Raw genomic sequence first — 144,179 nt, 5'->3', positions numbered from 1 at the left:
ATCACATTCCATTTCATATCACCTAATTCCTCGAACAGTACTGCCAAACTAGCCTCACAAGCCACGGTTCTAGCGTTAAACATTGCCAGGGTCAGTATCCAATGGCGGCCTGTCCGGATCGATTGGTTCATATCACCTTTTAGTGTCTTGCAGGTCTCACATCCTACGGCGTCAGTGTCTTCGCAGCCGCTGGTGACAGAGCCAGGGCGTCCTAGATTATTTACAGGAGGATGTGGCCAATTGCTACACCAGTGTGGCCAAATCCTGTTCTGGTGAAGGATCATGTTTCCTGAAGTGTTACCAAGACAGGTAGCACCCCAATCTCTTTATTGAATCCCATCAAAAATGTTGCTTTTCCGCGAGGGTAATTGCGCGCCCCGCGATTCCAACACGGTTCTCTTCTAAGCGAGTCATATGTTTTTCCTCTATCCTCCTGACACCCGGAATGCATTGGGTGCACAGATTTTTCTTTAACTTTCAGAATAAGTCAGTATGGTTATGAAGGTGAAAAGTGTTAAACGTTTTTTGAATAGCCCTGATAGTATCGGCTCAGTGCGATGTCCAATATATTGGACACTGGGATTCTACCCGTTCTTTTTTCACCAAACGCGTATGTATTTACATGCCGCAAATAATGCTCTCAAACCCGTGTGCAATTTTTTTTATTAACTTCTAAGGTAAAATGGTGAAAAAGAACGTAAAAGCGAGCCTTCGTCTGCTCAAAAAAAAAAAAAAAAAAACCTTCGCTTGCTTCTTCACTTTCTGTGGGCAATTTCAAAACATCTTCTGTCCTTTGTAATGCAGAAGAAGAGCGGGCATTTGGTGCAAAAGAACATTGTTTTATATTACAAAATTATAAAATTTTGAAATTTATAATTTACGATGCTATAATTTATAAATTTTAATTTTTAATTAAAATTATAAATTATAAAATTATAAACTTGCGTCAGCTGTCTCATCAGACATGCGAGGCCGGTCTGCTACACAACAAATAGAGGCGATTTTGTCCGCAAGCCGCTAAATAGCAACAATATTCGTCTGCTATTCATAACAAGGCCGTGGCAAAAGCGCGGTCAAAATGACCGGGTTGAGTCCCAGCGTCCAACACAGTGGACACGCGAAATCAAAGGACGCATGAATAAAAGTAAGCGCTTGAACAGTTTAAATTTCTTATTCTGCACATTCGTTGTTGTATTACCTTTAATATAAAATCAAAGATATGCTTTGAAAGCAGGTAGAAATACGAGAAAAAGGACTTACTTCGCCGACAGGTGCCATCAAACGCCGCGCCGCTGATTGTCGCCCTTTTGAAAAGTTTTGGCGGGAATTTGAACAATTCGTTTTCATCTATGTTGCATAGATGGCGCTAGCAGGTGTCCAATATACTGGACTGCAGGGTTTTATGAGGATGAATGCCTTGGCATAGGAGTACTGTCTGATTACTTAATGTCCAATATATTGGACAAATCCCCATAGCCGGATCTCAGGAGGCTATACCACCGCTGTGAGAGCATTCAGTTACGAACGCGTCCGCCGGCAGCTTGCTTCGGTGCAGGCGAAATGGTGAGGAGCCTGTATGCTTTGCGATAGTGCACGTTTTAAGCACCCGAGGATTTCGAAATCATTCCTTAGTAGACAGAATGCACTTTCACGCCCTGCGCGTGTGAGGCCGGTAGAAGCTTTCCTGCTCCAATCGGCAGCTTTCTGCGGTGGAGCAGACATACGAGTGACATACTATACATTTATTCCTCACCCCACTAGCGGGCATCTTCTGGGATACCGCTACCCACCTCCTCCCTGTAGCAAGTTCAGCAGCAGAACACCTATGGAACGGCGCAGCTGATTGTCATGGTTACAGAGCATGCGCAGTGGTGGCCTTTGCCACTTACGGCAACCTTGCCTTTATATGGCGCAGTGAAGCTTTCGCTTCATAAAGTGTTCCAGTTCTTGGGCCTCCATGCATAACAGGCGTTTATGGTAAGAGTCACGCACCATTATTCAGAGAGGACTATCACACGACGTTTACGGCAGCCGAAGAGATTGTGAGCACCCTTACTTTCGCATGCTTCCTCCTCTCATTTACCTACCGGCGAAGCACCACAGAGCAGTTGCCGCTCGCTCGGTACTTTTTAAGAGGGGCCGCATCATCATGATTCAATGGTAGAACCTTGAGTCAGTCGTAAAGCAAAGTAGCAATAATTTTGTAAAAAATATCATACTGTAATGAGTGAACATGAAAGAATAATATTCATAGTGATGAATCGGAGCTGTAATCTGCAGAGTTTGAAAAATTCAAGCCTAGTCCTGAGTCACAGTAATAGTCACGAATCACTCAATGCTGTCGCAAACGATTCAAATATTTATTAGTTCTGTTTTTCGACAGCCGCCGGCATACAGCCTTATCACTCTGAATATGGCACGCGTTTCAATTCTGTGTTTTATTTATCAATTTCTTTGTCGCGCAGATGGGCTGAGGTGGGTATCGAAGATTCTGCCCACTCGTGCATAATTCTGCAATTTTCTAGGCTGTTCTAGTCACCGGTTTCGGCTTTACCTAGGTGCCTCCTCGCCGCCTATAAATTGAGCGCTTTTCGGTGTGACGGAGTTAGGGGTTCCACGACCTCTGAGCACGATTATTGCTATCACTGACGCAGCGTTGTTCAGTTCTTTTGCGGGCTCAAGAAAGCCCAAGAAAAAGCTGTTTCCTGTGGACATCGTCTCGTCATGTGTTGCCGATGGCCTTGTTACGAGTATGTGACATCTGGTGGAAGTGCTCCTCTTCGTGTCCCAGTTTACCCCTTCGAGCCAAGACCACATCCCAGTTCCTGCCAACCTGCGGGATCAGCATACACGCCACCGAACTAGCCGCCAACTTCAAGGGTTCCAACCCGAACACAGTCTTATGCTTCGACCTCGCAAGGCGTCAGCTTTGGCTAGGGCCCAGTCAACAGCACCTGTTGTCTTCATTCAGGCCCAGGAACCCCCATGTTCCAATGAATATCCACTGAAAATGCGGAACACTGGATGGACCGTTTCGACCACCTGGTAGAATTCAAGGGCTAGAACGACGGTGCGAAGCTCAAGAAAGTCCACTTTTCTCTGCAAGGACCTGGTTGAGATTGGTTAGAAAATCACGAGACTTCCGCCCCACCGATTCTATCATAACAACGGATATCGAGGTGAACCTGTTGATACGTGGTGTGAAAGATCAGTTTTTTGCAGTTCTTCCTTAGCGGTAGCGGCGAGGGCTTGAAAGGTCACGTCGGGGAGCAAGGCGACGTAATGCATCAGCGTATTTGATGTCTGTTGCTTTTTGCAATTTAGCTGTCTGAGCCGTTGCATGAGGAACGCTCAATGCTTGCTGGGCGTTCAGATCCCGCTTTGCGTCGCCGGGAAGAACCAATTTGCAAGTCAGATCTCCTAGCCCGCGCATGAGTAACTTAAATGTGCAACCTTTGGAGGTGAGGTTGCTTCACAGTGAAAACACGAAGATCCTCCGCCGTCGACCACAAGTGACAACCAGGCAGTCATTAAATCGCCGCTCCACACGACAATGTCGGTGAGAATACGACCTGCCTCCAAGTGGACGCCACCGCCCAGTGAAGTCACAACGGTGTGCCCCAGTCACGACCCCAGCCAACGACGAAGGCGAGATCGAACGCCGAAGCCAACATTCAATACGAAGACACGAACAAGTGATCTCGAAATTACTGTCGGCGATACACGGGCACCACCATATTAACACCGGAGCCGACTATTCTGTCATCACTGGAGCTTCCGCCGCCCAGCTCAAGAGAATGACGACCACTTGTGATGGCCCGCTAACTGGTACGGCGGGTGGTAACGTTATGACGCCATTGGGGCGATGCACCGCAATGGTTAGAGTAAATGCACGTACTTACACTACCAGCTTCGCCGTCCTACAGCTAATGCTCGCGCGATGTTATGTTGGGTAAGGATTTTATTAATGAACTTTAGCGATCATGGACGTTTGCTCAAAACTCATCATGTCCCGATCAAGTGTCAGCGTCGCTGTAGTAGAAAACGAGTCGAAATCGCTAACGGGTCGTGGAATGAAACACCCAGTTGTTACTGGACAGAGGACGACATTGTGAGAGGAATCTCCCATTTCCGGAATAGAGAAGCTCAAGTGCTGGTAAACAACTTCTGCGAAGAATACTGGCATTTCAATTAGGAACAGCGGTCGCCTTTCTCGACGAATCATCAGATATCAGCGATGTCTTTGCCCTCCCTGACGAGCACGCGAATGCCCAAACCGACTGAGGTCATCATCCCAGGTTCCATATTAATCCAGCACTACCCCGAAGTAGGAACGACCAGATACGAGCCATTTTTCAAAATTGTAGAGAATGCTTTTCTTCAACGTCGAAAGTGCGGCAGACTCCTTTGGCCAAGCACAACCTCATCACGAATGAACACGCCAGACCTCTTCACAAAGCTCTACTACGCATTCTCGCAAGAACGCCAGGCCATCTGTAATCAAGTAGAAGAAATGCATCGGGACGACGCTATCCAGCAATCTAGGAGCTCCAGGCCGGACCAGTCGTTTTGGTACAGAAAGACGGAACGTTTGGCTTCTGCTTCCATTACCGGCGCTTGAATAGCATAATGAAAAAAGGCGTCTACCCACTAGCCCCCATTGACGACACACTGCACCGGTTATGCAACGCTAAATACTTCACATCTATGGACCTGAAGAGCGGCTGTTGGGAAAGTTAGGTCGAAAAAAGTGATCACGAAGACCACATTCATCACACCATTTCAATTCAAGGTGATGCCATACGGCCTCTGCTCCGCACCAGCGACGTTTCTGCGGGTAATGGACACTGTGCTTGTGGACTTGAAGCGCGACATTTATCTGGTATACTTGAATGATGTCGTTCTCTTCTACTCAAACTTTGAAGACTACCTTAAAAGGCTTCGGACAGCGCTGGAAGCAATCGAGACATCAGGGTTGACGTTGAAACTAGAGAAATGCCACTTCGTCTACGAGCAACTACGTTTCTTAGGTCACATTGCTAGCAAGAAATGCATTCGCCCTGACCCAGAGAAAACAGCTGCGATCGCACAGCTTCCACAGCCAGCCGACAAGGTAGCTGTGCGCAAATTGTTTGGGCTGTGAGTTTACTATCGGCGATTTTTCAGGCTTTTTTCGCACATTGCCTGAACCGTTGACACAGCTTACAAAGGCGGACGTACCTTTTAAAATGGGAAGGAGTGCAATATTATGCTTACGTGGATCTTAAGCACTTCTTACATTCCCTCCTGTACTCGGGCTCTTCGACAAACATGCGGAGACAGAAATTCAGTTTGACGCAAGCAGCTTTGGCCTACACGCCGGGATTCTTCACAAACTTGATGGACATGTAAAAGGTATCACGCACGCTAGGCGTTCCCTCTCGAAAGCTGAAGCCAGCAATTGGATGGCCGCAAAACAAGCCATGCCATCATTTGGGCCGCTTTAAAAAATTTGCACCTAATCGTGCAGAGGGCGTATCAGTGTTGTGAGCGACCATTATGCTCTGTGCTGGCCCGCCGACTTAAAAGATCCCTCCAGCCGCTTTACGCGATGGAGCTTGTGTCTTGAAGGATTCGACATCACAGTCGTCTACAAGTCTGGCTGCAAGCATTCCGATGCAGACTGGTTGTCATGAGCTCCCTTTGACGCGACGACAAAGACAATTTCTTTGGACGGGTAATTGCCAGCAATATTTCACATCTGCGCCCGGACCCTGAGTGCAAGCCTTAGCTGATTACCTCGAATTACCTCGAAGCAAAGCTCGCTTCTTCTGCTGTGTTCAGGCGTCAGTTATAGTCATTCGTATTAAACAATGACGTCGTCGTGAGGAGCAACTTCGCAGCCAACAGAATCGCGCAGCTCCTTGTGCTCAAAAACGTCTGACAGGAGATTATGCAGGTGCTTCACGATGCGATGATAGCCGGGCATCTTGGGTTTTCACGCACGTTGCAAAGGATACAATAGAGATATTACTGGTTACGCTTACCTGCGACATTTGCTCATTATGCGAAAACGTGCCGTGAATGTCGACGATGCAAGACGCCCCAATCAGACAAGCTGCCTTACTGAATCCAATAGCGGCCCCGGTAAGGCGTTACAACTAATTGAGATAACCTCCTTATCCCATTCCCAAGTTCACCAGCGGGAAACAAATGGATCGTCGTGGCAACCGATTACATGACCCATTACGCTGAAGCAAAAGCCTTGCCAATGGTACCGCAGTGGAAGGTGCTAATTTTTTCGTCGAGCGAATTCGCCTGCGACAAGGCGCTTCTGAAGTGCTGATAACGGACAGAGGAACTGCATTTACGGTGGAGCTCATGCAGGCAGTCTTGAACTACAGCCATACGAGCCAGCTGAGAACAATTGCTTACCAACCCCAGACCATTGGACCTATGGAGCGCCTCAACAAAAACATGACAGGCTACATCGCAATGTGCGTCGACGGCGAACACAACACCTTAGACGCAATCCTGCCATACATCATCTTTGCGTATAACACGGCCGTCCAGGGGAAAACCACAGCGACCCCGCTCAAGCTTGTGTACGGCAAGGAGCCCACGACCAAGCTCGACGCAATGCTGCCGAAGGTAACCGACGAGGAGAACATGGACGTCACCGCCTAACTTCACCGGGGAAAGGAAGCCCGACGGCTTGCTCGGTTCCGCATAAAAGACCGGGAATACACTGACGCCCGAAGATGTAAGTTGCGGCGAAGAGACGAGTTGTGACGCCAATACACCCCCGCGGACTGAGTGTAAGGATCTTGCGGCGGTACTTCGGGAGATACAGCATCCTTCAACGCTTCGGACAGCTCCACTGCGAGGTCATCCCCGACGGCCCGACCACATGCCAAAGGAGCAGGGCACCCCCAGAATTCGTCCGTGTTGTGCCCCTATAACATTAATACGCGCTAAAGTTATTTTAGAATTGCAGACGCTAAAAGGAGGAAATGCGCCCATTTTTGAGGGCAGTATGCTCGATTTAGACTACGCGATTGAAATTGCAACAGCGGAGCGCCATGAAGCTGATCGGAAGATCGCTAGGGCACATGGTGGATGTGGGCCGGGGGCGCGGAAGTTTCAAGAATAGAGCCAGTAGTTACACCACCGGAGCCGAAAAACAATTGCTTATTAAGGCGGTCAATTAAGGATAAAGAAAACGAGTAGCCCAGCTCTGGTGTAACGAGCGTTATCGAGACAATCGATTTTAAATTGTCTAATGGCAAACTAGACAACTGTCAGTTACTGACATGCTCTTTGAATGAGGATATGGCGGCTTCTCCATCGCCAAGCGAGCAAACGGAAAGCGGCCAGGTATCGGCAAGAAGCGAACCAGGTTACCATGAAAGAGATTTTACGAGGTCTCAAAATTAGCCTCAGGCGATCTCCGCGAAGGAACGGTTCGCACAGCTTGAAACTGTAGAGGACGATGAATGTTATGTGGTCGGATTAGCGGCCGGCAGAAATTCATTGTGGTCGCAAGAATGCACTCCGGCTGACGTTTTTGTGGTATTTACTGCCGTCCACAGCCTGAGGATGGAGACCGGCCAGCGGGGCAAGATTCAGACAGGGCTAGGCAGGTTTGAAATGCACTCGACTCAACTCGTATCGCGTTGCCTGAGAACACGGAGGAGCCGCTGAACAAATTTGAGTTAAGTGACAGCAAAGCAGTTCCTCCACTTGGAGTTTTAGGTGCTGCCACGGAGCCGAAAAATGCCTGTCAAGCAGGACGCGGCATTCGGAATGTTAGGGGCGAAGGGAATGGGGCGAAAGGCGCCCTTCGAGGTAAAGTGCAAGGAGACTAATGTGTAGCTCAAATATTGCAAGCAATCCTGAGGTACCGTGCTATCCACTGCTCATCACCACGGGTCAAGCGGCGCACGGGGTTCGTTAGCCCACGGGCAAAGCGCAAGTCGCAATGTCGCGGAACAAAATGCACAGCGATGCCCTCGAGAGCATCACAGGTTGAGTGTTTATGCCCAAGTCAAAGACAGGAGGTCTTCGATCCCGGAGGAGACCAGCGGGTGAGTTTCCTCTCTGTTGCTACTGCGGTCCAAGGCAATCGCACCCCGGCTCGAGCGCACATAGCGGCAAGGGCTCCGACCGGGGAGACTCAGGTTGGCGTCCACGGACGAAACACTGGCGCTAATGAGTGCTGAAGCCTTGCAAGTGTGCGTGTAGGTGTGGCTGTTTGCGAGGATAAAAAGAGTGTGCGCGAGCTTGAGAACTGATGCCGGCGCATGAACATGAACTTTGTGTGAGGCGCAAATTCTGCACGCAATCTTTGTGTTTGTGTGATGTGACCACTCTTAAGTTTTGCTTTCTGTACTGCTTTTTATGCTGGCGCGCATGATGTTATTTTGTTGTTGTTGGTTGATGTTGTGCCCCCGCAGCATTTGAGTATTGTTTGTCTGTATATGGTGTTGAGGGTGTTGTGGTCGCATTTGGGCTCTTGTGTATACCCCTGAAGGGGAGCTGGACTTCATCGGTCCCTTGATTAAACTAATTCTAAACGGCGCCATTGGGCCCCATGTAGAATCTTAGAAGGGGCGTGCTAGAGACCGACGGGCACAACAGATTAGCGCGGGAAGTCGGGGAAAGTTTGTGGCTATTAGCCCAGCTCCTCTTTGTAGGAAAAAAGTGACTCTAGGAGGTTTGCTTTTCCTTTTTTTTTCCATGAAAGATAGGGTTAGTTCTCTTAAATTAGAAGGGGGAGCTGGACGTCGGAACCAACCAATCAGGTTGATGTTTGTGGTGATTGGACGTTGTGCAAATTAGGGCTGGACCTGAGGGGGTAAAACCAATCTCAAGGGCCCAGTCCGGCGTTCTGGGCTAGGTTTAGATGGTCTGCATCGTCGGCTATGCCTAGGTGGGAATATTTCCCAGTTTTCGAGTTCCACCTTGCATCTCTGTTGTAAATGCTGTAAATAATGTGTACATACATGTTCTGTTATTATTCCCGTGAACTCCTCTTTTACAAGTCTTTGTTCATACCGTCTCTGACGGGGCGCCTCTAACACAAGAAACCTCTGCTTCAACATGTATACCGTCTCTGACGGCTCCCCCTGGTGCCAAGGAACATCAACTCCATCAGTATTTGCCAACAGTCGCGGGGTAAATTAAGCGACGAAAATAACCCCGCTCCTTGCAAACAGTCTAGCCACTCGTCTATTCGTGGTAGTACATAAACATCCTTGCGGGGTGTCTTATTCAGACGCCGGTAGTACACCCAGAAGGGGATCGTGTCATCTTTTTTCTCGCCAAGACAACGGGGGAGGCCCAAGGGCTTTGAGATGGTTAATGAGGCCCCGTTGAAGCGTATCGGCGACATTGTCACGGATTACGCGGCACTCAGTGGGCGACACGCGTATGGTCGCTGCCGGAAGGGACGCGTGCGTATCATTGTCAATTTCGTGAGAGACAGTCAAGGTGTGGCCAAAAGAAAGCAGGGACACGTCAAAGGGTGCACTGAAGCGCTAAAGGCGAGCAACTATTTGATCCCGTTGAGCTGACGAAAGGTCGGTAGCGATGGTTTGATGAAGGGCGTCGAAAGGAGGCTTACCACTCGTAGCCGCACAAGACATCAGTGCAGAGACGTAAGGAAAAACGCTAGGTTCAGAGAAGAGGTAAGTGTGATCAAGGTCCAGCTCCTCAACGTAGGCGAGGCACTCGCCACGAAGAGCAAACGTCGGGCAGGAAAAGAGGTTGGAGGCGAAGCCACCAACCTTTTTCTGGTCGCACAGCCGCCATCAGGAATCGTTACAACAGCAAAAGGAAGAAGGAGGTGTTTATGTAGGGGCGGAGGTCAGCCTGGGTGCAAAGATGACGGGGCTAGGGAGGCCAGAGGATGAAACAAGGGGAACGAGAACCAAAGGGAGGAATGTTGATGTCTTCAGCTACAAGGCGTTTAGCAGGGCGCACAGGCTGGTCGCACAGGGAAACATTACAAAACATATTGTTACGGGCGAAGAAGAAAATGTGGACAATGGCGTGGGCAGGCGCGCTCGCGCTAGGTCCGCCACCATTCATTCAAAGTCATATACCATCGCCATCGGTCATGTTCTGTCTCCTTTCATCATCGGCTTGCCGCCCCGTAACAATATATTACCCATCCTGCAAGGTTCCTACCGGTAGACTGCTGCAGAGATCTTCCTTGATGGAGATAAGACACACGATAAATGCGCGTGGAGAGCCTTGCAAAGAATATATTTCTTTTAATTTTCTCTTTTTCTGCAGATTCCATATCTATTTCAAGGACGACATCGACATCACTGAAATATAGGTGTTCATCATCAGCTGGATTCCCATAGCAATTGACCGTAGGAGAAACTGAAGGAGACACCATGTTGACTTTTCTCAGACGTCCTCTGCAACTGCCCACCATTTAACCCCTTGACCGGCTCTTGGACGATGCCGGCGCCACCTTTGGAAAACTCCACATTCAACAGCGACCTAAGTACAGCTGCTGCTTTCTTTATATATCCACTGGGCCTTCCATTGAGCATGGCACCGGTCACAACTTCGGCAAACAATCTTACTTCAACCTCTGGGTCATATGCGCGTCATTCCATTAGTAAATAAAAAAAGTCGAATTCACGATACATATTTCTGGTTTGGCTTGAGTGCATTTTCCGATGAGTTGCATTAACAGCTCTAAGCATGCCCAGTCGAAAAAACTACAGTACTGTGTCAAAAATACGACAAAATATCCTGTAGTTTTGTTGTAACCATCAAATTTTTTTGTAGTTCTGTAGTTTTTCTGTAGTATATTTCTGTTGTCTGTAGTTCTGTAGCACTTTCCTGTTGTAACTACCACATTTCTGATGTTACTACAGAATGTTCTGTTGTGACAACAGGTTTCCCGTCAAAAACCGCACAGAAATTCTGTCGTAACATCAGAAACTTTTCTGTAGTTTTTTTCGACTGGGCATGTGAATGACTCAAAGCAACGGATTGGCAAGAAAACATGAAACCAATATATAAATTCCAAATATTATACATGCCAGTAAGTATGCTTGGTTCAGAAATATTGCGGTACCAATGCATTTCAGAGCCTTTCAAAACCTTTCAAAATCAGTGAAGAACACCCGATGACAAATATTACGACACGCGACAGATAAGGTTGGGTTGCCAATATAGAGCAGAAAGTCAATAGGAATATAATTATCCGTTCGAAACTGGAAAACCATCATCTTATCTTTGCCGGCTTTTTCAATGGATAAATATAGGTCCTACATCTGTTTTTAGCCCGGCTATATATTGGCTCGGGAATCATCTTGCTGCTTACAGAAACTCGGTCTGATTTCTCAAGGACGTACAGGTGCGGACATAAGTAAACGGAGCACGCTTTTCCTTTCACATTGACAACACGTTTTCTGCCCTGGAGATAGGAAACTGATATTTGTCCATGCGAACGGGCAACGACATCTACTACCATTTTGCGCACACCACGACTAACAGTTTAAATTATGGAGCGCGTGAAACATTTTACGAGAAAATAGCGTGCGCCATTTTCTTTTGTCAGCACCGGTACACATCTCCGAGGCCGAGCGGCATAGGGTAGAACGAACCAAGGAACATTTGAAACAACACTACTAAGGCATTTTTTGAAGTTTCCAGGAGGGACCACGCTGATTGAGAACCAACTTCAATTTCAACCCGGCAGGCAATAAATGTAAAACTATTTGCTACCGTGCATGGTAAGGCAGGCGATTAAACCGGAAGTAAACTACTTGTTCCGATTATTCATTACTGAGCCATCGGGGTCACACAAGCCGTAATGGACGCATTTGCTACGCACTGAGTTTAGGCAACTGACAAATTCAACGCAGACGACCCGGACTCATACACCAATGTGGAAACACTTATCGCCTCTGCAGGTCACCAGAAAAAAAAAAAAATTAAAGGTATGTTTATCGAAGAGGTACTGGTAGGTACCGCTATCTTCAGACTAACCGGCGATGCTGACACGAGCACTTTCAATGCATCTATACGCTTTTCATGATTAAGAAAGCGCCAGCTTATTTATGAGGTTGATCCGGATCATCTTGGCAAGAGTTCTCGACGTCGCGTACTACTTTTTCGGCGTTGTGATTGCACTTGCGCCAGGGTGATAGCTTTGCCAAGCATTGTACAAGGTTTTTGCCCGAAATAAAGATTCAGTTGTCACTGTCATACCAACTTAAATGCGTGATCGGAACGAAAGATGTCGTATTCCTGAGGCGCCAAATTTATCCATGATTAATGTCTCCCCTAACCTCAACCCTACAGAAGAGCTTCCTGTCCGACAAGAAAGAGGCAGGCCAGATTCTTCTTGGACTGACAAGTTGGTACTGTTAGTTTGTTTAGGACTCTGCTACACTGTCCTGCCTTTCCCATTTAGCCCAAAGACGCAAACCTCAGACGAGAGCTGGGGCTCCGAGCGGGAACGTGGTTTCAGGAAGTTGCGACAAAATCTAGCTGAGGCGCTGATCTAGTTTGAGGGGGATATTTTTTTTTGCATGCGGATATTATAGATAGATGTAATTATTGAAAGGAAATGCAGAGAGGTTGGCCGGAATGATTAAAATCTGGTCTCCATTTCTGCAATGGTGAAGAGGAAGGGGAGAAGAAAAAGGATTATGATGGGTGTCGAGGTGTCTTCTAATGAACTGAATGAAGGGTGCTACGGCAGCCTACTGGGCCCATCCAGACACCCGACACATTCGTCTAAGAAGGCTCCATCGAACATTGTTATTATTACGGGGTAGTTCAGCTGGAGGTTGCGGAGAGCGGACACGGAAAACAAGGCTTTCAAGAAACAGGCGTTTTTTTGCAGGCACCAGCCGACACTGCTCTAACATCGTCTTCTCCCAAAGTCACGAGATTTTTCTTCTACCTTCCTTATGCGCATATCAGTAGATGCATCGCTTAATGTAACAATATTTTATATACCGCGTGAAATTCCGCTCCGTCATGCATTCTTGCTGTATAAAATGCGTGTAAACGTGGCTTTCAAGCGCAGGTACTCGCATTTAATTGGACAACTGGACTGCCCGGAATGCTCAACTTGTGGTATCCCCGAGACTGTGGACCATATATTATTGGTGTGCCCAGTGTATGCGTGTGAAAGAAATGTGCTGGCCACTTCCTTGAAGCGCTTGGAAGAGAGACTTCGGCGGGAGTAACTAGTGCAGGGTGCTTGGCTTTCTTCTTCAAACTCACCACAAGCCTTCATAATTGGTAACAGAAATAACATCCCCAAAAGTCGCGTTCTCCGCTGGAGTGTTTAAATGCATGGGTTTATCTTACATGCCGAGTAAATTAAAGGCAGCGAGAACGTGGGTGCCGATGACGCGAGCCAGCAGGAATATTATGCTTCATCTACTTTGTTTTCCATGTGGTAGGAGATTTGATATGGGCATTCGGTGTCGGTTTTATGTGCAATTGAGCGGATGTGCATGGAAATAAATAGGCAAGCTATCTCAATGTGGCGTGTTCCACTCCGCAGTGTGCTGGCTGCGCTGCGAATTGACCGCGGAAATTTATTTTTATATTAGTTTTTGTAAGCTAGAGAATAAAGGTCTCTGAACAGCGGAATATTATGCGAAGACCCCTCGCAAGCGAGTTCCCCGATCACAGAAATAGCTGGAAAGATGAGCTGGAAATTATAACTAATTTTTCACCGCTAATTTTGAGATGTTACTTTCTGCAATTCTTTGTCAAGGAATAATAACTACAGTTTACTAGAGAAAAGTTCATATTGTGAACCAGTGGGGTCCTGCTGCATTATAACTAGAACTCGCGATATTCGAGAATAAATTGCATATAGCCATACATCATGCTTGTCAACATAGGTGGCGCAGCGATTGGCAGCGACAGGGGTGTAGGCATAAACTCAGCGAACACTGCGCCAAGCGACTATGCCTACGAATCCAACTCGCGCCTGCGGATATTTCGAAGTGTGCGCGTTTTGTGTTTGAAAATCATGCTTGGAGAGTAGTAATTCTATTTTTCACCTTATTCCCTGTATGCAATTTCCACGCGGAGTGCTGTATCAACTTTATTCTCCGTTGAAACAACAGCGCAGCGGCGGTGGACGACTGTCTGAATAAAAAAAATAATAACAAGAAGGCGGAAGTTAGAAGAAATAACACTCAAATAACACTCATTTACACTATTCAATTTCTTGGTCTATGCTAGCGCAAGCAATATGAAAGACGCCCTCATGGTCGATTGGAAGCCGCTTTTCCATATGACGGACCTTTTGATAACGTGTCTGCTTCTCCAAGCGTGTTTATTGTAGAGGATGTAGAATATTGCCGGCAGCTTAAGATATGCAGATTTTGCGTATAATAATATTTCTACATTTAATTAGTTTTATACATTCGCCTTGTGCAATGCCAGCCTGTTTTTTTCTTCAGGATGAAAGAGACGTTTGCGTCACTAGTCAGGGCCCTTTACAAGCAGCATACATGGCGGTACATAATAATACTCTCATTTTGTTCTCTTGGCTTTATAGGACAGATGCATGATCACATATGGAAATATTTTCCACGAGCTTGCTGCGAACATTATGCTAACTCTGCTGAGCGATTTCAACATGCACTGAATTTTTTTCCTCAAATAAGCGTCGTTCCATCCTTTTTATTTTGCCTCCCTCTTAGTCGATTTCCCGTTGTTTAAATTCTATACTTATCATACTTGTCCTGCTTGATCAGCGTATGAAATACGTGGATTTTTGTGTGTTCATCAGTATCTGAACGAGTTTTTAAAATACAATTCATATCTGGGAAATAACGCTGCGTGACTGTCGAGATCCTCGCGAGATTTATTCGAGGTGTAGGACCGATGATGGGTCAAAGTGAAAATAGAGAAGCGTGCTACCTTGCTTGGCCGGTGCGACCGCTAAAAATAACTGCCAACAGTTTTTCTTTGTCTCTACGAACAGATGCTGAGGTCACATGCAGGTCAATGGGAGTTGATAACGATGCTTTCCTGCCTTTCACGAAATGTCGTGTTGAAAGTGACGTTTACAACTACGTACACGGGCTGCAAGCGCTTGTTCTTGCGCTATTCGTCGCGCGGTCGAACAGCAAGCACGAGAGTTAAGAGCCGCAAACGAGCCAATCAAGTTTCAATGTAGAACTGCAGCGCACGTTAGCCGAGAACGCGACCCGTCGACGAAGCCATAGTGTCTACTTGTCGCACGCCACACCGCTGCCCTTGGCTTTCACCTTTATACCTCCGAAAGAAACTTCTTAAAACAGGTGCCACAGCTTGCCGGAATATCGATAATTGTGCGCAAAAAGACAGCAAGCGCCGCATATTCAATGCAGAAGGCCCGGGCTTTTACCTACACCACGAAAGTCATTGCTGTCGCCAGTGCTGTCTCATATAACCTCTAATATCACAGGCTGCATGCTTATTAAGGTTTTTGTAAATTGTAAAGTTACAGCTCAGCTACTTTGGTCATCTGATGAAAAGAGAGGAGTCGCTGGAGAAAGATTTTATGTTGGGAAAGGTTGAGGGCGGCCGGAGAAGGGGAGATGGCATCCTCGAGGCGCTGCAGAGGAAGTTATATGATGTTAGGAAGATAGTGAGAGACCGGAAAGCATGGCGTGACAATGTCTATAGTTTCACAAAGAGTCGGACACGACTGAATGACTGAACTGAACTGAACTTATTACTAGAAGCAACAACAGAGAATACGAGTGAAAACTGTTAAAAGCAACCTTGAATAAGCAACTTTACGAAATCAAGCATCACCTTGGCAAAAAAAAAAAACCATCAGCTTTCGTCAATATCATGCGGATTATTACTAAGGGTTGGCAGTTTTTCTAGAAACCATGAAGTCCCGATAAAAGTAAGCCGAATTCATTGTTTCCCTTTCGGTTTCAACCGCGGAATCTCAGTATTCTTGGCATTAAAACCTATCTAGCAGCTGACCTGTGCAGAATTCGGCCCCTTGTGAGTAGTAGCATACTATTCGTCAATGAAAGCAGCAAATTCCTTTCGATATTCTTTCACTTCCGCACTCGTAATTGCGAATGCTTTTTTCTACACTCAGCTATAAGAAAGGCGTAAACGTGTAGTAGAAGGCGATAAGGAGCTTTGACGCTGTTTCCATGTCGTCAGTAAATATTTTTGGACATTTTTCATGTATGCCGGCATGCCCAGTTTTGTTGTCTGTTTGGGCTGAAAGCAGAGAAGATGGGATTCATTACCTTGTAGGAGGAATGTGATGACCGAAGCAGGTTTTGCGGTCGAAGCGAAGGAAATAGCAATAATAAAATCAGGTTCGTTGTATTCTTTCTTCTTGACTTCAGCACCCCTTCAAGGTGCTCGTTGATATGGCAGGTGACGTGTAGTTCACAAATGGAGTGACGAAGGAGAGCGAATTTGAAGCAACACGACAAAACTTAACGTTACATAGCAATATAAACACGTTTTACAGAACGTTATTTACAACAGAGAGAGGGCCCACAACGCTCGACCACAGAGCGCTAGGCACACATCCGCGAGCATCCGCGCTAAATGAGACATTAAACAGTTGTAGTTTCACATACATGAAAAGTTCACGTATGCGAACGTGAGAAGTCTACGTAGCCGACGCGCGTTTTTATTGAAACCCTTATAGTTACACGTTCGCAACGCGCGCCGTACGTCTTTCCTAGCGCCATCAATTTACAAATACAGACACTGTTGCAGCCAGTCTGATACAAAAGGAGTCAAAAGCAAGCCATTGGCTCAGCCTCAGTATAGCCATTATATTACAAGATGAGTCCAGGCCAAACCCCGCCGGGATGGCGCAGTGGTTACGGCGCTCGACTACTGTTCCCAAGGGCGCAGGATTGAATCCCGGCCTCGGCGGCCGCTTTTCGGTGGAGGCGAAAAACAATGCGCCCATGTGCTTTGCGATGTCAGTGCACGTTAAAGAATCCCAGGCGGTCGAAATTTCCAGAGTCCTCCACTACGGCGTTTCCCATAGCCTGAGTTGCTTCGGGACGTTAAACCCCACACACGAATGATGAGTCCGAGCCAAGCCATTCTCGCGAGACCATTCCTATGGCAACGCAAAACTCTACTTCGTCAAGCTTAACAGCTGCAAAATCGCCCTTCTATCTGGAAACCAAAAGTTGTTATCGCTTGAACCTTTATTTGAGGGTTAGAGAGGAAACTTTAAGGCGAATACAAAAGTTTAGAACACGATATCGCGTTGAGGGATAGCGAAGAAACTGTTATCACGGTGAAGCGGGCGCTCTGAGCGCCGCCATGTTGTCACCGCTAAAAGTACGTCAACAACCCGAGTACCTCAACGTGAAAATCTGGATCACACGTACCTCCGTGAAACTCACGCGGATCCTTCACGTTCTGCGCGTGCGCACAGGTTACACGTAGGCGCTTCACGTACGGGAAGCTTCCACGTACGTGAAACTAAAACTATCTATTAGCTCACAGCTCTGGTTCACAAACTTAGGGCCTGCCCACTAGTGCTGCCGTATCATCGCCGAGAACAGGTGATAGCCGATTGGAGCGCTTTCAAATAACCACGAGAGAAGATTCAAGAAAGGGGAAGGAGTGCAAAGAGCACGTACACCAAAACTCACGAAAGCTGCGCTCTTTTATTTTAATTTGTTCTAACAACCAGTTCGCCCACAGTTGTTTCGATCCATAGCCTTTACGGCAGTGATGGTTCCAAATACAAAACACGCACAATGTTACTTGCAAACTGAAGGCTGAACAGCGAACTTATGGGGGTATGTTCGGTTGCAACACAACGAAGTCAGTTGTAAAAAAAAAAACTTGTAAATTAACACACACAAACAACTTCATTCCTACATTTCCGTGGACATAACGTAGGCACGGGGTTGCTGCCCCCTCCAAGGACGGGAAGTTTAGTTCGCGGCAATCCCATAGGTAAACCGAAACGCCGCTGCAGTTGACAAGGCAGGAGAGCGGCTTCTTCGGTACCGGAGCGAAGACAGTAGCTCCACGCGTCGGCGTCGGCGAACGCTCGTGGCGCCACTTGGTTATGGTGGCTGGAAGGGGGAATTGGCGGATTCGCCGGCGTATCCGCCGAGAAAGCGCGCTCCTCTGGTTCATGCGCTGCCGCGAAAGGCCGCGGTGACGCTGCGGTCAGCTTGGCGATGCAGTCACGCAATCGCGCGCATGTGCAGGTTCGCGCGCGGTGTATGGACGGTGCGGCAGCGTTCCTGTTTGTTCGCGGCTGCCAGCGTGATCTCTCGTTTATGGCCAGATGTGTTGCGCTGCTGACATGTTAATGTGAGGGCCTAACTTCGCCGAACAGATGAACTCCAGCGCAAAAAAAAAAATCAGTATGTCCCTCCCAAGCAAAATTATCAAATTGTATGTTCTTACCAGGCAGCACTTCTATGTTAAGGTATAGAACTGCAAGCGCAACGCTAAGCAGGGATTAAAGAAAGTGCTGAAACTTAGGAGGGTGGTCTAAGTTGCATATTTATCCAAGGTCGAATGTAATATTTTTTTTTATTTAGCGGGAAGTGATATCCTTGCCTCCCCATTTCTTAGTGCCAAGCGATGGATGCAGTGTTGGCAATCAACGTTTAATGTTGTTTTTTTCCTTTCTAATTTCACAGAAGCATGTGTAAATGTATCTGTTATTTTGAATTACCCTGAATGTTATGATGTGCAGTACATTGCTATTACTACGATGTGCAATAAATTTTTGCTATGCTTTGTTTTGCTTGTTTGGATCCCCAATCACATTTTTTAGGAGTAATGCTGATGCTTCGTATTCTTGAAACTGGAGGAGGTGGAAAACATCGACCAAAGAACAGCCAACCTTTTTTCTTTCATTTATTACCCCTTTTAATTTTCTTCTTACATATTATTTTATGCCCTGGGGCAAACAACGTTGTGAAAAAAAAAAATGCGACCGCACGGAGCCGAAACATCCTTCCATCCTCATTCTCTTGAAAGAGTGCGTTGTTGGGCGAGTCGGTCAGACATATCTGGATGGAAGGACGGATGGATGGAATATAGGAGCGTCCCCTTTGAAACGGGGTGGTAGCAGTAGCTATCATGCTCATTTTTCTCCATATATCTTAATTATTGATTTAGAATGGTTAACTAAACCATCATTCTGTTTATTAAATTTTTGTTCCTACAATACTAACATTATGTCACTTCTCTGCTTTTAAACCACTAATCTTCCAGTCGTTTTTTGCTAGTTTCCACCGCCGGTTTATTCACCCGGCCACTGATATATCTTCAAGGTATACTGCGCGCACACGAAACAAGGAGGATAAAGGTACACAACAAGCGCAGGTGTTGCGCTTGTTGTGTACCTTTATCCTCCTTGTTTCGTCCTTGTTTTGCGTGTGCGCAGTATACCTTGAAGACTCGTTCTCTTGGTCTGTCTTCTACTTTCGACATGCACTATCTCGATCCGACGGGACTCATTCAAGACCGTTCAATTCCTGGATCTGAAAGGATAGATACGCCCGTATTCTACGCACCAGAAGTATTGGAGTACCAACCGATCGATCTTAATTGTTTTGTTTGTTGGGTTTCATGTGCCAAAATTACTCGATCGGGCTATGAGAGACACCGTAGTGGAGGACTCTGAAATTTCGACCACCTGGAGCTAACTTTAACTTGTACTAACATCGCACAGCACACGAGCGCCTTGCTTTTCGCCTCCAGTGAAAAGCGGTCGCCGCGGCCGGGATGCGATCCCTCATCCTTGGGCACAACAGTTGAACGCCCTAACGATTGCACCACCACGGCTTAAAATTGAATTCTGTCAGCCGTAATCAGGTTTGACTAGAGTTTAACGAGCTAAATCATTACCTGCAACAACATCACTGACGCGTTGCACGCACGGCGGGCATACGTATGTTCAGGTACCGTGGCTGAAGGCGAGCGGCGAGTACCATGCATCGCACTAGGGCCAGCAGCGCCACCTACACCCGGCTTGAAATGGAGGAGCGGCTTCCGTCCGCCGTTGGCGTCACCTCCCCCTTCTAGCCAACATAACTTGGTCATCTAAGAAAGGCTTATATATATGGGTGTGTTCAGATACGAACGGCAATAGAGGTCCCATGACCATTTTTTGTTTGCAAAGAGATTTCTATACTAGATGGGCAAATATCTCGAAACAATGGAATCAACTTTATTTTTTTTAATATGGCGCAGTTTTCTCGGAAAAAAATCGTATACCACTAGACGTGGAAAACGCTGTTTTCGCCATTTCAAAGGGTTGCAAGCATGGAGACCTGCTGCTTCCGCACTAAGATCTTCTCGTCTATTACTTTTACTCATTACATCTATGCAACCTATAATTTTACAAAAAAAAAATTTACAAACCTGTTTTGGTGTTTCAGTTGATTTATTAAAAAGTCCTAAACATTGCCTCAGGACAAACGTGGTGCAAAAAAATTCATTTTCAACCTTACATACCGGCATCACGACAAGTTGTTTGCACCAAAACATTTTTGTTTTATCATTCGGGTTACGTTCTTAATTTCAAGTAACGTTTAGAGCTCTAGATTGTTAGGTGCGTGGCAACCATACCAATCCCTCTCATACCTTATGCGGACATTACAAATTATTTATGCCTCTGCAGGAGGGCACTCCCGAGACCCGCCCAAGGCCTCGATATATCTGAGGATTGCAACCTTAGACGGCTCCAAACCGGGTCGTTTTGCTAACTCCCGCCATACTAAAGCACGGGGTACGACAGTCACGGGTAGGTGAATATTCTGCGGCCACTATGCTGACCTATACCAAATGGTGTGAGCCTGCAAGCAAAACACAAAAATAAGAGTTATAAAACAGCCAACTAGCGAAGCCGGGAGGCGGCCGTGTCCAGCTCGGACCTGTCGGCCCAGCGTGCTCTGGTCCAGAGAACTCGGGAAGCGGCGGCGGCCAATGGCGTCCCGGAATAGGGCCTGCCAATTAGCTGCACAACCATACGCACCTCCCTTCGCAAATCATTTCATTATACATAAGTGTTTCCTCCTCTTCCTGCCCACAAGGCATCAAAATTGCATGAAATTTGAAAACAACATAAAAGGAGCATTTTTGATTCCAGTTCAAAAAAAAAAACATGTTCGTTTTTTATCAAAATCCCTCTGAAGACTCCTCAGTGCCTAATAAATATTAAGGACTGAAAAAAAAAAGTTCCATTATTCTCTTTACCCGTATAAAATTAAAAATTAAACCGAGCGCTTGTTGTGAAAATTGTCAGTATTCAGCCCAACATTCTAGCAATTCACAATAACATATTGCCACTAAAACGTGTTTTGAATATTATCCTTGCCCTTTTCTGTATTTCAGGAAAAAAAAAATAATCTCTCCAACTGTCCGATCTCTCTGAATATTATGTAAAAAAAAAATGGGCAACTTTGATTCGAATATATAAATCTACCCCGACTTCGATATTTATCAAAATCAACTAAACACAATCCTAAGTACTTTATATATATAATTTACTAAAAGTATCGCTTTACGTTAATTAAAATATCACAGTATATATAAAACTTAACGCATTTTCATTTTATGGAAGTGATTAAGTCTTGCGCTTTAGAAGTGGGTATCGAACTTTGGACTTACTTTTTGCAGAATTGTGTTACGTTTCATCTTATGCAGTATCCAAATAAATATCAATGCTTATAAGTCCTTTATCTACTTGTTGACAGGGTTGATGATAGCTTAAAATGGAAAAATTGTAGAGTCTTTTAGATGTCTCTTTGGAGGAGAATGACGAATGCCTGCCCTTCCACTCTTTATCATTTGCCTTTTATCGGCGCTCGCTGCAGTGCTACATATAATTATAATTGGTGTGCAGGAAAGGAAAGGCGCAGTATCTGTCATACTTTCTCCGACAGGTGTGCGTTTTGGCGGTAGACCATCGCTCCTGTCGCATGGCGTTCCTTGGCGCGAGTTCAAGTGTGGGATTGCAGATGACAGCAACGCTAGACAAGATAATACTTCTGGTTTGTCGCTTCTAATTAGGCGGCTGGTGACGTCATTTATCAGACTACCTATCAGGTGCGCCGCTCGTGCGGGCAGCTTTTGTTGACAACTGTATGAGCCATTAAAGGATTTCGCCTTAATAGGTTTCCTATTTCTGTCAATTTATGGAAGAACGACCGTGACAGTTTGAACTTTTCCACATCCTGTATATATATTTTAATTGAGAGGTGCAATTGCGCATTCAATGGTTATCAAACAAATTAGCAATTTCCTAATTTTGAAGACCAGTTTTCGAGAGTTCACAAAACTACAATCATAAGCAAAGCGCTTTACAGCGTCATAGTTTGGATGGAATTTTATATTTCTTTATGGGAGCAGCATGAATGAGCTTAGATTACGAGTATTCCTGTCGAGCTCATTGAAAACGCGAGGCGACAAGGAGCAAATCCGTGCTCCACCTAACCTGCAAAGCGTGACCTACGAATAGTGGGTTCGCTCCGTGCTGGCTCGCCTTCTTTTTTTTCTGGTATAAATAGCTCTGTCGACAGGAATACACATCAGCTCGACCCATTCGTGCTACTGTAAATTTAGTAAAAAATGTAGTGTTATTTTTTGTTATATCTGAGAAATGAAAAGCTCGCCGCAGTTTATTACTGCGTCAACAATTACCAATTAGGTACAGCAAATGAAATACATGATCTGTAGAAACGTTTACAGTGCTGTGCTGCTCACGCGGCAAAAGCGCGCTCAAGCATCGTCTCATCGCAGCACTGCCTCCACATTCCGCGCAAGCCGCACCTTCCGCAAGCTGTCCGAGGATCCCCTGCGCTAGCGTCAACAAAGCGTGCTCAAACTTCTTCTCTTAAGTAATACGCCCAGGGATAACCTTATTGAGTCGCCGACCCGTACCAAGATGTTTCTAGGAGTGGCAACTGCGATACACGAAAGTTTCTCTTCACAACGCGCGGCAGTCGCCTGTGCGTCGCGACTCATCCGATCTTGCATACATTAGTTGCTCTGTTTGGGCGGCATACGTAATAAAATAATATCCTTATTTCATTGGGTAACGACGTAATTTACAGTGCCATGTTCTATGAGTAGCAAGTTTACTGCAGCGCTGCTCCACCCTCGAGCGTCGTCTGCTGTTGCCCCGATGAGAAATAAAATAGGCCTAGCGACGACCAGAGAGTGCGCTTGGCCAGAGCACCCATCCGCCGCGCTCTCTGCCACACAATTGCGATAAGCTTGCTTATCTGGCGCTGCAGGCATAGAGAAAGGATTGTTAAGAGCGGACACTTCCATAGGGCCCGGAGGCCTAATTGACTGTAGCGCACCATGCGGCTGATGCTTGACGCACATCCGCTTTCGCTAAAGGCGCGCCGTTTGAATGCTATCAAGCGCTTGCCCTACTGCCGCGCCCTCTGGGCGCATTATTTCTATTCTGTGAGGTGTGGTATTATTTTTATATTTATTTTCAGCAATGAAATATAAAATTAGGTCCGAATTACTGCTCATTGGCCATCAACGCAGCTGCGTCAAAGCCTTTGCCAAACAGCAGTATTGCAGGAAAGATGCCAGGAGGTATGTGAAATGAACATTTATTTTGCTTCATACAATAACAAAACAGATACATTTCTGTCGCAGTTTGGTGCACGAAAGCAACCAGGAAGAGAGACAGCACGTAGGATACATCAGCCCACGTGTAAATTATAAAAAAGCAAAACGAAATTGCACAAGGCAAGAAACAATACATAGGTATAGACAAATGTAGCACTGCATGCAGATATACAAAGTATGGAAAATGATACACAAGAAAATAGACATACACTATGCTCAAAATACATTCGCGGCTCCCTCACAATACCCTGTACTTTATTTTAAACACAGATTTCAAACAAATGTACTTCAAGTAGTCTTGGGTATTAGGCCATAGACACATTGCTTTCAGCTTAAATGCGCACCCTTCCCCATACAATCATGCGGTTTTCCATAACGACCTTGGCAGCAAAATTCCAGTAGATGATCACGTCTTTCATCCTCAGGATTACCTTTTGCAGAAAGATTGAAGGGTTACTAATCACAAATATTCTGTAAGCCCGAAATAAGCTGGAAAACACTGACTCATGATACAAAGTGCCTTGTATTCATTTTACAATGACAATGTAACTAGAACTCGTTAAATTCATAGCCAGAATATTCAACAGTGTCAATATAAGAATGCTTCCTCTATTTTGCGCGTCTTTATAACCTGGGTCTCTTTGGGACGTTAAATAGAAACCAATCAAGCTTAGCTTGCAATGTCGACAGATGGTCAATTTGTTGGAATGTGAAAATATGTACTGATAATAATATTTCAAGAAAATGTTGGTGGATTTTTGTTTCATGCCTATTAACACATCTTTTATGTTAACAATTATATCGTTGTAGAAATACCTGATGTGCATAATAAATCATGTGACATAGCAAGCCGCAAGTGAAAGTTCAAACATATCGACTCGTGGAATGCGGGATATTGGTCCGGACCTCTCGCACGTATGCTTCAATCGTCTCACCAGGGCACACAGCATAAACTGCCGAATCCTGGCATCAGCTGGAAAATTTACAGTAGAAATATATGTCATCGTGATACACCATTTACTGACACTGCATAAACAGATTAAAGGCGAGAAATCTGTAAAGGAATAAAGTTACGAATATTGGTCATTGATTTATCGAACCTCGCGTGCATACCCATGTAAAATACACAAATCAAGCTACACTGCGAAAATTCCTATCACTAATTTCCAAGCATTGCTTCATTTCGCGATGTGAGTCTTTGGTTTTAAAAGCTGCATTGACAGCAGACTACGCGCTTTATTCCATAAAAAATATTTGATACCTGGCGGCAACAACACAGGGAATACCACAGTGCGCGTTAGTTGCATTGAAAATTTGTGCGCGGGTGCAGTGCATGTTTTCAGAAACAGAGAGGAAGGAATTATCGGCGCTCCACTAGTTTAGTAGGACGCTGTTTTGAAGCACCTCGGCGTTTCCTTTTCTATTGGCTTTTTTTAAGCACATTCCCAGCGGGTTTTTCGGTGCAGATGACGATCCTCGACACACAAGTTTCTGGTTCGCCATATTTTGTGCGGTACCTTTTTTTTGTCTACCGTCTTAACAATAACGGTATCGTGTGTAGTACACACAACGCGAAAACGCTCGTCTTTAACACAATAGCCCACATTCGATGCTCAGATTTCACCCAGCCAACACATCACCTAAAAGAGATTGCGCACTGGTGAAGGCCATAAAAAACACCTCAACACGTAAAACTCCACGAGAAACCACGCAAAAGTAACCACTAGGCCAACCAAGCAAAGAACGTCAGGCATGGGTTCGCTCTTATCTAACTACGCAGTAACCGCCAAACCCTTGTTGCGCCATTGCCGAGCACATATAGGCCTCCTCTTCCCAACCGTGCCAGCCCGAGTACTCAGCTAAACCTGCTTGAAATGCAGAGTTTACAAACAGAAAAAAAAAATCTCGCCTTGCCTTTGCTGGAAGCTGCCGGGGGGTCACGAACTGGCCGACCCACGACGCGCGCACTGGCGCCTGTTCACGAGCTGCGCAATTCAAGAAACCGGCCGGCGCGGTCAGCATAAACTGCTCGAAATGCAACGTTTTAAACCAAAATCACGTTCCTCACGTTGCAGTCCCGACAAACTGCAGTAGTTCCGCTTCGAAGGCCAAGGAAGCCGCAGTCAGATCTCGGGAACACGCAGCCCACGTTACACTTCCGCGCTTCCGCAGTCTGCTTCGGTCTGCGCCGGCAGCACCGAGGTATATGTATATGTACTATGGTCATAGAGAAAGAGATTGGTAAAGAGCGGTCACTCGGCGAAAACTGGCCCCAGGAAATGACGCGCGACTTTTTGCGCTGCCGCCGATTGATGGACGGACGCGCACGCGACGGCACTCGCTGCAGCGGTAGCCCGCCGGAGCAGACGACAAAAAGCTGTCGAAGGGAGCGAGTTGTTTTCTGCTCGTGCCTCGCCGCGCCTGTGCGGCACAGACGGCATATTTTATCTCTCATGGGCTGCTACGCGGAACGACAGCGGTTTGGAACGACGTCAAGGTGAGCAACGTTTTTTGCTGAATTACGCAGCATTTGAAACAGTTTCCATGACCACGCAGGCCGGTGCCAATTAAGTTTCGCAGCTCGTGAACAAGCGCGCCGGCTGTTCAGACATACAGAAGTTCAGGCGCAGTTGGTGACGCTCCGGCAGATTCCAACCGCGGCGAGGATTAATATGTTGTGTTCTGCGAAACTGAGCTGCATTTCGAACAGTATAAATTAGCACGCTAGATAAAGCGGCATGTGAAGGCACCATGGCACGTCGTTGCGCCAACATGGCGTAGCCGGTCGGTGCGGCCAGGCCTGACGCGGTTTGCGAACGACTAGTTTTCCTAAGTGTCGCGTTTAACAGGGCGACGGTAAGGTGGGAAATGTTGCATTCTTGACTTTCTTGTGAAGCTGTGCAGAATTTCAAGCAGTTTAGCTCAGTACGGCGGCGACTGCGCTTCACAAAGTCGTGCGTGAAGGGCAAGCTAACAGGCATGACAAGGTGTGCTGGCCGCCGCGGTGACGTGACATGGTGTGAGGCGGTTTTGCGAATTGCTAGTTTTGCGTGGTGTCGCGCGTTTAAAAGGGCAACCGCAAGGTGAGAAATGTTTCATTCTTGTCAAACTGCGAGGCATTTCAGGCAGTTTAGCTCAGCACGGCGGTCTGCGCTTCACAAAGACGCGTATGAAGGGCGAGCCAACATGGTGTGCTCGCCGGCCGCGGTTTTGCGGACGGCTAGTTTTGCGTGGTGTCGCGTTTGCATTTAACTGGACAACGTTAAATTGAGTTGTTTTATTATGCTGCAAGCTTTATTGCCTCAGCTGTTAAGTGCTTCTGAGGAATATTGTTAGTTTAGTGGCTGTTATTTCACTCACTGTAGAAATGCATTTTCAGATAGGTTCAGTTAGCCTGCATTTACTGACCTCTACGTTGCAGGAGTAGCTTTTGTATCAATTTTACGAATGACAGCTTTTCTGTTCTGGACCATAACTGCTGCTCATAAACTCTTCAGTACGCACCCACATGCAGTTGTGTGCGCGGTGCAGTGGCCTTACATTTCATTGCAACCTTCTGCATCATGTTCATTCCTTTTCCAACAGCACTGCATGGACCCACGGACTGCAGCCGAAGCACGGCAGATATGCGACGAGTGAACGGTGTGGCCTTCCCCCAAGCGTCAGTACTTCTCTCTTCCCTGAACAATACAAGTTACCCTTACTAAGGTAGCCGCTACTGGGACTGTGTAGTTAATGTATAATGCTTGTTTTGCTACATATCATTTGCCATAATTCGGAAATCAACGTTATGCTATTTTTTCTCAGTTTCTCGCCTTGTGTATTTTTATTTCTCTGTACTGTGCACATCGTGTAATGTGTGCCAAGTTTGTCAATGCATGCGTCTACATCTGTTGCATCTGTTTTATATACAGCAAAATAAACGTTCATTTCACACAGCACTTGGCGTCTTTTCTGCAATAGTGTTTTGCAAAGGCTGTGGCGCAGCTGCGTTGATGGCCAGTGTAGAGAACTGGGAATCTATTTTTCATGTTGTTATGCATACTGAAAATAAATAGAAACACTAGCAGACCATGTAAAACCAAAATAATGCGCCGAAAGGGCAGGGAAGGGCGCGGCGCATGCTAGCATTCAAATCGCGCGCCTTACAGCAAGGCCGGAAGTAGTTGCCGCCGGCCGCTTGGTGCACTACAGTCAAATGGGCCGCTGGGCCCAATGGGAGTGTCCGCTCTTTACCAATCTCTTTCTCTATGCTATGGTAGTGAAGGCTCCATAGAAGCCCATACGTAGAAAACATGGCGGCTCATGGGCTCCAGCGACCAATGAAAATTGGGGGGCCATGATGTCAAATTACGTCACGCATACGTTCAATTTGGCGGGAATTATAAAGATTTAACAACGAAAAGCCGCGTTGCATTGACGAGCCTGCATCTTTTGAAGGTTGTTGCCTTTCAGCGCGCGCCCACCTTTGCCATCTAAAAGAACTCGAGTTTCTGTTGTTTACGCCCTTTTTTATAAGCAGTTGCTCCAGCACAATCAAAGTGGTTGGCAAAGGTAGAGACATTGAAAGGCAGCAGTATTTCCAAATAGAGACCACCCATGCAAATTCATAATACAAATACTGCTGCAAGTCATGCAAGTACTTTGGCCATTTACTTTGTCCCTCAGCACAGTAAGGTGCGGTCCAAAACACTGGTGCAACGGGGCAGTCGTGCCCAGTTCGCAACAGAGTGTACCAAGTGAACAATTATGGTTTTCTTATCCATGGTTTATTGCATCAACCAATAAAATACAGCAACAAATCACAACAATAAAAATGCATGTCGCAGACAGCACTAACAGTAGCGCTGTGTAAGTGGGCTAATCATCTCAATGATCGAGGCATGGAAAAGGTTTGAAGTGCCACAGAACGAAACATGCATGCACAGAAAACAAAGCTATGACAGCTGCAGTTGAAATAAAAATGCCATGAATTAGTAGGTGCATCAAAACATACCTGGAGCTTAGTGCATTGGATCACTCTTCACATTTAAATCCTTCGGCAGAAAGTATACAGCAGTATTCAAGGCAGTTTCAAGGTTGCACCAGTCCAGGCAGCTTTAGCATCAACAAACGTGCTTAACACAGGAGCATTAGAGCATACTTTGAGTTTGTGTGCAACCTCCAGATCTGCTCACCGGTGAAAGTCAGCCGGGAAGCAGTAAGACAGCGACAGTTGAGTCCACGATGTCGCAACGTGCCACAGAGCATCACTCCCTCTCTTTGTGCGGGCTCATTTTGCGATAAAACGCTAAGCGCAATACAATGCTGCAAAAACACTTCGAACTGCCCGCACCACGAAGGGGACGAAAGCAAAGAAACACTGCTGCAGGGGATAAAAAATCTCACCAAACGGCGACAGAGCAGCGACCAGCATGAACGTCGAAATCTTCGCAAAAGGGACATTTTAAGACTCGCGAACTAAATTACGCTTTCCAGGGCGCACCAAGGCCCGCACCATAGCAGACCAGTAGCAGACAGCGATAAGAAACCGTTTCGTGCTTCGCCAGCTTCGTTATCTTCGCTGCCTTGGTTACCTCTGGCAGCGCCTCCTGACCGATGCAACATCAAGGGGGTGGGGTGATAAGAGTGTTGCAAGATTTAAAAAAAAAAATAAGAATGTATTTATAAAATACCTTACCTCATTCACAAGCGAAGTTATCAAAATGCTCATTTTTTTGTTGATTGATACTTTTTAATTTGTAAGTGGATTAAGTGGAGAAATATGGGAGAGGCCTTCGCCCTGCAGTGGGTGTAATCAGGCTGATGATGATGATGATGATGAATTTGTAGTAGTATAATTTCTTAATCTGAGTGGTCGGCCCCCCGACCTGTGGCTATGCTGCGGTACCGCTGAACCGCTTTTGGGCCCAGCCTTCGCCACCATTCTACTTCCGCCATGCTCGCTGCAGCGGTGGCCCGCCGGAGCAGACGACAGTGTTGTCGAAGGGAGCGAGCGGTTGTCTGCTCGTGGCTCGCCGCGCCTGTGCGGCACAGACTGCATATTTTTTATCTCTCGTGGACTGCTTCGCAGAACGACTGCGGCTTGGAACGACGTCAAGGTGAGCAAGGTTTTTTGCCGAACTACGCTGCATTTGAAGCAGTTTACCATGAGCACGCCGGCCGGTGCCAATTAAGTTTCGCAGCTCGTGAACAGGAGCGCTGGCTGTTCAGGCGCAATTCGTGACGCTCAGGCAGTTTCGAACCGCAACAAGGTTTAATATGTTGTGTTCCTGCGAAACAGCTGCATTTCGAACAGTTTATCTCAGCACCCTGGACAAAGGCATGTGAAGGCACCAATGCACGCCGTTGCGTCAACATGGCGTATTAGCCGGCCTGTGCGGACAGGTCTAACGCGGTTTGCCGAACGGCTAGTTTTCCTATGTGTTGCGTTTAACAAGGTAGCGGTGAGAAATGTTGCATTCTTGACTTTCTTGTCAAACTGCGCAGTAATTCAGGCAGTTTAGCACAGCATGGCGGCGACTGCGCTTCACAAAGTCGCGCGTTAAGGGCAAGCTAACGGGTATGACAAGGCGTGCTGGCCGCGGTGACGTGACATGGCGTGAGGCGGTTTTGCGAACGGCTGGTTTCGCGTTTAACAGGGCAACCGCAAGGTGAGAAATGTTTCATTCTTGTCAAATTGCGAGGCATTTCGGGGAGTTTAGCTCAGCACGGCGGTCTGCGCTTCACCAAGTCGCGTATGAAGGGCAAGCCAACATGGCGTGCTCGCCGGCCGCGCTGAGGCCAGGCCGCGGTTTTGCGAACGGCTAGTTTTGCGTGATGTCGCGTTGCATTTAACGGGACAATGTTAAAGTGAGAAATGTTTCTTTATGCTGCAAGCTTCATTGCTTCAGTTTTTCAGTGCTTTTGAGGAATATTGTTAGTTTAGTGGCTGTTATTTCACTTACTGTAGAAATGCATTTTAATATAGTTTCGGTTAGCCTGCATTTTCTACGTTGCAAGAGCAGCCTTTGTATCAATTGTACGAATGACAGCTTTCCTGTTCCGGACCATATATGCTGTTCATCAACTTTCAGTATGCACCCACATGCACAGATGTGTGTGTGTGTGCGCGGTGCAGTGGCCTTATATTTCATTGCAACCTTCTGCATCATGTTCATTCATTTTCCAACTGCACTGCATGGACCCACGGACTGTAGCCGAAGCACGGCAGATGCGACGAGTTAACGAAGTGGCCTTCTCCCCAAGCGTCGGTACTCCTCTCTGCCCTGAACAATGCACGTTACCCTTGCTAAGGTAGCCGCGACTGGCACTGTGTAGTTTATGTATGTTTGTTTTGTTACATATTATTTGCCATAATTCGGAAATCAACGTTACGCTTCTTTTTGTCTACCTAGGTGCTGTTTCTCGCCTTGTGTATTTTTATTTTCTGTACTGTGCACATCGCCTAATATGTGCCAAGTTTTGTCAATGCATCCGTCTAGATCTGTTGCATCTCTTGTGTGTTTTATATAAAGCAAAATAAATGTTCATTTCACACAGCACTTGGCGTCTTTTCTGCAATACTGTTTTGCAACGGCTGTGGCGCAGCTGCGTTGATGGCCAATTTAGAGAACGGGGAATCTATTTTTCATGTTGTTATGCATACTGAAAATAAATAGAAGCACTAGCAGACCATGTAAAACCAATATAATGCGCCAAAAGGGTAGGGAAGGGCGCAGCGCAAGCTAGCATTCAAATCGCGCGCCTTTCAGCAAGACCGGAAGTAGTTGCCGCCGGCCGCTTGGTGCACAACAGTCAAATGGGCCACTGGGCCCTATGGGAGTGTCCGCTCTTTACAATCTCTTTCTATATGCGCGCGGCGCGACAAATGCTGGTGACGCCATCCATTTCGTCGTGCGTGAAGCTGTTACTAGCGTTATCAGTCATGCGTCATTTCCTGGGGCCAGATTTCGCCGAGTGTCCGCTCTTTACACAATCCCTTTCTCTATGCTGCAGGTGCTGCGAACTTGTCGGATTTCATGATGCGGCTTAAGCCAGACCATTGTCAGCGTTGCCTTGAAGTTTGCCCCGCACAAACTAAGCTGAAAAAGACGGGACGGGCAGTTACAGTACGCGTGCGTTTCTCGTTGTGTCGTCGGGCGATACTGAAATATTGTGTAAATAAGCTGAGGACTAGGATTGGATCCCATGCAACGATTATTGCAGTTGTTGCTAGTGAAACGTGATTCACTGTGCCAAGGGCAGTTTTTACAGCGGCGTGCGTTTGTCGTTGTGTCGTCGGGAGATACTGAAAGATTGAGTAAATAAGCTGAGGACTAGGATTGCATCCCATGCAACGATTATTACATTTGTTGCTAGTGAAACGTGATTCACAGTGCCAAGGGCAGTTTTTAAAGCGGCCCAGCTTGTGCGCTTTTCGCTTTCGGAGCCAATTTCCCACTCGCGCAAAGGTCCTGACTTCGCTTTTGATGTTGACGTACTCGAGATCTCCTTCGTAGAGCCGCTTTTTGCAACAGCTAGTTGCCCGAACGGGTATTGTAAGTGTCCAAAGTGTTTTATATTGTTTGAATAAAAAAGAACATTTTAAATCGAGCTATCAAGTCACCTGAAGCAACGCACACGCAGCAACACCGTCGGCCAGGCATACCGAGACTGATGTCATGATGGGCACGGCCAATCACGGACAACCGCGGCGTTTGCTAGGAGGGCGGAGCCGCTGGTGCTCGTTTTCTTGTAAACACTGCCGTTTGCGTTCATTTCTGACATTTTTAAGTATGATAGTCTTATTCAGCGGACAAAAACTTTACAATGCTGCACAAAACGTTTTTTTTTTGCGAAAAACGTTTCAGCTTATCTTTAACTTGGCCCTGGCTTGCCACACGTCGTTCATATTTTCTCAGCACTCTACAGCCTTGTTTTTTAAAAGCGGAGTGGTGCAATTAAATGAAAGTAATTTTGAAAAGAACTAGTTGATTTTGGTGAGAAATGTCTTCCAAACAGTAACCTATTATATTAAAATTGACCGAAAAATAAGTTATACAAACGTAATTTCTCTACTATAGTTCAATTGCTGCCATGAAAGTTCATGAACTACAGTGGCATTGTCGTTACGATGCTTAGCTGTAGGTCTGAAGGTGCAGTGGTGTAGTTGAAGGATATCCTCAGGCTGGTTATGTGGGCAGAAAATAAATACACATTAAAGGAGGAGGCCTACTCCCTCCATGTATGGAGATAAGCGGTCCTCGAACATCATCTCCATAAGTATGCCCACACACGAGGTCAGTGGTATGGGCGAAGGATGTCCGTGACCATTGGTTTGCCTGGTTTCGGTGTTAACGTGGCCAAAGATGTATTCTAGCCTGAAGAAAGGGGACGCACTTCTGACCTGGTTGATGTAGTCCATTAGGTGTAGGTAGGCTGAGTTATAAAGATTCTCCAACAGATAATTATTATTCAGCAATCCCAGCCGTGAGCCATAAACCCTGCGCATTTTTTCCAGTGCAGCCTTAGTCTTACACAGCGCAATAGGGGCGTTTATATTCTCACTGGGCTTAACTAAACGCTCATATCTGGGCCCGACCATGTCCTCTATGCGTGCAGAGGCACCTGTCACTCAGCGTACCCACTAGCTGTGTCATCGCAAGGCTCACTGGAGCTGTCTTTGAGTCCCCCCCCCCCCCCCCCGCGTTTGAGACGGGTCAATGAGACATCGAAAAAACGCCAACTCCTGTCCGAGCTCATCTGATAGGCTACTAAATTGCAAGCTCTATCCAATTAGAATCAGCGAGCTGGATAGCGTATGCTCCAGCCAGCTTTGTTAACTTTACGGTACGCTCCCTATTTTTCCAATTGGTCCGGTTGCTTTCACCGATGGCTGAGGTTTCGACATCCTTCCACAAGTACAAGACATCATTTCCACTGGGGCAATGAGCTCAGTAAGTAGTTTGCAGTATTGTGATACGTCGGCACTTTATAGTGTAGAGTTTTTTCCCCCCACATAGACGCGGGTTAACAGTATGTGTAATTTCAGGCGTTCGGAAAATATGCCAATGTGGGCGCTTGGTTTGACCCACTTCTTGCGTGCTGTCCTCGCCGGAAGCTTGATTCTAAATAGGCAGTGGTCGCTTCTGAGGGAGTCGAGAATATTCTCCATAATGCGTCCTTAACATGTTTCACAAAATAAATGTTAGGGCACGTGTCATGGGTCCCTTAGTTGGCCACACGTGGGACAAACTGGATCTGTAAGCAACGTGATGTGCAGAGTGGAGATGTGCTCCGCCAGCTTGCACCCCCATTCCCAGCAATCACCAAGAGTTCAGTTGCGAACATATTTACGGCAATGAAGATCTTTTAGCCTAGCAGTCACAGCTGGCGCATCCTGGGGCAGCAGTGAGGTGCCTGCCTTCAGAGATGAGGCAGCGTGCATTCTATTCATGTTCTGAAGAGCCCTCTGGAAAGGTAGTCATTTGACAGCCGCACTGCTCGCAGCGCCCTGGCTGCGGCAGCAGGTTAATTTCGGCTCGATGGCCCACCGTGCCACAGCCATGACAGGCGATAAGTCTTTTTCTACAGCCTGTGCGCAAATACTTGGTCACTGTAGAGAATTTGGCGCGGCACGTTCTTCCCATTCAAGGTGATGACTGCGACGTAGGGACCGCGCTCTGCTTTTTAACGGAAAGGGTGTCTCCGAGGGGCTACCTCAATGTTTCTGGCCGATTTTTTCCGGGGGTCAACTTGAATGACCCCTTGCAGATGTCACCCGACGCCTTGAGGTGGCCCCGAGAGGTCATCTGCTAGCCTCCCACCACCAACATCACTTCCCCGGCAAGTTGCGGGTGGCTTCCTCTGAATTGAGTGCACACACCAGCATATGTTTCCCACATGGGCCATATTAGAAACTCCACCTCCCCGCATTCAAGAATGGCGCTGAGCATACCAACACCAGCTTGTCCTGGAGTGAAGGAGGTCTTCAATTCTAGGGTCCAGCGTGGCTTCAGGGCCACCGTGAGTGCGTGATTCCCTCGATAGAAAAAGTGACCGCTGTTCCCTCCCAGCCGACACGTCTGCTGTGGGCGCCACTGGGGTTTGTGAACCCCGCGCTTCAAGCTAACGCCACTAGCTAACCTCTGCGTACCGTCCGTGAGGTTGATAGCCGCCTTTTGCTTTGGGGCAGTGTCGTTGACTTTGGGAGCCTTCGCATTCTTTTTGCGTAGGCATATTCAGACAGTGAGTTCGAAATATATGTCTCCTTCAATGTGCAGAAAATCCTCAGTTTGCACTGCGTCCATGTGTACGACTTCTATAGAGGCCGGGTATAAGCGGATGATCGTATTTTACAGCCATGTAGGGGATTCCCGGCGGAGGCCATGGGGAGCCTCGCCGCCTGGGCTGAGCGCCGCAGCGGCAGAGAAAATGTCAAGTGCTCTGAAGGCCATTAATAATAGTCCTATCTTGGCGAAGGATGTGTCCACTTGCGCAGGCGAGCATATGGAAATGATGACAGTAATTGTTTAGGCCTCCAAGGTGGTCGACCGTACTTGCTGACAAGCATTTACGGCGCCGATGCGAGACACGTTTCCTACCGGCACGCAAATAGCAGCCCTCCTCTTTTGTCTGGAAAGGAGGCCACCGTAGATAAACAAAGTAATCCGCACGAAAATTACCGGATAATCAAGCGCTGAAAGAAGGGTGCTGACGAGGCGAGAATCGAATGATTGTAGCGACGGGAGTAAAAGCAACGAGAGGAAAAATATGTAGGGATTATGCAGAGAATTTTTCGCGCTGGTTTTGTTCTCTCAAAAGCGTAAATTCTCTGACGCTAATTGGGGTTCTTAAGAGGTTCGCGGTATTCAAAGACATTCAGGGAGCTGAAAGATTGGACTTAAGTATTAAGCAAAAGTCTCTTTCATGGCAATACATCTGTACCGAAGTGGAGTTAGTGGCCTCCGTTCATCCTACTTTCAAGTCCACAGGGATGCTTTTAAATGAGTCATTTATAGTAGTACTTTGATCATATTTTTTCAAACTAAAATCCCGCACGCGAAATTCTGATTTATCCAATGGTAGGTTCTTGTAACCTCTGCTTATTCCTCATCGGTTGCTTGTTAGTGAGTTATACGGTGATTTCTGCGCAGAACTGTCTCTGAACACAAAATAAAAGGTAACACAAGCCACGGAAGGTGGCGAATCCTTACATTGAAGTTGAAAGTATATTTTCGAATATAAAACAAGGTACAAGAATATACAGCGAGAGGTCCCACGGTACAAAACCGCAGGCGGGACCTCCCATGGTAATAGATTTCAATAGTCAACATAAAGAATGATAATATTGTGCGAAAATTTATGAAGCAACACTGAAAATAAATAACGAAATACATAGTAAAGAGTGCAATGCCGACAGATTTAGATACAAAAATAGAGTACAGAAAAAAGTACAAAAACACGAATTCCCCGACACAAAAGATAAAGAAATCGCAAATTACGAAGAAAATTTTTAATTTTAAGTATAACAAAGAAAGTTTATTAGTTTGCCTAATGTCGAAATTCACAGAATTCCAAATTGGTATGACGGAAATTGAAGGCCTTGTTTGCCGTAGTTAGTACTGACCTTAGGTAGTAGAAAATTATTACGTAGAGCGAACCTTGTAACGCTGTTGTCTTTGATCATACCGGGCGGAAAAATGCTAAGTGGGAGCTGATGGTGAAGAATCTTAAATAATAGAATACCGATATTATAAAGATAAAGAGATATTGAATGTAATATTAATGCGTGAGGGTTGTCCCGTCCAAATATTGTATGTCGCCTCCCGAACGTTTTTACCCTTTTTTGATGCTATCCAAAATTCACTACGCAACTCAAAGGAGAACACATTCCCAAATTTATGTTAGTAGTTTTTTTAATTGCTTTATATAGTACATGAGACAACGGGAGGCAATTCCACACTATTTATTCTAACCGATGTTTTAGTTTTGAAATATGTAGTCCTGAACTCTAGGTCAGAAGCTTTTTTTTAAACTTTACTTACAGATACTGCGATGCAGTACAGATCAAGAGCTATATTTGCATACACTGGTTACAAAGGTTTTCTGAAGCAGGATGAAAGGCACCTCCAATAAACATAATAACAGAACGTTTTATGGGTGCGCCAAAAAAAGCAGTAAGAGCACTAATAAAGCCTTCCATTTTTGTCGAATCTTCACCAAAGAAGCAGAAGAGTGATGGTGGGCTTTATTTTTGCGATTGTTTTAACATCCTTTTTGATATTGCTTTTTCTCAATAGTTTAGGTAGTGCTGCTTAGAAGAGAAATGGAGAAATTAAAATTTAGATGGTTCACGGAATTGCTTCGGTAGTTTTCCTCAGGCCAGGGCTCTAATGGTTTAGGGAGGAGCTTTCACTGCTAAGAGAGACTGGTGTGGGAAAGCTCAGTTTCCCACTCCGCATGGCCGAGTGCGAGTGCGAGAGTTTTATGTCTCTCGCACTCTATGGAATTTCATATCATGGGAATAATGTCAGAAATTTCTCCGCATGCGGGACACTACCGTTGTCAAAACGGAATCATGCTTGCTGCACTGCATTCAGGTCCCGAAAATATGCAACCATTCTCTTCTTCTTCGAACGCACAATACTAAACCTGTATTGTCGCAAAAGAACTGAAATAATGCCGACGGACAGGACAGAAACTTGTACTTTTTATTTGAACTATACATAGCTTTCCCTGCATTTATTCTCTAATTTCTCCTAAATTGGCGGCTTGGTGATCCTCACTAAAAAGCTGCAATATTAGAGGAGCAAAGAAGACAAAGTCACTGTGATCTTGCTCAGAAGCTGTGGCAAAGCTCGTTTGTTTCGTTCGCGGATACCGACTTCAGAAGCAGCATGGACGACTTCCGCCGTAACGTGGACGACAACCCGCAGTTCAAGAGGTTCCTGGTGGAGCTCTTCACCTTCCGTGGATACTCCTCCAAGACGTGGTGGTTGACCATGGCGGTGGGCGTCACCGTCGGTATTATCGCTGCGACGGTCGTGTTGAAGGTGTATCAATCGAGCACCCCTGGCCCTTTTCCGAAATAACCGCGCTTAGCATCAGGGTTCAGCCACGTGAATGTGATCGGGTGAACTGAGTGCCGTGCTCTGCTTGTGTTACCCTCCTCGGATTTTGTATGTCAAGGCTGTTTCAAAAAGATGTGTGTGTCTACCCAGTTAACTGTGCGAAAAGGTGGTGTTAGGTGGGGACAACATAAATGCAGTGACACTGTGTATTTTGCGCTCACTTGCGCGAGAAGAGGCACTTTGATTTTCAGCAGATTTTCCTAAAGAAAGAATTAGTGCTGCAGTTATTCAGTATCTCAGAAGCGAAACAACGTATTCCACGCTAGCCAATCCTGGCTGATATCACGCAGAAAAATGAAGTCTGTTGGAATGGTGCACCGAACTTGGACTGAGGACAGTGCCATTTTTTGTGCGGCAATGTGCAGTTTGAAAGTCTTCCTGTGAAATCTGTGACGCAACCAACCTATATGGCGCTGGGAATGACAACAAGTTCTGATTCGCACGCGACTTTGAAAACATAAATCAAACTTGAACTTTCCTTTATCGATATGTTTTAAGATAAACTCTACTGAAAAAAATGAAAAATAAAGGGCTCAATGCCTCTTTCACCTTGTCCTCGTATTTCCAACAAGCGCCCAGAGAATGAGAGATGCGATGACCATAGTCTATTGTGTTTCAACTAGTTGATTCTCTGCCAAAGGCGATTAAGGGAGATGAAAAAACTTTGTGCATATGCTGGCAATTATTTAGCTCATACTGAGCCAGACGAAACGGTGATGGAGAAGACAGGGAACAAAGCCATGGCTCCGAAGTGCTTGTCATAGCATATGAGTTAAAATGGTTACGTGAAGAAGCGGACAAGTAGCCGTAGTTAACCATGACCTCAGTCTGTGATCGGATAATTGGTTCCTAAATGACAGCTGTACTGGCATACTGCTCCAAACAATTTACCGCAGCATTAGCTCAGGTAAGCCCTGCTTAGGAGGAGAAATATTCGTTATGCTTGGTTATTCTGTATTCCTAAACCAGTTTAGATTCATAGACCTGAACCTAGTTTAGCGAGTCATTGCATGATTAAGCATCGTCAGACAAAAGTTTCCTTAATTTAACTCCTTCATAGCTGTAAGCGATATTCGAATAAACGCCGCTGAAGCATTGATTCCAGCACGAGACTCTTCCATGGCTGTCTGCGAACCTCAAGGACCCACATACTTGTCTTGACGAAACGAAGGTGTCGAAGGCGTTTCGAACGGGCAGATCCAATGTAGCCAGTCAAATGGGCAGCGGTGTCGCAGATATCGAGATTAGGTCGTGGACTTGAAGGCTGTGTGGCATCAGGTAAGGCAATTTTGTGTATGTGTGGAGAAATGTACCGGTACGAATTAAGTTTGCCAGTTGTATGGAGAACAAGCATCAGCAGCATGTGTGTGAAGTAGTAGAAAAAGCGACCAGCAGCAGCAGTCGAAGAAGGCAGTGCTGCAGGCTCCGCGCCCCGGACGTGCTAAGCCGGATCATTGCGTCGCTCCTGAGGATACATTTCCGGCATCAAGGACATTGGCTCCGAAAATACATCCTCCATTTCATACATAGTTGTCAAGGCAGACGAAGGCATGGAAGCAGTCCGCTGAAAAAAAGAAAAAAAAGGCAAATTTGTCTCCGCTTTGCGTTGTGGCTCATTGGTAGGAAGGGTGGATCATTTTGCTTGTTTTATGAGGGGCGAAGGTTCGACCCTAACCGTAAGTATTTTCTTTATTTTTTTTTTTATTTGTGCCCCCCTCGTCCGGTTTGCAGAAGACATAATGCAGGGGTCACTAGGTGCAAAATAGGAATGGGAAACTATATTTAAATGCCGATTTCCAATCCAACTGAAAATAATAGTTGGAAAAACAACGCTATTTACTATTTTCCGAAATGAAAATGAACCGCAGTTAGTTGACAACGGACGTGATTAGAGTTGCTGTTTTCCGGCATTAAGGAACTTTTTTTCGCTCTACTCAGAATGAATTATAGTGCGATGAGAGGTTCTAGTTAGGCGTCGATTATTCGGGCCACTCTTGTCTGGAAGCTCCGATTGACTGGTGATGTGTTTGGTTTAATGGGCCACGGAACGCAACACGTCGTGCAGTATATCCGATTGTCTGGTGATTGTCTCCGATTGTCTGGTGATGTGTTTGGTTTAATGGGCCACGGAACGCAACACGTCGTGCAGTATATTAGTGCATTTGCTGCTGTAGTTGATGTTTCGTGAGAATACGATGATAAGCTGCCGTAGATCATGGAGAGCGCGACGAAGAGGTTGATGAACCTCGCCGCCCTTTTGCTGCGAAAACCTCGAACTGGAGGAACCGGAAAGAACTATAAAACTAAGTCTCTCTTATTTAACAAAAATAAAAAAGCAATCTATTTTCAAAATATAACTTTTATCATGCTGTTAGAATATCGAAGGAAATTGAATTTGTATTTCAAGTGATTACTATTTTCATTTTCGAACCATTACATTACGATGTGGATGAGGAGCGCGAACAGGTACCACAGCCTTGGCTTCGTTAACTGCTTTGTAGGAAACGGAGTATACTAAAGATGTTCTGTTTAAAATAAAATACATTCACCTTTGGTGAGAAGCATGGAAGATGAAGGTCTCGCGACAGAAACCATATAGTTGCGACCACAAGTGATGCGACTTACGGTAGTTTCACATGTTGTCTGTGCGCAGTATATTTATTTATTTATTTACCCTCAGGGCCCGGGGGCATTACAGAGGCATTACATGACATATGACGGGCGATGCGTGAAACATTGTCATAATAAACAGCAAGGTTGCTGCTTATTTTGTTTATAGCTCGGTCGTCACGTGAATCAAGAATAGGGGATGGTGTTAGGAATAGGGATGCACAGAGTGAAGGTAAAGAAAGCTCGAAGATGTAGGGAATCCCATAAATTGTGAGCTAGTTGCATTATCATGTTTAACATGAAACCGCTCGTCTTGATATTATCTTTGGGACGAATAATTCAATGGTACTCTTTAGGCAACAGGAAAATCGGCATGGTGATAATAGGAATAGAAAAATTTGACATTTGACTCTTGTGACTAGGGTCGAGAATGCCATCCCAACAAACGAGCAAGCTGCTGTTCCAGTGCGTTTCGCGTATACTGACCGTTGGGGCACTGATGACGTGCGTCACACTTTCATACCTGACTGTGAGAATAATCCGGAACAAGGTACGCACCTATAGGCTGCAAAGCATTGTTAAGAAAAAAAAAAAAGGTGCGACGAAAGCAATATTCCTGACTCGGAAGCAAATTATTCTTTGCAATCATTTTGGTTTTTATTCCACCCTGTTTCATTTTTCCTGTCACCCATTTCCTTGCTTCCCCTACCACTTCCTTTCTATCCCTTTATTTCTACCAACCCCAGTTCAGGCGCTCCAGATATACATAACATACCGCGGCCGGAAATAATCCTTTCCTTCTCGTTTTAATATTTGTTTATTAAAGCATCACCTACATGACTAAGAAAAAACTGGAAAATTCAATAAACTCGAGCGATACCTGCACCGAAAATATACATTATGCATTGCAGGTGTCACTTCGCTAAGTTACAGTTCAGTGACCACGTCAATGTTTTCCGTGGTGTTCAGCACTGTAAAAAAAGGATATGCATGCGTAGCCAGCCTTGACACAGTGGCGCCAACTGATTTGTTACCCTGCCCATCAATGGAGTGGTTTTGGCTGCTGCTTCTAGACGCGGAAGAGTATTTTTGTTTATCCAGATGATGAATATCAGAATACTTTACCCAGTGTGGCCACAGAAAAAATAATTTACAACAATTTCTTCACGCTCATCGTGAAGCAGTCCTTACTATGTCGATAATGTACTCCGCACATTAGTTCTCGATGTTATGCCCCTTGAAGTTAAAGTTCTAGATTTTAGGACGTACCAAGTCTCCCACTCCTTTTGGATGAGTGCAACAATTTCATGTCTCTCTATATGCACTATGGAATTTCATATCATGAGAGTCATGTCAAATTTCTCCGCATGGGGGACCCTACCGTTGAGAAAACAGAATCGTGTTTGCTGCAGCGCAAACAGGTCCTAAATGTCTGCAACAATTCTCTTCTTCTTCGAACGCACAATACTAAACCTGTATTTTCGCAAAAGAACTGAAATAATGCCGACGGACAGGACAGAAACTTGTACTTTTTTTTTTAACTATACCTAGCTTTCCCTGCATTTATTCTCTAATTTCTCCTAAATTTGGCGTCTTGGTGATCATCACTAAAAAGCTGCAATGTTACAGGAGCAAAGAAGATGAAGTCACTGTGATCAAACCAAAAACCGTGGCAAACATCTTCAGTTTCGTGTGCGCATACCAACTTCAGAAGCAGCATGGACGACTTTCGCCGTAACGTGGACGACAACCCGCAGTTCAAGAGGTTCCTGGTGGAGCTCTTCACCTTCCGTGGATACTCTTTCAAGACGTGGTGGTTGACCATGGCGGTGGGCGTCACCGTCGGTATTATCGCTGCGACAGTCTTGTTGAAGGTGTAATAATCAAGCAACCCTGGCCCCTTTCCGAAATAATCGTGCTTAGCATCATGGTTTAGCCACGTGAACGTGATCGGGTGAACTGAGTGCCGTTCTCGGCTTGTGTTGCCCGCTTGGTTTTGATAGGTCGAGGTTGCTTCAAAAGGATGTGTGTGTCTGCCCAGTTAACTGTGAGAGAGGGTGGTGTTAGGCGGCGACCACTGAATTGCAGTTACTCTGCGTATGTTGCACTGACTTTCGCGAGAAGCGGCACTTTGATTTTCAGATTTCCCTAATGAAAGAATGAGTGCTGCAGCTATACAGTATCTGAGAAGCGAAACAACTTACTGCACGCTAAAAAATACTGGCGGATATCACGCAGAAAAATGAAGTTGTCTGCTGGAATGGTGCTCCGAACTTCGACGGAGGACAGAGTCATATTTGGGCTGCAATGTGCAGTTTGAAAGGATTCCTGTGAAATCTGGGATGTGACAAACCTATGTGCGGCTGTGAATGACAAGAACTTCTGATTCGCATGAGACTTTGAATACATAAATCAAACCTTACATTTTTGTGACCAATATGTTTTAATATAAACACGACTGAAAAAAAAAAGAAAAAAAAAGTGCTCTATTTCTCTCACTTTTTCCTCGTATTGCGAAGAAGCGCCCTGAGAGTCATTGATGCGATGACCAAAGTCTGTTGTGTTTAATATCGCTGATGCTCAACGATTGCGAAAAGCGATTGAGAGAGGAAAAAAGGTTTGTGGATGTACTGGCAATTATTTAGCTCATACTGAGCCAGACTTAACGGGGAAGGCGAAGACAGGGATCAAAACCACGGATCCGAAATGCGTGCCATAGCATATGGGTTAAAATGCTTACGTGAAGAAGCGGACAGGTAGGCGCAGTGGATCGTGACCTCAGTCTGTGATCGGATAATTGGTTCCTAAATGACAGCTGTACTAGTATACCGCTACAAAAACTTTACTGTGGCATTACCTCAGCTAAGCCCTGCTACGAAGGCGGAATATTCGTTATGCTTGGTTATTCTGTATTTCTAAACCCGGTTAGATTCATAGACCTGAACCTAGTTTAGCGAGCGATTGCATGTTTAGGCATGGTCAGACAGAAGTTCCCTTGATTTAACTCCTTCATAGCTGTCAGCGATATTCGAATAAACGTAGCTGAAGCAGTGAATCTAGCACGGGACTCTTCCATTGCTGTCTTCGAACCTCACGGGCCCCGAAGAGTGGTATAGACGAAATGAAGGTGTCGAAGCCATTTTGAATGTGGAGATCCAACGTGGCGAGCCAAACGGGCAGCGGTGCCGGTAGATATAGAGGATCGCTTATTGACTGGAATGCTGTGTGGCATTCTGTAAGGCATTGTTGTGTATTTGTGGAGAAACGTATCAGTACGAGTTAAGTTTGCCAGGTGTGCGAAGAGGCAACAGCAGCATGTGTGCGAAGTAGTAGAAGACAGTGCTACCGGATCCCTGTTCCGCACGTTCGAAGAAGCGCGGAGCCTGGTCCTTGCTTCGCACCAGAGGATAAATTTTGGGCTCCAATGACATTGGCTCTGAGAGGCTATTCTCCGTTTCATACATAGTTGCCAACGCAGACAAAGGTATGGAAGCAGTCCGCTCAAAAAAAAAAAAAACGAAATTTATTACTCCGCCTTGCATCGTGGCTCAATGGTATGAAGGGTGGATCATGTTGCTTGTTTTATGAAGGCCGGAGGTTCCACCCTAAGCGTATTGACTTTATTTTTTTTTAGTTTGTACCCCCCTCCTCCATGTTATAGAAGAATAAGGTAAGAGTCACTAGGTGCAAAATAAACATGGGAAACTATAACTGCCGGCTTTCAATCAAACTGAAAGGACTAATTCTGAAAACATAACGCTGTGTATTTCTTCCGAAGTGAATACGCAGCGTAGTAAATTGGCAACGGACGTGATGAGAGTTGCTGTTTTGTGCGCGCTGCACAGAATGAATTGTATTGGACGATGGGTTCAAATTGGGCGTCGATTATTCGAGCCACCCTCGTCTGGAAGCTCTGATTGTCTGGTGATGTGTTTTGTTTAATGGGGCATGGAACGCAACAAGTCTTGCAATATAATACTGCATTTGCTGCTCTAGTCGATATTTCGTAAGAATACGATGAATAGCTGCCTTAGTTCGTGAAGAGGGCGACGAAGAGACGACAACACATGTCCCCACTTCAGTTAGTATATGGTTCATTTATTCTCCAAACTTCAGTAAGCCCGATCCCAATCCATTTCATATCACCTAATTCCTCGAACAGTACTGCCGAACTAGCCTCACAAGCCACCGTTCTAGCGTTAAACATTGCCAGGGTCAGTTTCCAATGGCGGCCTGTGCGGATCTATTGATTCGTATCACCTTTTAGTGTCTTGCAGGTCTCACATCCTACGGCGTCAGTGTCTTCGCAGCCTCTGGTGATTTAGAGCCAGGACTTACAGATGATTTACAGATCGCCTTGTCACCAGTGTGCGACATCTGGTGAAGTGCCGCTCCTCGTGTCCCAGTTTACCCCCCCCCCCCTTCAAGCCAAGACCATATCCCTATTCCTGCTACCCTGCGGGATCAGCATACACGCCACCGAACTAGCTGCCAACTTCAAGGGTTCCAACCCGAACACGGTCTTATGCTTCGACCTCGCAAGGCGTCAGCTTTGGCAAGGGCCCAGTCAACAGCACCGGTTGTCTTCGTTAAGCCCCAAGAAGCCCCATATTCCAAGGAATATCCACTGAAAATGCGGAACACTGGATGGACCTTTTCGACCACCTGGTAGAATTCAATGGCAGGAACGACGGTGTGAAACTCAGGAAAGTCCACTTTTCTCTGCAAGGACCTGGTTGAGATTGGTTAGAAAATCACGAGACTTCCGCCGCACCGATTCTATCATAACAACGGATATCGAGGTGAACCTGTTGATACGCGGTGTGAAAGAACAGTTTTTTGCAGTTCTTCCCTAGCGGTAGCGGCGAGGGCTTGAAAGGTCACGTCGGGGAGCAGGACGACGTAATGCATCAGCGTATTTGATGTCTGTTGCTTCTTGCAATTTAGCTGTCGGAGCCGTTGCATGAGGAACGTTCAGATCCCGCTTTGCGTCGCCGGGAAGAACCAAAGTGCAAAGCAGGTCTCTTAGCCCGCGCAGGGGTAACTTAAATGTGCAACCTTTGGAGGTGAGGTTTCTTCACAGTGAAAGCACGAAGATCCTCCGCCGTCGACCACAAGTGACAACCATGCAGTCAATTAATCGCCGCTCCACACGACAATGTCGGTGAGAATACGACCTGCCTCCAAGTGGACGCCACCGCCCAGTGAAGTCACAACGGTGTGCCCCAGTCACGACCCCAGCCAACGACGAAGCCGAGATCGAACACCGAAGCCAACATTCAATACGAAGACACGAACAAGTGACCTCGAAATTACTGTCGACGATGCACGGTCACCACCATATTAACACCGGAGCCGACTATTCTGTCATCACTGGAGCTTTCGCCGCCCAGCTCAAGAGAATGACGACCTCTTGCGATGGCCCGCTAACTGGTACGGCGGGTGGTAACGTTATGACGCCGTTGGGGCGATGCACCGCAATGATTAGAGTAAATGCACGTACTTACACTACCAGCCTCGCCGTCTTACCGCAATGCTCGCGCGATGTTATCTTGGGTAAGGATTTTATTAATGAACATCAGGCGATCATGGACGCTTGCTCAAAACTCATCATGTTCTCGACGGGCAAAGTCATAACTGCTACGAGAACTTCGATGCAGCACCTAGCTCTCTAGTCGTCGACAAAGAATTGAACGTACAGCCCCGATCAAGTGTCAGCGTCGGTGTAGTAGAAAACGAGTCGAAATCTCTAACGGGTCGTCGAAGGAAACACCCAGTTGTTACTGGACAGTGGACGACATTGTAAGAGGCATCTCCCATTTCCGGAATAGAGAAGCTCAAGTGCTGGTAAACAAAAGCGAAGAATACTGGCATTTCAATAAGGAACAGCGGTTGCCTTCCTCGACGAATCATCAGACATCAGCGATGTCTTTGCCCTCCCTGATGAGCCCGCGAATGCCCAAACCGACCGAGGTCATCATCCCAGGTTCTATATTATTCCAGCACTACCCCGAAGTAGGAAAGACCAGATACGAGCCATTCTTCAAAATTCTAGCGAATGCTTTTCGTCAACTTCGAAAGTGCGGCAGACTCCTTTGGCCAAGCACAACCTCATCACGAATAAACACGCCAGACCTCTTCACAAAGCTCTACTACGTATTCTCGCGAGAACGCCAGGCCATCTGTAATCAAGTAGAAGAAATGCATCGGGACGACGCTATCCAGCAATCTAGGAGCTCCAGGCCGGACCAGTCGTTTTGGTACAGAAAGACGGAACATTTGGCTTCTGCTTCCATTACCGGCGCTTGAATAGCATAACGAAAAAAGGCGTCTACCCACTAGCCCCCCATTGACGACACACTGTACCTGTTATGCAACGCTAAATACTTCCCATCTATGGACCTGAAGAGCGGCTTTTGGCAAAGTTATTTCGAAGAAAGTGATCACGAAGACCACATTCATCACACCGGGCGGCTTATTTCAGTTCAAGGTGATGCCATTCGGCCTCTGCTCCGCACCAGCGACGTTTCTGCGGGTAATGGACACTGTGCTTGTGGACTTGAAGCGGCACATTTATCTGGTATACTTGAATGATGTCGTTCTCTTCTACTCAAGCTTTGAAGACTACCTGAAAATGCTTCGGACAGCGCTCGAAGCAATCGAGACGGCAGGGTTGACGTTGAAACTAGAGAAATGCCACTTCGTCTACGAGCAACTACGTTTCTTAGGTCACATTGCAGGCAAGGAATGCATTCGCCCTGACCCAGAGAAAACAGCTGCGATCGCGCAGCTTCCACAGGCACCCGACAAGGTAGCTGTGCGCAAATTCTTTGGGCTGTGCGTTTACTATCGGCGATTTGTCAGGCTTTTTTCGCACATCGCCTGAACAGTTGACGCAGCTTACAAAGGCTGATGGTACCTTTTTAAATGGGAAGGAGTGCAATATTATGCTTTCGTGGATCTTAAGCGCTTCTTACATTCCCTCCTGTACTCGGGCACATCGACAAAAATGCGGAGACAGAAATTCAATTCGACGCAAGCAGCTTTGGCCTACACGCCGGTATTCTTCACAAACTTGATGGACGTGTAAAAGGTATCACGCAGGCTAGGCATTCCCTCTCGAAAGCTGAAGCCAGCAATTGGATGGCCGCAAAAGAAGCTATGCCATCATTTGGGCCGCTTTAATATTTTGCGCCTAATCGTGCAGAGGGTCAATCAGTGTTGTGAGCGACCATCATGCTCTGTGCTGGCTCGCCGACTTAAAAGATCCCTCCAGCCGCCTTACGCGATGGATCTTGCGTCTTGAAGGATTCGACATCACAGTCGTCTACAAGTCTGGCTGCAAGCATTCCGATGCAGACTGGTTGTCATGAGCTCACGTTGACGCGACGACAAAGACACTTTCTTTGGACGTGTAATTGCCAGCAATATTGCACATCTGCGTCCTGACCCTAAGTTGAAAGCCTTAGCTGATTACCTCGAAGCAAAGCTGCCGTCTTGTGCTGTGTTCAGGCGTCAGTTATGGTCATTCGTATTAAACAATGACGTCGTCGTGAGGGGCAACTTCGCAGCCAACAGAATCGCGCAGCTCCTTGTGCTCAAAAACGTCTGACAGGAGATTATGCAGGTGCTTCACGATGAGATGATAGCCGGGCATATTGAGTTTTCACGCACGTTGCAAAGGATACAAGAAAAATATTACTGGTTACGCTTACCTGCGACATTTGCTCATTATTTGAAAACGTGCCGCGAATGTCAATGATGCAAGACGCCCCAATCAGACAAGCCTACTTACTGAATCCAATAGCGGCCCCGTTAAGCCCTTACAACTAATTGGGATAACCTCCTTATCCCCTTCCCAAGTTCATCAGCGGGGAACAAATGGATCGTCGTGGCAACCGATTACATGGCCCATTACGCTGAAGCAAAAGCCTTGCCAACGGTACCGCAGTGGAAGGTGCTAATTTTTTCGTCGAGCGAATTCGCCTGCGACAAGGCGCTTCTGAAGTGCTGATAACGGACAGAGGAACTGCATCTACGGTGGAGCTCATGCAGGCAGTCTTGAACTACAGCCATACGAGTCAGCTGACAACAATTGCTTACCAACCCCAGACCATCGGACCTATGGAGCGCCTCAACAAAAACATGACAGGCTACATCGCAATGTGCGTCGACGGCGAACACAAGACCTGGGACGCAATCCTGCCATACATCATCTTTGCGTATAACACGGCCGTCCAGGGGAAAACCACAGCGACCCCGCTCAAGCTTGTGTACGGCAAGGAGCCCACGACCAAGCTCGACGCAATGCTGCCGAAGGTAACCGACGAGGAGAACATGGACGTCACCGCCTAACTTCACCGGGGAAAGGAAGCCCGACGGCTTGCTTGGTTCCGCATAAAAGACCGGGAATACACTGACGCCCGACTATGTAAGTTGCGGCGAAGAGACGGGTTGTGACGCCGATACACCGCCGCGGACTGAGTGTAAGGATCCTGCGGCGGTACTTCGGGAGATACAGCATCCTTCGACGCTTCGGACAGCTCCGCTGCGAGGTCATCCCCGACGGCCCGACCACATGCCAAAGGAGCAGGGCACCCCCAGAAGTCGTCGGTGTTGCGCCCCTATAACATTAATACGCGCGCAAGAGTTATTTTATTATCTAGTGTTTTCTTTACCTTGCTTTGTTTATTTCGTAAACATTGGACCGATGCCTTTTTAAGGGGGGAGTAATGTCTCAACCAGCGGAAAGACGCAGACAAAGAGAGAAGCACACAACGAATCCCTTCCACACAACACAATGCTTCCCAATATGTAACAACTGGCACAGCTCTCCACTCTAAAAATGTCTCAAACCGTTCATATGTTTATTTCTTATCTTTTTCACCCGCCGGCGGCATGCGGCCTTATTACTTTCATTCCGGCACGCGTATCAATTCTGTGTCCTTTGTTTGAGCATGTTAGGTTTAGTTGTATATGGTACAGGTGGGATAAGGCTTCCTTATTCGGCCGGTAATTTCTCCAACATAGCGTCACTTATTAGTTAAGAAAATCATAATATCCGTGAAATCTGCCACACTATGCGCACAGGCACTCATAATAGTACATATTCTGTGCTTGCCGACAGCGAGAAAGAACGAACAACTTCTGGAGTTGTTTAATCATGCTCGCTATCGGCAGACGTAGCTTTTTTGAGGTTCTGTGTCCCATAAGATGAACCGAGATGTGTCTCAAAAATTTCGGACACTCGGGCCTGTTTCTGCAATGTTCTAGTTTGTACATGTCGCCATTTGCGTGTTTATATAGGCGTTTTTTCGCCGCCTGTAAATTCATAAACGCAACGTTTGTCAGTTGGACCGAGTTAGCAGATTGAAGACCGCCGAGCACGATTGTTGCTATCCCCGTCGCCTAGTTCAGTTCTTTTGCGGGTACAACCCTTAGCAAAAAGTAATACGTTTGAAATATATGGCAGGATATTTATATTGTATTTTAAACGTATTTTGTATTTCTGAATGTACTTAAAATATGTCGAAAATAGATTCACCAAATTTCTTGCTCAGTATTCAAAATGTATCTTTAAAATTTGTCAAAAATACGTCACCTTAGAATACGCTTCGAGTAAGTTTTAAAGATGTTAAAGAATATACGTTTAATTTCAGCGTGTTGAAAATGCATTAAAAGTCTACTTTGTAAATATGAAATTAATTCATTGAAAGTATATTCAACTGTAGCAAATGGACAGTACTCGAAAATACATTTGCAGCACACTTGAAGTTGCTATAGGAAATGAATTAAAAATTTACTTTCACAAGTATGAAAATAATATGCCAAAAGTATACTTCAATTTTAATAAAAGGACAATCCTCGGAACATTTGCAGCACATTTGAAGCTCCCATTGGAATGAACTAATAATGTACTTTAGTAAATATGAAATTATTTCATCCAAAATGTTCAATTCTAAAAAATGGCTAGTCTTCAAAACATATTTGCAACCCACTTCAAGTTGGCATAGAACCAAATGGTGCTTGAAATGTTTCGGGCAAGTGAAGACACTTTCTTTTCTATCCTTTTGTTTGTTACAACAGCAGTGGGCAACTGAACCACCACACCATGTTAAGGCTCTATTCAGACTGCTAATTAATTGAATAAAATACAATGTGCATATCGAGAATTTAGGCCAAAGCACCATGACCTACTTTTCCAAACCCTGTTATCTACAACATATTCGAACATTTTTTTCCTTTTTCAGTTCTTAAACTGCAACCCCTGGTAGCAACAGCTAGGCCCTTTGATTTGGACAGCAATTGTCAAGCTGTGTATACTATACTACATATATATCACAATACCAATTCACTTGCGTCGTGCTTTATTTACATGTTAGGGACTAGTATACCAAAAGCCTAATATAAAACTGATGCCAGAGCAATTAATACTTCTTACTAGAACAATTTTGCTATACCTTCAAATAATTTTTTTTCTTTTATAAGACCTGCCATGGCTGACTAACTTCGTGTAGATTACTGCCATCAAGCAACCGAAGCAAGCTCAGGTTTTGATGTCCCTTAGCCACAAGTGCACGTCTTGCTTCTTTGTAGTAAACAGTCCAAACTTTTGTTAGTAGTCTTATTCTGTAAATCTATCTTAACTTCAACCAATAATGGTCCTGAGATGCGAAGGTCAATGAGCCAAACTAACACCAAAGAACACAGGGCTCGCTAGCACTTTTAAACACATAAAGCAGTGTCTAAAATACTGTGCAGAACCGTAAAGCATCGTTTAATTCTATCCAGTAAAGAAAAAGGGTCCAAGGAAGTGTAAAATATTTATTACATATTTTCAAATTACAGACAATGGCAATGCAATCATATCAAGAATATTGGACACAAAACAGTACAAAGATATGAAAGCACTTAATTACACAAAATAATATCCGCTCCAATTGACAGAAAGATTGTGGCTGCCAAACTATTCGGCTTTCATTATAGCAAATCTTCCAAGAGAATGCATCATAGGGAGCTGTAAACAAGTATAGTTGCTTAAAAGTGAAATTATTCCGCATGAACACTGTATAAAGTGCAGAGAGTTTGGTAACCAACAAAAAGCACAGTGAAGAAGTGTCATCTATGTTTAACACATTTTAAGACCACATTGTTACAAGACGCTTCTGTAGATGGCACCAGCAACTCGGCGACACACCCTCCATTGTCAGAACAGCATGCTAGCCGCAACTGAGCCTCTGAAAAATGCGCAGAGCGCACGGGCCCGACGGCCGCCCTCTTCCTCACCCTCATATAAACAATGAGCAGACGACTCGAATTCCGCGGTGGCCCCTCTTGAGTGCTACGAAGCAGACCCATCCATGTATTCCAAGTAATCAGACTTATGTAGCCCAGACTAATAAATGTTCAATAATCTCCATGTAAAAGAAGTCCTCAGATAAGTAATCCTAGGTTAGACAGGCATGGAACACACATCATTTTGGTGAACAGAAACGAAACAAGCAGAAACAATCTGCAAATCAAAACATAGCACATCGCAACACTGCAGGTCTCTAAAATGAAATCTAATGCCATCATGTAAGTGAATACAAGGAGAGCTCGAATTCATTTTCTGTGGGTGCTTGCCATTCCTTCAGTGAAAATCTTACAAGTGCCACACATAGTAAACAAGTCTATTTGCTTAAAAGTGAAGTTCTTTAACACACAGATTATACAAAGTTCTGGACAGTTTGATGAATAACGAATAACACCAACAGTCAATAAGCAGCAACCATGACCCACACATTTTCAAGACCATGCCATTTTATGTACAAAAAGAAAGTACAAATAATTCAAGTGAAATAGAGCGCAACTGTTGTGTACAAAGTGCTGTGCTCATCCGTTCTGTTGTGAATGGAGCAGTGCGCGCTAATGAACAGGCCCACACCCCTCTTTGCGCTTCGCCGGGAGGAGTCGCCGCCTGCCTGCTGCGCTCAGCGGGACGCCCCCCACGACGGGCTCCCTCACTCTCCTCTAGTTCTGGGAAACAAGCCCCATCCCCATCTCCGGCCTCCATTCTTCGCCCGGCAGTTCGGCCTACGCCTCGGCCGACGCTGGTCGCACCCTCTTATCTAGTGAATAAACGAAGTTAACAGTTTAACAGTAGCGCGTACGTCTTTTCTACATCGACGACGCGCAAACAGCACAGTGGCGACGAGGAAGTGGATTTGACCCACGCTACACAACGCTATTGATAAGCTATGGCTACGCGAGGATTAATACCAGAATTCAACGGCTCATCTTGGTCATCGTGAGTTGGACGCCTCCAGTTCTACTTCGAGGCTAACATCACAGACCCAGCCTTGAAGAGGGCCAACCTGCCAACGCTGTGCGGGGAGCAGACTTACGACACTGTCTGCGCCCTTATTCAGCTAAGCACACCAGCGGAAGTGCCTTACGGAGACATTGTTGCAGCACTTCAAAAGCACTACGACCCGAGGCCATCTGAAGTTTACAGCCGAGCCCGCTTCCAGCGACGAGATCAGCTGGAAGGCGAAACTGTGAGCGCCTACGTAGCAGCGCTCAAGAAGCTTGCAGCTGACTGCAATTTTGGGACGCTGACCACAGCCAGGACAGCTACCGGGCAGCATGAAAACACAGCATCTGCTAACACCACCATGCTTCCATTGGACGTCCTGTTACGTGACAGATTTGTGTGCGAACTGAGTGACGAGTCACTACAGCAGTGCCTGTTCGCTGAGAGGGACCTCACGTTTAACAAAGCTTACGACATCGCCGTGCGAGCGGAGAGCGCCGGTCACCAGCAGAGAGATGTGCAAGAACACCGAGCCGGTACATCAAAAAAAGAACCAGGTACGCAGACCTTCTGTTGTTGCAAAATCGGTCAAAAATGTACAACGCTGCTGGCGGTGTGACGGCAAACACAACGCCCAGGGACGCCGATTCCAGTCAGCCACATGTTTTTTGCCACAAGCAAGGGCATATTGAGAAAGCATGCATTACGAAGCGGAAGCTTGCCAAGATAGAGTCGCCGTCTCAGCCTAACCACAGCGTAGACGCATCAGAGAATAGGCCGCCATCTGATGCCCACGGAGCAGCATCATCAGTGTTGTACGACCTGAACACTGTGAATCTCGGCACGCGTCCGAAGATTTTTACCGAAGTTACAGTACACCACAAACTGATTAAGTTCGAGGTGGACTCAGGCGCAGCCTGTACCCTGATCAGTGAGGCCACATTCCAAACTTCGTGGCCATCAGACGCACCACCCTTGCAACAAGACGACACGAACCTGCGAACGTGGTCAGGACAAAACTTGCCACTATTGGGCTCTGCCAACGTGCGGGTTTGTTACAACGGCCAGACCCATACGCTACCTCTCCTTGTTGTGAAAGACTCAGGATCAAGCCTTCTAGGAAGAAACTGGTTTTCTCCATTAGGGGTCACGATATGCGGCATACACCAAACGCCGAGCCACAACGTCATTGAGCAATTGCAGGAGAAATACGAAAGAGTATTCTCTGAAGAGATTCCAGGAAATGAATGGCCACTAGTCACACTGGAGTTGTTAAGCGGCGCGCAACCAAAGTTTTTGAAGGCCAGGCCGGTACCCTTTGCTCTCAGAGCTTCCATTGAAAGGGAGTTGGACAAACTGGAGCAGCAAGGTGTCATCGAGCCGACACAACATTCGCAATAGGCCACACCACTGGTTGTAGTCTGCAAGAACGGAACCATACGCCTCTGCGGACACTACCGGAGCACCGTAAATCTTGCGACCAAAGCGTCGTCTTACCCTCTGCCGACACCTGGAGAAGTGTTCAGCGTACTACGCGGCGCAAGAGTCTTCAGCACTCTAGATCTCACCCAGGCCTATCAACAACTGAAGGTGAGCGAACCGACGTCAGAATTACTGACAATCAACACACTGAAAGGCCTGTACAAGGTCCAAGAGATTGCCCTTTGGCGTAGCTGCAGCCCCGGCCATATTTCAGAAGTTCATGGAGACAGTACTTCAGGGAATCCCAGGAGTTTTTGTCTACCTAGACGATGTCATAATCAATGGCGCTTCCACGGAAGAGCATGCAGCGCGCCTAGAGCACGTTCTTGAAAGGCTAGCGAACGCAAATTTGCGTTTAAGCAAAGAAAAATGCTGTTTTGCGGTGTCAGAGGTGCAATTTCTGGGACACCGAATTGATGCAGAAGGCATCCACCCGACCGAAGACAAAGTGCGAGCGATCACCGAAGCACGGGCACCAACAAACAAGCAGGAACTACAGGTGTTTCTCAGACTCTTAACATTCTACGACCGTTTCTTAGAACAAAGAGCTACTGTGGCCAACGACTTATACCAGCTGCTCCGGAAAGATGTGAAATGACATGGTCGCCACGCAATCAGCAAGCATTCGACGCCCTGAAACACCTGCTTCGAAGGTGTACAGTCCTCAGCCACTACGACGAAAGGAAGCCACTGCTTTTGTCTTGCGACGCATCTCCGTACGGAGTCGGCGCTGTTCTTTCGCCGACTTATGACCAAGGAAGGGAGGCCCCGATTGCCTTCGCCTCACGTACGTTGTCACAAGCGGAGCGCAACTACGCGCAACTGGATAAAGAGGGGCTAGCCATCGCCAACGCGGCGACACATTTTCACCAGTACATTGCCGACCGAAAGGTGATATTTATAACGGATCACCGACCGCTACTGGGCATTCTGGGGCCACAAAAGCCCATGCCACCGACATTGACTCCGCGAATGACACGTTGGTGCATCAAGCTCTCAGCGTACGACTACGATCTGGTCTACCGCAATGGGACTAAACATCAGAATGCCGACGCGCTAAGCCGCCTGCCACCGAACGAAACAGTTGACGAACCGCCTCCGCCCGGAGACGTTCTTATGTTCGAAGCACTTCCAGAACCTCCGCTTACAGCAGGCACAGTTGCAGCATCTACGCAGAAGTGCGCAACTCTTCGCCAAGTTTACACAGCTGTTCAACAAGGCAACGTGCACAAACTCAAAGTGGACAACTTCGACGCTTACCGCAGGCGAGCTACAGAGTTGAGCACCCACCGCGACTGCATCCTATCAGGATCCAGAGTTGTGATTCCGAGAGAGCTACGCGCACAAGCTATCTCTCTCATCCACGCCGGACACAGGGGCATCGTTTCCATGAAAGCGTGTGCCAGAAGCTATATGTGGTGGCCTAACATTGACCACGACATTGCAACAACAGTCCGAAACTGCAAGCCTTGCTAAAGCAGCCGGAGCAATCCGCCGAAAGCTCCTCTCCCAGAATGAGAAAAGCCACACACACCTTGGCACACCCTGCACATTGATTTTGCAGGCCCAATTGAAGGCTGCACTTTCCTTGTGATTGTAGATGCTTACACCAAATGGCTTGAAATAAGGGAAATGCGACAGACGACTTCGGCAGCAGTCATTGACAACCTCCGATCACTGTTCGCAACATTCGGAATTCCCCGCAAGGTACTGTCGGACAACGGAACACCGTTTGTATCTGCAGAGATTCTCAAGTTTTATCGCGACAACGGGATCTCATCAGTCACATTGGCCCCCTACTACCCAGCGACAAACGGACAAGTCGAGCGCTACGTGGCCGAGCTAAAACGTGCCCTTGAAAGAGACCAGACAGGGTCGCTGCAGCGCTGCCTTGCACGTTTTCTTTTCAAGCAACACACAACATTACAAAACACGACAGGCCAGACCCCAGCGAAAATGATGTTCGAGCGTGAAATGCGGACGCAACTCACAGCTATTCTCCCCGAGCCAGAAAACAGAGACGACCCGGGAAGAAAAACAGATTCCGTGCTGCGGGACACTTGTTGAGGGGCAGCACGTCCTCGCCCGCCAGTTTCTCACAAAACCACGCTGGGAGGAAGCTACTGTTATGAGACGCATAGGCCTGCGCTCTTGGCTCGTCAGCATACATGAAACAGTGGCATGCCGACACCTCAATCAGCTGCGTGGATTTACGACGCCTTCCGAGAGCGGTCCGGCAGCAGCGAGGACATCTGAACCATCCTCCCACATAGCCTGGCATCTCTCCACAGAAGAAAAGACTGCACCCAGGGCAGACCTACAAAGCACAGCGGGCAACATCCAGCCTACAAGTGGTCCTTCCCTGTGCGCACGGAGCCAGCGTGTCTCCACGCGTCCTCGCCGACCCCCTGCACGCTATCAGGCAACTTTTTAAGGCGGAAGGAAGTGTTGTGTACGAAGTGCTGTGCTCATCCGTTATGTTGTGAATGGAGCAGTGCGTGCTAATGAACAGGCCCGCACCCCTCTTGGTGCTTCGCCGGGAGGACTCGCCGCCTGCCTGCGCTCAGCGGGATGCCCCCCATGGCGGGCTCCCTCACTCTCCTCTAGTTCTGGGAAACAAGCCCCATCCCCATCTCCGACATCCGTTCCCTCCGTTCTTCGCCCGGCAGTTCGGCCTACGCCTCGGCCTACGCCTCGGCCGACGCTGGTCGCACCCTCTTACCTAGTGAATAAACGAAGTTAACAGTGTAACAGTAGCGCGTACGTCTTTTCTACATCGACAACGAGCAAACACGACAGCAACATAACACTGCGAGCCTTTATAAACAAGTCTAATGCCATCATGTACAGGAATACGAGAGGAGCTCGATTTGGTTCCCCATGCCCCTTGTAAAAAATACGTACTGGATTTGACAGTTTTTCCTTCCTTGGGATGCCTTCTGTGTTGAGCGTTGCATAGCTAGTCTGTGGAAAGCCACATTTAGGACAGTTAATTAAAATACAAAGAAATATACATTGCCAAAACAAAATGACAAGCTGCTGCAGTGGCTCAGTGGTTATGGCGCTCGGACTCGGACCTGAAAGACTCAGGTTTGATCCCAGCTGCAACTGCCGCGTTTAAATGGAGGGCAAATGTTAAAGCTCCATGCACTGCGAGATGTCAAGGCACGTTAAAGAACCCCAAGTGATTGGTCGGGCTGGAAACTACAGAAAACTAGCCTGCGTTAAGATGACGGCTGGTGTTACCATTAAAGGAGGGATGGGGGACAAACCAGTTCAGTTCAGTCGTTCAGTCGTGTCAGACTCTTCGTCACCCTATGGACCATGTCACGCCACGCTTTCCGGTCTCTCATTATCTTCCTAACATCACAAACTTCATCTGCAGCGCCTCGAGGATGCCATCTAACCAACGCGTTCGCTGCCTACCCCTTCTCCGGCGGCCCTCAACCTTTCCCAACATCAAATCTTTCTCCAACGACTCCTCTCTTTTCATCAGATGACCAAAGTAGCTGAGCTTTAACTTTAGAATTTGACCCTCCAATGAGCAGTCGGGGTTTGCTATAGTACATGAACACATGCTGGTACAGATGGTACATCAGATGACTAAAGTAGCTGAGCTTTAACTTTAGAATTTGACCCTCCAATGAGCAGTCGGGGTTTATTGCTATAGTACATGAACACATGCTGGTACAGTATCCATCTATGTACTGTGCTCTGTCAGTGCGCACTTAAGAGCCCCAGGTATTTGTAATTCCGCTAAGGCCTCACAGCCCGAGTGGCTTTGGAACATTAAACCCATCAAACCAAGCGATACCCAAAGTGCTAAAATTCAGCAGTAGCGATTTGAACCAAAGGTCTCAGTGTCGTAGCTTGGAGCAATAGCTTTGGCTCTGTTTTCTAGCTGTAATGGGCACTGTAGTGGCTTAGTAATTATGGTGCTTGGCTGCCAATCCGATGTAACTCAGCAGCAAGCCACTCTCACTACACAGAGGGAATGCAGCCCGTGCCAGCCAGGCAGTGTGGTCTCTTGTAAAACCAAGCATAACAGTGCTATTGCTCATGAGACTAGGTTCGATAGGTGAACTACAATTTTTTACTTCAGTCTCGTTCAACTTGGTTGGGAAGGGGCACAAAGAGAAAACTTCTAGAGTTGCACTCCAAGGCCACACACTTTCTCACAAGAGCATGAGGACTGCACACTAAAATGGCACCTGCTCGCGTTCCTTCTCTGAGTGCTGAGAAGGAAATTCCCAGCTGGTTGTCCCTAAAAGGAGCGCTTCGCACCAGCTCCAGCTTTTCTAGCAGCACCAAATACTGGGGCAGCAGGTGCGAAGGATTCCCTTCAAACACAGCAAGTGCTTGTATAACGCCCAAGGAACCATCCTGTAACTGTGCAACACAGTTCACTCTCTTGGGCATCTTATACTCTTCAGAATGCCAGAGAATTCCGTTGAGCTGAAATCTGTGGTAATAAGTGACTTTTGGAGGCAGATATCCTAAGTGATTTTCCAGAGCTACCTCTAGCCTGATGTTACCACCTGAGCCACTCTGTCGCTGATAAACAACTACCCCCCCCCCCCCCCCCCCAGGGAGTGCCACTCCAGTCCTGCCCATGGTCTGCCGGCCAACCATCCTTTCAAAAAATGTCTTTGCTTCAGACACTACGATTCTGTCTGCCCACAAAGCAAGGTGTTGCCACCAAATAAAAGCATGAGTTATCTGCTCGGCAACACACTGGGTCCCAGAAAAGTAGTTTAAAAGAATGGCATTCCGTCCTTCAAAGGGAAAGCAGGACGTTGCCCAAAGAGGACCCCAAGCTTCCACAGAATCTGTCAAATGTAGCAGCTGGTGAACATTGTATGACATGTTTTCCTTGCCGTACAAAGTTCCCATTTGCAGCACAAACTTTTCGAGCATAACCCTTGCTTCACGTAGGTCTTGCTCGGTGATCTGAGCTTTAAGCAGCAAATACATGCTGTAAGAGAGAAGCAAAAAATGTTTAAAAAATTGACGGGGCAGAACTGGTTTCAGGACAGTGTACCCATAAAAAAGCAAAAGAGCCCGTAACTCTGAAGCCTTCCAATAGGCACGGTCCTCAAACCGCCTGGGGGTGCGGGTTATCTCTGTTGGAGGTGTTATTGCCAACAACAGGCTATTTAACTGTGATACTTTGGTTCCGATGTACCAAGGGCAGTCATGGTATTCACTCTCTAGCCAGAGTTTAAGCAGCTGTCGCATGACGCCAAGACATGCGCAGTGCTGATAATCTGGGATGAAACCATCCACTACATCAAATCGAGGAAGGGTCATGGCAAGGCAAGGCCCTTTAACTCCATTAACAGGCTCTGAAGGAGTGCCCTTCTTGGCCTCTTCAAGATGGTCCACAGCAGTCCTGCGCTTCGGAGCGGGATCCATATATTCATAAGAGGAACCCCCGCGATGGTAACACCAGCCACACCCATAAAAACCATTAAACTGTTTGCAGTTGCGCACTGCTGACCGAGCAACAGCATCCACTGAACATGAAGCTGCAAAAACCCTGACTCTAACTCGTTCCCCATTTTTTACGAAAGAAAACCCCGTTGCAAGCTTCTGTAGCTCCTTTGTAAAGGGTGTAAGGAGGGTGGTCATGTTTGGTTTGGTAAAACCAAACCAAAGCCTGCCCTTTGGTTTGGTAAAACCAAACCAAAGGGCAGGCATAAGCATGTTTTGCTTGCGTACTTTGGGGTCCAGTTGCAGTATTTGGCACTGAACAGGCCAGATGTCAAATGCTGATTTTTCAAAAACTCTAATTCCATCTGTATTCCATAGAAGTGAAATATCATTGCTTGAAAAATCAGCAGACAGCCTGGCATTATCAATGCCATCCCCTACATCTCTGATCATGCCGTCTCTTTCAACTTGAGGTACCCACTTCAAATTCTGCTGTGCAAGGACCGTTTCAATTTGCTCTTTCAAAGGCATCACAAGAAAGAAAGGGCAAGAGGCTATATCAATATCCCGCTCGCAGTTTTGGCAGTGAAGTTGAGTCACAGGAGTCGACCTCCCCAAGTACCCTGCACAATCAAGGCAATAGAAATGTTTCTCTGCACCAGGTACGTGTGCACCTAAAGCCTTAAACAGCATGTATTTAGACCTTGGGGCTTTACCCGGGCTAATAATGTTCATCATGTCCAGTAGGTCTGCTATGGCTTGGTCACTTAATTTGTGGCGCATCACGTAGGACAGGACAAGGGCTGCCACTTCGGTTTTTCCATCGGCGAATGGGATAGCGGCTCCTTCAGCTCCGTAGTCGTCGGAATCCTAAAAAAAATCCCAGATGAGTTATAAAATTCATGCGGCATAGGCAATTCAACTGCATGCACCTCACAACCTGGTCGTTTTTGTGGCCCGGTTGCAACTGGCAGCCTGCTATGGGCAGAGGCTGGCAACCTAGCCACCTCTGCCTACCATGATCACACAATTCCGTCTGTGACTTAGACTGGCACAGGCTTCAAATGGTCGGTGCTGCCAATGCGTCAGACAATTTTTTCTGACATGGAGGTATTGGCTTTCGTGTGTTAAAACTTTTGATATTGCACTAATATCAGCTGGGGAAAGAAATATTTGTCCCTACTGAATTTACATTAAAGCCTATTAAAACCAACACATCGACAGATGCAGCCCTTTTTGACAACCAGTGTAATACCACAGAGTGTTCCTACAGGGAGTTCTCACTGGTTTACATTTGTTAAAATTAAGTTTCATCTGCACTGTGTCAAATTGCAGTACTATCACACTAAACGAAGTTAGATATCAGAAACGTTAGTGATATCAAAATATTACTTATGAACAAGGATCAAGATAAAGGTTATCATTTACAGGACACATGAGAGACGAGCTGTCTGACACCGGAAGTGTTATATTTGCACTTCATGTAAAGCTTTAGAGTGTGAAGATACCAGTATATTAATTTTCCTCCACTGCATTATAGACTCTGCAATAAAAATTACCATTTTTCACATATAATGAGCTCAGTTACAATTATTGTTTTGCTGAAAGTTGTGTCTTTGCAATTAGTGTTCTATATGAAACCTAAGCATTCCAGCGTTTCAGAAACTGAGCATGCTTACCTGAGAACCTCCTCTCTCTTCATGCGCTGAGGTGTCTGGATCAGTTGGCAAAGCTGAAAGTACTGCCATCTCTTCCTGCTTTGATAAAAAAGAAACGCGATGAGTCCAACGTTCATCTTTTGCCTCACTCAATAGTAGCTTAGCTCAGCTTTATTTTCATAATTATTGAAGCAGCCTAGAATGTTGCCATAATGAATGGTAATTTTGCTGCTGCTGCGAGGAATAGCAAAACAAGTACCTAAATTTATTCACCTCGTATGTGCTGCACTGACAGCATAGCACACTCACTGCTCAAATCATCAGACGACAGTTGTAAATGATTCAATATTGCATGGGAGCTCTTAAAACCCAATAGGAGGAGTAGAACAGTGAACATAACAGGTACAACCCCAGGGCAAGCCTCAGCCATATACCATATCACTAGGCTGTGTACTTCCCGGTTTTAACTGAAAAAAGGGAAATTAGAACTGCCACTAAAAAAATTGATGGAATCGGCTTAAACAGAAAAATGGCATGTTCATGCTAGCCTAGGTCCATTTCTCTTCAGAGTAGAGAAATGGACTACAATGGCAGTCAGAAGGGGGGGGGGGGGGGCTACGCCATGCCAGAAGCCTCATTGCACTCACATTAGCATCTTTGCTGCAGCAATGGACCATTTGAGGAAATCTAAGTGCCAGCTTTGCTACACGGTTTGTTTTTCAACCTAAGAATTAATTCCCAGATGACACTCCTGGATTTTTCATGGAAGTAGTAGTAAGATATATGCTAGGAGAGCTGCCGGAAGAATTCAGTTCATCAAAACAGATCTAGAGACTTGATCGTGGTTCGGGGCGAGGGCAATATGAAAGAGCTCAATTCAAAGTTCCACAGTTATGGCCAGTACACGGTGGTTGCTGTTGTTGAGCCTACTTTGTTTTAGAAACTGCATGCATGTCACTGGCTAGTATTAGCCCAGCATCTTTGCACATTTCAGGTTTTCCTTTGTCAAGCGCTACTGTTCAGTGAGCATTCTCAAAATTGCGTGCTGTCAACACGAAAGAGCACGCTGGCATGGCTGATAACGGTCTATGTGCACCTGCATTTAATGCCTTTGCTCCAAGGTGAATAAAGTTTTTGACCTTTTTGCAGAAATCCTTTGTACTTTGGGATTTTTTTTTTCAATGATAATCGCCATGTTTTACAGTTTGCAACATGCAACTAGCCAAAAACACCAATTTCAAGATTGTATATAGACGGCGAAAAATGTTCGCCAAATTTTCGAAAAATAAACATCGGAAAGTACACAGCCTACGTATAACCTCGTGCAAGAGCTACACCCATACATAGGCCGTACATTTTCGATAACTGAAAAAAAAAAACAGTTGTACAAACTAAAAAAGGTTTATTACCCTTTAAATTCTCACCTTAGCAATTATACAGCTTTAAAGCTTTAGAATCATTATATATACAAAACTGACAAACATATACCCTGAGACATATATGCAGACCTCGACCATTTATTGGGAATCAATGAGGGGAAAACAGGGGACGCCTTTGGCTGAAAACTGACTGACCGGATTTGCTACACAGCACTTCACCAATCACAAGCCACAAAGTATCCCCTAGTGTCGCTGTCAGGAACAATTTCGGGCCCTGAACAGCGTACTGAATTTTAGCCTTAGCGTTGCTGGAGTTTAAAACTGACTCTTCACAAGTGAAAATGTAGCACATATTACTTTTTTCGAACAAATTTCACATATACATAATCGAATGTGCAATGGAAAAATAACTTTATAAAGTGATAGCATTGCCAATGATTAGATACTTCTCTTTTATGCCTTTTATGACCACTATAATCTCATGAAATTGTACCTTGTGGCAGACACAAGTAATTGAGTGCAGCCAGGGCCATAATTATTGCATACTGTCATTGTGACAGAATTATGTGTTGCTGTCTGTGGCACAGATGGCTGTGGCCACACACCGCTTCTCTCAGAGCCACATGCGGCTACTCCTAATGGCTGGACTCTGCACATATACAGCTCAGAGTCTACTAAAATGTTTGTTTCTTTTTCCGTGGTTACCTAACTCCTAAATTAGATAAAAAAAGAACAGTTCATGTTCCACCCGCTGTGATGCTGGAAGATGACTGAGGCATGACATGAACCTTGTTAAAGCTTTTTATGTTTATCCACATTCCTTCTAAAGCAATGATGATAACATGCTTTCTAAATCACTGCAACCACTTTTCACATAATTATTGTGACATCACTGCTTACAGAACCTCCGTCAAGGTAGCATAACTTTGGCACTTTTGCCGAGATAAAGTTTAAAAAGCTTCGGCGGGGTGCACATTAGAGCTGTGTCACTTTCTACTCATCAAAGTGTACAGGGCATCAAATGCTCTTTTGTGATGTGGCTTGGGGATAAAGGATGTGAAAGCAAAAGATGATTAAAGAGTATTAAAGAACTGCTGACTTTTTGGGAGATGTCCTCACTGTTTCCGACTATAGTGACCACTATTGATGACTACTCTCCTTTACAATGCTCCGTGAGCATGACAAACAGACCTCATTGTATTGTAGTATGCACCATAGGAACTATGTAACATGGTAAGATTAAGCTCATTTTCCCCCTTGGTCAAGCTTTTTCCTTGTTTTAGTAACAGCTCAGCAACATATTCTACTTTGCTGTGGGCACTTAGCCAGCTCTGCGACTCAGTGTCAGCTTCCTGTGCGCGATATGAAGGATTTGAACCTTGCATGTTTTCCACATCGCACTCTGCTAAAATTTCTCTAACATTAAACTTCAATGTTCACTTTTTTTTTGCTATGCTCAAGGCTCAACAGGAATTACATGAAACAAGCACAAACACAGACAAAAGCTTCTGTAAAACTTTTTAAAGGATTAAAAATCACTCTAGGTCGAAAGCTAAAAATTTATTTTACCTGTGTGGTCACGATCTCATTCAGAAGAAGGCCATTCACATCTGTGCCTAATGGAAAGGAACATCCTGCTTCAGCCTAGTGTGAGAAAGAGTTATCAGTTTAATATTTTTCCACTAGTAGCTAACAATCAGGACAAAAAGGTTCTTAAGAGACAAATAAAGAAAAGGAAAATATTTCAAACACTAAATAAAGCCCCGCAAAGAAAGACCGCAATGGAGGTGCCATGTGAAAACTCAGTAAACTTTGTTATCTCAATCCGTCCTGTGAATTGGACACCAAGCTGCATGATCCGAAGTTTATAATGCGCAATTATGAAGTTCCTTGGATCAGAGGCAGCTGAATCAAATCCAATAATGCGCAATTATGAAGTTCCTTGGATCAGAGGCAGCTGAATCAAATCCAATTACTCAACTTACTCAACAACTATGTGCTGTGCACATTCTATGCCAAAAACTTTTTACACCTGCCATGATTCCAGCAGCTCTTCTGCATCCTTATCCTTATCGGTGCTCTGGGTATTGTGACATCAAGGAGAACAGCCGTTAAGGTACATCAGCGACTTCCACCAAAACTGGGGCAGACCATTAACATATATTCAAGTAAAGCTGCAAGTATATTTGATTTTGCTCTTTGTAGAGTTTAACGTCCCAAAGCGACTCACGCTATGAGAGACACCGGAGCAAAGGACTCCGGATATTTCAACCACTTGTGATTCTTTAGCGTGCACTGACCTCGCACAGCACAGGAACCCGTTTTGCATTTCGCCTCCACTGAAACACAACTGCTGTGGTCCCGTTCAAACCCAGGTACTCCGGTCAGTAGTCAAGCGTCTTTACCACTGAGCCACCTCGCCAAAGACAAATACAGAGCTCTGTACAATACCTAATGCTACATAGCTTATTTAAGGTTTGGCAGAGCTAAAAAGAGCAAATTGGGAGTGCAGATACTTGTTACGACTACACTTAATCACCAAAGATGTTTAGGACGAAGCACGATACTAAATACTATACAAGGCATGTAAGCATGATGTCAATTTGAACTCCAGCATCCAAGAAGTGAAGGATATGTAAGAACTTGGTTCATTGTGTATGTACCACCTTATTTCAAACCATGCTGCGAAATAGATACCAGGTTGCATGATTTGAGGAACTCCACATTGTGCAAGTATGAAGTTCCTTGAAGTGGAGGCAAGTGAAGAAAATCTGTAACCACTTTGTAGTTTGACAAGTTCATGCAGTGAGCATTCTCTGCCAAAAACTTTAGCTTTCATACCTGGTATGAATTCTCAGGCTCTTCCAACAGCATTTCCTCATCAGCACTATCGGTACCCTGTCAAGAAACCAACCAGAAATTAGACTATAATACCTACCTGCTGACTTTCAACAAACACAAAGCAAGCGCTAATGTTCAAGGAGTTAAAGTTCTGCCAGTCTATTCTGTGACTGAGAATCTATGTCATCCTTAAACGCTGTGCAGGATAGCCTGAGCATATTCTCAGACAAATCATAGACAAACTGTTGCAGGCATCTTCATATGGTAACCACATGATATTCCTTCTACCACATACTATACCAACTACACTTTGCCGCTGTTCAAAGCAAGCGAAGAGGGATGCATTCTCAAAATTTTATAGCACTTGAAGCATGCTGTGTGGTTGGTGCAATGAAAACCACACCAGCCCACTCAGCATGCAATCTTGGGTTAAAGTCCTGACAACAACATAACCCTTTTTGCCAAAAACTGACTGATCAGTGGCCGCTCGCACGCAGGCATTTATGAACAGTGCTCGAACACTTGTGCGCGAGCGACGCGAACTCATTGTCCTTTTTGTATTTTGTAAATAATGTACAAAGCTCCCCTGTCCTTTCTTCCTATCGCTCCCCTCTGTATTTCCTCTCGCTATCCTCTCCCTATCCCCTTTTCTTTTTCACCGGCTGCCGCTCAGGTGCTTCAAATTTTAGATACCAGTTTACGCGGCTGGCAACACCCTTTCCTACATTTTGATTAATAATAAACTACTACCACCACCACCAAATCCCACTAGCTGATTGTCCAGTAACGAGGAAAACCCTTAGGACATTGCGATAGCTTGAAATTCACTATTTTACTATACTGATGAGTTTTGTAGATGTCAAATACTCCAAAACCTATGTGAAACCTTTGGCCACAGTTTACCACAAAACCACTTTTTTTAATTACTACATCATCATCACCAGCCTTAATATAAGTGCAAGGCAAAGGCCTCTCTCATATTCCTCCAATTAACCTAGTCCTGTGCTAGCTGCATCCACTTGACTCGGCCCTGAAAACGTTTCAACCTCACCCACCCACCTAACTTTCTGCCGCCCCACTTTATGCTCACTTTTGCTTTCTTTACATGCAAACCTGTTTCAACATTCTGTCACCTTTATGCACTTTTTTGGCCAGCATACTGCCACTACTTTCTCAGAGCAGCTGAGGTATTCATCTCGTTGTCCCTCTGGGGATGCAGCTAGGAAAAGGGAGGAGGAATTTTGGTCGTTCTTGAATGACACCTAGCATGCCCGAGAGAAGAGCAGCTAATTCCATGTGGAGTATATGCTCTACTCCGCTACTGGAAGAATCGTCCGCTTATGCAATGGAACTATACAGTCCCCATATGTTCAATTACAATCCTTGCCCGTTTCAATGTAATAGCGCATTGCATCGATGGCTGTGCAGTCATCCCAGTGGCAAAATTGTTCAGATGCAGCATAGAATGATGTAATCAAGGTAGAAAATCCTTGCACTGTATAAACATCTCAAGCAAATAATTTTACTTTTTTAAATTTTATGCTTGATGGATTACACTTATTCCACTGCAGGAATAACAATGTGGCATCATCTTTCGTTTGCGCGTATACTCAAGCAAATGAGACACTCGCCGAACAGCGTTAAAGAACCAGTTATCGCTTGAAAATAGAAAGCCCGAAAAGGCTGCGACAAACAATGCGTTTTGCAATAGCCCTATATGTAGCTCTACAGCGCCGCGAGCACGGTGAGCGCTAACTTCGAGTATACATACGGACTTGACAAGCTTCGTCCTAGCACGAGCGCACGCTCCAAATAAACTTTGCTGGGAACGCGCATTCGTCGAGCGACAGGAAAGCACAATATAGCAAGAAACCCTTATTTACCTCTCCGACTTGTACTGCAGAGGTCTCGGAACGGTTGTCTTCTGAGATCTCGCCACACTGCTGTGTACCGGCGACGTCAGAAGTTCCACAACCCGAAGAGGCGAGAGAGGCCTCGGCGTCAGATAATTGCGTTCTGAGCCGTCGCTGTTCTGTTTTTCTGTGCACGGGCACATCCTGCTCAAAGTGGCGTTTGTACCTTGCAATCATGGCGCGCGTTCTTCTCCCTTTCGTCACAGTCCGAAAAGAGATGGTCAGTAAAAACTGCTCACCAACCGTCCTGACTGCCTGCCTGAATGTGCAACAACAATGCAACAAGGAGCGCGCATGGAATGGCGCATGCAAGGTATATGCATGGTATATGTAGCGCATGGCGAAATAGTGCAATGATATAGATCTACAACAAGAGTACACTACCGAAGATCATGATGATAATGAGTATGTGGTCATTCCCTTCGGATCGGGAGATCAACGGGGGAACGGGGTCCCCCGGATCAGATTCAAAACTTGTGAAAAAAAAACAAAACTAAAACACGCATACACATTGTCGCACAAAACACACACTGGCACAGAGCGAGAGAGAGCAGAATTTTTTATTTATTCCAGCGGATGAAGAGGCTCCGGCCCTCCGTCGCTTGGGATGGATGGCAGGTGCCCCGCCTCAGACGCAGGCCGGCAGACGTTGTTGGCCGGCGGCGTCCCAGGCCAGCTGGAGCCCAGGGTCCTGCTCCAAATTCACGCACTGGCACACACACACTCACACACGCACTGTGGCAGTCACTGAGTGCGATGTTCAGTCGTTTGGCGGTCATCGCCGAGTTATTTGCCACCACTGTTGTAGCCTAGCCTTCCTGATGGAAACACTGCGACTTGCGATAGCGTTCGTTTCGTTGTCGCTTTCATCGCCCGCCTTGAAGCCGCAGATAAGATATACATTGAGTCATCTGCATTTTGTATGTATGTATGTATGTATGTATGTATGTATGTATGTATGTATGTATGTATGTATGTATGTATGTATGTATGTATGTATGTATGTATGTATGTATGTATGTATGTATGTATGTATGTATGTATGTATGTATGTATGTATGTATGTATGTATGTATGCATGCATGCATGCATGCATGCATGCATGCATGCATGCATGCATGTATGTATGTATGTATGTATGTATGTATGTATGTATGTATGTATGTATGTATGTATGTATGTATGTATGTATGTATGTATGTATGTATGTATGTATGTATGTATGTATGTATGCATGCATGCATGCATGCATGCATGCATGCATGCAGCTACACCCACTTAGAAAAAAAAAGATAGTAAACAGCGGTATTATTATATGCATGTAGCATAGCTCAATATTTTAGTATGTAGGAGCTACCAAGATAACGAATTTAGGCATATATACTACTTTTTGAAGAATTTTCTTGGTAGTAGGATGGAAAATCGGGCGCTGGTTGGGGCTGTTCATGATGTAAATACGTGGACGCAAACAGAATGAGGCACAAAGAAGGCAGAGGACGATCGAGGCACAAACGGCGCGTGTCCTTTCTAAACAACGTTTAGTTTGCCCCCACGTATTTAAATCACAATTTTCTTGACCACTTGAATGATATGCATATCACACTGAGCAGATAATTGTTTTCGCCGCCAGCTATAGCTACACGGGGATGAAATGCTAGACCTATCATTTGCTGGACGCTGCCATATTGCCACGCTCGTGAGAAATGACGCGAAATGAGAATCGTGGCAATTTCATGAGCGCACCACTAAAAAAAAAAAAGCAAAGTAACTGATGTATACAATATATACATCACGAGTTTGGTCGCACGGCCAATGTCAATTGAAAGGAGCTATAGGGATGGGATTGGACACAGCTGACCCGGCTTATTTTGCTCGAAAAAAATTCCGACCCATGCTCCAGACGTATATATACAAGGTTCCTACACAGGTTAGAAACAAATTAAAAATACCTCCGCTCCCCAAAAACATGCACCCCCAGCCGGAGGAGTGATAGCAGCGCTGCAAGTCCGTTTTGAGGGCAGACAGGACGTCTTATATACAGATGCCGCACAATGCGCGGACGATATGGGACGCGTTTCAGTAACTAGAGGAAACGGGTGCTGGATAGTTTGCTGCAGCACCCGACAATCGATCGCAACGGAGGCGGAACAGGTGGATTGCGCTAGCCCTAACCAGCAACAGGTCAAAATTATAGTTACAGGCTTAAAATCAGCCACTAGAAACCTTGACGTGGGTCGCATTTCTGTCATAGCAGCAAGAGTGTTTGGTGACCAGTGGTCCACCACTGGCAGAGCAGGTCGCGCTCATTTGGGCACCGTGGGGGAACGAGAAAGCGCACGTATTGGCCCAGCTACCTTCCGGGATCCCAGTGATGAATTATATCCTATGACGGGCGCAAATAAATGTTATTTCTCTCTCTCTCTCTCCAACCTCTTGCTCAACGGTAATCTCAAATGGATACACTGTTAGCTAGAGGGTTCGTATACATGGTCGAAAAGCGCCGCAGGCGATCGCGCTCTCCAGTATAATATGAATTAATGATATAATTCATATTCAACTGCATGCCGTTTTGCGGCCGGCTTGTATTTCTTTCGAAAAGCTGGCCTTGGATTTGTAAACAGCTTTTTCTACACGTGCTTCGAGCAGGATTGGCTGACACGCTCGACCACCGATCCCGAGTACCGGTCGCGCAACACGCATATGGGACACCATGAAGCCAATTAAGAGCTTATAGTATACGATCACGCTCTCGATCTAGCTCGCATGCACAAGCAGAGATCGATATAAATGGAAACGTCCTTGTAATCCGTGTATGCGTTTCAATGGCCATGTATAATGCAGCAGAAATACCGCTCTCTCTCTTGCCGGTCACTGATTGAAGTGGTTAATGAACTGCCGTATGATTATGTCGTTGACCCATAAAATGCAGTCTCTATTGCTACGAGTCAATGATAATCACATGCACCCGAATCGCTATGAGGGGCAGAGGGTTTGTTGAATTAAGGGGTTTGTTGGGAGATTTCGGCCACAGGGCATATGTAGGGGTCTGCAGAATTTCGCCTCCATCATTCCACCGCCATGGGTCGGGACTTAATTATACTCATTCTTTTGTATAGTAAACGAAGCTTTCAATACAAACCTCTTTCTGGAAAGTATATATATCCAACGAGCCTCCGCGGCTGCGTGCATTGCACCTTATGTTGTCTTTGCCAGATTATAATTTATTGACATATTAAGTTAACACTCGCGCTGCAATGCTTTATAATACGATCGAGTGCCGTCTTAGCGAGTGCAAGTATGGCCGAGATATGGCGCTGAATATGCTAGCTGATCGACAGGCAAATTTGTTGGCGAGACGAGACAATGAAAACGTCGGACTCTTTCTTCATCTTGCCCATTTAACAGCATGGGCGAGTTCCCTCTTTGGTAGTTAATTGCAACTTATTGTTAGTGAAATAATTCTAGGTAAAAGTATATTCCGTCACCGAACGGCTGTCAGATTCACAGTCAAATTAAAAGCGGCAATCTGACGAGATGGCCGCCATTTGCAAAACGCCATTTGCAAAACATGCGCAAAACATAACAAACTGATGCGCAAAACTGAAGAAAGGGAGGGTGACCGCTCTTCCAATAAAAAAAAAAAAATGGATGGCACAAGCGTTTCAGCTAAAACTATTCTAGGCTAAAAGGAGAGGCTGGAAGATAACTTGACGTGGCAAAAAAAGCTTTAATCTACCAACCCCGAAACAGTAGCAGCAGCAGCAGCAGTAGTAGTAGTAGTAGTTTAACGGTCACGAAAATTCGAAAAGAAAGTAAAATATGTTGCATCCGAGTTGCGACCGGCGGAAATAAAGGGACAAATAGAGAGGGAAGCGATAGCGATAAAGGGCAGGGGCTTAATTTGTACGGTGTTTAGAAAATATGCATAGATAAACAAGTTTTTGTCGCTCGCGCGAGTGTCCAGACACTACCCGAAAAATTAATCGCATATAAGCACCCATCATAAAACATAGTGAATTAAAATAGCTATACCGAAATTCATCCCAATAATCCCTACACGATAAAAAATAAAAACACCCATGGAAGAGGAAGAATTTTTATAAGGACATGTTAAATATACGTCGCAAGCATGGCTAGGTAGCGCAACCTATGCGCATCAGTTTTGGTGCCAATCCGTTTCAAAGGGTATGGCCCATAGCATCATCATCATCATCAAGTGCAGGCATTACCTCCATGCGTGAATACGGGCATTATATAGTCATCGTGAGCATGGAGTTTTTCCTTCCTCCATGATCGTCAGTCAGCATCGCCATCTTTGCATCAGTACTCAGCCTGTTTTCTGTCTGCGTACGCAATGGATAAATTTGCGCTATTTCGATTCCCCGAGGAATCGCCTTCTGTGGGGTCAGTAAATATGATTAAAGGGTACGACCCTATAGTGAAGCATAGTTCAAAATCGTGGCCGGTATATAGCGGGCCCTCGCAGAAAGGAAATTGGGTGAAGGTATCTTGGCCGGATGAAGATAAGAGGGGGCGGGCAACTGGCACGTCTACGCTCCTCGCCGCCCAAGTCGTCAAGTTCAGCCGTAAGTATTGGCTTTCACTGTATTTCCTGTAGGTGTAGAATCAGCACGCTTTCAGCGGTACGGAGACGCTGTCATTGCGCAGTGGGAGCAACACGAGAGAACACGTGCGCGCGCGGCCTCCGCGCTCCGCAAAGCGCTGTCAATGAATCAGCGTTAAAGCAGGTAAAGGTGCATGCAAGTAAAGCTTGGCCGGTTGCGTTTTCCAGCATATCCCTAATGTCACCTACTGTCGTCATCTGTCAGTGGCAACGCTTTATGAAGCGCGGGGTCCACGCGCTGCCGTGTTCCCGCGGATATTGCTTCCAGCTGTACACGTGCGCCTTGGGTATGTGCGTGCGTGAGTTTATTACAGAGCAGAAATAATGGAGACTGAAATGTTTCTGGACCCCATTCCTGTGCCGTCCGTGGAAACAAATATTGTTTGTTGTCCTCTGTCCGTTTGCTTTTTGGCTCTGAATGGCCGTATTTCCGAGAATTTAACGAACTATATATGGGAGAAAAAAACTGCTGTGAATATTTCGAAAACAGTTCATGTAGTGAGAACAGGTACGTGCACAAATGTTAAATTCCAGCTGAACCGATTTCACACTTCTAAATCGCAGAGGAAGGTCATTATGCGTGCTAAATATAAACGTGATTTGACATGTTTTCTACTGTGCAGTTCACCAAGCAGTGTTTGGAGGAAATAAATTATCTGAGGAAGGAGTGTGCTTGTCATATGCAATTTCCTGTAATAATTATAGCCATCTTGTGCATACAATATATCACACTGTGAGAGTTGTGCTGTACCTTTTGTGGTGTTCAGTCGGCAGTGAGAGCCAGAGTTTGAACTAGATGTCATGTGAATGGCGAAAAAAGGAAAGCCGTGAGTAGAGTGAAACAAAGATAATTTTCATAGTGTCCACTAAAATATATGTCCTTGTTAGCTGTTCGCAGCGAGCTGGAACGCTTACTAAAGGAGATGCTGAACGAAACGGCCACTGAGGCGCAGAGCACTTCCAATGCCAAGGTTTGTGTCATCTGTCTCTTCTATCCACGTGCTGTTGGCCATGATCATATAAAAATTGAGTCCATTGTTTTTTAGATGTGTTCATTTTTAGCAACAGCTTAAAACTAGTAGGAACTCCAAGACAGAGGTAGAAATTAAGCAGGTTTGCAGGTTATTAAGAAATGTGTTGAAGTTATGCCGTTAAGCCAATTCAAGTCAGCAGTGAACTCTGTCAGTAGAAGTCTGCTTGAGCTGGAAATCCTGTTTTGTGTGGTCACAAACCCCACATGCATCTACCAGCTCCAGTGCACTTTGTAAATGGTAGACGGGTCAGAACACTTATTGAAAGTTCCGAATGTTGTTTTAATAAGTTTTGCACACCTATTTTCAGTGTTTTCTTTTTTTGCATGCAGTAGACCAACAAAATAAAATGCCCATGATGGCCAGCTTCGTGGCATGAATTGTTGCCACACTGTTGATGCTAAGCTTTCACTAGTCTTGGAGTGCCACAGCTAGATATTGAAACTACATCCTTAAAATGTGTCTCAAAATTCATCGTCTCATTACACCAACCTTCTCAGAAATTCCTTAATGAAATATAGACACCTAATTTTGGTGGCATGCTTCCGTTGCAGCAATGCATAAGACAACAATATGCATGGATCACCATGTGGTACTTCCCTATTGCCGCTTAATAATCAGAAATCAAATTTTTCCCTCGTGCTTTTTCGGTTAAAACCATGCCTACCAAAGTTGTGTTTAGGTAATATTGTAATATAATTGCTGTTGCTTCATTCATTGCCATTCCAGCTATTGAGTCATGTTTGATTTAGGGCTAATAAATGAAAATGACAAAGCAGTGAATATGTGACTGTATGATAGTTTTTTAATGCCTTACAAAGCCCGAGCATCACTAAGACATTACAGCCGCCTTTCGGCTATCAAAACCGAAACAGCATGAGAAATAAATTTGATTTTATATAAATTATTTAGCAATCATAGGCGAATACGACATGACAATCTATGTGTATTAATGCCTTATGCATCGTTACAGACAGAAAATATGCACAGACAGGGTTCTCTCCAGAAAATCTTGAGGTGGACATTTGAGGACCCGTGAGATGTAGGGGGGGGGCAACTGTGTAAATAGTTCTGATGAACTTGGCATACTCAAAGAGCAGCGGAGGCACATGAATGTAAGAGAAAAGATATATAGTCACAGGAAGTTGTCTCATAGTTTAGGAAACTTGAAGCTTGAGAGATGGGCAGGGGTGGGTGGATGGATGGAAAGGTGGGCAGTCAGCATGAAGATGGGTAGCAAAACCACTGCTGCCCACCATGGGGAGATGCGGCTGTTAAACCTCATTTTTTTATGTTTTATGGTGTTTCTTATTGCATATTAGAAACACGGCAAGCGGAAGGACACACTTGAGGACAGGATTTTACGGCGCCTGAGAGACGAATTAGACAGAAAGGTTTGTGTTCATTATGTGTTTTTGGTTATTTCAGAGTAGATAGAAGAATTATCTGTGCATAACCTGTTTTTAAACAATTTGACTGTCATTGTCTTCAAAAATTAGAAGGCTTCAACGCTGCTGAATTGAATGCGGAGCGAAACCTATGGCTGCATGCAGGCGACCAAGCATTGCATCGAACACAACCAGTGTTCTGTTGAATGCATAAAAATTCATTGGCATTCTAGACAAAATCCACTTTCATGCCCGGGGCACACGATGCCGGCAGACACTTTTCTGCTCTGCTCGGTCAGCTCTCTGCAGCCGCACGCACATCAGCAGTGCGGAAACTACCTTCCTCCTTTCTGTAGCGAGCGCAGTGGCTAGTTGCCATGGTAACGGCGCATGCGCAGTAGTGGCCTCTGCTTGGCTCCGCAAAATGTGCTTCTACTAGCCTAGTGTAGCTCTCGCTACAAAAACACCAAGCAATATTGAAGGGCTTCAAAACAAGTCAAATTGTTCCTAATTGTATTTACTACAGAAAGGAATGCTTTATCTACAGTCGTTAAGACCTGGCACTTAAATGTCAGATAGTGCATAATGATCTGAGAGCCCCAGCTATCCCTGGTAATCGCTCGCTTGTTATCGTCATTAGTTTTGTAAATGGAAAAGGATGTTAACTCTGCAGTTGGGTGTTTCAAGAAGAGAGCATCAAGTCAAACCGCCTCATTATGTACTTTTGGTGAGATCTCTTGGTTACCGTGGTGCATGTGGAGAACTTGATTCGCTGGTTTTTCAATGCATATCCCAGCCTTCTCCACCACTGCTTCCAATTGGGCTGCCGGCAGCCCAAAATTGATTTCAGAGCTGTTTGTGTCGCGAATCCACTGGATGGCCGTTTGAAGAGAGTGCTGTCTCAGCTTGGCGGAATTTACAGTCATGAGCATGCTGTGTTATGCTAATAGTGGTTTCAGAAGTGCTTCTTAGTCATGTTTTACGCGGGTGGAATCGCGCACTTTTAGGGGTCATTTCCTGCATTTAACTGTTATGTGTTTGCATGTCTGTCTGAAGCCTGCTTTGTGGCAGGTGTGTATGTGGCAATTCAGTTATTCATTGGTCGCTGGAGGTTGTGAGAGAATGCAACCTCGTCTCGCCATAAATTCGTGTCTTGGTCATATTCAGGTATAATATAATGTACACATTTTTACGGAATAGTTCAACAGAGTAGGCCCTACATGCCATGTCTCTGCGCCTAAAATTCATTCCCCATAGACAGTGTCTCTTAATCAAGAACAAGGCAGCTTATAGCACTTGAAAGTTCATTTAAACCATTACTGCTCTTATGGTAAATTATTAACCTGAGTGCAGGATCAGCCCGGTACCTCTACGGAGACTGTGGACGGCAGCGCAGAGCCAGGCTGCTATGATGGGGAAGCTGAAAGCAAGCTGAAGCTTGCAGAGGCCAAGGCTGCTGCAGCAATGGAGCGATGTAAGGCTGCCGAAGAAGAAATGATGCTTCTTCGGGAGAGGGCAGAGGCAGCGGAGGCCAGAGCCGAGGCAGCAGAGACAAAGGCGCTCTTTGCTGTTGACACGCTTTACCCTCTACTACAAGGTATAAACCAGTCTATATCTATGATCAGTTTCAGAGAATTATCTTTTGCAATGGCAGTGCTTTCAAATGACATTCAATTGCATAAAGTGTCTTTTGTGCTCACTGTAGTGGCTGCAAGGAAAACATGGTCACACATTTTCTGACCTTTTTTATACATATGGCTTCTATAGATAAGTAAACCCTATTAACTTGAAGTTGTAAAATCCGGGAAAATTTCGAGACAAGCGGAGTTTCGAGTTAAAAAAAATGCCGAAAATTTCTGGCGATTCGTCGTGCGATGCTGCCGCCAACGCCTGTCGTTGCTGCTGTTGCACACCGCACGGACCAACCGGACTCTGCAACAGAGGCATGTTTCCAGTGTTGCTTTGTTAAGGTGCATCCACACGACGGGCCATGAACTTGTTTTGGTCCGCTGACCAAGCGTCACGTGACGTCCCGTTTCCGGTTTATGAGGTCCGCGGACTGGAGCGGCCAAGAATGGCTGGGCATTTTCCTCGGACCCCTGACCACAGGCCTGGCGGCGCCTGTGAACGGAGGGGGCACGTTGGCTTCCGATGGAAAGCGCGTGAGCTAGCCCATATCAACAACATAAACTTTGCGCACATTCTGAAGAGCACCAAATAACATAGGCAGACATACATTCTGAAGAGCACCAAATAACATAGGCAGTGTCTGGAGTTGCATCCGACAACAATATTTACACAGCCTTCGAGTACCGCGCACCACGGTACGTGCAACATTACGTATTGCTGCGCCGTCACGTCCTGGACGAGTCTTTTACAGCGTCGTGTTTAGTGAAGTGTCAAAAAACATCGGGCCCCATCTGCATCATGAAATAGAAGTTCCCAAATGAACACATGCAAAACAGAATGCCGAGAGTTTGTCCGAGAGGTGCCGCCGCAAGCACGTTGGACGACTGCGCACTGGCCACATCCTACTCACTGGTGATCACTAGGCCTAGATAGTTTCGCATCGAAGCCACAGCGAACGGTGCTTTCAATTTAACCGGTGCTGTTGTAAATGGCCTGCCCATTGAAAAGAAAAAAAAAGGGTTTATCGACTGTCTTGTAAAAAAAAAATGATGGGCCATATGGGCACCATAGCAGCGGAGATAGCGTACAAGAAAGCCGGGTGAGCCGGTGCTGCACAAGCGGCAGCTGCTGTGAAGAAACTTGATTGTTATAACACTATACCAGCCACTATGCATGAGTTAGCGATTCTCACGAATGATCATATCTGATACGCCTATATATGTTAGACTTTGTATTCTAGGAAAGACTATTTGCAGTGCTGAACTGCTATTTATGTTAACAGCGATTAAGTTCGATCTACAGTTAAGGCATCTGCGTAATGTCCTTAGCACCATCTTTGAGCTTGGAATTAAATGGATTAAGTGGAATGCTGTCAACTTAGGTACGTTGTTAGTGCTGCGCTTCGTCTAGGTGCGTCTATGTTTATGTGAAGCCAGCCTATGAACGAAGGCCAATATACTGTACCTGAATATTGCCCAAATACACGTCAAATTCGGCATTGTGAAATAATGTAAAAAAAAAATCGGAGGCAGTGTGCCATGAGCGCATCGCGAAACGGCGAAGGATATAGTGTATCCCTTCAGCTCATCTCATGGTCCGACTTGTCGGCTGCTATTTTGGCGCGCCGTGTGGATGCTGTCACGGGCCAGACCGTGTGCAGTCGACATCACGTGACCGATCCGCGGCTCAGTCTGTGGTCCGTCGTGTGGATACACCTTTACCGCCCCGTTGTTGGTCGGTCACGGGGAGTATAATTATGCTATATCCTGTTTCTAACACTACACAGCATCGCGGAAAAAAAAAGGTCGCAACGCAGCGGTGTGCTGCTAACAGCGATGCATACTTTGCATTGCAAGCAGTGGCTTTCTCCTGCTCATTTTGAAAATTAAAAATATCTATCCACACTAGCCTTTTTTTTTCCTTTACTACCCTACGAAGCTTTTACTGAATCGTCTCGATGCGCCCATATATGCATGGATCAGACGAAATGAGTGACTGCAGCTTCATCGCTCAAACCGAACTAAGAAAACAAACTCCGCTAGCAAAAAAAAAAAAATTACATGGACGCTTTGCTAGGTACTAGAAAGCCTAACGAATACAATGTTAGGAGCACGTTTTTGATACAACAAGTATTAGTGATGTTATAGCACTTTAAATCAGACAGGAGGGCAAACACGTTTGGAACCGTGAACTTTGAACTGCTGTAACATCGCTGATATTGGTTATATAAAAAAAGTGCTCCTAACATTGTATTCATTATGTGTTCTAGTACCTAGCAAAGTGTGCATGTGAATTTTCTGTAATGCGGTTATTTTTCATTGTTCCTGCAAATTATGAACAGTAAACTTCATTTATGCTCTGAACTAATTGGCCATTATATGTTCAGCGCTGTACAGTACATAGCATGCCGTCACTGCTGTCACCTTAGGGGCGATTTCTCATATATAGACAAGCGATTTCATTTATGTGTGCAGGCCTTGTGCAGGAGGAAGAGAATCAAACAGTTGATTTCTAATGCCCAGGGGATAATGTGCAGTCTTATGACTCAGCAGCATGTTCTTTGTTGCTGTATGCAGTCAATATGCTGGTAGAGAGTGTGGGAAAAACTTCACACATTTGAAGCAACAGTGTGTGAAGTAGTTCTCATGTTTGCTTTCTGTAATGTTTCATTTTACAGAGCTGCCAAGCCTTGTAGATGCACTGAGGGTTTGCTTTCTGTAATGTTTCATTTTACAGAGCTGCCAAGCCTTGTAGATGCACTGAGGGGTGGAGGGATGGCCGCTTCTGCTTCCAACGCCGCTGAAAGTGGGCTTTCTGGCCATTCCGTAAGTTGAGAACAACTGTTGGAGAGAAATTTTGTCCAATTTGTAGCCTTTTATCCAAGACATCTGCTCTTCTCCAATCAACAGTGGGCCTCTTCTATTCCCACCTCTGGCTTGAGTACCTCTGGTTGGCTTTTGGCTGCCAGAGTGTGGAGCCAGGTGCTTATTTGTCTCGGGTTACTCCATGCACTTCCATTGGCTTACCAGAACACATTCATTTATCTCTGTCTGGTGGTTTTGCCGGGACAATTTTGAGCTGTTAGGGCGTGGGAAGCTAGCAGATGATAGAGAGGTAGTATGGAAGTGGGGATCACACATCCATTATGTGGACTAGAAGGGCCGCTGTTGTCTGTGAGAAGTTTTTCTGCTGTCTAGTTGACACATGCACTCGTTGAAGCTAGTTTAGAGTGCACATCATCTTTGTCTACAATAGCATCATTTGAGGCAGCTCACTGTTTATTTCAAATGCGTGTGTGCACTCATATCTCGATTGTCTCGCCTCCCATATGCACAGTGCCAACTTCATACTAGCTGACTCGCAGTCGCATTCGCAAAATATTTCGGATGTCAAGCCTTTGCACCCACCTGATATTAAGTGTTTGAGGCCTTCCTCAAGAGTGGCTGCAAATTCTAGTTCTGGGTATGCGCTTCGGCACATGCATGAATGCAGTCCACGTGTGAAGCACAATAAGAGTGTATAGTCTTCCATGGTTTTCTGTGCAGTGGAAAGGTGCATATTATTCGAGAAATGCTAGAAAGTATACGAGAAGAATATGTGTTATAAATGCACTCATACTTCCTGTTTGACTTGTATAAAGATAATTTCCTATTATGGATCATCATGCGCGTGCAGTAGGCGAGGCACCTGTATGCAAGGCCAGATTGTAGCACGTAATGGATAATACCAAATTAGTGTGTTATAGATGATGACATAACCATGTGGAGAGGGAAATGGGAAGATCTTTGATGAAAAGAGGGAAAAAATGTTGGGGTAAATTGCACGTTAGGCTTTAAAGGCATACTTGAGTGAAACTTTGGAAACCGTAAAAAGTTGTTTTAGTGTGCAGCTCCTAAGCACCCGTTCCTGGCCTTGCGGCATCGGCTTAACCAGTGGATGGTCGATTACCCACTAGCCATCCCACTGGGTTACCCACCGGTCATTGGAAGGTAACTGGTGGCATGGACAGTGTGTGCACAGTTGGCTCTGGTAAATCTAAAGCTCAAAATTCTGCTCTGCCTCTTGCAGCCCGCCATTGTTATTGGGAACACTGGCATCTCCGATCTGGGGAATAGTAACATTGGGATCCTGAAGGAGCCCATAACAATTGAAGTGTAGGATGCTACATTTAAAATTAAAACCATTTGGAGGATGGCTTTAGTTTAGAAAATATTGTCATGTATTGCCATGTGTACAACCTACTCATACTGTTGCTCGTTGCTGGTCATTCTAAGTGCAAGTACTAGTAGCATGTAGAGATTTAATTTTACTTAATACATGGTGGTTATGTATGAGGGAGAACGTATAAAACCACAGAAAATAAATATTATGAAACACTGCAGAGAAGTTTTAAACTTGATTTATATGCTGTGGTAGACTAGAAAACTCCTTGTGCAACATCAGTGTAGATGATCGCATTGCAATGCTAGTGAGCATTGTTCACCTGGCTGTATTTGATTACTGATTGTGCAAAGTTAGGACATTGTGAAGGAAGTAAGCATAATAAAATGGAGGCCAAGTAGCCTGATAAGTGAGACCATCTAATTTAGTTCCTGAGCCAGCTACGCCAGCTCCCCCGTCGGGCCTAGCAGCTCCAATGTAAAATTCCAATTTGTTGGTAGATCATATCATGATGCATCTAAGTTTACAGTTGACATACATTAACAGATAAACATAATGCATTTTTACAGAGGGGCTGTCATTTAACATTTTAGGTGTGCATCAACGGGGCTAGATTTAAATTTTCAGTGGTGCTGTAGCTAAGGGATGCATTTGCTCAGGGAAGCTATGCAGAACTTTTATCCACATATATATTTTCCATTGTTTAGGCATGTTGTCCAGGAGCACCCTTCAGTGCCTACCTGAGAAGGACTCGAGTTAGAATTCTCAGACCCTAAGCTCCCCTTTAGGAATGTAAAAACAAAGGCATACCTTTTAGTTGTGACTGAAGGCATAAAGGAGCTACTGAAATAAACAAACAGTAATTGCAGGAGAAAGAAGCACATCAATTTTACTAATAAACATAATTAGGCAACGAAGAAAAAGGTACTTCTGGGAATTGAAAGCCTCTGTTCGGTCCTTTCATATTTCTTATTAGGGTAGTTTACATATCGCACCACGGTTACCAAATGAATAAGCTGCCTTATCTGTTTTTTTTTTCTTTTGTCATAGTTCAAGTTTGGCTCTATCACCATTCCGGCCGTCAGAATGGTGAGGCTTGAGAACCTGCAGCCTTCCATTTACACGCAAGAGCTGGCTGGCATGGTGTTTGGCTGCGATGTGCTGGCCAACTCTTGCCTTAAGGGCTCCGGAACGGACAAGCAAGTCCTTGAGAAAGAAGCTGTGGATGATATTGTTGGTGCGTATGACTGTTATTTTTGAGATATGGGCCCTTTTCAAAATCATACCCTGCATATTAGTGGCAGCTAGCTTGGAGTAACTGCTTGTACTGCATAACTGTATAAGTTTGGTTGATTCCTGCTCCCACCTGTTGCAACCTGGATAGGCATTTCACTCTTCTGCTGTTTAATAAACATTGTTGTGCAGTGTGCTCAGGTATCTCATACCACTGTCATACAGCACTGCTAACAATGGTCATCTACATTGTTGGGCATTACAGTCGAATCCTGTTACAATGAAAACTGCTTTAACGAAAATTTCGCCATTTACGAAGCGATGGATTTATTTCGCCCACAATAAGCAATTTTGGGAGCAAAGTTCTGGTTTGCAAAATTTTTAATGTGACAGTGGCTGACTTTTCTTTTTGCATCCAAATATGTTGATCTCTATTTCACCAAAAAAAAAAGTGGCTACTGCAGTCAGTTTGCAATTTCGTTAGCTCTGCACCCCCACAGAATCGGACTTGATGAGCTGCCATGTGGGCACAATGAATGCGAACTCGTTGCTTGCCTGCGCCGCAAAAGCAAACCTATTTACGTTGGCAGCATGATTCAACTGACATGCCGTTCACCTCTGCGCTGGGCGCTGGATGATTGTTGCACGCCACTTGCTCAGTTCCTCTAGAACTATCTCCACACTGAAGCAGCAGCTCCACTATGAAGCAGCAAGGATGCGATCCGGTGTGCAACTGCCAGGGGACTTGGCTCGGACTCCGTGCTTGCGAACCACGCCTCTTAGAGCAAGTCACCTTACGGCTTTTTTGCTAATGGAGGTGTCATGAAAGTTAATTATATGTTGATTTTAATGCTACGTTACTGCTTCCATGACGACAGGCAATTAAATCGGACATGTCATAAGCAGCGGCTAGCTTGAAAGCACTTTTGTAGGGAAGCTGCGGCTTCAGTATGGAGATAGTTCTAGTGGCAGCGAGCAAGTTGTGTACAGCAATCTTCCAGCGTCCAACGCGGATGGACAGCGTGTCAGTTGGATCATGCTGCTGGTGTAAATGGATTTACTTTGGGGCTGCAGGCGAGCATTGAGTTAGCTTCCTTTCCCTTTCTGGTGCACGGCGCCACTATGTAAATGACAGAAATAGAACGGAACGTCACTAGTATGTCCACACCGTGCATAGTAAAACATGTTATAAGAATCGGAACAACTGCATATGTGGCCTCTGGCCCAAACCATCGATTTCAGAGGGCATGCAACTCATTTAACACACAATGACCTTAGTGCACAGGAGCACCCCGTCCGAACTAAAATACCCTGACGCTGTGTGGTTTCAAAGCAGGACTCTCCAAGACGAAAGCAGGGTGCATGTGAAAAGAAAATTTACATAGTTATGCAAATGCGAAATAGGTGTGTAGCACTGCTTATTTCTGCTTCTGCTTCTAGGTTCTTGTGCCATTTAGCTGCAGTATCAGAATCAGTACAGTCGCGTCTCTGCTGTCTTCGTAACCGTTGTACTTCAGCACGTCGAGCACGGCGAACCTGCGCCACAGTGCCAGATGGTCCGGCTTCGTCCATTGCGACACGAAGCAAACGCGCAGCGCAGCTGCGTCCTCAGCTTTCCTTACACAATATTCAGTGGATCTTATTACAAATGAGCGAAAACAGGCACAGTGTATTGCATCCCTCTTTGGAATGCACTGCTCTGCGTCTGAAAGGTCTGGGGTAGGATCAAAGGGGGAGAGAAAGAGATTTGAGGAGAATGTAGGAAATGAGCAATACAGATGCTCCAGAGTTTCTGCATCAACACTTTCCGAGCGGTGAAAGGTCTCCAGGATGAAGAAAGGTAATCCAAGAGCAGGGAAATGCGCTGGTAGGCGACCGCGCCAGTTAAGGCGAGGAGGTAAGCACAAGCTACTGCACGATGCGGCGAACGGCTCGGAGCAGAGGTCCAGGGAGCACCGCGCGTGCACGTCTGCTGGCCGCGAAGGCTGAGGAGTGACTGATGCAAGTTGAGAGATGCCGAAGTTGAGGACACACGAGCAACACACTACTGCTCAGTTCGGAGTAACACATGCTTCTACAACATTGCCCAGTGAAGGCCGCAGTGTCCGCACCTGCGACATGCCGCACTCTCTCACTGGTTTGATCTGTGCGACCGCTCCGCCCCCTCACTGTTAAGTCTCATAATCTGGGCGTTTTCTTTCCCTTGAAGTTCACGGCGAGATGGACAGAGAGAGATAGAGAGCGGCTTCGGATAGGCATCGGTGAAATCCGTCATTGCGGCTAGTAGAGCTATGCACTGAAAGTGTGTTTATGTTCACTAGCTATCAAGTCCAATTTAGAATGTTCAGGTTATGTTTTATTACAACAAAGCTCCACTTGAACAAAAGTTTTCACTGGTCCCATGAATTGCATTTAGTGGGATTCGACTGTAGTGCACCATAGTTCATCAGACCAACATTGGGCTGTTCAAGTATTGTACTGTCTATTAGTTTCTTTTTTTTCTTTACATAAATTTTGTTGCCACATTTGTCACAATATTATTTTACCTGAGCCTCATTTACTTCATGGTTGTTATCTTTTTCAGTCCACGTCATGACGAAATATGGCGGCATCACTGAGTCGGCCGTGAGATCCTTCCTGCGGCGCAAATGTAACAACGCGGCGTCAGCACTGAAGAAAGGCCGCGAATTTTGAATGCAATAAAAAAAAATCGTGACAGGAATTTACTTGCATATTTTCCCATGCTTTTTGCTAAAGCAATATTATGCTTTCGAGATTATTGCTTGCATCCCTTTTTCTGAAAAGTCACTATTATACCTACGTCAAAATCGGATGAGAAAGGTAAAGGTCCACCGTGATTGCCATTACAGATTGATGGCTTAGCCCTCGTCTACATTCCAGATGGTGCTCTTCAGGCATGAGCTTCTTGTTCCAGCTCTGATAAACATACTTTTGCTTTCTTGTTCACTAACCGTATTAGGAACGAGTCCCCCTCGATTTTCTAAATGGACTGGATGGCCTGTTTGCAGCTATTTGTGTTTGCCAAGTGCGGTGATACCACAGCTGGAAGGTCGAGCAGTAAACCACCCAATTTTCAACTCATTTAGACGCATGATGCCGTTTCAAGCTTTGGCATTTGTGTGCAGGGTCTGTAATGTATAATCGAATTCATTCCTTACAAACAGGAAGACACTATTGAAAAGCAGTGCCGAGACTGACTAATGCTAAAACATTCAATAGATCTGTGTCTCATATTTAGTTGTTTTTTTTAACAATGACCTGGAGGAGGAATAGAAATGAAAGGTGAGTGAGAACATTCGTAACTTGCGGCTAAGGGACATGAAAAAGGGGCAACAGTGACAGAGATCTTTAGACCTTTGTCAGTATTGTCATTTTTGTTTGTTGGTTGCTGGCTTTAAAGCTTTCTGGTGCATTTTAATGTTTTGCAATAGTACTAATTTGGTTTTGGTTTGGTTTGTAGGGGTTCAACGTCCCAAAGCGACTCTGGCTATAAGAGACACCGTGGTGGGGGACTCCGGAAATTTCGACCACACGTGCACTGACATAGCACAACATACGGGCGCCTTACTTTTCGCCCCCACCGAAAAGCGGCTGCCGAGGCCAGGATTCGATCCCGCGTTTAGGAACAGTAGTCGAGCACCGTAACCACTGCGGCAGCCCGGTGGAGTAATAGTACTAAATTTGTATTTCTAGTGCATCTTTCGTACAATTCTTGGGGGTGCATTTTAATATTATGCAATAGTACTAAATGTGTATTTTTAGTGCATTTCTTTGGCTTGGTAGTGGATTTTCAATGTCATGCAACACTATTAAATTTATATTTCTGGTGCATTTTTTGTACCTTTTAAAATCTGAAAGTACACTTGCAATAGATTTCTAATGCTCTGAAAAATATAACCATCCTATTTCCTGCACATTTTAAGTGCGTTCCTAGGGTAGTACAAATTTATGCTTTTGACATAATTTCAGTATACTTGCTGCCAGCCTCGGAATTTGGGGATAAGTAAATTAACAGTGCTTTTAAAGTATGCCTACCATTCTATTGGTAGTACATTTCGAATGTGTTCATAGTAAGCTGAACTAAAATAAGTGTCTTTCTAATGTGTCAAAAATATGTCGATGGGGCAAAATCCGTATTTTCGGTATATTTTTAGGAAAGTTCCTGGTTATACTTCTAGCATACTTGAAAAGTACTAATTTTGTATTGGGACAAAAAAATGCGAAATTAATACGAAATAAATACAATGCGTTTGAAGTACATTTTTAGCACACAATTTTTTTGCTAAGGGAAGTCAGCCCAATAAAGAGCTGATTCCCGTGAAAATCAGGTCTCCTTATTTGTTGCCAATGACCTTGTTACCACAACGTGAAATATGCTGCGTAGCATTATTGGCACTTTCAGGAATTAGCAGGTGGAGCATGTAACCTAAAAATGTAGACTCCTACAGATAACCTGGTCGATTAATCCCCCTCAGACATGGTTTTCCGAGGTTTAACTCGTCCATTCCTTTATTGCGAACTTAAAGGAAATGCAGCCGAAGTACTGGTTCGAGCGCAAACTCCCATCAGACCTTAAGAACCTTAAGGATACTACAGTCGGGTCCATACAACAACGGTGGTGCCAAGGGTATCTTGAATTGGGTGAAGTCACAGGAGGCGAGCAGGTGGGCAGCTTTGGCGGTGGAGGGAAATGGTATACGCAGGGGACTGAAAGGCTGGAGGGTATTGTCAGATAATGTCGAATATTTTTGGAGATATTGTTACGAAGCGGAAAGCCGATGAAGACAGGAGACAGAACATGACCGATGACGATGGTAGATGACGTTTAATGAATGTTCGCGAGCCTAGCGCGAACATTTTGTTACGAAGCGGCTTGCCGCTTCGTAACAATATGTTTCATTACGATTAAAGTTTGCCATGCGTGTGAAGCAGCTGCAGTAGGAGGGGTGCGAAATAGAAGGAACAAGCGAAGCAGCGGATGAAGCGAGCGACGCAGGCTCCGAGGGCCGCATGTGGGAGAAGCGCACGGCGTCGGCTTATCGTGCGGCACCTGATGTCAAATTCAGTGTGGCGATGACATTGTCTCAGCGAGGCCTAATGCTTTCGCCTTAAAAGGCAGTGCAGAGACTGGGTTGTGAAACCGCGCGAGAACGAGCAGATCAGCGTCTCTCGCTAAGGCGAGAGAGCATGTATACTATTACGGCAAGTGTTCAGGCATCTTTTAAAACTGCAACGCATGCTCGTGCTGTGCCGTGAACATCATCGCCTTCATAAAGTTCAATCTGCGCCACTCTTTCTTTCAACCTAGGTAAACACGCTATAAAAAGCCTACACGCTGCACCGCCACCCGGAGTATCGATTGCGGATCTCAGACCGAGATGTGCCCTGCATAGCCAAGAACAGCTGGCAAGATTGGTATGCTGCCATCTTGTGGCATGGATTACGAGAGGCGCGCTTTGTATAGGTAGAGCCAGGTTGAGCCAAGAGAAATATTGCTTTTTTAAGCAGAAAACACGAGAACCATAAGTAGTCTGTGTTCAGTGAGCATGTCGGCTTTGATATATCGGATAATACGCTAATTTGTTACAAAAACTGCGCAAAAAAATATTTTATTCGTTTTCCTTCTCATTACCCGTTTTGGACAATCGTATTCTTATTTCCAGAAGAAGCGATTCAAGCTGATTCGATTAAAAAGCGCTGATGTGAACAGAAATCACGCTTTACACTGACATCATGCTAACTTACTCACTAAATATGATAACTTTGTCCTACGAGGCACCGTTGTTGATTACCCAGAAACAGTTGGGGCTGCAAGTGCCTTTCTGAGAGCTAAATGTCCTATGCCTCAAGCAGCAATTGGCCCGTATTTGACTTGGTCTCCAGCACAATGGCGCTCTCAATGCCTTATATGCATTGCAGAGCTGAGGAAGCGCATTTCGCTAATTGTTCATTTTTCTGGTGTCAGCTATGTACTGCTTACCCTTTCTATAAAATTCTTTGTTCCCCAAGGTATCACGCATGGGCACTCAAAGCATGAATTGGTACACCACGCCTTGGGCACTTTTTTTACAACCATGATACGGGTGGGGCGGGAGGCCCAAGGACAAAGTCGTCAGCTAAGGCGCATTGTTCGCCGCCCTTCCTTTCCATGAATATGCACGCCGAGGTTTCGCTGAGAGCCATGAAGTATCTGCTCTTCATGACAGACACTACTTTTAAAATGCCTTAGTCTAACCGATGCAATTTTTAATGCCAAACCTACGCTCCCCACAAGGAAAGCGCTGCATAGTTTGTGGGGGCATCTGATACGGATACATGCTGTGAAAATCCCGATGGTCATTCGTGTGGAAATGGCGGGCTATAATGACATTCACAAAGCCGCAGACATCTGCGATCAGCACACAGCGCAGCGAAGGGGCAGCATCGGTAGCTTCCCCGGTCATCAAAACGTCGTCACGCGGCGACTTGGCCAATCGCGGGCGGCGACGCGACCCGCGGTGAGCCCCCTCGCGGGGGCAGCGTATTACTGCTGAAAAAAAGGCTATTTCTCTTTTTTTTTTTCTGCCTAATTTCAACGTGGTTGGTTGGTTAGTTGGTTGGTTTGTGGGGTTTAACGTCCCAAAGCAACTCAGGCTATGAGAGAAGCCGTAGTGGAGGACTCCGGAAATTTCGACCACCTGGGGTTCTTTAACGTGCACTGACATCGCACAGCACACGGGCGCCTTGCTTTTCGCCTCCATTGAAAAGCTGCCGCCGAGGCCGGGATGCGATCCCGCGTCCTTGGGAACAGTAGTCGAGCGCCGATAATTGAGTTCGCAGCATGAAAAAGTGTGGGTTTCAGCTCAAAGCATAATTTTTGCAAAACGTTTCTTTTCTACGCCATTCCCGCAAAGGTCGTCGCTAACCATGGTCGACAGAGTTACTTTTCGTTTAGCCTCAGTCGGCTTAGTTCGGAGTATTTCACTTTTGATACCAAAATTAGGGCTCCATTTGCTGTACAAAAAAATATTGTTTGCTATGATAATTTGAGTTTTGACAGATGCAGTTAGCTCAAAAAATGCGGATATGTAATTGAGTGAACATTATGATTTTGTGAAATAAAATGTGGTGTGGCGAGAATTTCCCAGCCTCAAGACTCTTCTGCGCGACCTTTGTTTTTAGTTGCGTTTTGCAAAACAAATTCTTGCTATATTTAATACAATCGGAGCGTACACATACGCGGTGATGTGTTATTGCTTCGTAGTCGTGATCAATCAATATTTCATATACGCATATATTGCGGTTAGCTTCAACTTTTTTTATGAAGAAAAAAATTAATACTTATCGGTTTCTGCATGAAGGTTTCATATGTTTGCTTGCAATGCCCGTTTGATCTTAAATTCTGCTTTCAGGTTGAGAACCATTTGCAATTACGCTGTTCATCCTCCCGGCGACTGCAATGCATCAGCGTCGCTGGTGTGATGCAGCATGGAGAGAAAGAAAACAAGCCTTTAGCCACTTAGAAGCTGTGTGGAGCGGTGACACGTGATTGTTATATAATCTAGTCATACATCACTTCAGCTTATAAATGTTCTGCTTTTTATTGGTCAGCGCTTAGTACCTTCCATTAGTGCTTTTCTTCATGAAAGCGTAACAGCTGTACATGTCTCTTAGCAATCGAGCTGGCTCAGGGTATCTCTTTTCCACGAAACTACGCAATACGTATTTGTCATTGGACCTTGTGAGGCCGTGATGGTCCTTTCCAACCGTGTCAGCGCGCACGCCTGAGAAAACGGTGGCAGATGGAAAGACAAAACGGCTTCGTGATCATGCGCAATACCGGCCACCGCGCCGCCCCTCCTCGCCCTCGTCAACACTGGTGAAAACGCGCGCGGACTCAGGCATGGTTCTCACCGCATAGGCCTGGTCCTCCTAGGCCGCCTTCTTGAGATGGCCAAGCGTTCAGCCCATAGCTTCGAGAAATTTTCGGGCTTTCCTAGAGAACCGGAGGGGGAAGCATAGCTTTGCCAGCGCTAGGTGGCCTCCGCTCCTCCTCTGCCTCTTGAGAATTCGGTGGCTGTTATTTGAGCACCAACCGCACGGCAATCAGCGTTTACGGTCGGCAACAAAGCTACGATAGCGGTACCAAGACAGGCCCCGGCTTGGACCGGTCGTAAAGGGAGCAATGAGCTTATGTTGCAGTTAGCGGGCCAGTTCATGGAGTTGTGCTTAGTTTTCGTTGTCTTTTGTCAAAATGTAGTCGCGTCTCTGTCTTTTGTAAATAAGTTTTCTATACTTCGTGTTTCTATTATATAAACTTTATCTTGCTTTTTAAAGTTCGTCGTCATTTCTCTCAGGGTGTGTGCGTGCGTGTGTGTGTGTGTGTGTGTGTGTGTGTGTGTGTGTGTTTGTGTGTGTGTGTGTTTGCGAACTTCACTTTGCCCTCCAGATCGACGAGCACCTTGGGCAGGTGCTGAAGAACTCAAGAAGTATCCAACATAATCAACGAACCTGGACTTTGCTGATCTCTTCACTTGTTTTATGATCGTAAATTTCATTCTACACGCGAACTTTGCCATGCGCCTGAAAGAAATTACTTCCACGAGTCCCAGCATTTTGTTCCCACTAATTATCTACGGTAGCCCGACGTTCGATATGGATTGCTCTCGAGGCGGAAAGCCCTCCGCTTTTTGCATTTGCGGAAATAGATCAGGAATGCAACCTGCGACATATTTACTAAACTCGCACGCGCATGGATTTATTATGTAGCACAAGAGGCCATTTACTACGAACCTCCCATATCTTGATCATTGCTCTCATGCAGTGCTGGCTATAATGGCAAAACGCAAAAAAGTGAAACATTTGTAGTATAAAATTCTCTGTAAACAGAAATTGATTAAGCGGTAAGGTGTTTATTAGAACATCTGGAAGGAAGGCAATGTTCAAGAACGAAGCGAATGGATATCGCTCGAACCAGCTCTGCAGCATTAACAATGCTTCGGCTCCACTTCTTTGAGCTCTTCTAGTTTTCAGGTGAGCTGCTGTCGGTCGAAATTATTATATCACCGCTGCAAAAAAAAAGGAGCCATACTGGCGACTCATGGTGAGGAAAGGGTAGGCGGATCATAATAGGGCTTGGGGTGTTCATCGTATGCAGTTTCTCGGCCGCAGCGGCGATGGTCTGGAGATATATCCAAGGGCTCTACTACATTCTTCGCGGAGAACGCTGTTTGAGAATGCCGTAAGGTTCGTGGTAACGCGATAGAAGTTTAGATGAGAGGCCCGCAGAGGAGGAAGGCACCCAGAGCCGAACAAGTGCACTGGAGGAATATGAAGGTGTTTGATTTGTTTTATCCTAATTATGCTTTTGGTGAGACTGGTTCTCCGTTGTGAAGAAGCGCGTAAAATGTCGGCTTTACAGACAGTAGAGTGGTCTGCAGCTTCGGGGCTGTAGGGCAGGATGGTATCCACTGTGTACGTGGTTTCACGACCGTATAAAAGAAAGAACGGGGGAAACAAAGTTGTAGTCTGCGTAGCCGTATTGTAAGCGTACATTACGAAAGGCAGTACCTTGTTTCAATTAGAATGAGCGCCATCAACGTACATGGCTAGCATGTAACTAAGAGTGCGTATAAATCAATCGTGCCGTTCGGTTGGGGGTGATAAGCTGTCGTGCTCCGGTGAATGATCTGGCACTGCTTAAGGAAGACTTCGACAGGGTCGGAAACACACGTCGACGGTCATTGAGCAATTCTTTCGGTGCGCCGTGACGAAGAGTCAGGCGATGCAGGATGAACAAAGCAACATCCCATGCGGTAGCAGATTGCAAGGCCGAGGTTTCCACGAAACGTGATAGGTGGTCAATGGCTACGATGACCTTGTTAGCCGAAGTTGTCGGAAGCGGGCCATATAGATCGATGCCGACAGGGCGAGGCAATGGCTGCAACAGAGCGGCTGGCTCCGAAGGGGTGGGGGTTCTTCCGACTTTGGCAGGCTGAGCAGGATCGGATGTATTGTCGAATGAAGTGGTACATCCCGCACAAGTGATCTCACATACAGTGTCGAGCACACGTTTTCAGGACACCTGCATGGCCGAGTTGGGAATTGGCGTGGAAAAATTCGCATATTGCAGCACGCAGATGTAGGGGATTAAGTGGAGAAATATGGGAGAGGCCTTCGCCCTGCAGTGGGTAAAATCAGGCTGATGATGATGATGAGATGTAGGGGAACCACGAGCAGCCACTTTCGCCCTGTAGTCCATCACGAATGGCGAAATAGTGGGCCTGACGACGAAGTGCACGGGACGAAGACGCTGCTGTGGGCTTAGACCTGAATTTTAGGAGTGAAGATATCCATGGATTCCTCTGCTTCTTGTATGGATGTTGAAAATGTTGAATGGCGACATATTGTAGACACAGACTAGCCAGCCATCGAATCATTAGGAAGCGGTGAACGAAAAAGGGCATCAGCGTCGGTGTGCTTGCGTAGAGATCGATAGATGACGTGGATGTGGTACTCCTGAAGACGTAAAGCCCAGCAGGCGAGGCGCCCAGAGGGGTCTTTGAGGGAGGACAGGCAACAGAGTGCAAGGTGGTCTGTAACGACGCTGATTGGGTGAGTGTAAATATAAGGACGAAACTTGGCGATTGCTTATCTGATGGCCAAATACTCGTGTTCAGTCACAGAATAGTTAAATTCCCTTTAGGTGAGGGTGCCACCGTACTCATACGCGGAATATTCCAATTTCTGTTGTGCAGGAACAGCGCCCTGACCACGCTGCTTGCATCAGTGTGTATTTCGGTGGAGCAGGCAGGGTCAAAATGGCGCAGTATAGGGGAGAAACCAGTAGACGCCGTAATGTATTCAATGCAGCATCACAGGTTGGCGAACAAGGGCAGAAGTTCGGGCTGCCGTCGAGAAGCTGCGCTAAAAGGGCGATGTGACTTGCGAAATTGCGGATAAACCGGCGAAAATATGGGCATTGGGAGACAATTCTTCAAAGTTTTTTCAAGTTTGTGGACTTGGGGAAGTCTGCAAAGGCAAGAAGTTTGGTAGCATGTGGTAAGACGCCATTTTTGGATATGGCATGACAGAGTATATTGAATGCTTGGTAGCGGCGAAATTACAGTTTTCCAAGTTGAGCTGTAGACCAGCTTCAGTAAGGCACGTAAGTACGCGCTGAAGGCACAGGACGTGGGAAGGAAAATCTTCGAGAAAACGTGTCACCCAGATAACAGACACGTTTCCAAATTGAGCCCACTGAGAATTTTATCCATCATTCTCACGAAGGTGGCTCGAGCCTTGCACAGGCCGAACGGCATCATGTTGAATTTATACAAGCTGTCGGGAGTGATGAAGGCTGTTTTATTCCGGTCAGTGGAAGCCATCTGTAAGGGACCGACGGGCACAACCGATAAGCGCGGGAAGTCGGGGAAAGTATGTGGCTACCAGCTCAGCTCCTCAATGTTCTCTTAGCAGGATTGGCCGCAGGTACTGTATAGACAGGAGGGCGCCGCGAGGCACCTGGCGAAGCACGTAAAGCCATTTAGGATGACGGGCGTTACGAGCAGAGTGACCGTCAATGACGTGGCGAACACCAGCTTGCACGCGTCGTCTTGACCCCGCAGTCGCAGGCGATAAACACGTTCACGCGATACAAACATCCACTGCACTCGTGACGACAGGCGATCCGTAGCAGGACCCTGACCGCTCTTTTGTTTTTCCCCCTTTTTTGTACGCCGGGTTGAGCGCGCCGTCTCGACCTCGCGGTTCCAGGTGAGATGCTCGTTCACGCGAGCGTCCGTTTGAATGTGGTGGCGAGCTCTAACAAAAGCAGTTCACTCGTGAGGACAGCCGAGCAGTGACAGAACCACGGACCACTCTTTTTTTGTGTGTGTTTCGCAGCAACTGTACCCATTGACTTGAACGTTGCAACGACCGCGGAATGTAGGAAGGACGTTACCCAAAAAGTTTCGCTTTTCCTTTTTTTTAATGAGAGAGAGGGTTTAGTTCTCCTAAAGTAATGGTCAGAACCAACCAATCAGGTTGATGTTTGTGGTATTTGGACATTGTGAAAATTAGGGCTGGACCTCAGGGGGTAAAACCGAGCCCGAGGGCCCAGTCCGGCGTACTGGGCAAGGTTTAGATGCTCTGCATCTTCGGCTATGCCGAGGTGGGAATACTTCCCTTTTAGCCAGTTCCAAGTTGTATCTCTGTTGTAAATACTGTAATGTTTGCTGTCTTTATAAATGTTCAGTTATTCTTTTCATAAACTCATGTCTTCAAGTAATCGCTACATACCATGTACGACGGGGCGCCTCTGGTGCAAGGAATACCCGCTGCAACACGGTATACCGTCTCTGACGGCGCAACACCGGTGCAACGGAACATCACTGGCGCAGTCTGGGAGGATTGTCATCACTGGCGCAGTCGTACAGGCTGCCTCTGAGGGTCAAGAAAAACGTAATGCAGCAGAGAAGACGGAGCGAGAAGCTGCAGTAAAGAAGACCAGGAGAGGGAGCAGTATGGACCAGAAGAACGGACCAGGGACGCGGGACTGCAGCCTGTTAGGAAGTGAAGCGCGTCGGTCAATGGCGGGTCTATGCAAGTAGGCAGCAAACACATCCAAGGCCCGAGGCGAGCCGCAGCGCATCGCAGGCTCCTCTTAAGGTGGCGGCGGACATCAACACTCCTCAGCGTTCATTGGGAATCAACACATCAAAACCGTAAGTTTTCCTGGTTCCATTATTTATGTCTATCTGCATTCGAGCCGGTAGTGCTGTTTAAGGGTGCGTGTGTCCGCATGAATAAATTCTCAGTTGAAACCTCGGTAGAGAAAAATAACCAGATTTGGATAAAAGACTAATTTTTGAAGCGGAGCAGGTGCGGTTAAAGGAGGTGCAGGCAGAATTGCAGAGGCTAAAAGGAGGAAACGCGCCCATTTTCGAGGGCAGTATGCTTGATTTGGACTACGCGATTGAAATTGAAACAGCGGAGCGCCATGAAGCTGATCGGAAGATCGCTATGGCACATGGTGGATTAGGGCACAGGGCGCAGAAGTTCCAAGCATAGAGCCACTAGTTACACCACCGTAGCCAGAAAACAATTTCTTATTAAGACGGTCAATTAAGGATAAAGAAAACGAGCAGCCCAGCTCTGGTGTCACGAGCGCCATCGAGACAATCGATTTTAAAGTGTCTGATGGCAAACTAGACAACTGTCAGCTACTGACATGCTCTTTGAATGAGGATATGGCGGCTTCTCCAGCGCCACGTGATCAAGCGGAAAGCGGCCAGGTATCGGCAAGAAGCGAACCAGGTTCCCATGAAAGAGATTTTACGAGGTCTCAAAATTAGCCTCAGGCGAGCTCCAAGAAGGAACGGTTCGCACAGCTTGAAACTGTAGAGGACGATGAATGTTATGTGGTCGGATTAGCGGCCGGCAGAAATTCATTGTGGTCGCAAGAATGCACTCCGGCTGACGTTTTTGTGGTATTTACTGCCGTCCACAGCAAGGGCTTTGCATTTGAGGCTGAGGATGGAGACCGGCCAGCGGGGAAAGATTAAGACAGGGCTAGGCAGGTTTGAAATGCACTCGACTCAACTCGTATCGCGTTGCCTGAGAACAAGATGGAGCCGCCGAACAAATTTAGGTTAAGTGAAAGCAAAACCGTTCCTCCACTTGGAGTGTTAGATGTTGCAACGGAGCAGAAAAATGCATGTCATGCAGGGAGCGGCATTCGGAATGTTAGGGGCGAAGGGAATGAGGCGAAAGGCGCCCATCGAGGTAAAGTGCAAGTAGACTGGTGTGTAGCTCATATATTGCAAGCACTCCTGAGGTACCGTGCTATCTACTGTTCATCACCTCGGGTCAAGCGGCGCACGGGGTTCGTTAGCCCACGCAAAGGTGGTGAACAGGGCAAATCGCAAGTGGCATTGTCGCGGAACAAAATGCACAGCGATGCCCTCGAGAGCATCACAGGTTGAGTGTTTAGGCCCCAGTGAAAGCCAGGAGGTCTTCGATCCCGGAGGAGACCAGCGGGTGAGTTTTCTCTCTGTTGCTACTGCGGTCCAAAGCAATCGCACGCCGGCTCGAGCGCACATAGCGGCAAGGGGTGCGACCGGGGAGACTCAGGTTGGCGTCCACGGACGAAACACTGGCGCTAATGAGTACTGAAGTCTTGCAAGTGTGCGTGTAGGTGTGGGTGTTTGCGAGGATAAAAGGAGTATGCGCGAGCTCAAGAACTGATGCCCGCGCATGAACTTGAACTTTGTGTGAGGCGCAAAGTCTGCACGCAATCTTTGTGCTTGTGTGATGTGACCACTCTTAATTTTTGCTTTTTGTATTGCTTTTTATGCCGGTGCACATGGTGTTTTTTTTTGTTGTTTGTTGATGTTGTGCCCCCGCAATATTTGAGTATTGTTTGTCTGTCTATAGTGTTGGAGGGTGTTGTAGTCGCATTTGGGCTCTTGTGTATACCCCTGAAGGGGAGTTGGACTTCCTCGGTCCCTTGATTAAACTAATTCTAAACGCCGCCATTGGGCCCCATGTAGAATCTTAGAAGGGGAGTGTTAGGGACAGACGGGAACAACAGATTAGCGCGGGAAGTCGGGGAAAGTATGTGGCGACTAGCCCAGCTCCTCTTTGTTCTCGTAGCAGGAGTGGCCGCAGGTGGTGTGCAGACAGGAGGGCGCCGCGAGGCACCTGGCGAAGCACGCAAAGCCATTTAGGATGACGAGCGTTATAAGCTGAGTGACAGTCAGTGACGTGGTGAACACCAGCTTGCACCCGCCGTCTTAACCCCGCAGTCGCAGGCGATACACACATTCACGCGGGCACCCAATAGTAGGCGGTGGCGAGCGCCTAACAATAGCACTGCACTCGTGACGACAGGCGAGCCGTGGCAGGACCGCAGACCGCTCTTTTCTTTTTCCCCCTTTTTGTACACCGAGTTGAGCGCGCTGTCTCGACCTCGCGGTTGCAGGTGAGACAGTCGTTCACGCGAGCGTCTGACTGAATGTGGTGGAGAGCTCTAACAAAAGCGGTTCAATAGTGAGGACAGCCGAGCGGGGACAGAACCACGGACCACTCTTTTTTTTTTTTTTGCAGCAACGGTACCTATTGACTTGAGCGTTGCAACGGGCGGGTGAAGGGCCACGTGTAGTTGCGGAATGTAGGAAAGACGTGACTCCAGGAGTTTTGCTTTTCTTTTTTTTTCCATGAAAGATAGGGTTAGCTCTCTTAAATTAGAAGGGGGAGCTGGACGTCGGAACCAACCAATCAGGTTGATGTTTGTGGTGATTGGACGTTGTGCAAATTAGGGCTGGACATGAGGGGGTAATACCAATCCCAAGGACCCAGTCCGGCGTTCTGGGCTAGGTTTAGATGGTCTGCATCGTCGGCTATGCCTAGGTGGGAATATTTCCCAGTTAGCGAGTTCGACCTTGCATCTCTGTTGTACATGCTGTAAATACTGTGTGCATACATGTTCAGTTACTATTCTCGTGAACACCTCTTTTACAAGTCTTTGTTCATACCTTCTCTGACGGGGCGCCTCTAACTCCAGAAACCTCTTCTTCAACATGTATACCGTCTCTGACGGCGCCCCCTGGTTTAAAGGAACATCAACTCTATCAGTATTTGCCAACAGTCGTAGGGTAAATTAGGCGACTAAAATAACTCCGCTCCTTGCAAACAGTCCAGCCACTCGTCTATTCGTGGTAGTACATAAACATCCTTGCGGGGTGTCTTGTTTAGACGCCGGTAGTACACCCAGAAGCGGATCGTGCCATCGTTTTTCTCGCCAAGACAACGGGGGAGGCCCAAGGGCTTTGAGATGGTCATATGATGTCCCGTTGAAGCGTATCGGCGACATTGTCACGGATTACGCCGCACTCAGTGGGCGACACGCGTATGGTCGCTGCCTGAAGGAAGCGTGCGTATCATTGTCAATTTCGTGAGAGACAGTCAAGGTGTGGCCAAAGGAAAGCAGGGACACGTCAAAGGGTGCCCTGAAGCGCTAAAGGAGAGCATATATTTGATCACGTTGAGCTGACAGAAGGTCGGTAGCGATGGTTTGATGAAGGGCGTCGAAAGGAGGCTTACCACTCGTAGCCGCACAAGACATCAGTGCAGAGACGTAGGGAAAAACGCTAGGTTCAGAGAACAGGTAAGTGTGATCAGGGTCCAACTCCTCAACGTAGCCGAGGGACTCGCCACGAAGAGCAAACGTCGGGCAGGAAAAGGGGTTGGAGGCATAGGTCGCACAGCCACCATCAGGAATCGTTACAACAGCAAAAGGAAGAAGCAGGTGTTTATGTAGGGGCGGAGGTGAGCCTGGGTGCAAAGATGACGGGGCTAGGGAGGCCAGAGGATGAAACAAGGGGAACGAGAACCAAAGGGAGGAATGTCGATGTCTTCAGCTACAAGGCGTTTAGCAGGGCGCACAGGCTGGTCGCACAGGGAAAAAATACAAAACATATTGTTACGGGCGAAGATGAAAAAGCGGACAATTCCGTGGGCAGGCGCGCTCGCGCTAGGTCCGCCACCATTCATTAAACGTCATCTACCATCGTCATAGGTCATGGTCTGTCTCCTTTCATCATCGGCTTGCCGCCCCGTAACATTTGGTTGGAGGCGCGGGGTACATCATCATCACTCGTCATCCTGGCCCGGAGCTTCGGCGCCCTGTGTCATCTTGAGCCGTCGGCAACGGGTTCCTGGGACGACGCATCACCTGGCTGTTCCCCAGCCTGCTGGACTCGACGCCATATCACCCTTCTCCACCCCGCCCAATCCGCCGCCCTGACCAAAAGACAGGAAGAAACGCAAGCAGCCCAACTTTAAAATATCACCGACCTGAGACGCCACGAACACGCGCAAGGACACATCACAAGACAGCGCATGAAAGACCTGACCGAAGGATCCGACCAACCCGAAACGCCGACCAGACCAACCCACCGACCCGATACAACACTACACGTGAGACATCGCCCCAGCCTGTGCCGCTTGATGCGTACCTAGGACCCAGCCATAAATCCTGGCGACCGGTTCAGCGAAAGTTTCCTGGGCCAGGCTTCAGTTGTCATCATGGCGGCAAGCCGTTACCTTCTTTGTCTTCTTTCTTCACCGGTCCGCACAAGATCACCGTCATGTAACAAATTTGATCAACTTTGAATTCTTCTTCGTCCACCGATCGGGACGATCGCTCGGTGCCCCCGGGTAGTGTTACGGGCGAAGAAGAAGCGGACAATGGCGTGGGCAGGCGCGCTCGCGCTAGGTCCGCCATCATTCATTAAACGTCATCTACCATCGCCATCGGTCATGTTCTGTCTCCTTTCGTCATCGGCTTGCCGCCCCGTAACAATATATTACCCTCCTGCAAGGTTCCTACAGGTAAGCTGCTGCTGAGATCTTCCCTGATGGAGATAAGACACACGATAAATGCGCGTGGAGAGCCGGGCAAAGAATATATTCTGATTTTCTCTGTTTCTGCAGATGCCATATTTATTTCAAGGACGACATCGACATCACTGAAATATAGGTGTTCATCTTCAGCTGGATTCCCATAACAATTGACCGCAGGAGAAACTGAAGGAGACACCATGTTGACTTTTCTAACGTGAAAGCACTGTGTTCGACGCCAGAGACAGGAAAAGGACAGCATTTACTAAAAATACAAGCTTTTCTGCACACTGTCTGCCCATGGTTGCAGCTGCTACAGAGGCACGGTAAAAAGGCTGCAGCATGCGAGATCACACAAAAAATAATTACTTTTAAAGAAAAAACGCTGTCCAAAGAAAGCTGGTATTCTATGATCAAGCACGCAGGTTTCTGCCACTGCAACAAATAATCACCAAATTAGTATGTGTGCAAGAGAACACTTCATTTCCCACTTTTAAAGGAACCTGTCATAAACGTTTTCTACGGTATTAAGGCTGGCGGTTAGTGAATTGGAAGTGAAAGTATATAGTCTTCTCGTGGAGCGCCTAAATACTAGTGCCGCTTGCGACACGCTACTGTTCTACACAAAAAGCGTGCATTTTTAAAAAAGAGTATCGAGAATCTCGGCTTCGATAAGAAGTTCTCACACAGTGAAAACGTGATATTTGAAGCCACCCAAGTATGTTTTGATGTCTTGCCGGAAGGCGCATATGCTTTAGACCCATGCATCGTCACCAAGTCAATTCTAAGGAACTCGTGAACCTTTAGACTTGGCACTGGAGGTTTTTACTGTCAGACGTTCCTTGAGCGAATTAACACTCCTTTAAATAAACACATTGCACATTACAAGGTTGGAGCGCAAAAAAACACACACAGACAGAGTAACCACAAACAGCACATAGTTTGTGCTGTGTGTGGTTGCTCTGTCTGCGTTCGGTTCTCTTTTTGCGCTGTACGTTTTTAATGTACAGTATGCACTAACTCGCCCAGAAAGAAGTTTTAATCAAGAGACACAATTATCCCTTGCAAATAAAGCTCCGTTGCGGTCTAACCACGCGCATTCTTTTGACATAACTAATGCTTAAAGATGCAAGTATGGCATGGAAAGAATTGCGATGGAAAGCGGTTGCATATGTGCTCAGTTAAATTTTAATGTATGCTCAATATTTGGCACATCCCCATTGGCTACTAGACTGTTGTGCTACTGTTCTAGAGAATTCATAATAGCGTATCACTTCGGCCTGGTCTTGCATGTGAGCTCAAATGGCGCATCGATCGAACGCGGCGTCACCCAATTCAGACATGCTTTGCGACGCTCCTATTTGAGCATTGTTTCCCCGTCACTTCAGCGCCGTTGAAACACCTACCTTCTTATGTAAAAAATAAAAAACAATAACCTTGACGAAAGGAAACACACAATGACTGTCCCGGTGCATGCTCAACATTTGAACTGTGCCTTCAGGGAAGGGAGGGAAGAAAGAAATAGATTTAAGATGCCATTCTTAGTCGAGAATCAATAGCAGAACAAAGACTGCGTCACAACAGCTGGTGTGATACAGTTTCTGTTACTCGAATATGCACTTATTGGGGCTGGTAAGGCAATCGCTCGAAAATTTCAGGGGATATTTAGACTGCACATTTCGGGTAAGATATAGCATCATCAATGGCGTCCTTCTGCAGCCTCATTCGGAATCCTTCTTTGCGTCCACGCACTTCGCTACTCGCTTAACCCCTGAATTCGTATCTCCATCATCTCACTCAGCATACGGTGAGAAGCGGCATCTTGTGTCAAAGAGCACTCAACAGAGACACAAATCCCCGCTTTAACTAATCCTTATGATCGTGATTCCGCGGTCCAGCAGAAGCGTGCCTGACTTGGAATCACGAGTCCCGCGCTTCATTCCCATCTCTGCGTCCATACAGCTTCTGGCAGCTCAGCCATGTCATGTCGTATTGTGACGCCACACAACCAGACGACCAATCAGCACCCGGTCATGTCATATAAAATAGCCGCCTGGTAGAGGCTTGGGCGAGATTTTTCGCTAACGAAGCTTGCGCCAGAGTTTGTAGAGAAAGGGGCCTGAAGTACAGCCCGTTGAAAGCGACCTCCAAAACTAAACAAAAGCATGCCGTGGCTCAGAGGTGTGAGAATGACGTCACAATACACATACAAACGCCAAAATTCAGGTGTCGGGACAGTCCGCCAATAAGAATTGAACATCGTTTTCTTGATCTGTGTTAATTGTTCGCGAAGTTTCGAAACGAATGTATCCGACGTTCAGATGCAAACTTCGGTGATTGCTTTATCATGGCCATCTCTTATTTCTTTTAAGTTTTTTTCCTTGAAAGTATGCTTCCCACAATGCCAACGGCGGCAGCGGAAGACACTAGGGACCCGTATTAGAGACTTCGCGTAGTGTTTGTGAGGGAAGGGCACTAAGCCTGACCCCAAAGCATTCTGCATGTAACTCGTAATCAACGTTTTTACCACCACCATCCAGAACGCTTTCACTCTGCTTACGTATTACAGAGGCGTTTAATGTTAGTATGAATCGCATGAGTCGTTCTTTTTAGCGCTATAGTGTTAGAGAAGGTGACAAAATCGTAAGATCTAATGCGAAATAAATGGGGCCAAATTTTTTATTTTATCCACGTTCAGAACGTAATTGCTTTAGTTAAAACATATTTGAGCATTTTTGGTTTTAGACGCGACTCCAACCCTTGTGTTCCGAACCTGGCACGCTACCGACACGGTGACATAGGACACGCTTGTATGGCTTCTGAACAGGCCGAGGTTGATATTTCGGTCACGTGGTCTTTCACCTAAATAGGTATATTGCGACTGTACGCCACCGAGTAAGGGTGCAATTAAGACCATAGGACGTTTTTGCGTCATACCTTTAGGGAGGGGGGAGGAGTAATTGTTTCTGTAGTTTTACTTCATTTTGTATGTTTTTTGGCAATTCCTTGATTAAAGGCTGAACCAGACAATCCTAATTTGAGAAGATTGTTAGGTGCAAAGCAGCGCTAATTAAAGCAAATTTCCGCCGGAGACAGCACGTCTCGCGTCTTCTTTCAGGCTTCCCCTTCCCTCCGTCCCACCACCGTCGTTATGTACTGACGTTTGCGCAGGTTTCCTCGCTTGAGGTGCACCCTTCCAGTCTTGTCGTTAGCTTCGGGGTTGCGCGACGAGCACCTCAGAAATACAGCATAAGGATGCCTCCTGGCGTGCTTCCTCCTGATGCCGTCCTGTTCTGCAGCAATGAGCGCACTCATAACAATGTGGTGCAACACATTTGTTCTTCTCTGGGCCCCAAAACGCCCCGCGTACACACATACGCCCGGGAAAAGTAACGAGCGCGAGCCAGAAGGCAATCCAATCCAAGGCAATCCATCTACAGCTACTTTGCCCGAATATAGTCTGTGGCTGTAGCCTGCTCCATTAATTTCGTAGGACGCTGCAACGCAGTTTCACGCACACTGCAGCCAAAGAGATTCTTTGAGTCCGAGGGATGCGAATATTTGCTCAGCGTTTTAGAGACAGTAATTAATTCCATGCCTGTCACTCAGCTCGCCCGTTTTGCCACTGCTGCTGTGCAACGCACTCCGGAATTGTATCAACTGCAAGCCGAAGGCTGGTCTTTCGTTACTAAATAATTAATGTTGATAAAACTCACCGTCCAAAATGGCGGGACTAGTGGAGTTTATAGAAACACTCTCACAGCAGGCAAGACTTCTCCGTACGGAAACCGTGCTTTCAAACGGATGGAATGTTTTTTCTTCGCGGCTCCAGGCAGCAAATTCGGACTCTATCAATTGAAGAAGATTCGTTTACTCCACCAAGCAGTTTTGCTGAGCAAACTTCTGATTTGAGCATTCTTACCCGATATATTTTTTATAAGTATCAAGTGGTTAGAAAACTCTTCCTGGCTGTGCCTTATCAAGCTGCAACTTTTCCACTGGACCTCGTATTATTCGCGGTATTTTTAAATGTGTGATAATGACTGACTGATATAAAGCTCCACGAAAACGTCAGAGTAATTAAATAATTGTAGCAGACAACTAGTTGGGACGCTGCGTCGCTATGTTCTGAAATTAGTATTTACTGTGGTTGGAGTTCACCAATTTTCCCGTCTTTCTCGAGTTTATCCACTCTGTCGAATCGGAACCTAAAGGTTCTCGTCCACCATCCAGTGTTCTTTCTAGTGCTCGAGCATTAACCCGGAGGTTCAGAGCGTAGCGAAGTCCCTCAGCGTTTTCGCGTTCACATGTAGCGCCTTCACATAAAAAAAAAATTTAGGAGTGGTTTTGAACAGGTAACGTTCAAACCAGAGAACTACGGTTCATTAGCCGAGCGTCTCAGCCTATGAGGTGTAGAGTTAAAACCCCTCCTTTCTTTACAAACAAGTTCCGGAATCATTTCTGCGCTGTTTTGGCTGGTAGACTTGTGGGTTTTGTGGCTCTACTGAGGGAGCTATATAGAACAAACTAGCCCATCCGAAAAGAAAACATTATTTAATCTTATATGACATGCGATTGCGAAGGCAGATTATCTCGATACATGTGAAGTTTTAAAATACGAAGCACCTGCTGTGCCTCTGCTGACCTCACCGGAATTGCAAGTATACCTAAAAAAATGAAACCATTGCATCAGAAAGAGAGCACTTATAAATTACATGAGTATCGTGATCTCAAGAGCAGTTTTTGGCTTCCATGGTAAGTTGTTAAGAAACGGGGCGATGAAAGAAGCGGCAAATGACAACGATTACGCGTTTGCCTTAAGAGCGAATGTACGTTTTGATTAGACAAACGCAGGAATATTTCGCGCGTCAATCATTCGCGGCTATTTCGTGAGTGCACTAATTAGACTTGGCTGCGTTTCGAAGTTTTTCATTTGTTGTGGAACAAACGTCCCACTAATGAAAAGTGCGCTTCTTCAATCAGAAGAACAGATCAAAGAAGTCATGTTTTAATCAGTTCAGTTCAGTCGTTCAGTCGTGTCCGAATCTTCGCGACCCTATGGACCATGTCACGCCACGCTTTCCGGTCTCCCACTATCTTCCTAACATCACATAACTTCACCTGCAGTGCCTCGAGAATGCCATCTAACCATCGCGTTCGCTGCCTACCCCTTCTCCGGCGACCCTCAACCTTTCCCAACATCAAATCTTTCTCCAGCGACTCCTCTCTTCTCATCAGATGACCAAAGTAGCTGAGCTTTACCTTAAGATTTTGACCCTCCAAAGAGCAGTCAGGGTTTATGGTCGACAATATCGACTGATTTGATCTTCTGGCAGTCCAAGGAACTCTCAAGAGTCTTCGCCAGCACCCCAATTCAAACGCGTCAATTCTTCGGCGGTCAGCCTTTTTCACAGTCCAACTCTCGCATCCATACATCACAACTGTACCATAGCACGAGTTATAGATCTTGGTTGGCAGACTAATGTCTCTGCTCTTTACTAAGCGGTCAAGGCTAACCATTGCTCTCTTTCCCAGAAGCAGGCGTCTCCTAATTTTATGGCTGCAGACTCCTTCCGAGGTAATCTTGGAGCCGAAGAAGAGAAAATCTGTCACAGCTTCCCCTTCTTGTCCCTTGATACTCCAGTACTTGACAGGACAAGACGCCATGACCGTGGTCTTTTTAATGTTCACTTTAATTCCAAACTTCTCACTCTCTTCTTGTACGCGCATCAGAAGCCTCTTGAGTTCCACTACATTCTGCCATTAAAGTCGTATCATCCGCATATCTATGGTTGCTGATACGTTTTCCAGCAATCTTTATTCCAGCTGAAGACTCGTCCAGACCGGCCTTCCTCATCATGCACTCAGCATATAGGTTAATAAGGCACGGCGATAGTATGCAGCCTTGTCTCAGTCCTTTCTCAATTGGAAATCAATCAGTGTGACCATGCCCAGTTCTGACTGTGGCCTCTTGCCCTTCATACAGGTTCCTAAGGAAACAGACGAGGTGAATTGGAAATCCCATCTCTTGGAGAGCCTTCTACATTCTGCTGTGATCTACGCAGTCAAACGCTTTCACATAATCAATAAAGCAGAGGTAGATGGGTTTCTGGAACTCTATTGCTTTTTCCATGATCCAGAGAAGGTTCGCAATCTGGTAACTAGTTTCCCCGCCCTTGCGAACCCAAGTTTGCACGTCCGGAAGCTCCCGATCCACATACTGCTGCAGGCTACTTTGGAGGATTTTCAACATCACCTTGCTAGCATGCGAAATAAGCGCCATCGTGAGGTAGTTGGAACAATCTTTGGCACTGCCTTTCTTTGGAATAGGGATGTAAACTGACCTCCTCCAATCCTGTGGCCACTGCACGGTTGTTCAAATTTGCTGACATAATGTATACAAAACGCTAACAGCGTCGTCATGGTTTAGGTTTTGAAGCAAATTAGCTGGAATGCCATCAATTCCGCTAGCTTTGTTCTTAGCAAGGCTGGCTAATGCCCATTCAACTTCACTCTTCTAGATGCCCGGCTCGAGATCAGTAATCACAACCGTCGTATATTTTGTTTGCACATCCAGGTCCTTCTTGTACAGTTGTGTGTATTCTTGCCACCTCTTCTTTATCTCTGAAGCTTCAGTGAGGTCCCTGCCTCGTTTGTCTTTTATCACGCCCAGCTTTGCACAGAAGCTTCCTTTGATATCTTTGATTGTCTTATACTGAACTCTTATGTTCCTCATTTGGCTGTTGTCCTCAACTGCTTGGCACTGTATGTTCAGCAAGGCATTCTTATCTCTTCTTGCTATTTTCTGAAAATCCGCATTGAGAACCTTGTATCTTTCTCTTTCCCCCATAACTTTTGCCATCCTCCTTTCCTCAGCTATTTGCAAAGCCTCTTCAGATAACCACTTTGCTTTCTTGCACTTATTTTGCTTTGCAACTACCTTAGTAGCAACTTTTTGTATTATATCACGGACATCAGTCCACATCTCTCCAAGCTCTGTGTCTTCTAGATCTAATTCTTGAAATCGATTCCTGACTTCCACAGCATATTCTGATGGAATTTGATCCAGATCATACCTGAAAGGCCTTCAAGTTTTCCGCGTTTCCCTCAATCGAAGCTTAAATTTGGCAACAAGAAGCTGATTATCGGTGCCACAATCAGCCCCAGGCCTTGTTTTTACTGCTTGTATAGCACTTCTCCGTCTCTGCCGGCAAACCCGTAAAGCTAAAAACGTCATCCCTACTCTAATCATCAAACAATATTTTTCTCCGGCCATTTCGCGAGGTAAGATTCTTGAGAGTAATGCATAGCTTTTATTTAGGAGCTGAAGCCGACTGTAATACTTTGTGGCGCTACGCGAATCCATTACCTACCATGTGAACCAGGGCAATAATCTGAACAGGGGCTGTTAGTCCAAGAGACCTCATACTCTGGCCGCCACCGACCAAGAAAATTCTCCCACACTGTTTGCCTATATCACGTTGTAACACGACAGCATTATGGACCTCGGGAGGCGGACAAGCCGGCATCGTCGCTGTAGCCAAAGATTAAGCTGCAACGATTTCATCGCATTGTTAACGTCGCGAGGATGATCCCAGGATGCATTGTGCAGCGCCACTTGATTGGGTGCAAGCTGGTGGGGAAGGTAGCTTACCTGCCGCGGCCGAGAAGGCAGTTGGTTTACTTGCCTCGATATGGCTGAACCGTTCGCGAATTAAGTGAGCCGGCATGGAGCAGAAGCGGAGTCGTCTCCCGCTGCGGAAATTATCTGCGAGAAGAACGCCGCCGTCTTGGGCAATTGCATGACAAGTAGGTGGTAAAACACGGCAGCCACAGACATCAAACGGGTAGATACCCGGGTACATGGCCGGGTACATTAACGCTTTCGTATTTGCCTTAAAGAGGATTTTAAGCATCCTCTAATTTTATTAGGGGGAGGCTACAGTTTCCCGCCGAATTGCGTCGTGATGAATTTCTAGGGCGCTTTTGTCGGTTCTTCGACTAAGCCTGCGGTACAATCAAGGCTCTTATTCACGCTTGGTTCGAGCGTGGGAGCCCGCTTAGGCTGGTAGAGGTTATTCTCGGCAACTTTGACATCGTAGTCCTCTAAGGTTTTGGCCCCGCCGGGGTGGCGCAGTGGGTACGGCACTCGACAACTGTTCCCAAGAAGGCAGGATCGAATCCTGGCCTCGGCGGCCGCTTTTCGATGGAGGCGAAAAGCAAGGTGCCCGTGTGCTGTGCGATGTCAGTGCACGGTAAATAACCCCAGGTGCTCGAAATTTCCGGAGTCCTCTACTACGGCGTCTCTCATAGCCTGAGTTGCTTTGGGACGTTAAACCCCACAAACCAACCTCTAAGTTTTTGTTAATGATTTCTGAGGAATCGGTGGACAGAAAGTGCGTACTTGCCAAATGCATACAGAACACCGATATTACTCTTTTAAGCAAAACAAAATTGCTGAAACTGAACATAAAGTTAAAAGAAATCTTTAAATACTTTCCCTAAAGTTGAATGATATTTATGTAGACTTAAATAAATTTAAAAGCATTTGCAGCGGAATTGGTGCTCCCAAACATTATGCACCTCGTTATCACACAAAACAGACCTAGGTGTCTCTATCGCTCTATTTATTGAATAAGAAGAAAGCCTTTATGGCTCATACAGTTGAGGTTCGTTTGATCATATTATAGATGTCAAACAAAGGACGCCACTTATATGTCAGAAAAACCAAAATTCTGCCTTCACCGGGAATCGAACCCCTAATCTCTTGGATCCCCTTGGAACGCTTTAACGAACTGCGCTACGCCCGAGTCCAAGAAACGCTTGTCATAATTCTGCTTGTCTACTGTGAAAAATATTGAAAAATATAAAAATACTATCTCCCCCGGGAATCAGCTTTCCAGCCTTTGGATCCCCAGCTTTAACGAGCTGCGCCACGCCCGGGATTTTTTTCATTCCGTGGAAGTGCTTAAAGATATATTTAACCACGCTAGCTATCTTGCAACATCACCTCACACCTCATAATTCTCCTTATCTACAGCGAAGATACAGTAAAAAAATAAATAAATTGTTCCTGTGTCCACCGGGAATTGAACCCTTGCGTACCCAGCAGGGCGCTTTAACCAACTGCGTCACGCCAGGGATTTTTTATTTTCTAATTGCAGAGTACTTGAAGCCTGCTTTAACCAGGCACCCATCCTCAACCTGTCATTACCTGGTTGACACCAGCATTGAGCTCTCACTTTGTCCACACATCAAAATTCAGGGAGGCATATACATGCACCGAGTAAAGGTAACCAGGCAGGAGGTCGTTCCTGCACAGCATATACCCCGTGCTCCATTGAACTCTGTTCTCTAAATAGAGACTTTGATGAACGTGGTTGCTCTACGTAGTGATGTGTCATGCACCTTTTCCACAGGCTAAACAGTCCCGTGAGCAGAAGAAGATGTCATAGAACCTCTGAAGCATCTCACATTGCAAGCAAAACTCTTATATTATAGGGCGTACAATAAATGTCTTGTTTGAATGTACGTGGAAGAATGTCCAAAAAAAAGCACTGCATCACGGCAATACACAAAGCAATGATGTATAGCTTCAGGCTGCTGATACAGGCAACAATCAACTGACCATGACAAAAGAGTCTGTTTTGCACGAAGCCACGTTTTAACAGGTAAGGATGACGCGTGGTGTTTAAAAATGAACATCGTTGCGGTGTATTGTATATACATCCGTTGTGAGAGGCACATCATAACTCTAATTGTCTACTATGAGAATGACAGTAGCGAAGATAATGACAATTCAATTCGTGAGAATGAAAATGATAGCCTTGGCAATAATAATGACAGTGTATTTAGTTCATAATGATCATGAAAGCGAACGTAGAGCACCGTGTGCAGCAGCAATTATTTAGCCTTCCTATTTTTTGCAGTGTACATTTCCTAGCCCTCTCGGATTTTGTACAAAGTGAAATATTCTTAGATTTTAGGTCGCTAACGTGCAATAAAGGCGAGCTTTATACCGCCACTGTTCTAGTGTCTCCACCTTACCTGGGGGGTAAGACGCAACATTGCAAAAGACCTGAAATGATGGGCAAAGCGGCACGATAAGCTTGCTCGTTGGCACTCTTCGAAGGGTACGTATGCGTAACAAGACGACACTGAGCAAACCTAACATATCTTCGTGCGTACTGTCAGTACCGACGGGCTTTGTTCAAGATCCGTGCCATTGTACAAGAGAAGATTCTTGTATGCAAGGGCCTTATTGAGAATGTTTCTTGTCTACTCGCTGAGCTAACTTCGTCACGTGTTTGTAGTCCAGCGAAAAAAAGAATTGCGAATAGTCCAAATGTGAAGCACATGAATGAAAATGCTACTAATACCCATGGGTCATCACTTATAAAGCCGTTATATGCCGCAGCCTATTCCCGGTAGACAAAAGCTCTAGGGCACGGGTTGGGGCAGCTAATGCTCCATCCAGCCCCATAGGGGAGGTGAGTAGAACATACAGCCTATTTCTAACTACTTGCAAAAATTTCTTGCCGATGACATGATGCAAAAAGAAGCTTGTGACACATTTATAATATTTGAATAGGTAATGTTGCATGCAATTTGCGTGCGCATTCAGAGATAAAGGCAAAAATTTACTCCGCGAGGCTGGCATGTTTTTGGGGTCTCTTAGTTTCCTCTAAGGCTTTTGTGTTCGCCCAACGCGGGAACAAAAAGGAAGATGAAAGCGGCGCTCACACGAAGCGCGTGCCACGCAGTAGGCACGGATCTTCTTCTTGTCCTGAAGCCTTGAACGTTCTTTTTTGAGGCCGACCACCATCTTTTACTGGTAAGCCATTGTACCATCTTTCCAGGCCGGTATCTAAGAGGTCTGGTCACGTGAAACGCTTTGAACAGCAACAGACAATAGATCTTTTCGTGCAGTCATGGACCAGCTAAGGGACATCGAAGACACGTCGGAAGAGGGCCAGGAACCACAAGGCGCAGAAGCGCGTACACCGAGCCCTGTAGAAAGATCGTTTGGATACGAGGAACTCCTGGATGGTGCAGAAGTGGTATCCACTGATGCTGCGCAGTCTCCACTTGGCCACGCATTCCTTCATGCCAATTCTGGAGCCGCACCAGCGTGGCCCAGAGCGGTGAGTTCTATGCCTTAATTCATAGATCGGGATACATATACGGTCCCTTCCAGTGCACGGGCGCCTTTACTGCGTTCCGCTGAGGCACCATTTGTACCATGAGGACGGGCGGTAAAGTGCGACGAAGTGGTTGTGTTGCCCTGGAGTGTTATTACTAAGATGCTTGCAAATAGTGAATCTCTGGTTGCATTGAAACATTGAAATCTTGCGGCGGCACCAAGAAAAACCGACGGATGGGAGCAAAAATAGTCAGAGGCACGGTGCCTGTGCGGATGGTTTCTCGCCTGCCTATTTCTGTTCCCCTATAAGAAAAGATTTCTGGTGCCGTTTTTACTAAACTTTTTATATTGCTTATATTTTGTTAGAATCCGAAAAAGAAACCTAAAGATGCATTGCAAACGCAGTGTGGAACTGTGTCTATTCCAAAGCAAGTATAATTGGTCTCCCTGCTGTAGCCTCAGTATCCGGCATTATTCCACCGTGACGAAAGACCTGCGGCCGGATTCGAGCTAGTATATCGTCACGGTTGACTTTTTCAAACCGTGAAGGCGTGTTGAGTGACAGCTATAAGAGGGGCATTTAGGAACTAGGAAATGTTTCGGAAAGGCCTGCATGTTTCTTTCCGAGCTGCATTGCAGATCACCAAGTATGTTCTCAAGTGAAGAAATGTCTAAGTAGCAGTGATGACTTTAGGAACCAGTAGTTGTGACCATGGGAATCGATGGCCTTCCTCTGCTTCACAGCAGCATCCCCCCCCCCCCCAGATGATTTTTTATTTTCCCATCTGAAAGATATGCATCTGCTTTTCTGCCAGGTTACTTTATATGAATGTTTTCTTGTTTATTATTTTGTTCATGTTGGGGGGGGGGGCTTTTTCTTTTGCGTGGTTGTTATATTTGCAATGATTGCTTAATATATTTTCGCATTTAACACTGTTCATTCCTGCTGACTTTGCTGCTTTTTTAGGCCCTATTATATGTGTCTATACTTCTTCTTGTACCCCCCTTGCAGAATGCCTTGATGGAGGCCTGTAAGGTATTGTAAATAAATAAATCAATAAATAAATGTATAGAAGCCAGAAAATGGCTTGTCGAAAACGGACATTCCGCTTGGCATCACCGATATTTGACGATCGTGATGAGCTGCCACGAAATAGGGATGTTTGCTGCTCCTATAAACTGCTGCTTCGTTCCGGAGCACGTCGTGGGAGTAGTGGATCGCCAGTACGCTCCAGTAATTGATGACGGAATGTCCAGGTCGGCCTGTCTTCATGCCTGACCAATGTCTATTTCCTTTAGCTGAAAAAAATCGCTCTCAAAGCGGAAGAGCTACTGTTCAAGACGAGTGAAGCGAAGAATGCCCCTGACAGTGCTTCGCCAAACAGACTATCGAATGCAAGCGCTCGGCTGCAATTTGCAGTGTTGTATGACACCCCTTATAGTACCGACGAACTTGGAGCACTCATTTACACACGGTCGCATCTTCTTATAAATAATTTACCGTTTATGATTAGGAATTCGCTTCCAGGGTGAAAATATTTTTTTTACTGGCATCAAGCTCGGGAACCAGTTACTGGCCGGGAATATTGGTTGAAAACTTCATGGAGATCGCTGAGATCAATCTCGTTCAGATATGTATCGGTTCTTCACTTGGTTTCCTTCCCAGTTGCTTATTAAGTTTTTTTTTTCATTCATTGATGAGATAAGAATACCCAATACGTGCACCTGATATTTGGCTACCGAAGGGCAATAAAATATTGGCTGCCACCGCGGTTAGCGAAATGCGGACAGGGTGTGTACGGGAGTGTAGCTAACGCTTCCTTGTTAAAGCAAAATCCTTTAATGGCTCATCGTTGTCGTCCGCAAAAGTGTCCCGATTTAGTGGTGGCGCTGATACTTAGAAAGTACTAAACTTTACTAAATTTAAAAAAAATAATTAATTCTTGTCTCCCAGCTAGGTATCGAACCTCCATCCCTTCAATCGCAAGCCCAGTGTTTTACTACAGTGGCGTACCTACATTTCCCCTAGTCTACAGTGAGAATGATAGCGAGATTTTGCAAATGACAGATACTGCGCCATTCCTTTCCTGTAGACGAATTACAGAACGCCGGCGAACTTTAATGCGTTCAATGAAATGCTGGCTGTGTTCGACATGGGATGCGCGATGTACCGTCACGGCAGGTCATGACGTCACAAGGAGAATAATGCATATACGAATCTGACCCCACCAGGCGTTCGATCGAGGCGTTCATGCGCCGTTTCGCTTGCAGCTTTGTCGAACGCCGCGTCACGCAGCAAACAGAAGCAGACCCAGATGTTATGCAGGCGTTAGTTCAGAGGAGATCAGCGGCGTTTGAAATTTATTCATAGGATAGAAAAGACGCGGCATCTGTCAAACTTCCCCGCGTACACATATACCATGTCATAAAGGAAGAGGGGAATGTGAAACAGTCTCTTTTACTCAAAGCATCATTCACCGCCACATTCGAAACAAATGCGTATAAGAATGCGGCACTCAGGCTTTCGCCTTTCACCGTTAAGTCGCCAAAGTGTCTCGTAATTTTGTATCTATTGACTCCACGCAGGAAACCCCTGGATTCGTGAACGAAAACCAGTCCCCCATCTTGATTTCGGACGATGAGCCAGATGAAGCCCCCATCTGGATTTCGGATGATGAGCCAGGTGAAGCTCCCGTGGATCCAGCGAAGGTTGAAAATCTACTTGAGCATTTAGCTTTATTGGCCGCTGAGTCGCGAAGGGGCTGGACAGTTGAAGATGCTGTGGCGCACATCGAGAGCCTGCCAAGTTGCGAAAACTGTGGAGAAGAATTCCGCAAAGAACTTATCGAGCGTAAAATTCTGTCTATGCTCACAGTCGATTACTTGGTTAACAACATGGGAATGAGTTCACAGGAAGCCGAACTTTTGAACAACGTCATAAGCTCACTGGTGCAGTAAAAGCACCATTCCATCGCACCTCTGCCAACGTGAGCTCAGTCAAGGCATGGCTTTTTTGAAAGTTGACCAAGAGAGCCACATGTTTTCAAGTGAGACCCGGTAACATTGGATCGCTCTAAAATCCAACAAACCGCATTTTGCGTGAGTGTTTCCTTCGGTTTGACTGTCTCTTGAACGATGTCACAGCTTCCAATACTGCTGTTGAAAAAAGGCTCTGTTGCATTTCCATCCTTGTTTTTCTGGCACTCTTTGTTGTTATTGGTTAGTATAACACACGCTAAAACACTAATCGATTGGTTGAGTGGCTAATATACCTTTTAGGTCGGATTGCTGAAACAGTTCTTGCGTGAATTTCTTACTGGCGATCGACTTTTTGCGATGGTAAGAGAGTAAGGGGAGATAAGCGCTTCTGTTCTGCAATATCGAGAATAACTTCCAGGTGCAGTGCTCCTGCTGTTCAAGTGCAATGCTCCAGATGCTCAAGAAACGGTTTGCCAACGGGTAGCTTCTGATTCAAGAACATCTGAAGAGGCTGATCCACCTGAGTCCCGTGCGCTCATCAGAAGATCCATGGTCTTCGCCGTCTCTACGACACCTTGGCGGCACACATCAGAGGTCTCGAGACGCTCGGACAAAAGCTGAAATCCTACAGCTCGATGCTACTTCCGATCGTGCAAAGGGCGATGCCACGTGACATCCTGTTAGGTCTTCAGCAGAAAGTGCGTTATGGACACAGACAGCCTCGCCTGCGCACAGAGCTCCCTCTCCGGTGCGTCGTCACACGCAACGAACGAAAGCGGCAAAGGCACTGTCCATTTCTTTTTAAAGCTGCTCTCCTTTCTGAGAGTAGAGGTGAAATTCGGGAGAATTGGACTGCATTGCAAAGCATGGACCTCAAACAACAACCTGAAGAAGGCCTTAAGGACATTTCGAAGCTGCATGCAAAATCACATGACAGGCATGTCCGCTCGGCTTTGATGCTGCATCAAAACACCACCCCATTGACCTGCTTCTTCTGCGGCTCCAACGAGCACGACACACCTAGCTATGACGTCGCGAAATCTTTTGAAAGAAACGAAACAACTTCTGCGGTCGTCCGGCCGATGTTTTAAGTGCACGAAAACCGGACATCAGTCACGAGCAAGCTGCGTAAGCATGCAGTGCAACAAATGTCGCAAGAAGCATGCCAGCACGATGTGCGACCCTTCGTACACCGGTAACAGGCCACCTGAACCGAACCGCACTGTGACGAACACGCAAGAAAGCCTCGAAACTACAACAACGGGAAACGGCTCTACTCCCCCCAAAAGAAACGTTTTGCTGCAGACTGCAAATGCGTTATGTAGTGGAGAGACTTGCAAGGCTCAGGTACGAGTTCTGTTTGACGGAGGAAGTCAGCGCTCTTACATCACTGCTGACTCCTCGCGGAAACTGGGTTGCACGCTTGTCGGGCATGAGAGGTTGACCGTCGGTGTGTTCTGAGGCCACCAAGACGAACGCGAGTTCCGAAGAATAAAAGTTAGACTAAAGACTAACCGCGGAGACGAGCGGGAACTCGAAGTTCTGGAAACAGATACCATCTGCGATCAACCTATTCCCACACCAGCAGATAGAATAATGAAACGAATAAAGTACCTTGGTTACGAACCGGCCGACTTCCCAAACGACAACGAGAGAAAAGGTGTTGAGCTGCTTATCGGATCTGCCACATATGTGACCTCACGACAGGGAGATCGGTTTAATTAGGAAGCCGACTGAGGGCAGGGGGAACATCAGCGGGCTGGACTGTTCAAGGGCCCATTGAGGACGACGTCAAGCAGACCCACTGCTTCCGAACTGTGGTACTACGAACATCTGTAATCGAGAGGCAGACGACAGATTTGCTAACCAAATTCTGGGGTTTGGAATCAATTGGAGTGAATGAGATTGAGGAAAACGACAAAACGTGTCAAAATTTTGGAATTCTTGGGAGACAACATCCAGCGAGCCGGTAATCGATGTGAGGCTGCACTGCCTCGGAAATCTGAGATTTCGGTCGTGTATAACCGGGAAATTGCACCGAAGTGCTTCAATCAGTTGGCGAACCGACTCAGAAGGGCTCCTGATCTTATCGAGGTTACGACACGTCGATCAGGCAGTACGGAATTCTGGACATGGCAGAACGGGTAGAAGACGAGGCCAACAGTAACCTCTTTATCACCTGCCTCCTCAAGCGGTCATCCGCGACTCCGTTAAACTGAGGGTTGTATTTAACGCTTCCCACGCCAACATTTCCAAACGTATTGAGGAAAACCTGGAAACCGGACCGACCTTAACAGCAGACCTAAACGGGCTTTTGCTTGATTTCCGCAAATATTGAGTTGAGTTTGTCGAAGACAATGTGCCAGCCTTTCTGCAAATTGGAATACGAGAGCAAGACAGAAAAGCTCAGCGATTTTTTTGGTTTCAAGAGACCCTTCAGACCGGTACTTCGTTGCCTCCCATTGAAACGTGGCGTATCAAGTATATAGTACCGTCGGGAACCACCGAAGGATCGTTTCTGCTCTCTGCAAACGTTCAGCACCACTTCAAAGCTTGCGAGGACGAGTTTCCCCACACACAGAGCCCGCTGCAACGAGGCCTTTATTATATACGACATGCTAACAGGTGCAGATGACGAACAGGAGGCTGTGAAGCTCTACAACGAAGCCAACGCGTTCTTTCACATCGCCTCGATGGAGTTGCACAAGTGGTCATCGAAGAATGAATGCCTGTACCGACAAATGACTTTGTCATTTTCGGGGGAATGTATCGGGGACAAAAACGGAGAAAGGCCAGAACCGAAGGGCGTGTCAGGAGACGGCGGTTTCGTCCCCCTGATCGCCGGCCAAGCGGCCATTCGCGGTTGTGTGTGTATTTGTGCGCTTGTGTGTGTGTGTGTGTGTCAGTTCGAATTTCAGTAACGTTTCTTCCATGTAGCCAATAAATCAGTTTGTTAAGTTTCACCGGAGTTTAATTCTGTGACCAAATTATCCCAACGCAGACACGCCGACGACAACGACAACGATTACGATAAACAAGGACAACGTGGCGCTCTCGTTTGTGGAAGATTAAGAAAAAGAAGTGCGTCGAACATATTGCCTGGCTCCTTGGCTCTTTGGCTCAATAAAAGTGCCCTCGGAGTTGTATTCTGCTGTGCCCGGCCAAAGCCGCCCAGACATTCGCCGGACGCCAAACTTCTCCGGCGAACGCCTGCTTCACAAAATCTGGATACTTCTCTGCAAAGCACCAGCGATTTGGAGGCGAGCCGTGCCAAAGGGAGAGAAGCGACGTGTTTGAACATAAGCTGAGCATCCAGACAGCTCGGCGCCGTGGCCCTGGCGGTGGACCCCTTCTCGCGCCGCGGCATATTTGAAGCAAGAGCGCAGCAAGCTTCCCATTGGCCCTGCGAAAGTGCTGCCATCGGATTGGTCCCTTTGAGCGTCAACGGTATCTCGGTTACGGAGACTCAAGTGCTTCCGTTCGAGACTCCGAGTGTGAGTTCGTCACTGTAGCGTCCATCTTGAGCAGTTCGCCTTTTGAGAGAGCGGACACGGCGGAATCTCCCCGGCCGTCGCTTCGCGAGAACAGTCGCGTATGGCTATGTTAGTTTTCGGCCCTATAGCCGATCTCGTTGTGTTAATGCCTGTAAATACTGCATAAAGCCTTTTCTTCATCTCACCAGCGCCAACTCGGATTCATCGCTACCGCCCAGAGAGCTGACAGCCCTCGTTCACGAAACGGGTGATGAGCGCTACGCAACCAAATCCTTGACACAACCATGTTGACGGTGGGCTACTGTGTGATACCCCCCCCCCCCCCGGCAACAATTCAGAACTCGAGCGTAACCACGCCTCAGATTAGGATATCAATTTTGTAGGCATGTCGCAGAATTCTTGTGGACTGTGTGAGGATGTTCTACTTATGGTGGGTCCCGAAAGCGAGAGCGCGCGTACATTGGCTGAATTTCTCGTGTTCTTCCTAATTCTGAACAGCCTCACTCTGGAAGTGACGGACCAACGCAGCATAGGCATTAAAAAAACGTTGGGCAGAGGTAATTTACGAGACTTTTCTGGTCCCAGGCCGACGACAATGACCTTCTTTTGAGACGTGTGTTAGCGAGGTATGCACACCTGCGAGAAAAAAGTGGAGAGACCACACACTTTGACAAGTCTGCACGTCCGCTTTTTCTGACGATGAAGCGGTTATTTCTTTTTAAGGTACTCTCCTAAATCACTTGCCATCTTGCCCAAACAATTTTGTCTGGCGCATCGTTTTTTATAAAAAAAAAGCAATCGTATCAGTTTGCTCGAAGCTCTACGTGTTGGTTCAATGTTGCGTGCAAAAGCTGAAACGTGAAAACGAAGGAGTTTCTTGCCTGTATCAGCCTCTCTCTCCTCCCTGCCGTTCGCCGGTTATCTGCTCACAGCGTGCGCAAGCCAACAGCGCATGTGGGACGCGCCAACACAGTCGGTGGGAAACAGGCGGAGAAAGAGGGTGGATGTTTACGGGCGCGTTGAGGTCAAATTGCAGGCGCCTAGGAGCGCGTTTCATCCTACTGGGCCTGCCGCTTTTCAGCTCGTACGATGTCGACGATCGCCCAACCTGTCGCCGTAGTTCCTTTATGTTGACGCTCCGAGTGCGTTCTTTTTCTTTTTTTCTTGTTTTTGTCCTGATATAATCTCGCCGATTACTGCCTGTAATATATAGATAGTGATGATTATTCGCTTAATTGGTAGAGTTTGTATTTTTCCTTCTTTTCGCGTTTCGGGGTTTGAACTTTTGTCATATTACTTTTATGGATTCCGTTATGCGTGTTGTTACGTTGTGTTTCTTCCTGAAAGCAATTAAATGCATATTGTAGCGCCCGAAGAAGCGCGATCACTTCGACAAAACGGCGACGCTGCTGCCGTGACTCGCACGCGTGCCGGTTCCGCTGCTGTTGGGCTGTACTGTGCCATTACCCTGACTCCGAACCAATAATTGCTGTGTTTGTCACAGCTAGTTTGAAGCATCGAGACAAAACGAGACTAGATGATGATGAGAAGGATGAGGACGAAGTGGCGCGCTCGTTTGCGAAAGAAAAAGAAGTGCGTCGAACGGGGGGCCCTCATTGCCTAGCTCCTTGGCTGTCTCTCATTGTATATATCTATATTCATCTTTAGTAAATATATTTCTCTGCGTTACAATAATATGCCATAATTTCAAAATCGTTGGCGATTCACAAATGCCGTAGAATCTTCAGATCTTCGGGGTGGGCTACGCCTTGCACCAGGGCCTCATTGAAGTGGCCGTAATTACTAGCGCAGCTAAATTATGTAAGGTGTTTTTAATGATTTCGAAAGCTAGAGTAGTGGAGAATACGTAGAAAAAGTTTAACCAATGTTGAAACTTTTTTTTTACTCGTCTGAGAAATCTTATATGTTCGCTGATTTCTTTAAATTAGCGCGATCGTATCTCTGTATTATAAGCTTTAGCTGTTTAAGACATAACTAGTGAGAAACCGGAAAGCGTGGCGGGACATGGTCCATGGGGTCACGAAGAGTCGGACACGACTGAACGATTGAACTGAACTGATGCTGAGGGCATAATGTGGAATTATTGCTGCTCTGCCATAAACCGTTTTTGAAATAATATAGTCTGCAGAGTAGGAAAATTTCGTTCTTTCAGCCGATTTTGTCAAATTTTGTAAAAACATCTACACTATGCTGAGAAGCGAAAATGAACTGAATACAAATAAAAAACATGCATATATTTAGTACGATAATTTTCAATTACCTTAAACACAATTTGCGTATTTCGCAACCAAAGTTGTCCAAAAGAGCAGCGAAGATAAGAGCGAAACTCCGCCTCTTCATTATTAATTTCGTGTGGCGGGAAAAATTTCTCACCAGCAAAACCAGTTGCAGATCTCTTCTTTCCAGTCGTCAGACAATAATATATAAAGTTCTGAAATTATTATAAAAGGACGACCAACAATCTCTTTTTATTCTACGTGCAAACATTCTAAAATTTCTTTATTCCTTTGCCACCGCCTAGCGCGGTTGAATGATCGAACTCTAATAGGCGGAAGAAACTAATTTGTTGTTTATTGCCGATATATATGTTTTGAGCCACATGAATGTACCGGGGCTTGTCATGCTCACAGTCTACGCGAAAAACGGCAATTTCTTTCTTTCTTTACCACCATGTGAATGCCCAAAACTAAAATGATAACCTCGAGAGTCTTCCCGCTTTTCATCTTCCAGGGATTGCGTCTAGAAAGTACACACATCGTATTCGGTCATTTCCCCAGGTAAACAGACGATGCGCGCGTAGTTCCTTAAAAATAATGCAAAAGCACTAGAACAAAAAAGTCGCTGAGAAAATGGTCATCTGTTGGATCAACTTGAGGCAACGTTTTCCTTCTCGGCAATGAAAAAGCTACCTTCTAATCCCTAATTTAAGGTCAGAAGATCGTGCTATGACCACTCAGTTTCGTTCTTTATGCGCGTTCCCACTGACAACTGGATTTGTACTAGAGGTTTAGATCCAGGGATGGTGATCGGCGTTCAATACAGGCATATTGGGTCGTGACTCCTAGGTGGTTTCCTGGCCAACATTGCAAGCGGCCGAACGTTGGCCGCCAAATACTCGAGCAGCCATTGTCAAACAGGTTGGCGTTCAGTCTGGCTTACAAGCTCGGGCCATGGATGCTGGCCGACTTCTGCCCAAATTAGTGCATGGCTGACCATAGGCCGCCCAATGGCCTAGCTGCCATGGCCGAATTGGTCTGCTTTCAGTCGGGTGCCAGAGCTTGGGCCTTGGTTGATGGCCGACTTCCGCCCTACCTGGTACATGGCCAACCATGGGCCGTCATTCGACCAAGCACCGAATGCAGGCAGGTCGGCTGCTGACCAGCTGCCGATGATCGGCCATAGGTCAGCAGTCGGCCAATGCGGTCTGCGCATGCAGGTCATGATCGAAACGTTCTAGCTGAGTTTCTCAAAATAACCTTTTTTCTGAAACCATGTTGTGAAGTGAGAAAAATTTGTTGGAATCTAAGAAGGCCATGATATGAGAATAGATGACATGTTTCACTATCTTGGTACGCTTGTTAGCATAATAGGGCGGTAATTTCGTGCTGAGTATTTACCAGATTATTTATAGACAGGAACGACCTTTCCCCCTTTCCAATCAACCGGTATGGTGCCTGTATAGAATGACGGGGAGAAGTGTAAAGACAAATACGATGTGGTCACTTGATTTGTTTCTTAGTATTTTGGCGGTGATATTGTCAACGCCGACTGATATTAATTTCATTTCATTGTTTTATTTATTTAATTTAATTGTTGCGGTTACGGAAGATAACCCATCAGAAAAAATGTGATAGACTGCATACTGCATGCAACTCTGCTTGTTGGCAATGAATAGACCATGTCATGTTTGTCAGTGAACAATGTCGAAAACGCAAAATTCTATGAATTGGCTAATTTAATATCAATCACCTCTTCATTTGTGGCATTGGTTAAGGTGATAAAGTGACCTGACGGATGGTTTTTACTTGTCAAAACATTTGGGGTTAGCGGATAGTATTAACGGGAGTGTAGAAAATTAGAAAGAACACTTCACTGCGATTTATCCAAGTTAGATAAGCGTTTCCAGCTTCGTAATAGACTTTCAAACGATGTTTGCCTCCGTTACTTTTTGCCGCTCGATAAAAAGCTCATTTTTATTTTCTTTTTTACAGTATTGGTAATCCATGGTTTTCGGTTACTAACGTGAAGATTAGCGGTTGGGACGAATTAATTGTAGCGAAAGCTACCACTATGCCATCCACTTCGCCTCTTCGCCATGATCGCACTTTCTCATGGTCGACTGACAATAGCCGTTGCCTAGCAATCGCTAGAAAAATAAAAAAGGATAGGTCGTGGGAGGCGGTAGCTGGCAGCTGACATGGCCGAGCACTAACTGGACGTAGGGCTTCCTGACATTACTTTTGGCAGGAGCTGCCAACTCGGGCTCTCTGCTTTCATATTGGAAGATGGTGTCACAATCAGCCTGCCAAAACCTTTCCATTCACGTTATCCCTACGCCACTTTTTTTTCTTTATTGCCTGACTTCAGCACAATACACAAAACCACTTACAGGGCACAATGAGAATTCATTAATACAACAATCAGCCAGGTGGGATGTGGCGTCGTCGTGCTAAAATTCTCTCAGGGTCACTAATGGCTCCAATCTTCCGCGCCACTCGGGAGCTTCGGGAGCAAGTTTCTGAATTTTAATGTATCTATTCATGCCTTCCCGAAAATATATCCGTGCTGGCCGTGCGTCAGGATCGCAATGGTATCCTGCCATTCTCGAGCGCCAAATACAGTGGAGGGCCATTAGCATAATAAGGTCCAATGGCACCCCATCCTCATTCTCTACTGGCAAGTACCTAATACCATGCGAGTCTAATGGAAATTCCTTTTTTAAAGTCCTTTGTAAAATGTCCCAAAAGTATACCCCTTCCCAACAATGTAGGAAAACGTGGTCTATAGTTTCTGGCTGTTTACAAATTAAGCAATGCGAACCGCAAGGTAAAAATAAATTCTTCCTTTCCAAGAACTTCTTTACTGGCAGTGTTTCCGTGTGTACCTTAAAGAAAAAAGTTTTTGCATTTGACGGGACCTGCATCGCCTTCGCCCGCTTAAGTACATCGCGTCCTGGTCCTCCACTGTATAAGGCCCTGTACATTGGTATGGGTAGAACTACGTCGCACAAATCCTTGTACAGCTTCTTCCTGCTAACACAAGATAAATATTCATATGAAAATCGAACAGACAGGAATCGCACACTAGCGACAACTTCTCTAAAATAACCAAAAATGCGTCCCGATACACTTTTGGTCGAGACTACAAAGTCCCTACGCCACGCAAGCACGTTAATATGGCTTGAATAAAGCTGGGCTTTATATGTTGGCTGGTAGCTTACGCTGTGGCGTCATCACGAAGGCGAGAGTTAAAATACAGAGAAAGAGGTATCGTAGTGGATGGCTTCGAACCACCGCGCAAATGACGCTTTCGCCTCATCGCACTTTGATGGTCAAAATTGCCCCCTATGGCATGAATAAAGCGGCAACCATAGAGTAAACTAAAATGTGCGAAAGTCATGTCTTTACTTTCAGCAGAACTTAAGCGTAGTCATCATCATCATCAGCCTGACTATACCCACTGCAGGGCGAAGGCCTCTCCCATATTTCTCCACTTAACCCGGTTCTGTGCTAGCTGCATTCACCTGACCCCCGCGAACTCCTTAACCTCATCCGCCCAACTAACTTTCTCGCTGTCCCCTGCTACTTTTTCCATCTCTTGGAATCCAGTTTGTTACAATAAGCGACCATCGGTTATCCTCTCTTCGCCCTACATGTCCTGCCCATGCCCATTCTTCTTAATGTCCACTAGAATGTCGGTAACTTTAGTTATTTCTCTGACCCCCTCTGCACGCTTCTTATCTGTTAATGTTACGCCTACCATTTTTCGTTCCATAGCCCTCTGGGTTGTCCTCAGCTTAAGTAGAACTCCCTTGGTTAGCCTCCACGTTTCAGCGCCATAGGCGAGCACAGGTAAGATGCAACACTTGTATATTTTCCTCTTGAGCGATACCGATAAGCTACAAGTCATAATCTGCGAGTGTTTGCCAAATGCGCTCAATCCCAATCTTATTCTTAATTTTATTTGCTTTTCATGGTCCGGATCTGCGGTTACTACCTGTCGTAAGTAGACATAATCTCCTACTACTTCCAGTACTTCGCTACCTGATGTAAACTGCGGTTCATTCCGGAGGCTGTTGAACATAACCTTAGTCTTCTGCATATTGATTTTCAAGTCTACCTTTCTACCTTTCCTGTCTAGGTCATCCATCATTATTTGCAGTTCATCCCCCGAGTTGCTTAGCAAGGCAATGTCATCAGCAAATCGCAGATTACTGAGATATGATCCATGTACCCTTAACCCTAACTGCTCCCATTCCAAGTCTCTGAATACTTCCTCTAAGCAAGCTGTGAATAGTACAGGGGAGTTTGTGTTTCCTTGCCTAACACCTTTCTTTATGGGAATTTTATTGTTTTCTTTATGCAGAACTATGGTTGCTGTGCAGCCACTATATATATCGTCACGAACTTTCACGTACGGCTCGTCTACCCCCTGATTTCGCATTGCATGCATCACCGCCGATGTTTCAACTGAGTCAAATGCTCCTTCATAATGAATGAGTGCTATGTATAAGGGCTTCTTATATTCCGAGCATTTTTCTATCACCTGATTGACGGTATCGATATGATCGATAATAGAGTACCGTTTCCGAAAACCTGCTTGATCCCTTGCTTGATTGCAGTCTAAGGTTGTCTTGATTCTATTAGCGATTACCTTAGTAAATACCTTATACGTAACAGACAGTAAGCTGATTGGTCTGTAATTTTTAAGGTCCTTAGAGTCCCCTTTCTTGTAAATGAGGATAATGCTTGCATTCTGCCATGGTTCCGGTATCGTCGATGACACTAGGCACTGCGTATACAGGTTGGCCAGTTTTTCTAGCACGATATTCCCAGTCCTCTTGCAAATCTGTTGTTATCTGATCCTCTCCAGCTCATTTCCCCCTTTTTATTGTTTCTAATGCATTCTTGACCTGGTCCTTCGTCACTGGTGAAACGTCTGACTGTTTTTAACTGCCGCCTATCTCGTTACGGTCCTGACTATTCTGGCTCCTGTAGAGATCTGTATAAAACTCCTCGGCTACTTTGACTATCTTGTCCATATTCGTGATGACATTGTCCGCCTTGTCCCTTATCGCATATTACAGGTTTTCGCCTATGCCCAATTGCTTCTTTACCGCTTTAAGGCTTCCCCCGTTCTTTACAGCATGCTCAATTTTCACCATGTTATACTTTCTTATATCGGCCACCTTGCGCTAATTGATTAGCTTTGATATCTCGGCCAATTTGATTTGGTCTCTTGGATTGGAAGCTTTCATACTCTGGCGTTTCTTAATCAAATCTTTTGACTCCTTAGACAGCTTACCGGTATCCGCTCTAACTATCCTACCGCCTACTTCTACCGCAGACTCAGTAATGAAATCTCTGAAGTTATTGTTCATTGATTCTAGGGTAATGTCGCCATCCTCGTTTAGAGCTGAATATCTATTCTGTAGTGAGATCCTGAATTCTTCTGCCCTCCCCCTCACCGCTAATTCGTTGATGTGTTTCCTTCTTACTAATCTGTTTTGTTCCTTCTTCAGATCTAGGCTAATTCGGAACCTCACCATCCTGTGGACACTGCATCGCACTTTCCCAATTACCTCTACATCTTGCACAATGGCGGGGGTTGAACACATTATGAAGTCAATTTCATTTTTAGTCTCTCCGTTAGGACTTTTCCATGTCCATTTCCGGTTATTGCGTTTGCTGAAGAAGGTATTCATGAATCGTAAGTTATTGCGCTCTGCAAACTCAACTAGTAACTCCCCCCTGCTATTCCTAGAACCAATGCCATAGTCACCTACTGCCTGGTTTCCTGCCTGCTTTTTCCCTACCTTGGCATTGAAGTCGCCCATTAGTACAGTATACTGCGTCTTTACTTTTCGCACTACCGATTCTACATCTTCGTAGAAGCTTTCAATTGCCTGGTCATCATAACTACCTGCAGGTGAATAGGCCGGTACAACGTTGAGTTTATACCGCTCATTAGGCCTAATTACGATGACTGCTACCCTGTCATTAATACTATAGGATTCATCTATATTACCCGCTATATACTTATTGACAACGAAGTTGTCGCCTCTCTGGCAAGCCTCGATAACACAGCACATGCCCATCCTTCAGTATAGTATATGCCTCATTCGGCCTCCTAACCTCACTAAGCCCTATGACGTCCCATTTCATACCTTCTAGTTCCTCTACCAGCACTGATAAACTAGGTTCACTAGCTAGGGTTCCAACGTTAAACGTTGCCAGGGCCAGTTTCCAATGGCGGCCTGTCCAGCGGAGCCAGAAGTTCTTAGCACCCCCTGCTGCGTCAGAGGTCTGACAGCCGCCGTGGTCAGTTGTTCCGCAGCCGCTGGTGACTGAGGGCCGGGGTTTTATGCAGCTTATCATGGATTTTGCGGCCAATTACTAAACCAGGGTGGCCAACTCCTGTTCTGGCGAGGGAGTGCGTTGCCGGAGGTGTTCACCGTTATCAGGCCGCACCCCAAACCTGTTTATGCAACTCCATCGACATGCGGATTTTTTTAAAATCCAGTGGACAATTGCGCGGCACCGGGATTTGCACCCCGGTCCTCTTGCATCCGAGGCGGATGTTCTACCACTGTGCCACCGCTGCCGGTTCCGCCGGTAGTAATTATGACAATTCTCGCGTAACTCCAGGTTTAACCAGATACCAAACAACAGTCTAATTTTAGTTAGGTCGGCAAGCTTCTTTTGAACGTCGACCAGTTATCGTGGATTGGGAAATTCTGGCATGCAGCTTCAAATGTGGGAAAATATGTGCTACGCTCGTTATTGACCGCATCCTTTCTCACAGGGATTTCTTTCTTTTGAATGCGTCTTATACGGTGTTGGAAAAATAAGTAGGTGGCATGAACGACTTTATGATCACTAATCCCTCGAAGGTATGAAATGGTTGACACAGTGGGAGGACTACTGAGCAGGGGCAGATCTAAGAACAGATCAAACCTGAAATTCATGAATTTCAATACTGAGCACGTAACAATAAATAGGCGGCGGCACCAGAATCCGCCTCATTTTAACCTGTGTTTTCCGCAAATTGTTTCAAAGTCCAGAGAAAAATATTTTTTGTCAGCAATTGCTTGACAAGACAGGTAGCATCGGCTTTGAAAGTAAGCTGTTGCTATTATTTTTAGACTCCGCAAGCGTCTTCGCCAGTCCGTTCATCCATCCATCCATCTTTCCGTGCCCCCGCTCACCCACCCACCTACCTAACACACCCGAATAACGCTCCACTCGTTACTCACAGTGCCATATCCCTTTATCCGTAACGTCGCTACACTTTAAACACCGTACTTGGGATCACGCCTGCTATTAAGCACGCATAGGTGTTTTCGCTCCGACTGACTTCTTTCATTACAAAATGAAATGAAAGACCAAGGAAACTGTTCAATCTCATGGTACCTACCACAAACAGTAAGTTCATAATTGAAATTTGGACGATAGTGAGTTGATTTACCTTAGATTGCGTGATAACAACTCTTTGGTAATGGAGACGAAGTCAACTCGAACTACCTGTCTCGGAGTTCATCGCCTTTTCGTGACCGCGCTGCAGCTGCCGTATTAGAGAGCTTATTAACATTGTAGGTGCATCTTTCAACAGCAAGTGTGACAACCCTTTTATATTTTCGTCGTTTATATTTTTCCAGCGCTACGTTCACCTCATTCTACTCTCACCACATCCTGTTTGAAAAGGATGCTGGTGTCCTGTACATTTTAGTATATCAGTGCTAAAATCGAAAATAATAAATCACGGCTTGCGATGCAGCCCAATTTTTGGCTGGTATCCGTCATATGTGCAATTAGTGACTTCACTGAAATCATGCTGTTCCTTTAATTGCCATGTACGTTTACCTTAAGTGCCTATTTAGAGAAAACATACAATGGACCCTTAGAAGTTTTGAAAAATGCTGGCGAGAGCATAATAAAATTTTCCGTTGATGTGTTGTTGAAGTTTGCATTGTACTTTTGTACTTTCTGCTGATTGCTTTAATTTCTGCAGCGGCTGCACCTGTCACCACTCGATGAGTCCCTTCCAAAGTACCCTCGAGGCTCCTTCCACTTGCTTGCGATCGTAGGGACCTCCTGTTCCCCCTTCAGTACCATTACCTCTAGAGACGTGTCGTGATGCACATGCACCAGCGGCGTCTGAATCGAGCTATTCTGCTTTTCCAGAAAGCCGCCATTGGATTAGGATTGCATGCTCCCGTCGGGCCACGGCAACGGTTTTAATTGCACCAGCATTATTTAGACGGCGCATACTGCGACCGGGAGTTAGAGCTGATTTAGCCTCTTTCACAGCGGTATACATCCTGGGCGTTCCCCGTCCGCGACTAGGAACTGGTGCGTCGTCAGCCCTAGCGATGTGGAATGAAGCTCTCAGCCCAGGCAGGGACGTATACAAGCACATCATAACGGTTGTACACCCACAACTCGCAGCCAGCACGAAGGCGAAAATAGGCCGGCTTTTGCGAAATCATCATCATCATCATCAGCCTGATTATACCCACTGCAGGGCGAAGGCCTCTCCCATATTTCTCCACTTAACCCGGTTCTGTGCTAGCTGCATCCACTTGACCCCTGCGAACTTCTCAACCTAGTCCGCCAACCTAACTTTCTGCCGCACCCTGCTACGCTTTCCTTCCCTTGGAATCCAGTTTGTTACCCTCAGCGACCATCGGTTATCCTCTCTTCGCACTACATGTCCTGCCCATGTCCATTTCTTCTTCTTAATTTCTACTAGAATGTCGGTAACTTTAGTTATTTCTCTGACCCACTCTGCACGCTTTCTATCTCTTAATGTTACCCCTACCATTTTTCGTTCCATAGCCCTCTGGGTTGTCCTCAACTTAAGTAGAACTCTCTTGGTTAGCCTCCACGTTTCAGCCCCATAGGCGAGTACAGGCAAGATGCAACTGTTGTATACTTTCCTCTTGAGCGATACCGGTAAGCTGCTAGTAATAATCTGCGAGTGCTTGCCAAATGCGCTCCATCCCAATCGTATTCTTCTTGTTATTTCCTTTTCGTGGTCCGGGTCTGCGGTTACTACCTGTCCTAAGTAGACATATTCGCCTACTACTTCCAGTATTTCGCTACCTAATGTAAACTGCTGTTCCTTCCCGAGGCTGTTGAACATTACCTTAGTCTTCTGCATATTGATTTTCAATCCTACCTTTCTACTTTTCCTGTCTAGGTCATCAATCATTATTTGCAGTTCATCCCCCGAGTTGCTTAGCAAGGCAATGTCATCAGCAAATCGCAGATTACTGAGGTATTCTCCATCTACCCTTATCCCTAACTGCTCCCATTCCAAGTCTCTGAATACTTCCTCTAAACAAGCTGTAAATAGTACTGGGGAGATTGTGTCTCCTTGCCTAACACCTCTCTTTATGGGAATTTTGTTACTTTCTTTATGCAGAACTATGGTTGCTGTGCAGCCGCTATATATATCTTCCAGCACTTTCACGTATGGCTCGTCTACGTCCTGATTTCGCAATGCCTGCACCACCGCCGAGGTTTCAACTGAGTCAAATGCTTTTTCGTAATCAATGAATGCTATGTATAAGGGCTGGTTATATTCCGAGCATTTTTCTATCACCTGATTGATGGTATGGATATGATCGATAGTAGAGTACCGTTTCCGAAACCCTGCTTGATCCTTTGCTTGATTGCAGTCTAAGGTTGTCCTGATTCTATTAGCGATTACCTTATTAAATACCTTATACGTAACAGACAGTAAGCTGATTGGTCTGTAATTTTTAAGGTCCTTAAAGTCCCCTTTCTTGTGAATGAGGATAATGTTTGCATTCTTCCATGGTTCCGGTACCGTCGATGACACCAGGCACTGCGTATACAGGGTGGCCAGGTTTTCTAGCACGATATCCCCCCCGTCCTTCAGCAAATTTGTAGTTATCTGATCCTCTCCAGCTGATTTCCCCCTTTTCATAGTTTCTAGTGCTTTCTTCACCTCGTACTTCGTCACTGGTGGAACGTCTGACTGTTTTTCCCTACCGCCAATCTCATTACGGTCCTGACTACTTTGGCTACTGTAGAGATCTGTATAGAACTCCTCGGCACTTTGACTATCTTTTCCATATTAGTTATGACGTTGCCCGCCTTGTCCCTTATCGCATACATCTGGTTTTTGCCTATGCCCAATTTCTTCTTTACCGCTTTAAGGCTTCCCCCGTTCTTTACAGCATGCTCAATTTTCTCCATGTTATACTTCCTAATATCGGCCACCTTGCGCTTATTGATTAGCTTCGATATCTCGGCCAATTCGATCTGGTCTGTTGGATTGGAAGCTTTCATACTCTGGCGTTTCTTAATCAAATCTTTCGTCTCCTTAGACAGCTTACCGGTATCCTCTCTAACTATCCTACCGCCTACTTCTACCGCGCACTCAGTAATGATATCTCTGAAATTATTGTTCCTTGCCTCTAGGGTAATGTCGCCATCCTTAGTTAGAGCTGAAAACCTATTCTGTAGCGAGATCCTGAACTCTTCTGCCCTCCCCCTCACCGCTAATTCGTTGATGGGTTTCTTTCTTACTAATCTGTTGCGTTCCTTCTTCAGATTTAGGCTAATTCGGGACCTCACCATCCTGTGGTCACTGCATCGCACTTTCCCGATTACCTCTACATCTTGCATAATGGCGGGGGTGTAACACATTATGAAGTCGATTTCATTTTTAGTCTCTCCGTTAGGACTTTTCCATGTCCATTTCCGGTTCTTCCGTTTGCTGAAGAAGGTATTCATGATTCGTAAGTTATTGCGCTCTGCAAACTCAACTAGTAACTCCCCCCTGCTATTCCTAGAACCAATGATATAGTCGCCTACTACCTTGTCTCCTGCCTGTTTTTTCCCTACCTTGGCATTGAAATCGCCCATTAGTACAGTATACTGCGTCTGTACTTTTCGCATTGCCGATTCTACATCTTCGTAGAAGCTTTCAACTGCCTGGTCATCATAACTACATGTAGGTGCATAGGCCTGTACAACCTTCAGTTTATACCGCTTATTAAGCCGAATTACGATGCCTGCAACCCTCTCATTAATACTATAGAATTCATCTATATTACCCGCTATATACTTATTGACAAGGAAACCTACTCCTAGTTGTCGCCTCTCTGGTAAGCCTCGATAACACAGTACATGCCCATCTTTCAGTACAGTATATGCCTCATTCGGCCTCCATTACTCACTAAGCCCTATGACATCCCATTTCATGCCCTCTAGTTCCTCTAACAGCACTGCTAAGCTAGCTTCACTAGCTAGGGTTCTAGCATTAAACGTTGCCAGGGTCAGTTTCCAATGGCGGCCTGTCCAGCGGCGCCAGACTTTATTAGCACCCCGTGCTGCGTCACAGGTCTGACCGCCGCCGTGGTCAGTTGTTCCGCAGCCGCTGGTGACTGAGGGCCGGGGTTTTATGGAGCTTATCATAGGAGGTTGCGGCCAATTACTGCACCAGGGTGGCCAACTCCTGTTCTGGTGAGGGAGTGCGTTGCCGGAGGTGTTCACCGGCATCAGGTAGCACCCCAAACCTGTTTATGCAATTCCATCAACACGCGGATTTTTTTTTCTTTCATCCGGTGGAGAATTGCGCGGCACCGGGATTTGAACCCCGGTCCTCTTGCATGCGAGGCGGATGTTCTACCGCTACGCCACCGCTGCATATGTCAAAGTTAAGTAGTAAAGTGTAATTAGCAATGGTTCAATTCTAACTGTACAGTTTCAGAAATAAAGCCACAATTTGCTGTTTAGTTTCATAAATAAAGTTTCAATTGAGCAGCTGTACGCATGCATTACCACACGCTTCTTTTCTTCACAACCTCTTCTTCCAAGCACGGCTGCCACGCCGCACCTGCTAAGGAATCACCTGGGGGCTGTGTGATGTCAGTGCAGGTTAAAGAACCCCAGGTGGTCAAAATTTTCGGAGCCCTCCACTATGGAGTCTCTCACAGCCTGGATCGCTTTGGGGCATTAAACCCCATAAACTAAACCAAGCTAATCCTATGAACCGCTGTTGCCCCCCAGTAACAGTGTCACTGGTGTGCAGTGAAATGAAAAGCCGCAAACTGAATCACTTCTTGGTGGGCACATCGCGTTTCGTATTTTTTTACATCACTATGCGAGCTTTAAACACAAAGATTTCAGGATTTCTTAAAACGGGCCACAACAAACAAACAACTACACGCACTTACAGAAAGGGAGAGGAAGACAAAGCCAACAATCATGGATGCAGAAAAAAGAAGAATTCGACCAAGAATTGCCTTGCCAGTAAAAATCTAAGTTATTTCGAGTACCTTTCGACGTCAGCTTTTTTTTCCCTACCTCGTTGTGATGCCGTTGTCGTCATAGGCCTTGTCGTGTTTAAAAATTAGACTTGCCACGATAAATATACGTAATTGGAGTTTCAAGTTTTTGGTTCTACTTTTACTTTGTATACTTCAGAATGTTAGTTAGGTGGCATCTCCCTCTGTTGTCATTGTAGTGCTTTATGGGCCTTCCGCTACATAACGATCTATTCTGTGGTCACGTGACCTTACGACATTACTGCTGCATGCTTCTATTACGGCATAGCGAAAGGCTTTTTCCGCCCATACCAGTACTTGTGTAACCAGGGTTAGGAATATTTAACCCTCACTAAGAACAGTACTCTATGACGTGGTGATGGCGTATCTGTATTATTGCGACTGCAGGATTTCTGTTTTCCTTATTACACTTCGCCATCCAATTTTACTGTTCGTATTTTGTGAAAGGTGGCATTTTAGGCGACATTGCTTTCGTCAGACATCCTACAACAATGTTTCATTCCTGCAGAGACTTTTTTTATAACGCCAAAAGCCTGCATTAACTCCCTTTCATCTCCATTTTTGGTAATGTGCGATTGGTCCTTCATGACCACTTGACCTCTGTGAAAGGACTACTGCCTTAACAATTTAGGAAATTTCGTTTCTGAATTTGATATGACGGGAACTGTGAACACAACATGGTTCTTAAGGAAAATTTAAACTGCTACATAGCTTATTCTAGATCATTTTTTCAAATAGCGTACAGTTTCAAAGAGTTCGTTTGAACCAGAATCCCGTTAGCACTGCGCCGGGTAAAACCCGCGTCCTGGCTCCTGTTCGATAGAAACAGAGCTCTATGAAGTGGTTTCTGAATTTGATGTAACGAAAACTGGCAACACCACATGTTTCATGAGGAAACCAACTGCTACATCGCCGTTCTAGTTCATTCTTCAAATAGCCTACAGTGCGCAAGAGTTTTTGTGAGCCAGCATACCATCGGCACTGCGCCGGGTAAAATTCGCGTCCTGGTTCCTGTTCGATAGAAACAAAGCTTGATGATGTGGCTTCTGAATTTCAGGTGACGGGAACGGTCAAAACCAAATGGTTCATGACGAAACTTTCAAATGCTACATCGCCCGTTCCAGTCTATACTTCAAATAGCGTACAGTTTGCAAGAGTGTTTGTGAACCAGTATACCGTCGGCACTGCGCGGGGTAAAACTCGCGTCCTGGCTCCTGTTCGGTAGAAACAGAGCTCCATGAAGTGGTTTCTGAATTTGATGGGACGGGAACTGTGAACACGCATGGTTCATGAGGAAACTTTCAAATGCTACATCGCCCGTTCTATTTACTTCTTCAAATAGCATACAGTTTGCAAGAGTTGGTGTGAACCAGAATACCATCGGCACTGCGCCGGGTCAAACTCGCGTCCTGGCTCCTGTTCGATAGAAACAGAGCTTCATGAGGTGGTTTCGCAATTTGATGTGACGGGAAGTGTCAACGCCACATGGTTCATGAGAAAACTTTCAACTTCTACATCGCCCGTTCCAGTCTATTCTTCAAATAGCGTACAGTTTGCAAGAGTGTTTGTGAACCAGAATACCGTCGGCACTGCGCCGGGTAAAATTCGCGTCCTGGCTCCTGTTCGGTAGAAACAGAGCTTCTGGATGTGGGTTCTGAATTTGATGTAACGGGAACTGTCAACACACATGGTTCATAAGGAAACTTTCAACTGCTATATCGCCTGTTCTAGTTCATTGCTCAAATAGCGTACAGTTTGCAATATTTCGTGTGAACCAGAATACTCGGCACTGCGCCGGGTAGAAATCGCGTGCTGGCTCCTGTTCGCTAGAAACAGAGCTCCGGGAAGTGGCTGCTATCTGTCGGCTTCCTGCAGAAGGTTTCCACTCCTCGCTTTTTAATACTAGAGTTTAAGAGCTCCGCGAAGCAAAATTGCGGCTGACGTTTTTGTTTTTGTTGGGACCACTTACTGATACACAAAACAATGTCTACCGTTGTTTTTTGCAATGATCACTGAATGGCACCCATAAAGTAGGCACGTGAACGGTGCAGTGTGATAACAGAATTACTTCAACAAACTGAATTATTGACCTTTTGTGTTCAACACCCAGGTCTTCTGGGCTCTGGGAGGGGGGTGGGGTGCAAAGCTTGTGCCACAAAGGTAAGATGGTTCAACAGTATTAAAGAGTCTTCTTTGGAACGCGATGTGCGCTCTAATTTGTTGCACTGTATATGACATGTGTACTAATTTTACAGTAATAATTAGCATTGAATAGAAATCAGGAACGCGGCTGTACCCATGTGGACTTTGACTATAGGCGTTAGTGCATTCAAGCCTTCCGCGAAATAAAAGCTGATGAAACCTCGATGGACTACATCTTGATAACTGACCCTACGAGCTCGAAAACTCTCGTCACTTAGTAGCGACAATGTGTGAGTATCACCTGTCAAGTGCGCAACTACACGCAAGCACATTTCAAGAGTGAACTTAAATAAATTTAAAAGCATTTGCAGCGTAATTGGTGGTCCCAAAAATCATGCATCTCATTATCACACAAAACTCACCAAGGTGTCTCTATCGCTCTATTTAATAAGACGAAAGCCTTTAATGGCTCATACTGTTCACGTTCGTTTAATCACATTATAGATGTCGAACAAATGACGTCACGATGATGTCGGAAGAAAAACTAAAACTCTGCCTTCACCGAGAATCGAACCCCTAAATTCTTGGATCCCCAGAGGAACGCTTTAACGAGCTGCGCTACGCCCATATCCATAAAAAGCTTGTCATAATTCTGCTTGTCTACTGTGAGGAAAATATTGAAAAATAGATAAATGATTCAGTGGAAGTACTTCTAGATGTAATTAACCACGCCAGCTGTCATGAAACAACACCTCACACCTCATAATTCTCCTTATCTAGAGCGAGGAAAAAATGAAAATAAATAAATTTTTTCTGTCTCCACCGGGAATTGATTCCTTGCGTTCCTAGCAGGGCGCTTTAACCAACGGCGCCACGATAGGGAGTTTTTATTTTCTAATTGCATGGAAGTACTTGAAGCCTGCTTTAACCAGGGGCCAATCCTCAATCTGTCATACATGGTTGACACCAGCAACGAGCTCTCACTTTGTCCACACACCAAAATTCAGGCAGGCAAATACATGCACCGAGTAAAGGTAACCAGGCAGGAGGTCGTTCCTGAGCAGCGTATACCCCCCGCTCCAAACAACTCTGTTCTCTAAATAGAGACTTTGATGAACGTGGTTGCTCTACGTGGCGATGTGTCATGCACCTTTTCCACAGGCTACACAGTCCCGTGACCATAAGAAGATGTCATAGAACCTCTGAAGCATCTCACATTGCAAGCAAAAATCTTATAGTATAGGGCGTAAATCCATGTCTTGTTTGAATGTACGTGGAAGAATGTCCGAAAAAAGCTCTGCATCAAGGCAATACACAAAGCAATGATGTATAGCTTCAGGCTGCTGATACAGGCAACAGTCAACTGACCACGACAAGTAAGCCCGTTTTGCAGAAAGCCACGTTTTAACAGGTAAGGATGACGCGTGGTGTTTAAAAATGAAAATCTTTGCGGTGTATTGTATATACATCCGTTGTGAGAGGCACATAATTCTAATATTCTACCATGAGGATGACAGTAGCGAAGATAATGACGCTTCAATTCGTGAGAATGAAAATGATAGCATTGGCAATAAAAATGACACTGTATTTATTTCATAATGATCATGAAAGCGAACGTAGTGTACCGTGTGCACCAGCAATGATTAGGCCTTCCATGTTTTGCAGTGTACATTTCCTAAAGCTCTCGGATTTTTTACATGTAAAATTTCTTTAGATTTTAGGTCGCTAACGTTCAATCAAGGCGAGCTTTATACCGCCACTGTTCCTCTGCTCCACCTTACCTGGGGGGTAAAACGCAACATTGCAAAAGACATGAAATGATTGACAAAGCGGCACGATAAGCTTGCACGTTGGCTCTCTTCGAAGGGTACGTATGCGTAACAACACGACATAGAGCAGACCAGACATATCTTTGTGCCTACTGTCAGTAGCGACGGGCTGTGTTCAAGATCCGTCCCATTGTACAAGAGAAGATTCTTGTATGCAAGGGCCTTATTGAGATTTTTTCTTGTTTAGTCGCAGATCTAACTGCGTCACATGTTTGTAGTCCCGCGAAAAAAAGAATTGCGAATAGTCCAAATGTGAAGCACATGAATTAAACTGCTAATAATACCCATGGTTCATCACTAAGAAAGCCGTTATATGCCGCAGCTTATTTCCGGTAGACAAAAGCTCTAGAGTTTGGATTCGGGCATATAATGCTCCACCCAGCCCCATAGGGGAGGTGAGTAGAACATACAGCCTATTTCTAAGTACTTGCAATAATCTCTTGCCAATGATATGATGCAAATAAAAGCTTGTGACACATTTATAATATATAAATAGGTAATGTTACATGCAATTAAAGGCAAAAACTTATTGCGCGAGGCTGGCATGTTTTTGGGGTCTCTTAATTTTCTCTAAGGCTTCTGTGTTCGCCCAACGCGGAAACAAATAGGAAGATGAAGGCAGCGCTCACACGAAGCGCGTTCCACGCAGTAGGCACAGATCTTCTCCTTGTCCTGAAGCCTTGAACGTTCTTTTTTGCGGCTGACCACCATCATTTACCGGTAAGCCATTGTACCATCTTTCCAGGCCGGGATCTAAGAGGTCTTGTCACGTGAAACGCTTTGAACAGCAACAGATAATAGATCTTTTCGTGCAGTCATGGACCAGCTAAGGGACATCGAAGACACGAAGGAAGAGGGCCAGGAACCAGAAGGCGCAGAAGCGCGTACACCGAGCCCTGTAGAAAGATCGTTTGGATACGAGGAACTCCTGGACGGTGCAGAAGTGGTATCCACTGATGCTGCGCAGTCTCCACTTGGCCACGCATTCCTTCATGCCAATTCTGGAGCCGCATCAGTGTGGCCCAGAGCGGTGAGTTCCATGCCTTAATTCATAGATCGGGATACATATACGGTCCCTTCCAGTGCACGGGCGCCTTTACTGCGTTCCGCTGAGGCACCATTTGTACCATGAGGACGGGCGGTAAAGTACGACGAAGTGGTTGTTTTGTCTTGGAGTGTTTCTAATAAGATGCTTGCAAATAGTGAATCTCTGGTTGCATTGAAACATTGAAATGGGTCGGTGGCGCCAAGAAAAAGCGACGGATGGGAGCAAAAATACTCAGAGGCATGTTGCCTGTGCGGATGGTTTCTCGCCTGCCTATTTCCGTTCCCCTATAAGAAACGATTTCTGCTGCCGTTTTTACTAAAATTTCTATATAGCTTATATCTCGTCAGAGTCCGAAAAGCAATGCTAAAGAAGCATTGCAAACGCAGTGTGCAACTGTGTCTATTCTAAAGCAAGTATAATGGGTCTCCCTGATGTAGCCTCAGTATCCGGCATTAGTCCATCGTGACGAAAGACCTGCGGCCGGATTCGAGCAAGTATGTCGTCACGGTTGACTTTTTCAAACCGTGAAGGCTTGTTGAGTGACAGCTATAAGAGGGTAAGAGGGGCGTTTAGGAACTTGGAAAGGTTTCAGGGGGGGGGGGGTGGCACAGAGAATAATTTATTCCAGTCTAGCCTACGGCGTTTGGCGTCTTTAGGCCCGTAGTGGCATTCCGCTGTCGCCTGTAAAGGGTTTTGCCTAGCAGGGAGAATAAATGACTTCATGCAAAGCAGGACACTTACGCGTTGCATAAGATTTCGCAATATACAGGAACCGAGCGGATCGTTAAGTCCTGAGCATTGCCAGCTACGTGTAAATAAAAGCAGTGAATGCTTGCATTGACAGTATTGTTTTAATAGGCATTAGTGCGCCTCAAGTAAGTTGCTTGCCAGAATGTGGATTTCCACCGATCAGCGGAGGCCTGTATGTTTCTTTCAGAGCTGCATTGCAGATCACCAAGTATGTTCTCAGGTGAAGAAATTGTTAAGCAGCAGTGATGACTTTAGGAACCAGTAGTTGTGACCGTGGGAACCAATGGCCTTCCTATGTTTAAAGCAGCATCCCCCTTTTCATATATAAAAGCCAGAGAATGGCTTGTCGAAAACGGACATTCCGCTAGGCATGACCGATGTTTGACGACTGTGATGAGCTACCATGTAATAGGGATGTTTGCTGCTCCTATAGACTCCTGCTCCATTCCGGAACGCGTCGTGCGAGTAGTGGATCGCTAGTACGCTCCAGGAATTGATGATGGAGTGTCCAGTTCGGCCTGTCTTCATGCCTGACCAATGTCTATTTCCGTTAGCTGAAAGAAACTCCCACGGGCAGGTTGACGAGGTTCATTTATATATATAAATACCAATTCAGAGTAACAAAAAGTAAAATGATTGTTGCGTACAAGAGCAAGCCCTAAATTCAAGAATGTGGTGTTTTGCCCTGCAGACGTGTCTCTTACACGAGCCCATCATCGAACGACCTAAATGCACATATTCTATAAGGAATCTCGAATCAAGGGGACCATCAAAGAAGTCCAAGATACCCTTGTATATAATTACTTCTAATCAACCTCTATGACCATGCAGAGATACTTACCACACATTTTAATGTTAACCTTGAATTAGTGCCGGAACTTTTGTCTCTAAGATATCCAACACACTTGCTACTCAAGAAATCAAATTTGGCAAATGAGCGCGGCGAAATGCAGTGAGCACCAATCGAGTGATAAGTATAATTTTCAAAATTATAAAAGTGCTTCTTCTTCGTTCTCATCTCCTTCCTCATCTCATCTTTGTCCTCGTCTTCTTCTCTTGACAAACGAGACTTCGATAACCAAGGTAAAGATAGTCTGATTTCTTGTCAGCTGCTAAGCGCGGCCTGCGTCGTTAGTTGAGCCGGGCCTTTACGTGACCTTGGGCCATTGCTACCTTCTTTATGTTATCCCTGCTTTTTTTTTTCTAAGCTTATTATCATCTTGCAGACAAGCATGGGAGGTGGGGCATCGCTTTCGATGCTTTGAGGACATTCGTTTCAAAAACGCAATTACATTTTTGAGGAAAAGAGATCTCTCATTTAGTATCCTTCTACATCTCCTGTCTCTGGTCTCCCCACATCTGTCAGGTGAATTTTGACTTCGTGCCTTTCATTTTATATCCCGTGTTAAATGGCTCCAGTCGCAGTAGTAACGCTGGCCTCCGGGCGAGCATGTTTGCCTCATCAGGCCGTGTGAGATCCCTCGCATTTTTTCTGTGCTATCTTCACAATGGCGGGGCAGCCTTCTATTTAGGCAGCAGATAAGATTCACTTCGTTAATCTTTGGGCGCATTTTTCTGCTTTGTTGCTGATATATTTATTCCTCGACATAAGGGCGGCTCAATGCGGTCTATTCAGCAAACCTCAATTGTGGAAACATCAGTGCAGCAAACTGCTGCGTATTTTCATAAGACATTAATTGATATGCATGGTGGGCGTAAAAGCGTTGTTCATATCCATAAGGTTATTCGGAAAAATCTCCACGGCACCGGCGCTGGGCAGGAGATGAAAGAGTGGTAATAATTACTCCTGAATTTTATACTAGAAGCAAAACGAGGACTAAACACATGTCCCGCAAAACGCGTTCTGCTCAGCTGAGAAAAAAAAAAGCATATTTGATAGATGTGAATACTTGCAAAATAATAGGAAAACAGCACGTTTTCCTGCATTTATTTTCGGTGGGTCTCAATAACACGACAATTTGAGCAGGAAACAGGCAAAATTTCGCCCATATCAAATAATTCGAAGCAATCAGCCCCACATCAGTGGTTTAACGTTAGTATTTTAAAGATGCCTACTTAACGTTAATATAACGAGTGTACAGATATTACCACAGGCTCTTATTTGTAAGTTTGACAGTTCTCGAGCGGCTCGGCCAATCAACGTCACAAGGTTAATCAACAGATTTTCACTGATCAGAACGAGACGCTCAGCTCATCAAATCGCAGTAATACTACGATCGAACAAAAGTTTGTTCTTGTTGTCTGCGTCTTGTAGCAATTCTGTTCGTATTTTTGGGTCCTTTTTTTTACTGCCGTCATTTTCCATTATTCATTATCTTGGTTTGCTAAAATGCGTAGAATTTGTGATCTGCTAGAGCCCAATTGGCATTACTCCTTCTGAAGTTCATGTTAATATAGTAAGTCTGGGGAATTCTCAAAGTTTATATTACCATTGAACGCACAGCTTATTAGAGAGACTGGGGCAGAGACTCATTTGTAGTTGGTGTGTTAAATCTGCAAGGATTACTATTTTAATAAAAAAATTACAGAAATAGGCGGATTTTGTGGCACCCTTTCCAGCAGTTATCAGTGAGTGCTGCTCTTTGATATCGGAAACAACAAGGAAACAGCGTTTTGAAGTGCCAGCACCACGCTAACCTAACTCATAACCCACCCTAAAGAGCACGAGATTGTTTTGCATGCATGAAAAAACAACCTTGTGCAGTATTAATAAAGTTCGTTCTACACTTTCCCTATAGTGACGCCCCTGGCGCAGCCAACTACGCTGCGTTTGTGGCGCAAGACAATCCTTTTTTCTCTAAGCGTGAACCTTTTGATGGTGATTAGGCAAGCAGCTAGCTGGGCTGCCTTGGTCTTCATCATGACAGCCCAGGTGCTCAGCTTCGAAGGTATTCGTCAACACTGCCGTTTCACCACCAGCGCCTTCCGAAAGGGTCATCTTACAGATGCCCCTACACTGTTCTGTGTAGCAGCGGTCCACCCGATGAGCGGCCCAAACTGATTTTTAGAGACAAATTATCTCCTACTCTGTACAGAGCTAATTATCTGTGCACAAGAGCCTGAGTCCGTATTCGCGTTTCAATTGATTTCAGAAGTGTCGTTATCCCCCATATCTCTAGCCATCTGTTGGTGGAAACACCGGCATCATAAGTGAAATCCAGCGGAGGTTCCTTTCGGGAACCGTTGTCTTTCAAGACGACGTCAATTTGACGTCAGCAAGACAGCGGGGGCCACCTCACGGCGAGGACGGGAAAGACAGCGGCCAATCAGCGATGGCGTCAGATCGTAGGCGTGTCCACAACGAGCATGTGGCTTTTTCTGCTACCAAATACTTGTACCAAAGTGGTGTTAAGCACGAAATAAATCTAATAATTACATAGTAGTGCAAACTAGTGAATAATAGACTGAAATATTCTTAGAAACTTCCTGTTAACAACTGCCAAGAAAGTTTCTTAGCTCATGAGTACCTTTTTCGCCGCTAGATGGTGTCGCGCGCGCGGCGTCGTCGTCTGCGTCCTCGCTCGCTGTGAAGTTATTGTAACAGCGTGGCCATTGTTATTGTAATAGGGTGGCCATGCGTGCTAGTTGGTTTGAATCAAGCATAATGCAACCAGCTAACAAAACGGAGCACTAGAAGAAGGAGTACACAGGACAGCACTGGACTAACAACTCTAAGTTCTGTCTTTCGAACAGATTGGCAAATATCCTAAGAATGAGTTCTACAACGCCCGTAGTTATGCAGTCCGAATCACGCTAGCTCTATGACGGAGGGGCGGCTGCCGCCGTTGCGAGTACGAACGAGCTGCTTAATACCGGCACCGCGCTCGCACGTCCGCGCCTGCCTATGTAGCGGGGCAGCGTCCGTAGCCTTATCGGCCGCTCAAGCGTCGTGAGTATGCGCGAGCTTTTCGTCAATAGCTGTCATAGTAGGACACAGCCGATGACACATATATTCCGACCGCACTCGATCCAGTCGGCCACCGTCTGCTCCCCTTCCGCCGATGTAGAAGAAGGCAAAAACTCAGCCCGTACACTTACGGACGCGAATTTTTTGTCTCTACGACTGCCGGATACAAATGGTGTCGCACTGCTGTTGACCGTGAGCTCCCGATAGCAGTAGCGATCAAAGCGCGTAGAGCACCTTTTCTTCTGACGGCAGCTCGCATACCCCTTCGTCTCCACTTCGCTTGGCGATCGGCACAGAGCCTTCGCCAATGTTTCCGCAAAACCTCCTGAGACATTAGAAGGTGTCGTTTCGTTTTTCTTTTTTTTTACTGCGTCGGTTTACTAAAACCGCGACGCGTAGCCCCCCCCCCTCCAAAACGCACACACACACACACACACACACACACACACACACACACACACACACACACACACACACACACACACACACACACACACACACACACACACACACACACACACACACACACACACACACACACACACACACACACACACACACACACACACACACACACACACACACACACACACACACACACACACACACACACACACACACACACACACACACACACACACACACACACACACACACACACACACACACACACACACACACACACACACACACACACACACACACACACACACACACACACACACACACACACACACACACACACACACACACACACACACACACACACACACACACACACACACACACACACACACACAAAGATGGGATACCACGGCCGTGCTGAAGCAGTTGCGCGGCGCGCGCCGTCGCTTGACTACGGCTATGAGGCGCCACAGCGAGCGCTGAGGTGTTCTCTCTCGAAGCAGACCAACTCGTCGTCGTTCCTGCGCCGGCCGGCAAAACAGTTCCTTTCGGAGTAGTGGCCCCGCCTCGTGACGTAGGCGAAAAACGCGGAGCCGCCTCCGGAAGTTTTGGGGGTCACGCCGGACTTGACCCAGCAACCAATTAGGAGCGGCGAAAGGAACCAGTTCCCGAACGTAACCGTCGCTGGATCTGGCCCATAAAATCCAGTTCCGTTGTGTTCACAAATGAGATACCCATGATCAAGGAGGTAGCCACACTTTTGAAAACGATGGAGACTTGTTTCGCGAGGAAACAAGAGGATGATTGAGTAGGATGGGGAAGGGGGCTCGGCGCGCCGTAACTCTTCCTTGTAGCTTGTTCACAACCTGCAGGCAAATAACCTTGCTCTGCGTCGGTGTCGCGAATGACTAAAGTGTATTTAGTAGGCACTCGGACGCCATGAATAACGCTTTACAACATTCGGCCCTGGTGTTATCAATTCACACCAGGACACACATTTGGAGCCAGCGCCTCAACAAGAGAACATACTTTGCTCTCTACTGGAATTGTTCCGTCGGGATCTCTATTCCGATCGGCTATACTGTTCTTGCTTCTGAACTGAGCTGTACTGCGGGAAGAAGCAGCAGAAAAGCTGAGTCTGCGGAATCCTAAGTATAGCCAATTAGTCAATCTATATACTACTAGTGGTGTATTCTTAGGCTCAGAATTGTAAGTATTTAGTAAAGCCCTTTTCGAAGCATATAGCCGTCTTGTGATTGTGGATAATTGTGCAGGGGGAATGCTGTGCTACGCATAAAACTTGTCATTTTTGTAGCGATAGCTGCACTGGGATGTCAGTGAAGAAATTGGCGGTGGCTGGGAGGGGCCTGTTGTGCTCATGTACCGTTACCATGGCAACCGGAGAGGTGCAGTAGATGTGGCGCGCGCTTCGCCGTATCCGCAACCGCTGCGCCGACGGAGCGCCACGTGATGCCACCCGGGTGAGCAGCTGTGCGCATGCGCCGTTACCAGGGCAATCAGACCGACCTTACAGGTGACGCCGTGCGCTTCGTTGCCGCGTCGTCGCACACCACTCTGTCACCCGAACTGTTCTATGCAGGTGCAGCATTGCATATAAAAGGCGGATAAGAAATAGGTGGCTATATCAGGTTTCACGTGGATGCCGAGAAAAGTCCAGTCGCTGTTAAAGAGCGGTACAGACAACAAAAAATTATCTCTTCCGATCCTGAGGTTGCCGCCTGGCGCGCGCCTACTCAACAAAGAGAGAATGGGTGTAAGGCGAATAGAGCAGCGGAGACTCGCTAACAGAGAGCGGAGCGGCTTGCCGAACGAAGATGCCAGACTTCCGAGAGCGATAGACGGCGAAACGCCGCGTTGAGATGAAGCCTATTGAAGATGACAGCCAACGCGAATTAACAGAAGATGATGTGGATGCCCGTCCCTCTCGATATGTATGCCTTAGAATGGCCAAGCTAACCCACAGCAAATTGTTTTTCTCTCCACGACGTAATGGGCATCTGCCGGTGCCAACAGCGGATGCTAGAAAGTCTTTCTAGAGAATAGGAGGCTTGAACCTTCTCAAAGGACATGTTTCAATGAGTTTGGTGCGCTGCTGTCATTAAAAATTCCTGTGGCAGCTACGTTGAATCTTGTGTGATTACTGAAGAAAAGGAAAACTGATTGTTTTTCAGTCGTCGTAAATGATGTCGAGATCGACTAAGGAAGTGGCATTACTAAGGCTGACGAATCCGAATCGGGGAAACCGAACAGTTAAAGTAAATTGACACTAGCGCCCGCATTTTTATACTTAGGCGTCCGTGCGCGGTGCGATGTTAGCACGGATGCTAGAAAATCTTTCTAGAGAATAAGAAGCTTGAACCTTCTCAAAAGAACATGTTTCAATGAGTTTGGTGCGCTGCTGTCATTAAAAATTCCCGTGGCAGCTACGTTGAATCTTGTGTGTTTATTGAAGAAAAGGAAAACTGATTGTTTTTCAATCGTCGTAAATAATGTCGAGATCGAGTAAGGAAGTGGCAGTACTAACGCTGACGAATCCGAATCGGGGAAACCGAACATTTAAAGTAAACTGACACTAGCGCCCGCATTTTTATTCTTAGGCGTCCGTGCGCGGTGCGATGTCAGCACGGATGCTAGAAAATCTTTCTAGAGAATAAGAAGCTTGAACCTTCTCAAAAGAACATGTTTCAATGAGTTTGGTGCGCTGCTGTCATTAAAAATTCCCGTGGTAGCTACGTTGAATCTTGTGTGTTTATTGAAGAAAAGGAAAACTGATTGTTTTTCAATCGTCGTAAATGATGTCGAGATCGAGTAAGGAAGTGGCAGTACTAACGCTGACGAATCCGAATCGGGGAAACCGAACATTTAAAGTAAACTGACACTAGCGCCCGCATTTTTATTCTTAGGCGTCCGTGCGCGGTGCGATGTCAGCACGGATGCTATAAAATCTTTCTAGAGAATAAGAAGCTTGAACCTTCTCAAAAGAACATGTTTCAATGAGTTTGGTGCGCTGCTGTCATTAAAAATTCCCGTGGCAGCTACGTTGAATCTTGTGTGTTTATTGAAGAAAAGGAAAACTGATTGT

At 46.0% G+C, this 144,179-nt stretch overlaps 1 protein-coding gene across 1 annotated transcript; it reads right to left on the bottom strand.

Moving 5' to 3' along the window:
- Positions 1-58,200: 58,200 nt before the first annotated feature.
- On the bottom strand, positions 58,201-61,286 carry LOC146182710 (uncharacterized). Its single transcript, XM_084609589.1, has 3 exons — positions 61,215-61,286; positions 59,144-60,405; positions 58,201-58,564 (listed from the first exon to the last, which is right to left on the bottom strand). The coding sequence occupies exons 1-3, from the start codon at positions 61,281-61,283 to the stop codon at positions 58,201-58,203; spliced, it is 1,695 nt and encodes a 564-aa protein (XP_084465715.1). The 5' UTR covers positions 61,284-61,286.
- Positions 61,287-144,179: the final 82,893 nt, after the last annotated feature.

Source organism: Amblyomma maculatum, chromosome 7, assembly GCF_055883805.1.
Source record: "Amblyomma maculatum isolate TAMU_Amacu chromosome 7, ASM5588380v1, whole genome shotgun sequence".
In the NCBI taxonomy this organism is placed as follows: Eukaryota; Metazoa; Arthropoda; class Arachnida; order Ixodida; family Ixodidae; genus Amblyomma; species Amblyomma maculatum.
This window is presented reverse-complemented; position numbering and strand designations above follow the sequence as displayed.

Bases quoted from the DNA above. Each gene is read 5' to 3' on its own strand.
- LOC146182710 (XM_084609589.1), bottom strand. From the start codon at position 61,283: ATGGCAGTACTTTCAGCTTTGCCAACTGATCCAGACACCTCAGCGCAT. The intron at 60,406-61,214 runs GTAAGCATGCTC...GATTTTTTTTAG, and splicing joins AAGAGAGAGGAGGTTCTCAG to GATTCCGACGACTACGGAGC. The intron at 58,565-59,143 runs GTACACTGTCCT...TTATTACCACAG, and splicing joins GCTCTTTTGCTTTTTTATGG to ATTTCAGCTCAACGGAATTC.